This window comes from Hyperolius riggenbachi, chromosome 10 (assembly GCF_040937935.1).
Source record: "Hyperolius riggenbachi isolate aHypRig1 chromosome 10, aHypRig1.pri, whole genome shotgun sequence".
NCBI lineage: Eukaryota > Metazoa > Chordata > Amphibia > Anura > Hyperoliidae > Hyperolius > Hyperolius riggenbachi.
In genome coordinates, this window is record NC_090655.1 from 222,304,010 (window position 1) to 222,406,364 (window position 102,355).

Below are 102,355 nucleotides of genomic sequence, written 5' to 3' on the forward strand. Positions count from 1 at the left end.
GCAGTCCTGGCTTGTAATTGCCAGTTTTAGGCAGTGTTTACAAACAAACTAACCAGCTTATGATAGGCTCACATAAGCAGAGTGTGTGAGTCATACAGAGCCTGCAGGGGGCCTGGAGGGGGTGTGTATAGCTTCTGCCAATGACAAGCAGTGCAGCACATTCCACACATTCCAGGCTCTGCCGACAGAAGAGAGAAGATTAGATCATATAACAGAGATAACACAGCTACTGTGCAATTAGGAAAGGCTGCAGTAAGCCAAAGTACATTAGAACAGGCAAAGGAACTTATAGGATAGAAGAACTAAGGCTGAAAATTTTGTTACAGAGTCTCTTTAAGCTCATCCAGAGTGTTGGGTCTTGCGTCTCTCAACATTCTCTTCACAATATCCCACAGATTCTCTATGGGGTTCAGGTCAGGAGAGTTGGCAGGCTGATTGAGCACAGTAATACCATGGTCAGTAAACCATTTACCAGTGGTTTGGGCACTGTGAGCAGGTGCCAGGTCGTGCTGAAAAATGAAATCTTCATCTCCATAAGGCTTTTCAGCAGATGGAAGCATGAACCCACTTTTGAACCAGAAACAGCGGCAGAAGCGCCTGACCTGGGCTACAGAGAAGCAGCACTGGACTGCTGCTCAGTGGTCCAAAGTATTTTTTTTCGGATTAAAGCAACTTTTACATGTCATTCGGAAATCAAGGTGCCAGAGTCTGGAGGAAGACTGGGGAGAGGGAAATGCCAAAATGCCTGAAGTCCAGTGAGTGTCAAGTACCCACAGTCAGTGATGGTCTGGGGAGCCATGTCAGCTGCTGTTGTTGGTCCACTGTGTTTTATCAAGGGCAGGGTCAATGCAGCTAGCTATCAGGAGATTTTGGAGCACTTCATGTTCCATGTGCTGAAAAGCTTTATGGAGATGAAGATTACATTTTTCAGCACGACCTGGCACCTGCTCACAGTGCCAAAACCACTGGTAAATGGTTTACTGACCATGGTATTACTGTGCTCAATCAGCCTGCCAACTCTCCTGACCTGAACCCCATAGAGAATCTGTGGGATATTGTGAAGAGAAAGTTGAGAGACGCAAGACCCAACACTCTGGATGAGCTTAAGGCCGCTATCGAAGCATCCTGGGCCTCCATAACACCTGAGCAGTGCCACAGGCTGATTGCCTCCATGCCACGCCACATTGAGGCAGTCATTTCTGCAAAAGGATTCCTGACCAAATATTGAGTGCATAACTGAACATAATTATTTGAAGGTTGACTTTTTTGTTTTAAAAACACTTTTCTTTTATTGGTCGGATGAAATATGCTAATTTTTTGAGATCGGAAATTTGGGTTTTCATGAGCTGTATGCCAAAATCATAAATATTAAAACAATAAAAGGCTTGAACTACTTCTGTTGTGTGTATTTGAATCTAAAATATATGAAAGTCTAATGTTTATGAGTACATTACAGAAAATAATGAACTTTATCACAATATGCTAATTTTTTGAGAAGATCCTGTAGATAACAGCAGTTGGTGCTGTCTGCTTTTTTCATGTCTGCCAGTAGTAAAGATGATTACATACAGGCTCATTATGGATCAAACAATATGAACAAATTGCATGGTCAATCTCAATCATTTTTTGATCTCTCTTCTGTTTTTTAACTTCTCACTTTGCAATGTATTGAATTATTTTTTTCCCCTTTATGCATTCCTCCTTAAAGAACATCTAAAGTGAGAAAAAAGTGACATCCTTACCTCAGTTGTGGGACTCCTCTGGATGGTTCAATAGGTTTCTTCTGGTCGGACTTGTTATGTGTGAGTAAGGTCTGCACATGCCCATTTGCCCAGTACAAATAAGCCACTTGTACACTTGCCTAAAGTAAACCTATACTTGAGTAAAGGAAAGACTTCCCTTTCTTCCATCTGGCTGTCGCTCCATCATCATCTGCTGCTAAAGCTACGTGATCCTCTCGCTTTGAATAGCCCTTTGAAATCACTCAGGTCCCCAAGTAGTTCTGAGGAAGGAGTGCTTTGCTACTGCGCATGTGTGAGTCCAGACTTGCACATTTGCCGTAGCAATGTACTCATCCTTGGAACTGCTCGGGACATGAGTAGTTCCAAAGAGCTAGTCGGTCAAACAGCTTTACCGGCGGACAGTGCTGGAAGGATGGGCCAGAGAAATGGGAAGCCTCCCAGGGATGTCGAATGCCAATCCTCAAGGGCCGAGGTCCTCACACATTTTTGCCACAGCTTAAATTAATTGATGGGCTTAAAGGATACCCGAAGTGACATGTGACATGATGAGATAGACATGTGTTTGTACAGTGCCTAGCACACAAATAACTATGCTGTGTTCTTTTTTTTTTCATTTTTCTGCCTGAAAGCGTTAAATATCAGGTATGTAAGTGGCTGACTCAGTCCTGACTCAGACAGGAAGTGACTACAGTGTGATCCTCACTAATAAGAAATCCCCCTTTTTACCTCTTTCTTGCTCTCGGAAGCCATTTTCTGCTAGGAAAGTGTTTTATAGTTGGAATTTCAGTGAGGGTCACACTGTAGTAACTTCCTGTCTGAGTCAGAACAGAGTCAGCCACTAACACATCTGATATTTAACTCTTTCAGACAGAGAAAGAAAAAAAGGAACACCGTATAGTTATTTGTGTGCTAGGCACTGTACATACACATGTCTATCTCATCATGTTACATGTCACTTCAGGTATCCTTTAAGAAGGGTGCTCGGTTCATCAATAGAACACATTTCTCAGTCCATCCTAAATACTGGCCTAGATATGGCGCTCAAGGTCTGGAGTGTGACACCTGTGCTATACTATCCAGAGCCTTCCCTCTGCTCAGGTGACTATATCAAATCTGAAGTGAATTTTGTCACTTCAGGTTTACTTTAAAATGTGCACTATAATGACCTGTAGTTTACCTGTAGAATGTGATACACTATTCAGGATACCCACTTTTGCGTTTCTTGGTTTCAGCATCAGTAACATTTTCCTATATCTACATATTGCTGTCTATTGGTATGTAACTCCGCCCTCCCAGTGATGTTTAGCCTAGGCTATGATGTCACACAGCCTTCTATTCCAGAGCATTCTGGGAGACCAGGTTTTGTTTCTGCTTACTTTGTAACACACAACAAACAAACATTCCGCAGAAGTGCCCCTACCAGTAGTAAAAATGCTGCCATTTATGATAAATTTAAGAATGTAAATCGGGTTGTGGAAAGATTTCAGAATGGGCACTGACTAAATAATTAAGTAATATTGTAAAAAATAAACAATATTATTCATGAAGTGTTATTCAGTGTCGTTCCTCTTTACATGTATAAATGTAACTAATGCTCAGCTGCACCACACTGAAAAAAACACAGTGTGAAGAGTGGGCGTGTCAGAGCCAGGCTTTCTCTCCACGGATTAATCACGAGTAACCACGGTGGTTACTCGTGATTCAAATTAGCTCTAATTGCTGCAGCTGAGCGGCTAGATGCGGCGGGGTTAATTACTCATAATGCCGCTCTCCACCCAGCGTTTCAACGAGGTGCAAGTGTTCGAATGGACGCGTTGCAAGCCTCGCTATGGAGCACTTCCATATATATATATGGAGCTAATTTGGAGCTAATTTGAATCACGAGTAACCACCGTGGTTACTCGTGATTAATCCGTGGAGAGAGAGCCTGGTCAGAGCCTCATGCCGGTCACACAGTTTGCACGAGTGTGGAAAATAAGCAACACCGTTACTGTTCTGTACAGCTACCCTATATACTCAGGTATAAGTCTAGAAATTTAGGTCTGACTCACTAAATAAAGTAAAGGGGTCGACTTATACTCGAGTCACAGGCAACACTGAGTAATGTGTATGCTATCATTGGCATTCCCATTTGCAGCAATTTACACAGTGGTGACACTCTCTTGATGAAGGTAATGCTAAAAGAACACAGGTCTGAAAGTCCTGGCCACATCAATCAACAAGGGAAAGGGCAGGGGGAAAATACTGGGCTATGGGGGCCTGAAGGATTTATTGGCTGCACTTGAGGGACAGGAGGGTAATGGCTGCAATACTGTATGCAGTGCAGTCATTAACCTGGGCTCCAAGTGCAGCTTTTAATTTTTTCTGGTCCCGAAGAGCAGCTATTAACTTTGCTTGGTAGACTTATACTTGAGTCAAAACATTCCAGCTTAAGAGGGTCAAATATTGGAGTCAACTTATACATGACGTCGAAATGTATTTGAGTATACAGTATATGGTAATTACTCCTGCAGGGAACGGACATATCTAGGCTGGCTGCACTGAAAACTAGCGCAAGGCTGGATTATACTTCCAAGTATGTTGTGGCACCCCTTCCATGTACAGCATCCCCCCTCCCATTCCATGTGCAGCATATATGAACTGCAGCCCCTCTTTCATGTACAGCTCCCTTGGGCATCAGCTTCTGTTTTCACTTGTCACCTCCCATTTGCAGGCTTCTCTTTCAGGAGGGAAAGAGGCTTCAGCCAATCAGGCTGCATTAGTTAAGTCTGAGGGGAAAGTCGAGAAGCAAAATAGGACAACCCAACATTCCCTGCAACTTCCTTTTTGAGTACCAAATTTTGTGTGTACCAAATAAAAGACTGGTAAACTGGGAAATGATCATTTATCAACAAGAAAAGTAATAGAGATTTTAACCTTTGCATTGCCTGGTTAGCATCATTATTACTTGTTTACCAGATAAAAATCAAGAATTGATTTTGAATTTATGCCCGACAGTTACACTTTTAAGTGGGTTTAGTTCAACCTAGAGGGTGGATTACAGGAATCTTCACTAAAGCAACATAAGTTATATTTTTATTTAAAAAACATGTTACATTTGCAAAGTGCAGAAAAAAATTACATTTCTAATGAGTGCATTAAAAAAGGGGTCCCTGATTGTGCCATTAATGTTGATCATGGGATTTTATCGGATTGCCATCTGGAGTCGGGAAGGAATTTTTCCCTCTTGGGGCTAATTGGACCATGCCTTGTAAGGGTTTTTTCGCCTTCCTCTGGATCAACAGGGATATGTGAGGGAGCAGGCTGGTGTTGTACTTTGTACTGGTTGAACTCGATGGACGTATGTCTTTTTTTTCAACCAAAATAACTATGTAACTATGTAAGAAGTGAAGGATTTAAAGAGAGTCTGAAGCGAGAATAAATCTCGCTTCAGAGCTCATATTTAGCAGGGGCATGTGTGACCCTGCTAAACCGCCACTATTGCGCCACTAAACGGGGGTCCCTTACCTCACAAATCCCCTCCATGCAGTGGGGGATCTCTTCCGCATAGAGGCAGGGCTAACCGCCGCAGCCCTGCCTCACGCGTGTCTGTCAGCGCGTATCTCCGCCTCTCCCCCACCCCTCTCAGTCTTCCTTCACTGAGAGGGGCGGGGGAGAGGCGACGATGCGCCGCTGATAGACGGCGCTGAGAGGCAGGGCTGCAGCCGTTAGCCCTGCCTCAAGAGCAGCAAAATCTACGACCAAGTTGGTCGTAGATTTTGCAGGGGGGGGGGGGGGGGGTAAGGGACCCCCGTTTAGCCGCGGGATATCGCGTTTTAGCAGGGGCACACATGCCCCTGCTGAATATAAGCACTGAAGCGAGATTTATTCTCGCTTCAGTGTCTCTTTAAGCTGGTGATTATCAGTTATGTCTTTCAGTTTGTAAGTCCCAAAGTCCGCCCAGGCTTTAGGGTCTGGCACTGTTAGGAACTCGTGTAGCGAGGGGTTCATCCATAATGGGGTGTGGGGAGAAATCTGTCCAGGCTGTTGAGAGATTTTGTTTATTTTTTCCCAAATTTTAATTGTTATTATTATTATTTATTGTATTTATAAAGCGCCAACATATTACGCAGCGCTGGACAATAAATATATACAATGATACAAGGATGACATACATAGGGTTATACACATAGAACAAAGTTATACATACAAATTGTACAAAATACATGATCATGCAATATGGGCTGCTTAGGTAGGCCCAGTAATACAAGTACAGGCTGTCATAGGACAGGAGCACATGATCCTGTAGATTACACTAGGGAGTGGAGGACCCTGCCAGAGGCTTACTATCTAAAGGGAGGGGTGGAAACACTAGGGGGGGCTGTTAAATATTCCTTAGAGAGTTACTGTGTGGTAGGAGGTGGGTAGGCCTTCATAAAGAGGTGGGTTTTGAGGGCTTGCTTGAATGTGTTGAAAGAGGGAGCAAGTCTGATGGGTGGTGGAAGGGCATTCCAGAGGGTGGGGGCAGCTCTTGAGAAATCCTGCAGGCGGGCATGGGAGTGTGAAATGCGCGGGGTGGTGAGGCGAAGGTTGTTGGAGGAACGGAGGGGGCGACCTGGTGTATACTTGTGAACAAGCTCCGAGATGTAGGTAGGGCATGTTTTGTGCACAGATTTATACGCCAGGCATAGAATCTTGAAACTTATCCTGAGACGGATAGGGAGCCAGTGCAGGGATTCACAAAGGGGAGATGTGGATGCAGAGCGGTGCGAAGAATGGATGAGTCTTGCAGCCGCGTTCATCACTGATTGAAGGGGGGCAGTGCGTTTCAGGGGGAGGCCAGAAAGGAGGGAGTTACAGTAATCAAGGTGGGAGATGATGAGGGCATGGATGAGCAGTTTGGTCGTGTCGGGGGTTAAGAATGGACGGATCTTGGAGATATTACGGAGGTGGAAATTGCAGGCTCTGGTGATGTTTTGGATGTGTGGGATGAAGGAGAGGTCAGAGTCCAAGGTGACACCCAGGCAGCGGGTCTGGGAGGTAGGGAGAATGGTTGTGTTGTCGATTGTGAGGTGGAAACCTGGGATGGGTGCAGCAGCATGGGGTGGAAAGATCAGGAGCTCAGTTTTGTCTAGGTTAAGATTTAGGAACCTAGCTGACATCCACGAGGAAATTGCTGAGAGACACGAGGAGACCTTGTTTATGGTGGTGGATGAGAGATCGGGGGTATGGAGGTAAATCTGAGTGTCATCTGCATAAAGGTGGTAATTGAAGCCCAGGGAGGAGATAAGCTTGCCAATTGAGGAAGTGTATATGGAGAAAAGAAGGGGGCCTAGAACAGAGCCCTGGGGGACCCCAACTGAAAGGGGGGCAGGGGTTGAGGAGGAGCCATTGAAGGAAGTGGTGAAGGAGCGATTGGATAGGTAGGAGGAGATCCAGGCCAAGGCAAGCCCATGGATGCCCATGGATGCCCATGGACTGTAGTGATTGGAGGAGGAGGGAGTGGTCAACAGTGTCAAATGCTGCAGAGAGGTCAAGGAGGAGCAGGATGGAATAACTGCCTTTGGCCTTGGCAAGGGTAAGGTCGTTGACCACCTTGGCGAGGGCTGTTTCAGTTGAGTGCGCAGGTCGGAATCCAGACTGTAGGGGGTCAAATAGGGTATTGGTGTTGATGTATTGGGTAATGCGCTGGTGGACTAGGCGTTCGAGGAGTTTAGAAGCATAGGGAAGGAGGGAGATTGGGCGGTAGTTTGAGGGTAGGGATGGGTCGAGTGAGGGTTTTTTCAGCAGGGGAAGCACAGTGGCCTGTTTGAATGCTTTGGGGAAGATGCCTGTGGAAAGGGAGAGATTGAACAAGGAGGTGAGGACTGGGGCCAGGTCAGGGAAGTGGGGACGAAGAGTATTCGCGGGTACCGGATCACAGGGAGAGGATGTGGGGGGGGGGGGGGGAAGCCACTAGCAGCAGGCTGACTTCATCAATGGTGGCAGGAGCAAAAGAGGCGAGGGGTGGATGAGACAAGGGAGCAGCTGGGAGGGAAGGCAAGGGGACAACCTGAGACGCATTGTGAAGGGAGGGATGGAGGAGGGAAATTTCATTGCGTATTGTTGCAATTTTAGTGGTGAAGTGGTTGGCAAGGTCATTGGCTGAGAGGGAGGAGCTGGGAGGGGGAGGAGTGGGGTTGAGGAGGGAATTGAAGGTAGCAAAAAGCTGTCGAGGGTTGGAAGCTTGGGTTCCAATCAGTGCTGCAAAGTACCTTTGTTTAGCCTCAGAGAGGGCAGTGTGGAAGAGTAACATTTTGGCCTTGTAATCTAGGAAGTCAGCATTGAGATGTGATTTCCTCCATTTCCGTTCGGCTGCTCGACTTTCTTTCCTGAGGTTACGTGTGTGGGTGTTGTGCCAGGGTTGGGGGTTGGGGGGCTTGATAGGGCGGAAGATTGAGGGGGCAGCTTGATCTAAAGCAGATGAGAGGGCAAGGTTATATTGTGCAGCCGCTTCATTGGGGCATGTTAGGGTGGGTAGGTGGGAGGAGAGGGAGAGAAGGGGGCTTGCTAGGACATTTGGGCTGAGATTACGTAGGTCTCTCTGCCATCGACCAGGCTGAGGGGTGGGGAGAGAAGTTGTTGGTGGGGAGATAGTGAAGGTGAGGAGGTGATGGTCAGAGATAGGGAAAGGTGCGATGTCCAGGTTGCTGAGGGAGGTAGACTTTGAGAATATGAGGTCAAGAGTATGACCAGCGCGGTGGGTGGTGGAATTTGTGTGCTGAGAGACACCAAGGGATTTGGTGAGGGAGAGTAGCTGCTTGGCAGCAGTGGAGATAGGCTCATCGATAGGTAAGTTGAAATCCCTGAGTATGATGGTGGGGAGGTCAGAAGACAGGATGTGGGGGAGCCAGGAGGCCAGGTTGTCCAGGAAGAGTGAAGTTGGAGCAGATGGGGGGTGATATAGGACCGCAATGATGGCTGGGAGAGGTTGGTACAGGCGGATTACATGGGCCTCGAAGGATGAGAAGTGCAGGGAAGGGGGCGGTGATAGGACCCGGAAGGTGCAGGGTGCGGAGAGAAGCAGACCCACTCCTCCTCCAGACCTGTTGTCAGGTCTGGGGGTGTGACTGAGATGCAGTCCACCATAGGAGAGAGCAGTGGCTGCGGTACAGTCATAGGGGGTGAGCCATGTCTCTGTGAGGGCGAGGAAGGTGAGGGATTTTGAGAGGAAGAGCTCATGGATGGATGTGAGCTTGTTGCGGACAGATCTGGCATTCCATAGACCACAAAACAGAGGGAGAGACTGCCTGGGGGTTGTATGGATGAGAATGAGATTATTATGGTGTGGTCTGCGGATGCAAGAGGAGTGTGGAGGGGCTGGAAGGGGGGTGGCTGGGAGTTTGGGGACCAGTGGGGGTCTAGGGATGGGTGGGTTGAGGATGGAGGGAGAAAGCACTGGGACCAGCTGGAGAAGCAGGTGGAGGAATAGCATGTGGTAGTGGTGGAGGGGTGGCAAAGGGTTGGTAGGAATATGGTGGGTGAAGTGTGGGTGAGCCAGAGAAAGGACAGAGGGGAAGGGGTGCATTACGTTGTGTGGTGAGGAGGCTGGCAGTGGTTTGGACAGAGGTAGATGTGTAGAGAACGGTGGAAGATGCATGGAGTAGGAGAGAGGAAGCAATGTGTGTGAGGTTTGGATAGTGATCAGGAATGCAGGTGAGGCTAAAATATTGAGGAAGTTACCTTGGTGTAATGCTGATTTCTGCTGAATTGCTGTTGAATTCTGGTAAATTCTGGTTAATTTCCACCCTTATATTTGGTGTAGCTTGGGGGATATGCCTGCTTCCTCTAAATGGTAAGCTGGAAAGAGCTAGGAAAGATCCCATTACCTCCGCTTCTAGGGCCGTTGCTGGGTTAGGTGGGGAGTGTTCAAACCACCAGTGGATGGTGACTGCGGCTGATGCCCAGTAGTAATGTTCAAAATCTGGTAGCCCAATGCCTCCACTGTTCTGGTCTCGCTGTAAGGTGGATAATGCTATACATGGATACTTGGGGTACCATAGCAAAGATGTAACCGCTTTATTAACATTTTGAAAATATTTAGCCGAGATATAGACAGGGCTATTCCTGAAGTACTATAAAAATTTCGGAAGCATGTTCATTTTGATAGCGTTGACGCGACCCAGCAGAGATAATGGGAGCGTCTGCCATGTTTTGCATTTCTGCCGGAGTTTGGACAGGATCGGGTCTAAGTTAAGATTGTAATAATCATTATTATTTTTAGTAACCTTTATTCCCAGATATGTGAATTCGGTAACCCATTGGAGTGGAGTAGGAGCTGGTAATACTGGTATTTGCCCATCCAATGGCAGGATAGTGGATTTGTCCCAGTTTACCTTGAAACCCGAAAAGGCGCCGTACTCTTTAATAATTTCTAAAGCATTGATTAAAGAGGGTCCAGAGTCTGATAGATACAGAAGAAGGTCGTCGGCATATAATGAAAGCTTTTCTACCCTGGTACCATATGCGAGGCCTCTGACCGATGTGCTAGCACGTAGAAGTATGGCAAGGGGTTCCACGACCATGGCGAATAAAGTAGGTGAGAGCGGGCATCCCTGTCGCGTGCCCCTGAAAAGGGAGAAAGAAGCCAACATATAGAGGCCTGTGCGTACTCTGGCCCTCGGCGTGGTGTAAAGGGTCCTGAGCCAGCCAACAAACTTGTCACCAAGCCCGAAATGGAGAAGTGTCTCCCAAAGGAAGTTCCAGTCCACCACGTCGAAGGCCTTTTCCGCATCAAGCGATACTATAATACGATCACCCGTCTGATTGCGAGTAATAGCTAGATTGGTCATAAGTCTCCGTAAGTTAATGTCCGTCCCCTTCCCAGGGATAAATCCTGATTGGTCGGGATGTATGAGTTTTGTAATTAGCGCGTTCAACCGAGTGGATAGTATTTTCGCCAATATTTTATAATCTTGATTTAATAATGATAGGCCTGTAAGACCTGCATAGGGTAGGATCTTTTCCTGTTTTTGGAAGAACAGTAATCAGAGCCTCGCACATGGATTCAGGAAGGTTATTGTTTTCGAGGATATGTTTAAACGTCTTCTGTAAATATGGAACAATGTCTTTGCTATATTTCTTATAAAATTCTGCCGGTAGCCCATCAGCACCCGGGGCTTTAGCATTGGGTAGGCCTTTGATGACCCCACGTATTTCCTCTCCACTGATGTCCGCCTCCAGGAAATCTCTGTCATCAGCAGACAGCTTAGGGAAGGAAATTTTCCCCAAGAAGCCCTCTAATTGAGTCTTTGTATAAGTTGTGTCCGATGTGTATAGGTTTTTATAATAATGTAGGAATTCCTTATTAATATCCCCCGGGGTAGTTAGTAGATCACCATTTGAGTTTTTGATAGCCCCAATATGATATGTTTGTTTCTCTTCCCCTATTAAATAAGCCCGGAGCTTACCCGTCCTGTCCCCTTGTTCATACACTCTGATACGTCGTGCTGCTTCAACCCTTGAGGCAGCTATTAGTTGCCTATTGGATAAGTGTGCCAGCGCCACCTGCCAGTTATCCTATGTGTTTTTGGATCTATGGTTGAGAAAAGCTTTTTCCGCTGTCTCAGCCGCTTGCTCTGCATTAAATAAAATTACTCTGTCCTGAAACCTAGCCTCTGATACTATTTTCATGTAGTTTCCTCTGGTAACTGCTTTATAAGCATCCCATACCACTGAGGGGGCAGCGGAGAGCCTATTAAAGCGCCAATATTCTTCTAAAGGTTGCTTCATGCCAAGTGTCACAAAATCATGATCGATCCCTCCTGGTGATAGTTTCCAGAGGGGTCTGGGCGCATTTACGGACAGTAATAAAGTAGTCTCCAGTGGGGCATGATCAGAGATACCCCTAGATAATAATTTGGTGTGACCCATCTGCATAGCCATAGAGGGAGAAGCTAGTAACAAATCTATTCATCTATTCATGACAGCGCATGGTAAGACGTTGAGTGACACGTGTATCCTGATTGATGAGGGTTGTGCATCTTCCATATATCTAATAAATTGTAAGAGCGCACCCAATTGTGCAATAGTAAGTTATCCCTGGGGTTAGGTGTCATCCTATCCGTAGAAGGGGAAAGAACCATATTAAAATCACCACAAAGCAGTACTTTAGCTGTGGAGAATTTAGCTACCTTGCTCATAACCTCATTAAGCATAGATAAATTTGCAGGGGGAGGGTTATACGATCCCACTAGCACAATCTCCTCTGTGTGTACATGGGCGTGTATGATTATATATCTGCCTGCATGAAGGTGAATCAGCTGAAAGGCAACTGCTTTGTGTATAAGGATCGCGAGTCGCGACCCCTCTAGAGAAAGATGAGTATGTGGCATTGTAGTAATGTCCAACCCACGGCTTCTTTAATGCGAGTATTTTGCTACCATGCAGATGGGTCTCAGTTAAGATAAAAATCTGAGGGCTGTGACTCTATACCAGGGATCTTTTGACTCTAGAATTTAGACCCCTAACATTCCATAGCAGCAGTTTTACCATCTTTGAGGCATGTTATAAACATTTCAAGCAATGCAATGAGTATATCATGTTTAGCGTCAGGAGTCTGCGTGGTGTAAAACACTGAGTATGCACCCGAGTCATGCCAATTATAGCATACCTCCCAACATTTTAAACTAAGAAACCGGGACACTGGCCACACCCCTAACCACACCCCCTACACACGCCTACCATCGTTTTTTGAAGATTTTTTTTTTTAAATAATATTTATGCCCTTATTTTGTTTTAATAAATACACCCTCATACACCCTGCCCGTGGGTGGGGAGGAGGGTAAGGGTGCCCGTGGGTGGGGACTCTGGGGAGGATGGGTGCCACTGCACAAAAAAAAATGATCGAGGCGCCAGCCGCGCCTAAGTGGTATGCGGCCATATCATTACTACCTCCCTCCCTCCTTCCCTTGAGATCTGCCCCCCTGTGTCCCCCGTTAGCAGAGTGCGCAGCGAGTGGAGCGGGCTGTCATCTTACCTGCGTCCATGCACGAGTACCGTGTCTTCATCCAGCTTCCTGTGACGTCACAGGAAGCATAGTGAAGCCGGGCATCGGTACGCGTGCATGGACGCAGGTAATGACAGCCCGCTCCGCTCGCTGCGCACTCTGCTAACGGGGGACACAGGGGGGCAGATCTCAAGGGATAGAGGGAGGGAGGTAGTAATGATATGGCCGCATCCCGCATACCACTTAGGCGCGGCTGGCGCCTCGATCATTTTTTTTTTACTGCTGCCCACTGCCGCCCGGGACTTGGGGGGCTCATACCGTGACAGCGGGAGAGCCCCCCCAAATCGTGACAGTCCCGACGAGATCGGGACGGTTGGGACCTCTGTTATAGGTTAGAACTATGTCAGAGAGAATAGAAAAATGGTCAACACAAAATAAAATAACCATAACATCAACAACATTCGGCCATAATGAACGACGGCCTGTGAACCCCACATAGTAAAACCCCATGACCCCCACCCCGCTACACCCTAACAACCTGTCTGGAGTAGCTTTATAATCCCTAAACTGGTCCCTTCCTTGACTCTCCGTCCAGGGGTCGGGCTAACTGTAGAAGAGCCCGCGTTGTCTGCCACGTAGCTGTGACAGGGGGTGCCAAGAACTATGTGACGGGGAGGAGAGAGGAGGTGGGTCCCGCTGCCTGGCAACTCCCAGTCAGATCAAAAGATGCTGAGAGGTTATACTTAATCATTACATTAATTAAACCTGAAACTACTAATGACTGTGAAAAGGTGATATAATCCCAAATACTTCTCATCTACCAGGAGGTTTGTAAGGTGTGTCTGGAAGCCGTGATATTATAGCCGTGGCTAAGCCCTATGCTGGATGAAGGAGGTGAGCCTATTGCCCTTCTGCAGAAAGATATGCCTAAATGGTGTTATTCACACAACTGCAGGGTTACCCGAACCGGGCCCACCCGCAACATTTGGGCAGCATCATTGTCATAAACATTAGTGGATGGATAAAAGCCAGATTCCCCATTCATCAATTACAGCAGTTCTAGCATTCCCAAACGTACATATCCTGAAGGTATAAGAGCAATTATGCTGCTTCGACTAGTATTGAAATAAGCTGACAATCTTAAAGAGACACTGAAGCGAGAATAATTCTCGCTCCAGAGCTCATAGTTAGCCCCTGCTAAAATGCCGCTAACCCGCGGCTAAACAGGGGTCCCTTCACCCCCAACCCCCCCCCCCCGGAAAATCAACGACCAAATTGGTCGTAGATTTTGCTGCTCCTAGAGGCAGGGCTAACGGCTGCAGCCCTTCCTCTCAGCGCGTCTATCAGCGGCGCATCGCCGCCTCTCCCCCGCCCCTCTCAGTGAAGGAAGACTGAGAGGGGCGGGGGAAAGGCGGAGATACGCGCTGACAGACGCGCATGGGGCAGGGCTGCGGCGGTTAGCCCTGCCTCAATCAGGAAGTGATCCCCGGCTGCACGGAGGGGATTTCGGGGAGTAAGGGACCCCCATTTAGCGGCGCGATAGCGGCGGTTTAGCAGGGGCACACATGCCCCTGCTAACTATGAGCTCTGAAGCGAGATATATTCTCGCTTCAGAGTCTCTTTAAAGATAACCTAAAGTCAAAAAAAAAAAAAATGAGATGAACTCACCTGGGGCTTCCCTCAGCCCCCAGCAGACGATCAGTGCCCTCGCAGCTCCGCTCCGATGCCTCTGCACCCGCCGGCGACGACTTCCGGTTTCGCCGCCACCGGCCGACAGGCATGGGAACGCGTGCTCGGGGCTACGTCGGAATCCTCCGCATCCATATCTGGCGCCTCCTCCTGCTTGTTGGTTTTAGTGCAGGCAGTTTGTTTAGGTGTGGCTGGGGTAGTTGGAGCGTAAGTAAGTGGCCCACCTTTATCAGTCTTGTCTCTTTTGGAGCCCTGCTGTGCCATGGCAGTTGGATAGGGAGCCGTCCGGTTCGACACGTGGGTATGGCGGGAAGGCCCCGGGGGGAGACACCAGGCTTCTTCTGCGGGGTATTAATGGCCTCCGCTGCAGCCGAATCTTGTGCCCAGGGGTCCGGCTCGGACATAGAGGCTGTGCAGGTGCGGAGCGTGAAGTTTCAGGGCTAAATAGTGAGTGGAGAATTAGAAAAAGAGATGTCAGGCAGCGGAGCTCGGAGTTCTGCGTCCTCTCACTCCGCCATCTTGGCCACGCCCCCTTCAATGCCCTACTTAACCCCACACCTCCCCCCCCCCGCAACCTCCACCCTCTCAGCCACTGACCTATCTAACTACTTTATCAACAAAATTACAACCATCCGGAGGGATATTTCTCTCCTCCACCCTATCGCCCCCGCCTCCCCACCACATCTGACTCCTGCCTCTTTCTCCTCCCTTACCTCCTTCAATCCTGTCACGGTGGAGGAAGTCAACCAGCTGCTGGCAACTTCACCTGCCACTTCCTGCCCCCTAGACCCGGTCCCATCTGATTCTCTGCGCCCACATTTTTCTGATCTGGCCCCTGTCCTCGCCCACCTCTTCAACCTCTCCTTCTCCACCGGCATCTTCCCCTCCATATTCAAACAGGCCACTGTGCTTCCCCTGCTCAAGAAATCTTCACTTGACCCTGCTCTGCCATCCAACTACCGCCCAATCTCTCTCCTCCCTTTTGCCTCGAAAATTCTTAAACGCCTAGCCCACCAACGCCTGACCAACTTCTTTAATTCCAACTCCCTTCTCGATCCTCTGCAATCTGGTTTTCGCACAGCCCATTCTACAGAAACAGCCCTCACCAAAGTGGTCAACGACCTTGCCCTTGCCAAAGCCGAAGGTAAATACTCCATCCTGCTCCTCCTGGACCTCTCCTCGGCATTTGACGCTGTCGACCACTCCCTCCTCCTCCACTCCCTGCAGCTAATGGGCATTCAGGACCTAGCCTTAGCCTGGATCTCCTACCTCTCCAACCGCTCCTTCACAACATTTTTCAATGGCTCCTCATCCACTCCTACACCCTCTCAGTTGGTGTTCCTCAAGGTTCCGTCCTAGGACCACTACTGTTCTCACTCTATACTGCCTCAATTGGCAAAAACATCTCCTCCATGGGTTTCAATTACCACCTGTATGCCGATGACACCCAGATATATCTCCACACCCCAGATCTCTCCTCCTCTACCATGGACAAAGTCTCTGCCTGCCTCACATCCATTTCCTCCTGGATGGCTGCCAGGTACCTGAAGCTTAATTTGGACAAGACTGAGCTTCTAATATTCCCACCCCGCACAGCTGCACCCCTCCCAGATCTGCACGTCACTATTGAAAATACTACTATCCACCCTACCTCTCAAGCCCGCTGTCTAGGCGTTACTCTGGACTCTGAACTTTCCTTTACAGCCCACATCCAAGGTATTGCCAGATCCTGCAACTTCCACCTCCGCAACATCTCCAAGATCCGCTCCTACCTGTCCCCTGACACCACTAATCTCCTTATCCACGCCCTTGTCATCTCCCGCCTAGACTACTGCAATTCTCTTTTGTCTGGCCTACCCTCTAACCGTACTGCCCCACTTCAATTGGTAATAAATGCAGCAGCCAGACTGATACATTCTTCTCACCGCAGCGCCTCTACAACTCCGCTCTGTAAAGCACTACACTGGCTCCCCGTCAGCTTTAGGATCAATTTCAAAATCTTGTGCTTGGCCTACAAATCACTGCACAAGACCTGCCCGACCTACATCTCTGATCTGGTCCGCAGGCACATACCAGCCCACCCCCTCCGATCCTCCAATGACTTGCGCCTAGTCGCACCACGCATAACTCAGTCACATGCACGATTGCAGGACTTCACCAGGGCTGCCCCTACTCTCTGGAACTCGCTCCCACCAGCCGTCAGACTCGCCCCCACCTTTAATACCTTCAAACAAGCTCTCAAGACTCACCTCTTCCCGCTCGCATACCCCCCTACACTAGCACCATAATATGTTCTGTTAGACACCCTCTCAAAAGATGCACCTATTGTCTCCACCCCCACCCTTTAGATTGTAAGCCTCTGGCAGGGCCCTCCTCCCTAATGTATCCAGCTTGATTATGCAATCTTACTCACAACCATCCCTCTTGTAGACTCGAACAGTCTCTATTTTGACCTATGACACTGTATTGTTATCAAATCATTTGCATGATCTTGTTTTGTTGTGAGTTTCCGTATGTTAACCCATTTATCTATTGTGCAGCGCTGCGTAATATGTTGGCGCTTTATAAATACAATAAATAGTAATAATAAGTCGGGCTCACCGCCGAGCATGCACACAACGCCCCAGACCGGAGGACTTTCGGGGGAAATTGCAGACGATCTAGGCGGCGTAGAACAGCAAGGGAGCCATCAGCCTGGGGGGGATGTTGGAGGAAGCCACAGGTATGTAAACTTTTTTTTCTTCCTCAACATCTCAGGTTTACTTTAAATGGATTTTATATACCCCAGCATAAGTCGGTCCCCAATTACAGCCAGTAGCCCCTTTGTAGTTCCCAAGTGCTGGTCTTCCCTTGATAATAAGTGCGGCCAGTATGCCCCCTACCCCCTTTTAGTAATCTGTGTGCTAAAATCCTCCCAGTGCCTCTGTCTCCCCCTTGCAGAGTGCTCAGTACCCTAGCCCACCTCCTCCCTCTGTAAAATTTTTCTCACCAACAACCCCCACAAGGGTGCCCGCCAATTCCCCCCCCCCCCCCCCCCCCCGTGTTCACATATGCAGAGCTAGCCACAGCGGAAACCTTATTACCCATTCCACCTTTGGGAACTCGGTCTGCTTATCCCCCCCCCCCCCCCCCGCGCCATGTGTCATCGGGAGCTTACAGATGGCAGCACTCATACAGCCCCAAACCATGGCACTCCTACCACAATGCTTGACTGGAGGCTAGACAAACTTGTGTTTGTAAACTTCAGTGCTGCATAATCTCTTATATTAGGAATCCATCACCAACACCACTCGCAGTGCAGGCTTACCAGCTTCTAATAAGACCCAGATTATAAGGTCTTGTTGTCACTTTTCAGATATCATTCCTCAGATGGTACTCCCAGCATAAGAAGATATAATATAACAAACAAGATCTAAGTGCTCTCTGTTTTGATTTAAAAGCAGGCACTTTTATTCATAAAATACAAGGTATATAGATACTCACATAAGGGCCCTTATTACAGGCGAAACGGATGGCAGATGGGAGAGTGGCATCCTGCTGACATTATTTATATACGCATTATCTACTGAGGGTCCCTGTAATAAGGGCCCTTATGTGAGTATCTATATACCTTGTATTTTATGAAACAGAGAGCACTTAGATCTTGTTTGTTATATTATATCTTCTTATGCTGGGAGTACCATCTGAGGAATGATATCTGAAAAGTGACAACAAGGAAGTCTATGATCGTGGGGAATATTGAACGTGCAGACCTTATAATCTGGGTCTTATTAGAAGCTGGTAAGCCTGCACTGTGAGTGGTGTTGGTGATGGATTCCTAATATAAGAGATTATGCAGCGCTGAAGTTTGGGAATTTATACTTTTGTGGAGTCTCTCTGAGGACTTTTTACTTCTGGGCAGCTCATGGAACTCTTTTAAACTCTTTGCGCGGAGAATAGTGTTTTTATTAAACTTGTGTTTGTACTCCTCACCTGGTTGCCATCAGACACGCTTGACACCATCTGCATCACATAAGTTTATTTTGGTCTCATTAGACCACTGGACACGGTTCCAGAAATCCATGTCCTTAGTCTGCTTGTCTTTTATCAGGCTTTCTGGTGCATCATCTTTAGAAGAGACTTCCTTATGGGATGCCAGCCATGCAGACCAATTTGATGCAGTGTTCAGTGTATGGTCTGAGCACTGACAGGTTGATCCCCCCCAAGGGCCCTTTTACACATAATCAGTTGCTCTCAGTTAAAATGGAAAGAAAACTTATTTTCAAAGTAATGCCCGTGTTTTCTTATGGTACCTTTCACACTTAGCGTGTTTTAACCTCTTGACGACCAGCTAACGCCGATTGGCGTAAACTGGTCGTCTGCGGGCTACCATGGAAACGGCCGCTCGATCGAGCGGCCTTTCCATGTCAGTTCACGGAGGGTGTCTCCGTGAACAGCCGGAGAGCCGCCGATCGTGGCTCGCCGGCAAAATGTAAACAGGCGGGGAAGAAATCCCCGCTGTTTACAGCAGCGCCGTAAGGCAGATCGGCGATCCCCGGCCACTGATTGGCCGGGGATCGCCGGCATATGATAGGCTGAAGCCTATCCTTCAATGCGCAGGACGGAAATCCGTCCTGCGCAGCTCACAGGGGGAGGGAGAGGGAGGGAGCGGGAGAGACGGCGGAGAACGCTGCGGAGGGGGGCTTTGAAGAGCCCCCCCGCTAAGCAACTGCAGCCGGCGGCGATCAGACCTCCCAGCAGGACATCCCCCTAGTGGGGAAAAAAGGGGGGTAGTCTGATCGCCCTGCTGCACTCCTGATCGGTGCTGCGGACTGTAGAGCCCACGCAGCACCGATCAGTGAAAAATCCCCTGGTCGGCAAGTGGTTAACTGAAATCTTTTTCACAATGCACTGCTATGAAAAAAACGCGTATTAACGCGTTCCAACGCATACTAACGCACACCAACTGATTAAAGTGGATCTGAGATGAACTTTTACACACTGCATAATTGTGTTCCTTTCCTATTGTTTATAGGGCATTCCTCAAGCCAAATACTTTTTTGTTTTAATACTCTAATTCCCTATAAACTAAACCAGCCACGACCAGTCGACCACAGGTTTTCAGAGAGCCAAGGCACTTTCAGACAGTAGCAAGGGCTCATGGGAGCTCAGTCTGAGCAGGAGGAGGTATTACTAGCCAGAGATTTCAGAGGCAGAGGGGAGGAGGGGGGGGATTAGGTTTATTTGCTGAAGATGCAGATAAGCCTGCTTCTGTGTAATGTTTACAAACAACATGGCTGCTGTCATTGTATCACAGGAACAAATAATCATATTCTATTAAAGCTGTTTGCAGCTAGATTTGCTGTGTAAACTATCTAAACTTTAGATAAGATATATATAGACAAGTTACTTGTTATAGTTAGTTTTTCATCTCAGATCAGCTTTAAGTGTAAAAGGGCCCTTACACTTATAAATTTATTTGCAAGAAATATCCTCTGGACATGATGCTGAGAATGTGCACTCAACCTTGGGAGCTAGAAGTCTCTGGGTCCTCCAGAGGCTTACCATGTCCTCTTCTGCCAGGCCATTCCAGCACCTGAGATCCCTGAATTGTGGCCACACTGCGCCTGTGCAGTAGCACAGCCCCGCTCAGCCCTTGGAAGAAAAAAAAACAAGCCCTATTGGGTCTGTGCTAATGAGCAGGTGGCTCGCTCGTGCACAGTAGCACAGGCCCAGACTGGCTTTTTTCCGCTAAAGCCCAAGCAAGTCCGTGCTGCTGTGCATACGAGGTGGTTTCATGTGGGGACAGCGCTGGAATGGGGCTGGTGGAGGAGGACGGGGAAGTCTCTAGAGGATCCAGAGGCTTCCAGCTCTTGCAGTAAGTACCCAAATTGGGAACTTTTCCCTACAGGTTTCTTTTGAGAGAGCTCTCTTATAATCAGAGCTGTGGAGTCGGTACATTAATAATCCGACTCAACTCTGACTCCTCAGTTTACCAGAAACCATTGTCTCCAGGTACCCAAAAATTTCTCCAACTAATCGACTGACTCCACAGCCCAGCTTATAACGGCAAAGACATTTTGTTACAGATTCATGCAGGCTTCAAAACACATTCATCCTATCAACATATCTTTTTATTACATCGATTTATCCGAACTTAATAGCTTAAAATTTACAGTTCATTTGTTACAGTATTCTCATCTTTAATGGCTTGCATGTCCAAAAGACCTGTCACCAACACTCAATACAGGCAGTCTTATAAGAGAAGGAGGTAGAAAGAAGAAAAACAACTACACAAGTCTTGTCTGCATAGTGGCTCAGTGAAAATTGCCTTCTCTGCTGTACATAGGTGACAGGTACTCAAAACAGTGTGCATAATTCACTGTCAATGCCTGTAGCTCATACCGATGTGTTCCACTTTCCAACCCAATACTGGCTGAGCATCATTTAGATTTTATGAGTCCTCTGATGCCGAACCAGGTCGGATTTCTGGGTAAAGCTCTTGCCGCAGTCATCACAAGGGAAAGGCTTTTCTCCTTTGTGAAGTCTCTGATGATAGACCAGATTGGCCTTCTGCATGAAGGTCCTCCCACACTCCGAGCAAGCGTAGGGTCGTTCCCCAGTGTGCATCCTCTGGTGGTTGATGAGCATTGTCTTGTGTGTGAAACACTTACTGCAGTTGGCACAGTAGAAAGGTTTCTCACCGGTGTGAATTCTCTGGTGGATGACGAGGTCGGACTTCTGGATGAAGGCTTTTCCGCACTCATAGCAGGAAAATGGCTTCTCCCCAATGTGTATCCTGAGATGGTAGATGAGGTCTGACTTCTGGACAAAGCGTCTGCCACACTCCGAGCAAGGAAACGGTTTCTCAGAGGCATGAATTCTCCTATGTCGGAGCAGGACCGACTTTCGTGTAAATCTCTTCTCGCAATCCGTGCATTGAAAAGGCCTCTGCCCCGTGTGGACAATCTCGTGCTTGGCCAGATCTGACTTCTGTGTAAAGGACTTGTCACACTGTGGACACGTAAATGGCCTTTGTCCTGTGTGGATCCTTCGGTGTCTCACTAAGTCTGACTTCTGAGCAAAGCCTTTGCCACAGTCTGAACAAGAAAATGGCTTCTCACCAGTATGAGCTCGTTGGTGCATCACAAGCTTGGCATTATTGCTGAAACATTTTCCACAGTCGGGACAAGGGAAGACTTTACCACTTTTACAAGTAGAGTGAGTCGGAGTAGTTGCAGACTCTTTAACGGTATTTGCAGGATCAGGCAACACACGCTCAGGGACATCTGGAGTGAATGCGTTTTCTCCAGAAGATTCCTGTGCGACTTCATCATCTTCTATCTCAGAGTCTGGAGATGAAGTAAGGTGCACCTTCAAGAAATCTCCATCTTTGTACTCATCTGCTGGGAACAAAAGAAGAACAGTGAAATGATCATAAATAAGCAAAATTATTTGTTATATTACTAGTTTGACAACAGTTCTGAGGTGCAAAATATGGCGGGTTAGGGGACAAGGTCCAGGAAATAAGATAACAGAGAAAGGAGTAAATGCGGAATGGATTTTCCAATACAGGGGCTGGAGTGACAGGAAGCAGCTGTATCACATAAAGGAATAATAAATACAGAAGTTATAACACAGGCAGGAGGTTGCTGTACCTTAGACAGTAAGTTCCTGCATTAGAGATAGGTAACCACAGGAAACAGGAAATGTCTAGACAGAAGACAGGAAGATTCCTGTGTACAAGGTGCAAAGCTGCTGTACCAGAGACAGAAGTCACTATAGGAACGACAGGACAATTATGCATGAAGTCTCTGTAAGAAAGTAATGAAGTGATGGGGATAGGAAGCTTCTATATTAGAAACAGGAAGGGGCTGGACCAAAGCTAGAAAGCCAAAGCCCTGATAGTTAGTAGCTATGTGGCAGATGTGTAAAGGAACCTCTAAAAGGGCCACAAACCCTTAGTATAAACTTATGGTACATGAGCTGGACAACTCCCAAGAGAAAGGTTGCAAATGTACATAATGCTAATCGGAATCTACTGCTGTCACCAAAGTACAGTCTTCAGTGCTATTTTTCCCTAACACCTCAAGAACTATCTTGGCTGTTCAAGATAGTCAGTGAAATGCTAAAGATTTCAAGTTTATGCAGCTTGGAAACAGACCAATCAAAATCCTCAACTTCTGCATTTAGTCAAGGGTCCAATTCCAAACTGCATATATTTGCACATACCGTAATTAAAATAAAATTTGCATAACCATTGGATAATTAGCATCACATTGACCATTACTACTGGCTACTAATTTGACATTTTTGATTTCTAGCTTCCACAAAACTGTCCCATGTCAATGCCATAAACATTGCTCTCTGCCAGAGCTGGCCTCCTACCATGCTTCATTCCCTGCTCTGTTTGAATAATTTCAACATTTTAAAGTACTTTTATCTCTTAGGTAAGAAGTCAGTAGTTAATAAAAGGTCGGAAAAAGCTAACTAATTAGGTAGACTTTCAGTGTGAATTTAAACACTACCAAGGATGGAGCTATTCCGATTGAGTGTGGTAAGGAGTTCCAAAGGGTAGGAGCAGCATGACTGAAGGTCCTGCTTCTGAAAGTTTTGTGGTGGTTGCTGTTGATAACTAGAAAATTCTGTTGATCTGAAGTTGTGGTCCAGTTGCAACAAATCCATTGGATAGCCAGGACCTAAACTACAGTCAGGTCCATAAATATTGGGACATCAACACAATTCTAATATTTTTGTCTCTACACACAACCACAATGGAGTTGAAATGAAACGAAGACGGTGTACTTTACAGTAATTGCAGACTGTCCGCTTTAATTTCAGGGTATTCACATTCAAAACAGGTGAACAGTGTAGAAATTACAACAGTTTGCATATGTGCCTCCCACTTGTTGAGGGAGCAAAAGTAATGGGACAATTGGCTTCTCAGCTGTTCCATGGCCAGGTGTGTGTTACTCCCTCATTATCACAATTATAATGAACAGATAAAAGGTCCAGAGTTGATTTCAAGTGTGCTATTTGCATTTGGAATCTTTTGCGGCCAGCTCTTTAGATGAGATTCAAAGAGCTGTCCATATCAGTGAAGCAGGACTGAAAATAAGAAAAAAAAACATCAGAGAGATTGCAAAAACATTTGGCATGGCAAAAAACAACTGTTTGGAACCTACTGGTGAGCTCAGCAACACCAAAAGACCCGGAAAACAACTGTGGTGGATGACCGAAGAATTGCTTCCCTGGTGAAGAAAACACCCTTCACAACAGTTAGCCAGATCAAGAACCCTCTCTAGGAGTCCAGCGAGTGAGATGAAACAAGTGGTCGGCACTACATGACAGTAAGATCAGCTAATCACATGCATGCTAGCCAGGAATGACAAGCTATAGCTCCCACAATGCATCCAAACTGCGTGCTCAGGACGCAACAACAGATATCCACAACGTCAAAATAGAGAAGGAAGTCCGGCACTGCAGCATTTAAATTGCATTTATTCCAATCGGACTGTGTTAATATACATGCTTGCAGCAAACAACTTGTGATGAACAATACAGTTCTACCATTGGGTGAAATGGATGGCAGCAGATGCAGGGTGTGAATCAGGCAGCCTAACGGCCGTTTCGCACAGTGGTGCTTCTGAGGCTCGAGGCTGGAGAAGGAAAGGAACTGCTCATGATCCTAAGCATACCACCTCATCAGTGAAGCATGGTGGTGGTAGTGTCATGGTGTGGGCATGTATGGCTTGGCAGAGCATCACCAGGGATGAAACCCAGCGTCTGGTGATGTCTATGCGATCCAGACTTCAGGCTGTAATTGACTGCAAAGCATTTGCAACCATGTATTAAAAAGTGAAAGTTTGATTTATGATTATTATTCTGTCCCATTACTTTTGCTCCCTTAACAAGTGGGAGGCACATATGCAAACTGTTGTAATTCCTACACCGTTCACCTGATTTGAATGTAAATACCCTCAAATTAAAGCTGACAGTTAAAGCACATCATGTTCGTTCTATTTCAAATCCATTGTGTTTGTGTATAGAGCCAAAAATATTAGAATTGTGTCGATGTCCCAATATTTATGGACCTGACTGTATGCAAGGATTTGAATTTAGACCACGACTGAAATTTGTTAACAGCCTGACTGTAACATTGTATACTAACAGCATGTATTGAGGGCATTACGGTAGTCCAGCCATGATGTGATGAAAGCATGAACTAGGGTATGCAGCACTATTCTAGTGCAGTGGTCCTCAAACTAAGGCCCGCGGGCTGAATGCGGCCCCATGAGGCTTTTTCACCGGCGCCCCCCACTCTCAAAATCTATTACTTATAGATGCGGTCCATCTTTAAAAATCCGCAGCCCGTATATGCAGGGCTGTGGAGTCGGAGTCGTGGAGTCGGGCAATTTTGGGTGCCTGGAGTCGGAGTCGGGAAAAAATGCACCGACTCCGACTCCTAATGAATTTGTAACTGTAATTAAAATAGAAAATATGATAAAATGCTCTATTTCTCAGATAATAGTCATTAAAAATAATGTATATATACAGTATATATACAGTAATAGCTGTGCTTAGTCCACAAAAATGAAATAAACCAATCAAAATTAGTTACTTGTGCTGCTTCAATAAAGCAGTCCCCGTATTTTTAAGGTCAGATATACATATCTGATTGTGACTGTATATATGATGTGTACACAGGAATCTCTTATATATACTAAATAACATCTATGCTGTAAGAATAAAGCCTGATGTGTAGCTGTGTCACTAATAGAGATGGTCAACGAGATGGAAATAATTCTGCATTGATGCTGATTTATGCAAATATATGCACTCCCTTTGCTGATGAAATCAAATTATTTGATATGTTGTTAAAATTTGGTTTGGTGAATACAAATTAAAGGGTAAATGAGACGGATGAAAAGTAAAGTTTTATACATACCTGGGGCTTATTCCAGCCCCCTTCAGGCTAATCAGTCCCTCGCTGTCCTCCACCACCCGGATCTTCTGCTATGAGTCCTGGTAATTCAGCCAGTCAGCACTGTCCGGCCGCATGCCGCTCCCACAGCCAGGAACATTCTGCACCTGCGCAATAGTGCTGCACAGGTGTAGTATGCTCCTGGCGGCGGAGTGTGTGCATGCGCACTACGCCCGACTGGCTCAAGTACCTGGACTCATAGCAGAAGATCCAGGTGGTGGAGGAGGACAACGAGGGACTGATTATCCTGAAGGCGGCTGGAGAAAGCCCCAAGTATGTATAAAACTTTAATTTCATCTGTCTCAGGTTTACTTTGTTACACAGTAGTACTATACTCTACATATGCACTCCCCACAGAGCTGCAGGGAATCCACTGAGAATGCTGTCCACATTGAATACAGAGGTGTTGTCTGTTTACAATCTCCTCATTCCCCTGCAGAGTACCTGCACATCATTCTTACATGTACCCACACTTACATTGCCTAGGGCCTGATAGATGTTCTTTGTTCCAGTTTGTACCTTTTACAAGTACTCTTACCAAGGACTAGTTTTAGTCTAAAGGGAATAAATATAGTAGTCTACATATCCTTCTCACTTCAGTTGTCTTGTAAAATTCCTAAGCGTTGGCAGTTAAGAGACGAATTTCATGTTACATACTTTTATTCAACAAAATTGTAATATGCAAATTAGAGGAGTCGGAGTCGAGGAGTCGGAGGAATCCTAAACTGAGGAGTCGGAGTCGGAAGTCGGTGGATTTTTGGACCAACTCCACAGCCCTGCATATATGTATAATAGCAGTGCTGGCACCACCCATCCACATGGGTCAAATTGGACTGCAGGTTGTCACCTGGGTATGCTTCACTGTCTGTAGCAAAGATGTTCTTCGGGCACCACATGAATGAATAGCTGCTGCTGGGAGTTCTCCTCCGGCTATGGTCGGGGGAGTTAGAGGTAATGTCAAAGCAGTGTGTGTGTATAGCGCTAGATAATTAGCAGTTCATCATGCGATTATTGGGTAAAGGGGGTAGGGCTGCTCAAATCCGGATCCGGGAGAAACCCGGATAGTTGCTATGCGGATATCTCCCAGTAAACCTGAGCGGGGGGGGGGGGGGGGGGGGGAGTTCAGGCTTACCTGTCTGACGTCTTCTCCATCCGTCCCTGGCGCCTCCCACGATGTGGTCCACGCACATCACGTGACTACAAACACTTCATCCTTCAACCCGGAAGGAGGAAGTGTTTGTAGTCACGTGACCGCCGCGTGGACCGCATCGTGGGAGGCGCCAGGGACGGATGAAGAAGACGTCAGACAGGTAAGCTTGACCCCCTCGCTCAGCCCGCACAGGTTTACTGGGAGATATCCGGACAGCAACTATCCGGGTTTATATAGATTCAAGCTCCCTACATTCAATGCTTTTGCAACTCAACAATGTAGAAACCTCACCAAGATCTTCAAAAGCCTCTCCTAGCTTAAAAGTCACTGGTGTCGCAATATTCTCTTCTTTGACTTCCTCTTTAACAATGATGTGAAGATCACGGAGATGCACTGCAGAGTTTGGAGGACAAAGAGGACCTGTACATCTCTCTGGTTGGCTTCTGAATCCACCTGTAGGACACACAAACACACACTGACTGAATATATTGTTTCTATGCGTTCTGTTTGCAGATTAGGGGAGGGTGGGGGAAGGACGAAGGAGGAGGTTAGGTGGTACCTGACATATATTTCTCTCCATTACAAGACATGACAGTCTCCTCTTACCCAGTGATGTGCGGAAAGGCTGAGTGGCCATCACAATGTCCTTGTAGAGGTTCTTGTGATCTTCTAAATACTCCCGCTCCTCCATGAAGAAACAGAAGGGGACATCCTGACTCCTTATAGGAACCTGACCAATAAAGATAAGTCATTTGTAATGAGCAAAAAATGTCCCAACTTGATGAGGTCAGACTTCTGCATGAAATGTCCTAACTTGCAAATCGTCACTGAACCAGGAAGTGAATGATATTAACCCAGAGCTAGTATGGCTTAGGCGATACTGCAGAAAAAAGTTCTCCAATCACAGCACCCGCTACAACTCAAAGTGTTCTAGTTTGCTGAATAGTGTGGGCATCTTATTATTACATTTACTTCACAGCAGATACAGAAATAGTGTGTCACTTCCCACTTGGAATGAATAGTGAAGGATGAACACAGGCAATATTGCACAATCGCTTACTGCGAACCTCACAGTCCGTATATGGGATGAACACTGAGGCGTGTGCTCCGTATACACATATGGATAACACGTAATCTCAAATCATCAAGAAACAGCAAAACAACGTGCACCTTCCGTCTCAATATTTTACTTGAAAAGTGTATCATCCAATTTCGTGTACAGACGTCCAGTGTTGACAAAAATCAATCACAATGGTGTGGGTATAAAGCCAGGTGTAGCTTACGTGTCCATGGCAAAAGCAGGTATTGCGGTGTGGAGGTGGGCTTCAGGCACTAGGTGGTGAAGCGACGGCCGTTTCGCGTCTATGCGACGCTTGGTCACCACTGTGTTTTTACTTGATTTTAAAGAGGAATACATTTATTGAAATTGGATTACGCTATGTGGAGCATTTTTATATGTTTTATGTTGCTAATGAGCTTATGAAGAAGAGGAGGAAGCAGACCAATATTGATCGGAAGGAAAGGGATTGTTACTGACTGAGCGCATATGATCATTTTGTATGATCAGAGGAGCTGGTGAGTGCGTTTTGTATCGGTGTGGTGGTGGATTATGAAGATTGTCTTTTTGCGCTGATCATCATAGACTATATTTTAAGGAAGATTGAGAACAGAGTATCAATTAAGGATCGGCAGCAATTGGGACTGCAGTGTATTGAAGAGTGTGTGGCATTGCGCATAGGATTCTTTTCTAATTTATACATTCAGACTGGTTTCACAGTGGGACGTTAAAGTCCCACGTTACAGCAGCCAGTAACGCAGCCTAACTCACAGCACTGTAAAATCAATTGTGCTGTTCACAGTGCCCACGTTGCGTTACATAGTAACGCAGCACGTTTAAATAAAGTGGTGCATGTTGTACTCTATACTGGGCTAAGCAGCGTTAGACTGCTTGCACATGCTCAGTAATGTTGGAGGAGGAGGTCTCCCCTCCTCCTCCGCGGCCAGCCACATGGCTAATTAATATTCACTGCACTGCAGAGACTCCTGGTAGGACTGTAGTGTTGTCCGGATCATGAACGAATAGTTAAATTGATCCGGATCTTTTTTGTAAGTCGACTCATCCGGATCATCACAATGAAAGATTCGGTTTACAGTGGATGTCTGTCTGGAAAAAACAGGAACATACAGAATGTACAGTGCAGGGAAAGTACTGTCCTGCTAGTCATTTCACCCAGTCTGCTTCCCTAGTAAAATGATTCAAAGGATTCGGTTCAAAGATCCGGATCTTTTCAATGATCCGATTCAAATGATCCGAATCCTTAAAAAGATCCGGACTTCCTATCACTAACCTGGAGCGGCTGCTTTGAGACCTGCATAACGCAGCTCAATCTGACGTCCAACTTCAACACCACCATACGTTGCGTTAGGGGCACGTTATGCAACCATAACGTCCCCTAAAATGCAACGTCTTGGTGTGAAAGTAGCCTCAACCTGTGCTTGCATAGGTCTGCTCATTCCCTACCACATCCTAAAAGTATACTGGTAGGTTAACCGGCTCCTCTTTACAGTACTACTGTTGCGAAAATCTTAAAATTTAAAATATATATTAACACATACAAATAAGAAGTGCATTTCTTCCAGAGTAAAATGAGCCATTAATTACTTATCTCCTATGTTGCTGTCACTTACAGTAGGTAGTAGAAATCTGACATTACCTACAGGTTTTGGGCTAGTCCATCTCGCCATAAGGAATTCTCAGCTTGGACTTTATTCTTTATAAAGACACTCCCTGAAAAAGAATTATACAAAGATGCTGACCAGCCTCCCTGCTCACACTTTTTTGGCAATTGGATGGAGCAACTGCCATTCACTAAGTTATTTTGAAAATAAAGAAATTCCAGAGAATCCCCCATGAGGAGAAGGGTTAGTTCAAAACCTGTCGGTTCTGTCATATTTCTACTACTTACTGTAAGTGGCAGCAACATAGGAGAAAAGTAATTGATGGCTCATTTTACTCTGGGAGAAATGCACTTATCATCTGTATATGTTTACATATATTTTATATTTTAAGATTTTCGCAACAGTGGTTCTTTAAACTGACCCTACACTGTATATGGTAAGGACTACAGTAGAATCCCTTTATAGTAAACTTCAAGGGACCAGGCCAATTAGTTTACTCTATTAGAAGTTTACTATATTAGAATTGGTCATATATTAAATATTCCCACAGGTGCTTGATAATGCAAAAGTCTGCACTCCTTATATGGATGGTAAAACAATCAAATACTTTATTGCATATCTATTTGTGTCACCAGCCCCTCCCTCTAGATTGTAAGCCTTTGGCAGGGCCCTCTCCCCTTGTGTATCATACTTGACTGTGTGCACTTTACCCAGAATTTGGAACTGGAAATTTTTTACCACTACCATTCCAGTTTATGATCTGGCATTGTACTATTATCTGCATTGTGTAGTGTATCTTATTGCTATTACCTGTATTGTTGTATCTATGGTCTGTTACCTGTATTGTTCTGTCAACCCTGTTATCATTGTCTGTAATCCTATTTATTGTACAGCGCTGCGTAATATGTTGGCGCTATATAAATCTAATAAATAATAATAATAATATTAAAAGCCTAGCACTAGACAAGCCAGCACAAAAGCTATTCCCACAGGCGGATGGTCGGGACCTAAGGAGTCAGACTTAGTTTACTCAGGTCGGATTTTCATCACAGGAGCCTATTGGCACAGATGTCCTGGCACCTTAGACTTCGACCTCCATGAACCGACAAACCCCTGCCGAACCATACCGCAAGTGTGCTGGCTGGCCCAGCTGTCACTTCGGCCTTCCTTCTCTTGCCTGTCATAGGTAACTAAAGGTGCCCTGCAGCATTAGGTAGCCAGAAGTACCCTCAGTATTAAGCATCTAGAGCACATGTGTCGAACTCCAGGCCTGGAGGGCCAGATCCATGCCAGTGTTTAGCATGGACTGAGAAAGAAAGGAATGTGTTCTTGTCAGAAAGCGCGGAAGAGCCGCCGCCATGAGTCAGCGGCAGGCGGCTCTTTCCGCGCATAGAGTACCTGCACACGGAGAGGCAGCCGCCTCCTCTCAGTATGAGGCGGCTGTCTCCGTGCAGGATATTGCGGAGCGCGGAGAAACCGCCACGTTAGCGCGCATGTCCCCGCTGCGGAGACACCGCAGAGCGGGGCTGCTGTGGCTGGGACTCGTAGTCCCTCGAGACTTAGAGTGACGCGCGCGCGCGCACTCAGGAACTATTTATGACAGACTAAGGGAGTCAGCTGACCTGGCTGGTCAGCTGACTCTGGCTCCACTTCCCATTGGTCCAGCGCTTGGGGTGGAGCTGGAGAGTGGTCTCTGTACATATACTGCGGGCTGATCATTCCTCCGGTGTCTGGCGTTGCGATCACACATGTGGGAGCACCCAGATCCGTAGTCAGATCCTTAAGTGTGCCGGGACCAGCTGGAGCTGTAATCCTACACTTGGCTAGATTCTGTTGATAGCTAAAGTACTAATTTGATTGTGATTATCTGTTATGACGTTTTGCCTGCCTGACCATCCTCCTGAACTCTGACCTTGTACCTCGATATTTCTGATACTCTGTTGCCGAACCTCGGCTCATCCTTAGACTCTGTTTCTGCCTCCTGATCTTGTACCTCGATATTTGTGATACCCTGTTGCCGAACCCTGCCTGTACTTTAGACTCCGCCTCCGTCTACTATAATTGTACCTTATCTGTCCGTGTGTTAACGACTTGGCTTGTCCGACCTCGAGAGCCGACCTCACTGTTGGAGGCGGTTCCCCGTCCTGTTAGTGACACTTCCTCCAGTTTGTCACTTTCAGACTATCCTTCCTACTGTCAGCCTGACTTCTCCCGCCTTGGAGAGGTCAGGTCTTCGGAAGATTTCCGTGCAGTACTCCTCACTGCACTGAGGCCTAGTCCTCTAAGTGTTACTGTTACACCAAACACTACTCTCTACTCAGGTGAACAGAGGTTAGCTGGTATATCGGATTATCGGTGATACTGCAGATCACTTATAATCTGGTATACATCTGTATTCCCCGTGATACTGCAGATCACCGGTAATCAGATCCTCTCTGTGCTTCACCGATCGTCACAGAACGCCAGACCCAAACCTATATGGACGGACACTCTGACCGTCTGGGAGCAATGGCTTCCTCAATGGACGAGATCAATCGAATGCTGGGTGAGCATCAGACACTGATTGATTCTTTGTCCGGGTCGTTACAAACCCTCCGGATGAGGTCAGATCCACTCCTAGTACTGATATACGTATGCCAGTACCCGAGAGATTTTCCGGCCACAGGTCTGACTTCCGCAATTTTAAGAGTAGAGTATTGTCGTATTTTGAGTTGAGACCCCAATCCTCAGGCACGATGGCCCAAAGGGTCACATTTCTTAAGACACTACTGACAGGCAACTCTCAGACTTGGGCGTACAGCTTACCTGAGGGTGACTTAGCTTTAACATCTGTTGATGAATTTTTCAAAGCAATGGCGGTAATCTACGACGACCCAGATATTGCCTCAACCTCAGAGCAGCAGCTCAAGTTATTACGCCAAGGCAAGGGTCAAGTCAAGGATTACGCCTCTGAATTTAGGAGGTGGTCAGTGACAACCTGGTGGGACAACTTCGCCCTGTTAGACCGTTTCCTATCTGGGTTGTCAGACGAGGTCTCCAGCCTCATGTTGAGTCAGCCAGAGCCCACGACACATGACGGCGCCATTTCGGCGGCCATTAGGATCGATCACAGATTGCGTTATCAACGACAAAACCGGGGTAAAGACCAGGTTAAACTTGTCTCTTACGCAGCTCCTCCTGAGACGCCACCTACGCCTGTTTTACCTCCACCTGAACCTATGCAGATAGGTCGGTCAAAACTATCTCAGGTAGAGCGGAGACGCAGAATGACAGAACAGTTGTGTTTATATTGTGCGGAGCAGGGTCATAGAGTACGAGATTGCCCCAACAAGCCAGGATATGGCCCCAAGAAGTCGGGAAACGGGCATGCCTAGGAGTAGTGGGGGGTGACACCCTAGGCACTCTATTTTCACCCCTTAAAGAGAAAAAGTTGCTTCTCCCTTGTGCTATTACATGGGAAAACAATTCTATAGCCACTTAAGCTTTTGTGGATTCCGGTTCAGCGGCTAATTTTATGAGTTTTGATTTCGCTAAAAGAATGGGCATTCCTCTCACCCCGGTGAAACCTCCTATCCAAGTCACGGCAGTGGACGATTCTCCCTTGCAACGGAATCGTTCTCTGTCACAGACTCCCGAGATGAAGGTCACTATTGGGGTACTGCATGGGGAACTATTGCAGTTTTTTGTTTTGCACATGTCCACCTCCACTATCATCTTAGGCATGCCATGGTTACAAATCCATTCACCGCAGATAGACTGGGCCACAGGGCAGTTAACGGCATGGTCACCTCATTGTTTCCAGCAGTGTTTGGGGAGGCTAACGTTAGGTCAAACCAGGGTTCAGGTGGCAGATGTACCTGAACAGTACTCGGATTACGCCGATGTGTTCTGTCCTAAGGCTGCGGATAAATTGCCCCCGCATCGCCCTTTCGACTGCCCCATTGACCTCCGTTCTGGCTGTATGCCCCCTCGAGGCCATCTGTATAATTTATCGGGCCCTGAAAAACTAGCCATGCAGGAGTATATCCGTGAGAATTTGGCCAAGGGCTTCATTCGTCCGTCCCGGTCACCGGCTGGGGCAGGTTTCTTTTTTGTTAAGAAAAAAGACGGGGGTTTACAGCCATGTATCGATTACCGGGGCCTTAATAAAATCACAGTGAAGAATCGCTACCCGTTGCCATTAATAGACGATTTATTCACACAGGTCACGGATGCTAGGATATTCTCGAAACTAGATTTACGGGGGGCATACAACCTGGTGCGTATAAGAAAGGGCGATGAATGGAAAACGGCCTTCAATACACCTGACGGGCATTACGAATACCTGGTAATGCCCTTCGGGTTATGTAATGCCCCGGCCGTTTTCCAGGAACTCATTAATGAGGTCTTTAGGGAGGTGTTAGGGAAGTTCGTTTTAGTCTATTTAGACGACATTCTTATCTTTTCTAACAACCTCTCTGAACACAGAACCCATGTCAGAATTGTATTGGACAAACTGAGACAGAATTTGTTGTACGCTAAACTTGAGAAGTGCATTTTTGAGGTTACGTCGGTTGCCTTTCTGGGATATATAATCTCCACCTCGGGCCTGTCTATGGACCCTGCCAAGGTCTCCGCGGTCCTGGAGTGGCCGCAGCCGGTGGGGTTAAAGTCTCTACAACGGTTCTTGGGTTTTGCAAACTATTATAGAAGGTTTATTAAGGGGTACTCCACAGTAGTCGCACCCCTCACCAGTCTTACCAAGAAAGGAGCAGACACCACTTATTGGCCTCCCGAGGCCTTACAGGCATTCTCTACTCTGAAGGGCTTGTTCTGCTCGGCGCCCATACTGAGACACGTGGACACTTCTTTTCCGTTTATAGTTGAGGTAGACGCCTCAGAGGTTGGAGTGGGGGCTGTGCTGTCTCAACGCTCAGGTCTTCAGGGTAGATTACACCCGTGTGCCTATTTTTCCCGGAGGTTCTCTCCGGCAGAGAGAAACTACGATATAGGCAACAGGGAGCTCCTAGCCATCAAATTGGCCTTCGAAGAGTGGCGTCATTGGCTAGAAGGAGCAGAGCACACGATCACGGTTTATACTGACCACAAGAATCTGGAATACATCGAGGGGGCCAAAAGGTTAAGCCCTCGGCAGGCTCGATGGTCTCTATTTTTCTCGAGGTTCACATTCTTGATTACGTACACTCCAGGTAGTAAGAATACTAAGGCGGATGCACTCTCTAGGTGTTTCGAGCCAGAGACAGCACAGCCCTCTGTCCCCGAGACTATTGTTCCACGAAGGTTGGTGTTAGCCGCTACCAAGACCTGGGAGGACTGGAAGGAGACTTTGAGTCCTTTCCAGCAGGATATCCCGGAAGGGAAACCAGATGGGGTTTTATTTATTCCGTTACCATTCCGTCTCCAGATCCTGGAGATGATCCACTCACACAAGAATGCGGGACATCCTGGGGCGGCTAGAACGCAAGATCTCGTGGCCAGGTGTGCGTGGTGGCCCTCTCTAGCAGCTGACTGCAAAGAGTTCATCAGGGAATGTGCGGTGTGCGCAAAAAGCAAGCCCTCCCGGCTGTCACCTGTAGGTACACTGCAGCCTTTGCCCACCCAGAGTGAGCCATGGGCCCACTTGTTCATGGATTTTGTGGGTGAGCTTCCTAGGTCTGAGGGCATGTCGGTCATCTGGGTGGTGGTCGACCGCTTCAGTAAAATGGCCCATTTCGTGCCTCTGAAAAGACTCCCCTCGGCCCAAGAACTGGCTGATTTATTCATCACCCATATCTTCCGTCTGCATGGCATTCCGGAAGACATAGTATCTGATCGGGGAGTCCAGTTTGTCTCAAAGTTTTGGAAGGCATTCTGTCACCAAATGGGCATGAGTCTGTCATTTTCGTCTGGCTACCATCCACAGACGAATGGTCAGACTGAGAGGGTCAACCAATCGCTAGAGCAATTTTTAAGATGTTATGTTGCCGAAGCTCAGAATGATTGGGTTAAATTCTTGCCTTACACAGAATTTGCGCATAATAACTTAAAGAGTTCTTCCTCGGGTTTCTGTCCATTTCAGATAGTAACCGGGAAACTACCCAAGTTCTCTCCCTTGCCGATTGCGTCCACTCCATTTCCTGCCTTAGAGGCCTGGCAAAGGTCATTCAAGGACATGTGGTGGACCATAAAAGATAACCTGGTAAAAGCATTTCAGAGTCAGAAAGGTCAAGCTGACAAGAGACGCTCTTTAGAGTGGAGATTTCAACCAGGAGACTGGGTCTGGGTATCCACCCGCCACTTGACCTTGAGACAGCCTTCAGCCAAGTTGGGGCCCAGGTTCGTGGGACCATTTCGGGTAGCAAGAAAGATCAACAATGTCACGTATACCGTTGATCTGCCTGCTAGCATGCGTGGTGTAAGGTCCTTCCATGTGTCCCTACTTAAACCTGCAGTGCATGTAGGACTCACTCCTCCTCCTCCTCCTGTAATAATAGATGATCGACCTGAATATGAAGTCGAGAAGATTTTAGACTCTCGTGTAGTACAAAATTCAGTACAGTATCTGGTACATTGGAAAGGGTATGGTATTGAGGAGAGGCAATGGGTACCTGGGAGCCGCATGCATGCGGATGAATTAAGGAAGGAGTTTCATGCTTTACATCCAGAGAAGCCTGGAAGGAGCTGTCCGGAGTCCACTCCTCGGGTGGGGGGGTACTGTCAGAAAGCGCGGAAGAGCCGCCGCCATGAGTCAGCGGCAGGCGGCTCTTTCCGCGCATAGAGTACCTGCACACGGAGAGGCAGCCGCCTCCTCTCAGTATGAGGCGGCTATCTCCGTGCAGGATATTGCGGAGCGCGGAGAAACCGCCGCGTTGGACGCGGCGGTTAGCGCGCATGTCCCCGCTGCGGAGACACCACAGAGCGGGGCTGCTGTGGCTGGGACTCGTAGTCCCTCGAGACTTAGAGTGACGCGCGCGCGCGCACTCAGGAAGTATATATGACAGACTAAGGGAGTCAGCTGACCTGGCTGGTCAGCTGACTCTGGTTCCACTTCCCATTGGTCCAGCGCTTGGGGTGGAGCTGGAGAGTGGTCTCTGTACATATACTGCGGGCTGATCATTCCTCCGGTGTCTGGCGTTGTGATCACACATGTGGGAGCACCCAGATCCGTAGTCAGATCCTTAAGTGTGCCGGGACCAGCTGGAGCTGTAATCCTACGCTTAGCTAGATTCTGTTGATAGCTAAAGTACTAATTTGATTGTGATTATCTGTAATGACGTTTTGCCTGCCTGACTATCCTCCTGAACTCTGACCTTGTACCTCGATATTTCTGATACACTGTTGCCGAACCTCGGCTCGTCCTTAGACTCTGTTTCTGCCTCCTGATCTTGTACCTCGATATTTCTGATACCCTGTTGCCGAACCCTGCCTGTACTTTAGACTCCGCCTCCGTCTACTATAATTGTACCTTATCTGTCCGTGTGTTAACGACTTGGCTTGTCCGACCTCGAGAGCCGACCTCACTGTTGGAGGCGGTTCCCCGTCCTGTTAGTGACACTTCCTCCAGTGTGTCACTTTCAGACTATCCTTCCTACTGTCAGCCTGACTTCTCCCGCCTTGGAGAGGTCAGGTCTTCGGAAGATTTCCGTGCAGTACTCCTCCATACCTCCCAACATTTTGATTTTGAAAACCGGGACATTTAGGCCACGCCCCTGGCCACACCCCCAACCCCCTAGTCACGCCCACCCCACAAAAAAGTTTTTTCCCCCAATTATTAATTACTCCCAAAGGGGAGGCGCTGTGAGGGTGCCAGTGGGTGGGGGGGATGGTGAGGGTGGCTGTGGGCGGGCAGAGAGAGATCGAGGCACCAGCCCGGTATGCGGCATGGATAGCCGCCGCCCGCCGCCATTACACTTCTCCCTCCCTCCTAATATGCCCCCATTGTCCCCTTCTCCCCCGCAGTGTAAAATGGGCAGCGATCGGAGCGGACAGTAAGTCTTATCACTGCCTCTCCGCTGCGTACGGGGATCTCCTCTGATCTTCCTGCTTCCTGTGACGTCACAGGAAGCAGGAAGATCAGAGGAGATCCCCGTACGCAGCGGAGAGGCAGCGATAAGACTTACTGCCCGCTCCGCTGCCCATTTTACACTGCGGGGGAGAAGGGGACACTGGGGGCATATTAGGAGGGAGGGAGGGAGAAGTGTAATGGCGGCGGGCGGCGGCTATCCATGCCGCATACCGGGCTGGTGCCTCGATCGTTTTTTTTTTCCCACTCACTCCCCAACGGCCGGGACCAGGGGGGGGGGGGGGGGCAGCGCGGGACAGCGGGACGGCCCCCCAAAATCGGGACCGTCCCGCCGAAATCGGGGCGGTTGGGGCCCCTGCTCCTCACTGCACTGAGGCCTAGTCCTCTAAGTGTTACTGTTACACCAAACACTACTCTCTACTCAGGTGAACAGAGGTTAGCTGGTATATCGGATTATCGGTGATACTGCAGATCACTTATAATCTGGTATACATCTGTATTCCCTGTGATGCTGCAGATCACCGGTAATCAGATCCTCTCTGTGCTTCACCGATCGTCACAGTTCTATTTGATGGACCACACCTTTCCTGATTCAGACCCATCAATTCATTTGAGCTGTATCAAAAATGTGTGAGGATCTCGGCCCTCGTAGGACTGGTTTGACATACCTGATCTAAAGGGTACCCCCAAGTATTAGGTAGCTAGAGGATCCTCAGTATAAAATACCTAGACATGCCCCTGACCAAAGGGAGATCTCGTCAGCGAAATGCCAAAAGCAGGGTGAGTAGCCTCTCATTTACACTCTTATCAGGACCCTGCATAGGGAAGGAGGGAGGAGCTCTGGGAGGGGAGTAAGCCATCTTTCCATCATCATGCACCTGTAGGCACATGCCTACAGTGCCTTATGGTAAATCCAGCACTGAGTTTACTATAGACATAGGTTTCTTACTGTACGTTTACTATATCAGAGTTAACTAGATTCTATTGTATTATTAGGACATTCGATTTTGAGTTCCCTAACAGTGATATGTATTGTTTACTGTACAATGTATGGCACTCTGTAAAATGTCAGGATTATACAAACGCATGATAATAATCACAGTGAAAACATATAGACTAGACAATTGGTATCAATAGACTACTCTGCCACTTAAAACTCCCACATGTTTTGTAACAGGGAGGAGTTGGTGTAAGTTATGCCCCAAATAAAATAATATTAAACAATGCTTATGCACACAGAGTGACATATATATCACAAGTGGCACAGAAAAATATTATACTATATAATTCACAAGATGAAATTTTATACCAGATACAAAATAATTTACACATGAGATTATATAGTACTGATATACATCTATCTATATATATATTACAACGATATTAACAAAAGGTGGTAAAGAATCTCCTCCCTAAGCCATGTGATGTCTGCCCTGTATATACACATACATTATAGAGTATACATCTATTTATTCATTTGCATTTTGCAAATATAGTCAAATCATCAAATACATTTCGAAGCTCACCAGCGCCGGAAGCCACAAGCAAGCTTCTGCACCCTCGGCGCTGATTGGAGCAGAAAAAAACGCAACTAGGACAGAGATATGTCTGCAGTGAACAGAGGCTGGCGGCCATGTTGTTGTAGTCCACAAGCACTGAGTAAAGCACTGTATAATTATTATCCCCTCCTACTTCACCATCATTGGTCGCCAGCAGCACATGCACTGAAGAGGAACCACTAGAGAGGACACCTATGTTCTCCCCACCCTGTGAGTGCACATTGGACTTCACTGCGCATGAGCAGCTTTATTAGCATGTTATTACCCACAGTGCATTTCGCTTTTCATAGCTTTGTCGTCTTTGTATTTAATTGCGCTTGACATTTTATTAATTTCCTTGTTTACCATTTTTTATTTTAATTATATCTCTTTATTTTCATATCTCCTCTCTGTTATAGAAATATTGTGGTGCTTTGGGTCGCTGACCTCGCTCTGTGCTTTATAATGAGAAAGAGACCCGGAAGGCGTGTAGTGAGACACCTAGTGTCTGAACTACAGTATAGCATGGCATGTTGCCTGGAAGTTGCTCGGAACGTAAACACTGAAGATCCCGATCGTAGACGACAATTACTAATAATCAATTGCTGCTTTCATTATTGCAGAGAGAGGATAATCTCTGCATTTCATTCATAGTTTTGAGTCATTAAAACTTTGGCTTGGTAGATGGAACGCATTATCCGGAAGTGCCAGCCAGGTTGGCAAAGCACCGGAAGCTGGCGGAAGACATTGCTGTGACTGGCAGAGGTAAGAGCAGCAATTTGTAATGTATCTTTACTTCGCCTGTCCTCAGCAATATACTATTATTGTTATCAAGAGCTATTGAACCATTATGTGATACCATAATGTGTCTTCTCCGCACAGACTCCTTTTATAGTAATTATAGTTTAATTTATTTAATGAAATAAAAAATATAGATTATAAATAAAGAAGTGCCCGACACAGGGCCACTGGCTTCACATGATCACGATTGTGTAGTTTAGGGGACCCAGCATGAAAACCTCATATGTAAATTACTTGTAGGCAAGGTAGCCTGAATCTTTGGCAAGAAAGGACCTATGGGCAGCTCTACACTGGGGCACTGCACCCCCACTGGGAATCACTGTGCCCCCACTGAGTGGCCCCCTGCTCAGTAACATACAGTTCACTGTTTCCATGCTCTCAGTGAACAGGATAGGGTCTGTAAAAAAACTATGTCCGCCTGAGTCAGGGTTGCCACCTCATCCCTTTAAACACCGTCACATCAAAGTTATATAGGTTCTGGGGCTACTCACACATAATCAGTGGCTAAACTGCATCTAACTAGCCACAAGGCATGTGTAATTAATTTGTGTCTGTATTTAAAGGGATGTGGTTGCAACCCTGGCCTGAGTCTATGTAGGCATTAAAGGGGCACTTAAGTCTGTGAAAAAAATGAGTTTTACTCACCTGGGGCTTCCAGCAGCCCCCTGCAGCTGTGTTGTGCCCACGCCGACTCCATCAGATGCTCCTGGCAGCTACCTCCGGTTTCAGCGACCGGAGCCGACAGGCCGGGAACGCGAGTGATTCTACGCGTTCCCGGCCACAATAGTGCCCTCTATGCTGCTATAGCATATAGCAGCACAGAGGGTGCTGTTGTGGCCGGGAACGCGAAGAATTGCTTGTGTTCCTGGCCTGTCGGCTCCTGTCGCCGAAACCAGAAGTGGCTGCCGGCGGGGCCAGGAGCATCTGATGGAGTCGGTGTGGGCACAATACAGCTGCAGGGGGCTGCTGGAAGCCCCAGGTGAGTAAAACTCATTTTTTTTCACAGACTTAAAGGGACTCCGAGCAGTGCAGAAACTATGGAAAGATGCATATCATTTTAAAGCGCTCTTTCTTTTCTTTCCAATGATATATAAACCACCACCCTACGTCTTTTAGTTTTCGCTATTTTCGCGATTGAAATTGCCGCGGCCGCGATTTCGATCGCGAAAATAGAGAAAACTAAAAGGCGTAGGGCAACGATTTAGGTGTCGTCAGAAAGAGGAGAAAGAGAGCTTTAAAATGATATCCATCAAGCCATAGTTATATTGCTGGAAAGGACGAGTAGAACGTTCACAGAAGGGTTAGATTTAGGAATTCACAGCAGGTGACAGGTAGGGCCCTTTTCCACTAGAGCGATTGTGATTGCTGAATCGCAAAATCGCAAATCGCTAGTGATTTTTAAATCGCTAGGGTTGTTACTTTATCATAGAAAGCATGAGAAGTATTTTCCACTACAGTGATTCGATTTGGAAATCGCTAATCGCAAATCGCAATCGCTTGCTGGAGCGATTTTTACAATGATAATACAAAGCAAATGAAAATCGCAAATCGCAATCGCATAACAGAATTAATGAAAAATCGCAATCACTGGCGTTTGTGATTTGTGATTGCGATTGCTAGTGGAAAAGGGCCCGTAGTGTTAGGTTTAGAGTTCACAGTAGGGCTAGGCTTAGGTAGAAACCTAAAACCATCTAAAAAATATGTAGCACCCCAAAACTTTCAACACATCCACTCTCACGTCACATTCACACCACACCTATAGATACCGGTACCTAAAGATCTAGCTGGCTTTCTAGGAGTGGGGGAGACGCGAGGGTGTAGTTTCAATGGCTGCCAATACAGCTCAGTAGAAATCATAGGATTGCAGTGACTCACCCCACCCCCTATGGTTATCGGCAGCAAGTTCTGTATCCACCATACATAGTTATACATACATATCTGCATAATCTGTAATGTCCTCAAACACTTGGGGGCCTTATTGTTCCTGGCATCCCCTCCCGGCTGCCGCTGTAGCCCCCATTCATAGCTTTGATTGGTTCCAGACAGTGCGGGGAGCATGCACCGTCCACTCTTTCCACCATCAAGGTCAGTGCTATTGATGGCTGAGCAGAGCAGCCATGGCCAACAGTGTTCTGGGCAAGCCTGGTTTGAAAAATATTAGTAATCGTGCATGTCTGGTACGCTTCCTGTACTGGCTGCTATACACAAACCTGCTATACACAACTGTGCCGTAGCGTTCATGAACAGGGCATGCTGAGTGGGCAGAGTATGCACCCTTGAGCTTGCACGGGAACTAATGCCTGGTACACACCATGCAATTTCCCATTATATAGATGGGAGGGAGCGGGAGCGAGAAACGCATTAAAACATCCTGGAGCCATTAACAGGCAGGACGTTTTAATGAGGCGGCTCGTCGGGAAGTGGTTAAAGTACAATTGTAGTGAGAGGTATATGAAAGCTTCCATATTTATTTCCTGTTAAACAATACCAGTTGCCTGGCTGTCCTGCTGATCCTCTTGTCTCTAATTATTTCAGCCACTGACCCTGAACAAGCATGCAGCAGTTCAGGTGTTTCTGACATTATTGTCAGATCTGACAAGATTAGCTGCATGCTTGGTTATGTTGTTATTCAGACACTACTGCAGCCAAATAGATCAGCAGGGCTGCCAGGCAAGTGGTATTGTTTAAGTGGAAATAAATATGGCAGCCTCTGTCACGGACGGTTGCGGGGCCGCAGACGCGTCCTGGAACCGCCCGTGAAGAAAAAGCGATCGCACTCGATTCTCTGCATCGATTGCGCTTCAGATCAATAGGACCAAGATTTGATGTGTAGTATCCCTCTGCCTAGGAACAGCTGGGGGATCTGTCTTAGCTGAAGTGAAAGCCTGGGGGGGAGGTGTTAATTAGCTTGGACATATTCCCTGTGGAAGGCACAATTCCCCTTTCTGTTCTGGGAACCAGGTGACACCTAGCTGATCTCATGTAGATGTTAATTAACCAAAGGGTGATCAGGATGCCTAGGTGCAGCCAGGCAGGCTACGAATCTCCGGGAGGTCTTGACACCTTGCTCACTGGTAAAGATCAAAGGGAAGTCAGCTGTTAGCAGCTAGAACACATCCTGAATAAACCTGAGTCTCATAGCATAATCCATAACTTCCCAGATCTGTCATATTTCTGGGGTTCCTGAGATGGCAGCTTCGTTAAACGTGGGGGAAGTGTAGCATGAGTCCCGATGCTGGTTCTGAGGAAGTTTCAGAACATTCTGAGGTAAGGACTGCCAGTTAGGCAGTTTGAAAGTGCCCTGATGATACCACAAGGGTCCCACCCCTCATGTCTGGTATCAGGGCGCTGGGTAAATCGAGACCGACCTGAAAATATTAGTAAATCTGCCCTGACCTGTACGGTTCTGTGAGATAGAGCCCATATATGGTTAAGGCATGATTTCTGGTCTCCAGGACAAGGGGAGGACTCATCTCATGTTCTAAGGGGGTGTGTGGGCCCGCCCTCACTCCCTCCTACTGAATCAGGGGCATAAGAATGGCAGAGGAGCCAAACTCAGTGTCCTCCACCCTGAAAACATCTTGAACTCATCGGTGCCAGCTTGAGGATATGCTGGCATCCACCTGGTCTGAACTCTGAACTTTGATTGAAACCCAGAACTCTGATTTTTCCCACAAAAAGGACATCTTTCCAGGAACTAAGTATTTTTCTCCCTTCTTTTATTTTTTATACTGGCTATTACTGGTTTAATAATTGTTGATTTTAATAATTGTCTGTATATATTAATTATTTATATTGCGTGAATAAACGACTTTCTCCAAGTCATTCACTGTCCGCTACCCTGCTTATCAGCACACACAGAACTGATCCCGGGTCTCTGAAGATACGCTACTGTTTGTTCGTTGTTGGCTAGACAGAATACCGTGTGTTTAACCGTTTTATTCGCAGGACTAGTCAGTCAGTTAGTGGGCTCCACGGTCCCATGGTAACCGCGGTGGTGGCAGTTTACTCTGAACCAGTGGGTGACGTTGTAATTACCCGTGTCTCACAGGCTCCCTTCTGAGTTGTCTGCGGCTAATTCTTAACGGTTCCTGCGCATTGACTGCGACCAGAGTTCGCACGATCCGTGCGCTGGCACCGTTTAGAAGGCTAAGTGCGGTCAGCCACTAGGGCTCCTGTGACAGCCTCCATTTATCCTTCACTATAGTTGTCATTTAACATATATGGACAGCTGTGCAGCTTTTGTGAGCAGAGGGGCACATTAATAGATGCAGAAGGTGGTTTTCTGAGTGATCAGCTCACAAAAGCCTGTATAGTAATTCAATGGTTTTTTTTTGCCAGTGTATGATTAAAAAAAAATTTAAAATATGTTGAAAAATGTGGATTAGCTATTAAACATTTTATTATCACAGATGTGAAGTGTAAAACCCCAACATGTCTCAAGAGTGGAGAAATGTGTATGAGAAGATATTGGGATTCACCCTGGAGATCATCTCCCTACTGACTGGAGAGGTGAGAAGGATTCTGGGAGGGTCATATGACATCACTCTTCTCTCTATTAATCAAACAGGCCTAACGGGAGAGGTGAGGAGGATTCTGGGATTATCACATGACAATGTTCTTATCTGTAGTGATAAAAGAAAGGGGGGACTATCACATGACATTGTTTATTTTCATGAATAATACAGAGCCTTAAATATAGAGGTGATGAGGATTCTAGGAGTGCCAAATGGCTTCACTTTTTTCAGCCAGAAACAATACAGAATGGAGCCAGATGTATGTGTGCCCTTTATCAAGCTCTTTACCCAATGATAACCAGATACATAATCAAGCATCAACATTAATTTACCTGCTCATGCAATGTCTTAAATTAGTCACTTTACCAATTGTACTAATTACTAGGGAATATCCCAAGAAGAGGAGTTAATGGTGTATTTATATTATGATCACACAGTAATACATTCCATCCTCTCCTCCTGTGTAAGGAGCAGTGGTTGTGCATAGGATGTCACATGCCATAATATTGAAGAAGACGATATGAAGATTATGTCAAATATCTTCACGCTACCTCCATTCGTGCCATTTGTGGAATTATTCTTTATTAAAACCAAGACCAGACTGGAGAGGGGAGGTGCATTCTGGGAGACATGAAACATAATTTTTACTTTTTCTAGTGGAATAGATGCCTAACAGGGTACATGACAAGGTTTGTGAGAATGTGACTGTGTACATATTAATTTAGTTGATCTCTACGTTTACATAGGATTATACAGTACTGAAGAAGACCTTTGTGGATAGGTGGGCCTCCATTGTGAACCCTCCAGGTCCCACTCTGTTGCCTGAGAAAAATGACAAGAGGATTTTAGAAATTACCAGCAAGATGACTGAGCTGCTGACAGGAGAGGTGAGCAGTGCTGGGAATTATGGGGCATTATACAGAAACACAAGGGGTGTGTCCTAATGGTGACTGCCTCGTTGTGTGTATCAGGTTCCTGTAAGGTGTCAGGATGTCGCTATCTGTTTTTCCATGGAGGAGTGGCAGTATATGGAAGGACACAAGGATCTCTACAAGGACATTGTCATGGAGAATCAGCCGCCCCTCACATCACTGGGTAAGAGGAGACTTTCATTTCCAGAGCAGGAGACAGCTTTACAGAAGGTCATACTAGATATACACCATCAGATAAGTACATAGAGACATTATATTCAGTTGGTGCGTGTGTGCTCCCTACAGATGGATCCAATGACAGAAACCCACCAGAGAGATGTACAGGTCCTCTCTATTCCCAGGAATGTACACAGAAAGATCACACCAGTCCTCATCAGTCACAGGTAGGTTGAACTTATCTCGATTATAAGCAAACTGTGCCTGCCTTATTAGCTGATACTGTGACAAATGTCCCTCTCTGCCCACCCAGCCCATAAAGTTACTAGTACTGAGGTCCAAAGTCTATGTATCAGCAAGCTAAGAGGAATGTCATTGGCAGAGTTTAGACAACTCTTGCCCACACACCCACAGATATATGTCACCATGGATTTCTAAAGCTATGTATACACACTATATTTAATCTTTTTACATTTACCCTGTGGTTTGGGTTCTTCCATCTGGAGTGGTAAAGACACCTCCCTCCACCCCCAGTACTATACATTTCATCTCCTTTGGAGGTGTTCACTTTTCGGGTGTTATCTACAACCAAGAAGGACCAACCAGGAATGTGACCATCCAGTTCCAGTAGGACCTGGAATACCAAGCGGGGACGGTTATTTCCCCGTTGACAATATACGGTGGTTGCCGGGACTGGAACCCACCTTTGTGAGTATAAATACTCTTGTACTACAATCTAATATCCCACAATACTGCACTATTTGGCTGCTGGTCTCTTCTTGTCATACAGGTGACCGTGGTATCCGCACAGTGACCACCTTTACTACTTGTTCATAAGGGAATGAAGATGGCAGCCTCCATGCTTCTCTCACTTCTGGTTCCCTTAAAGGAAAAATGAAGCATTGTTGATTAAAGAATGCAATATAGCCCACTGTATAACAAAAGGCATACATTTTAAAAAGAATACTTGCGTCTCTGTTGTTCTGAGAGTTGTAGTATAACTGGAACATTAAGCTTCCAGTTATGGCTGCTGCAATAACCAGTCCCTAGGGGTTAGAGTTCCTCTTTACGATTTCTGCAGAGGAATTTGCAGCAGCTCTGTGATGCCCTGAAGTACAGAAACAGCCTCTCACTATAGTCAATGAGATGGAAATTATGCTGAGTTGATGCACATATCATTTTAATTAGCGGTTTGTGTTTGACTAGGATGACCTGCTTATCGGCATCCGAGTGGAAGCCAGCGGAAATGACACTGAAGAGCTGTATGCTGGGGGTGATAAATCATATAAGGAGGCGAATATTGCCGCAGAGTTCCGCACAGGTGAGTTATTAGTATTATTATTATTATTGATTTATAAAGCGCCAACATATTCCGTGGCGCTGTACAAAGTAAGAAACAAACATGGGGTACATAATAATACAGACAATGGTGCACACCAATATACAAGATACATAATTAGTGACAAAATACAAAGAATGATACAAAATACAAATTATCGAATTGGTAATGACAGCGATAAAATTAACATGATGAATAAAATGTATAATGGTTACCAAGACACAAAAGGGGGAGAGAGCCCTGCCCTTGCGAGCTTACAATCTAAAGGGAATGGGGGGGGGGGGTGGAAACAGGAGGAGGGGTAATATGCAGCAAATATATAGAGGCTGTGTGTTTTAGGATACCTAGTAGGAGTACAATTTGGTCTTAGTACAAAGGGAAGTGGCCTAAGGTAAAACATATGCTTGTCAGAACAAGTGTGTTTTTAGAGAGCATTTAAAGGTAACAAAGGTTGGCGAGTGACGGATGTGTTGTGGGAGGGCATTCCAGAGGAGAGGTGAAGTGCGTGCGAAGTCTTGTGAATGTGAGGAGTTGATTCTAGAGGAGGACAACAGAAGATCATGTGCCGATCTGAGATTGCGATTGGGTTTGTATCTGGAGATTAGTGAGGATATGTACCGGGGAGAGAGATTGTGGAGAGCTTTGTAGGTTAGGGTTAGGAGTTTGAACTGAATCCTCTGGTTAATTTGCAGCCAGTGAAGAGTTTGACAAAGAGGGTTGGCAGAGGAAGATCGAGAAGAAAGATGAATGAGACGAGCAGTTGAGTTCAGTACCGATTGGAGCGGGGCCAGTTTGTTAGACGGTAGTCCACAAAGTAGTACGTTGCAGTAGTCCAGACGAGAAATTATGAGAGCATGTATTAACATTTTAGTTGTGTCTTGAGTGAGAAAAGGACGGATGCGAGATATGTTTTTGAGTTGGAGATGGCAGGAGCTGGTTATGGAGTGAACATGTGGAATAAAAGAGAGAGATGAGTCGAATATCACCCCCAAGCACCGAGCTTTGGGAACTGAAGTTATGGGAGTGTTATTAACAATTATTGTAACTTCAGGCAGGGAGGTGGACAGAGACGGTGGAAAAATTATTAGTTCTGTTTTACTCATATTAAGTTTTAGGAAGCGAGAGGACATGAAGGAGGATATAGCAGACAAGCAGTCAGGAACACGTTTAAGGAGGGAGTTAAGGTCTGGGGCAGAGAGGTACAGTTGTGTATCGTCTGCATAGAGGTGGTATTGAAACCCGAATGACTTGATTAAATCACCAAGACCATGCATGTAGATGGAAAAGAGGAGGGGACCAAGGACAGAGCCTTGGGAAACCGCGACAGACAAAGCATGAGGAGAAGAGATCTGATCTGAGTAGGAGACTGTGAAGGACCTTCCAGAGAGGTAGGAAGATAACCATGTGAGAGCAAGGCCCTTTATTCCGACATTTGAAAGTATTTGTAGGAGTAAGGTGTGGTCAACCGTATCAAATGCTGATGACAGGTCAAGAAGGATGAGTATGGAAAATTGACCTTTGGATTTAGTTGTAAGAAGGTCATTGGCCACTTTGGTAAGGGCTGTTTCTGTGGAGTGGTTAGAGCGAAAGCCAGACTGGAACTGATCAAGTAGGGAGTTAGCAGATAAATAATGGCTTAATTCTGCATGTATATGGCGTTCAAGTAGTTTGGATGCAAATGGAAGAAGTGACGCTGGGCGGTAGTTGGCGAGTGTGTGGTAGGATCTAGAGAAGGTTTTTTAAGTAGTGGTGTCACAACAGCTTTTTTGAGTGGGGACGGAAAGATGTCAGTAGAGAGGGACAGGTTAAATGGAGATGTTAGTGCAGGCAAGAGAGATGAAGATAGCTGCGGAATGAAATGGGAGGGAATAGGATCCAAAGAACAGGTGGTTAGATTAGCTTTGGCAATTATAGAGGAAAGAGAGTGTTCAGAGAGTGGAGAGAAGGCAGTTAGAGAGCAGTCAATGAGAGGTGTGGAGGTGGCGTACGTTAAAAAGGGGCGCTGGGAAAAAAGGGCGCCGGGTTTTAAACGATAAACATGGATAACGTTTAAAAATATAATGTACTATATTTCGTTTAAAAATAATGTTTTATAAAGTTATAAATCATTAAATAATGTGCATGAAATTGGCAATTGTGAAAACGTTAATCTTCCGTTTAAAAAGTGAAACGTATAATAACGTTTAAAAAAAAATAGTAAGTAACCCTCCCTGTACCTACCCCTAACCCCTAGACCCCCGTGTTGGTGCCTAAACCTAAGACCCCCCTGGTGGTGCCTAAACCTAAGACTCCCCTGATGGTGCCTAAACCTAAGACTCCCCTGGTGGTGCCTAAACCTAAGACTCCCCTGGTGGTGCCTAAACCTAAGACCCCCCTCTTGATGCCTAAACCTAAGACCCCCCTGGTGGTGCCTAAACCTAAGACCCCCCTGTGATAAGCATTAATAACGTGTGAAAAAAATATTGTGCTGTTTTTCGTTTAAAAATAATGTTTTAAAAAAGATTGTACTGTTTTTCGTTTAAAAATAATGTTTAAAAAATTATAAATCATAAAATAATGTGTAATCATGAGAAGCAGTTATAAAACAGTAAAAGTCTCCGGGCGCCGCTTATAAAACGTTATTTTTCTCCGGCGCCCTTTTTTCCTGTCGGGCGCCCATTAAACGATATTTATTATGGGAGTGAATGGCGGCGCCCGATTTGTCCACTTGCCTCAGGCGCCCGAATTTACTGTTACCGTGGAGGTGGGATTTGAGGGCTGCATGCAGAATTCACTACTGATTTTGTCAATTTTATCAGTGAAGTATGTTGCAAATTCTTCAGCTGATAAGCAAGATGAAGGAGGAGGAGGGGGATGGAGAACGTATTTGAAGGTGCTGAACAAGCATTTTGGATTGTGTAAATGGGCGGATATTAGGGAAGAAAAATATGACATTTTTTGCCACCGAGAGTGCGTTTCTGAAGTTGTTCAAGGCAATTTTATATAAGATGAAGTCCTCACTTGTGTTACTTTTCCTCCAGCGCCGTTCAGCTGCTCTAGAGCATCTTTTTAACTGTTTAGTGGTTTTGGTCATCCAGGGTTGGCGACAGACACGGTGAGGGCGGGCATTGACGAGGGGGGTGAAGTCATCCATGACTTTTGTAATGGAGCTGTTGTAGTGTATAGCAGCCGAGTCTGGGTCATTGAAGGATTGTGTGAGGAGAGGTGCCGCGGCATCAGATACAGTTTCAATGTCTAGATTGCGATAGTTTCTTCGAGTATGTGAGCGTGCTTGTGCCAGGGTGGTAGGAAAAGAGGAGGAGAGAGAGAAGCTAAGTAGGTTATGGTCAGAGAGTGGTAGCGGATCATAAGTAAAGTCAGTGACAGAGCAGAGACGAGTGAATACAAGGTCAAGCGTATGGCCATCAGTGTGGGTTGAGGTAGAGGACCACTGAGACAAGCCATAGGAGGAAGTGAGTGATAGAAGTTTTTTGGAGACAGTGTTATTGGTGTCAATAGGAATGTTAAAATCACCAATGATGATGGTAGGGATGTCAGAGGATAGTAACTGGAGAATCCAGGCAGAGAAATGATCCAAGAAAACAGAAGCAGGGCCTGGAGGGCAGTAAATAACTGCAATTTGGAGGTTCTAGGGAGAGTATAGTCGGACTGCATGGACTTCAAAGGATGGCAGGGAGAGAGAGGGTATAGGAGTGAGAGGCTTGAAGGAGCATTTATCTGAGAGGAGAATGCCCACACCACCACCATGTTTATTCCCACTTCTAGGAGTGTGGCTAAAGCGGAAACCTCCATTGGAGAGGGCGGCAGGTGAGACTGTGTCAGAAGGGGTCAGCCAGGTTTCAGTGATCCCAAAGAATGTGAAAGCATTGGAAATGAAAAGATCATGGATAAAGGGCAGTTTGTTGCAGACTGAGCGGGCATTCCAGAGGGCAGCCGAGATCGGAGGGGGTGTAGGGGGAAGGAGTGGAATATTAATAAGGTTACAGTAAGAGGGAGGGAAATTTGATTTATTGCAAACAGTGTGATTAGCAGGGGGAGTGGGGGTCCAGGGTTAGGTGAAATGTCCCCAGCAACAAGGAGGAGGAGTAGGCAGATATAGCGGAGCAGAAGTTGCGGTGTAGACTTATATTTAGACGTAGTGTGACATGGAAGGTGAGGTTGTAAGTATAAGAAAATCTCATGAGAGGCAAGCTGTGGAGTGGATAGGAGGGATGGTGAAATGTACAGCATATTACTGACAGCAGGGGGATGTAGTGTGTGGAGAGATTTGAGGATGACTGGGGAGAGCAGGCAGATAGTAAACACCAGATTAAACATTTTTGCAATTAACCAGAGAAGCAGAGTTTTCTGTCAGTTCCTTCGGTTCCCTTCTGGTTCAATTCTGGTCTAATTTTGGTTGTTGTATTTTCTTTACACTTAAGAGTTACAGATGCACTTTGAGTTCAGATGCTCAAAAACTGACCAGTGGTCAAAATTGACTTCCTATGCTAGCTATATGCAAACAGGCTGCCAGCATCTTAATTAGCAGACTGAATGCAGGTGAGATGGTGAAGTGTTTGAATGGGAGTCTCAGCAGAGTTATAAACCCAGTAGAGGTTTCCTGCTTTGCCTTTTATGTTAATTAGAATGTTTATACTCATGTAGCTGCTTGTACGCAGAAGTACTGTGTGCAGCTGACTCATCCTGACTTAAAGCTAAGTTATCACTTATGCGCCTGTAATATATGCATTCTAGCATCACATCTGTGTTTCTGTATGCACTTGCATTGCACTGAATTCAATAGTAAACTGGATAGTGCGGATTTCCTGTTCTCTTGCATTTAAAAGGAAATAAACATGGCAGCCTCTCTATCCCTCTCTTTTAGGTGTCATTTAAAGGAAACCTAAATATAAAAAAGTAATGCTCATTTACTTATGTGGGGCACCTTTCAGCCCCCTGAAGTCTTCCTGGTCGCTCACTGTCATCCCGCGCTCCACCGTTCCTCCGGTGTCCCCCGTCCAACAATACATGCTTGGCCTCGTGCTGCGCGTGTCTGCTATCATGCTCCTGTGGTTGGGAGTACTCTGCACTTGTGCAGTAAGCAAAAATTGCTAGTGCACGTGCGCAGAATGCTCCCAGCTGCAGGAGCGCGGTAGAGGATGCGTGCTGTCAGCTCCATGCACCTGCAGTGGCTGGCCGACTCGTCAATCTGTAAGGAAAAAAAGGGCCCCTGGGGGGGGGTACTTACCTCCTCCGTCCCTCCTTTGCTTTAGCGGGGCATCCCGAATCGATGTGATGTAAATATTTACCTACCACGATCCTGCGCAGGTGCACTAGCCACTCATCATTCAGACAAAAAGTAGGGATAATAAAAATTGCACCCTGCAGAAAGAAAACACAGAGACAACAGGAGCCCAAATGGTGCAGTATGTCACAGTGCCAGGAGTATGTAAAATATGCGGATGTCTTATACTCACAAAGGTGGGTTGCAGAAGGGCAACCGACCACTAGAAGCAGGTGGAGATGTATAACCCCGACTCCACTCGGGTGACCAGACGGAGCTGGTGATGGTCGCACTCTTGATAAAAAGCAAACCTCAAATTACCTAAATTGGTAAAAGAGTGTTGATCCCCCTCCAAAAGGAGGGTGAAGGCACAAGGTAAAGGGGGAAGAGGCGCCCAGAGCAGATAAAATACGTTAAAAACAAATAAAATGAAAAAAGTGAGGTGGCTTACCTCAATGAAGACAAATTCACGTATTCATAGAATTTTATTGCACTGGCAACGCGTTTCGTGGATGCCTACCCACTTCCTCAGGCCAAATAGCAGTGCCTAATAGTGCTTGTAGCCACAAATAAGGCGCCTCTATCACTCATCATTCAGGTTAAGGCAGAAATAGCTGAACCCGATCGATCTGCTCTACTGCGCAGACGTGAGTCCTTTTGCGCCTGTGCAATAGAGCAGATACAAATGGGCTTTGCTATTTCCACCTACCCTGAACGAAGAGCTGCTACTGCGCCTGTGCTTGATCCCGGAAAGGTAGATAAATCAAACCTTGTCAAGCTTGTCGGGAGAGGATTAGGGGACTATTCAGGGCAGCCAGCGCTGGATTCCCTGAACCTGCAGGGGAGGGGGAAGCCTCATTGGGACCCTGAGGCTTCCCCCTCCCGAGGTGAGTATCCCCAAGAGGTTTTTTTTTATGTTACAGAGCCTCTGTAAGTGGAGTGTTCCTGGTATGCAGTAATCAGTATTTACCGGTAGAGGTTTACTGATAAACTGGTGAAAGGGGCCCAAGGTTCATAAATCTGCACAGAGAGAAAAGGCTAGTTGTTCATTCCAATCCTTGACGAACAGTATTAGAATTGTAAAGACATTAGAGTGAATTGTACTTAGTGGACTTTGACCTTTTTTTTTCAAATGTACTTATTAGATCTATTTAATTTTCAGAAATTGAAGAACCTGCTGGTGATGACTTGGATTGTCCTGTTAGTTTGTCTCCAGAACTTCATGAAGAAGATGATGACCTCACAGAAAATACCATTCCTTCTCCAAATATCTGTCCAGCACCTCAGAGTGTACATTGGTCCTCTGAGCTGTCCAATGCTGAGCAACTTTCTCCAAATTCTGCCTCATCTACAACAGAACAGAGTGGTGCTCCGATATTTTCTTGTTATGAATGTGGGATGACTTTTACCCAAGACATGGACCTTTCTCTTCATCAGCAAGATCACTCTACAAAAAATATCTTTCGCTGTATGGACTGTGGGAAGTCTTTTGGCTACAGATCACTGTTGATCACCCATCAAAGGATCCACACTGGTGAGCGTCCTTTTGCCTGCTCGGATTGTGGAAAACGGTTCACACAGAAGGGCAGTCTCGTCAACCACCAGTGGACTCATGCTACAGAAAAGCCCTTTGACTGCATTCGGTGTGGAAAATGTTTCAGTAGCTCCTCAAATTTGGCCATGCATAAAAAGATTCATATGCAGAAAAGAGAGCACAGAAAGACCCCTACCTGTAGAAATGTTCTTGTGAACCACAAGAAGATCGACCAAAGGGAAAAGCAATATTCATGCTCTAAAAACAGATCTTTTACAGAAGCATTACATCTGGAGAAACATCAGAAAGTCCACAAGGACAAAACGCCCTTTTCATGTTCGGAGTGTGACAAGTGCTTCAACTATAAATCTGTGCTTGCCATACATCTTAGAGTTCACACAGGAGAGAAGCCATTCACTTGTTCAGATTGTGGGAAAAGCTTTGCACAGAAGGTAGGGCTTATCACACATCTAAGAGTACACACAGGTGAGCGCCCATTTAAATGTTCAGAGTGTGGGAAATGCTTTGCGCAGAAGCATGGACTTGTGACGCACAAGATGGCCCACAAGACGCAGAAGCTATTTAAGGGTAGTGACTGTAGAAAAGGATTAAAAAATGCAACCCGCTTGGCTCAGCATCGAAAGGCCCACGCTGGCAAGAAGCCATTTTGGTGCTCGACTTGTAAAAAGGGTTTCAAAAGCAACTGGGCTCTGGGCAGGCACCAGAAAGATCACCCAGGAGAGAAGCCTGTCCAGTGCTTGGAGTGTGGGAAGGATTTCCCAGACACCTCAGCCTTGGCCAAACATAGGTGTGTTCGTGAGGAAGAGGAGCTCTTCCATTGCTCAGAATGCGGAAAAGATTTTGCATTCAAGTCATTGCTACTTATGCATCAGAGGGTTCACACTGGAGAGCGGCCGTTCACATGCTCTGACTGCGGAAAGGGATTTGCGCAGAAGGCGGGACTGGTTGCACATCAGCGAATTCACACGGGAGAAAAACCATTCTCTTGTCTTAAGTGTGGAAAGCAATTTACACAAAAAGGGCATCTAGTGAAACATCAGCAGCTTCATTCAACAGGGTAGGCAAGGCTGGGGTAGGAGCTACTGAGACATCTCAGAAATAAATAGACACCATGATGTGCACACAGTGCCAAGTTTATTATACAGTATTACCCGCCTGATACAGAAACCAAATACAGAATATTAATAGTTAATTGATCCACATCCAGCTTTCTGCAATGTCTTGACACAGCCAGGTATGGAAACAATGTGGTCCGTGATCCAAATCCCAATCCAAAAAAAAGCTTTATTGGCAAGACCAAATAAATACATTTAGCATTGCCAAAGCAAAACATTAGCATTAGTATAGGAGGGGGTGGTTGTGTGAAAAAGGGAAGGGAATAAAGGGTTAGGGTATGCAGTCCATGAGGATGTGGAGGATATAAGACCGACAGAACATTTATATCACACTTTTCTCCTGGTGGACTCAAAGCACCAGAGCTGCAGCCACAGGGATGCGCTCTATTGGCAGTAGCAGTGTTAGGGAGTCTTGCCCAAGGTCTCCTTCCAAATAGGTGCTGGCTTACTGAACAGGGAGAGCCGAGATTTGATCCCTGGTCCCCTGTGTCAGAGGCAGAGCCCTTAACCATTACACTCTCTAGCCACTACCACTATAAGGGACAGTATAGGGGGCTGGGATATAGTCCATAGGGGTGAGGAGGATATAGGGGACAGTGTAAGGGGTATCGTGCTTCTATCAGTTGGTGGCAGGTAGTGACATATCAGGCATCTAGTTGCACGGTTGTTTCCTCTTCCACCCACCTCCTCATCTGTGAAGGTGAAATCCGGGACGTGGGGGCAGAGAGTCTCTGGAAGTGGGCACTCCTCACAGGTGCATATTTGCTGCAGTGTAACAGGAAGTAGACCTCATCCTCCAGGACTCCCTGGTCACATTGGCCTCAATTCATAAAGCATTACCGCATGCGTTATCGCCCAAGCGGTAAATTACCGCATGGTATGTTGTTGATAGTGGATTCTTAAAATGTAACGCATGTTTTACCCCATGCGGTAATAGTGCGTAATGAAAACGTTGTTTGTGTCAGTAAACTGAATGAAGTGTATTCATGAAAAAAAAAAGGGGGGGAGGAAGGAAGCGATAAATAACATGTTGTTATCGCCAGCAAAGACCTGGTGAGTTTGCTCTACACAGTAGCATTTTAGGTGACAAATGGAGCCCCTTCAGTGTTTCATGTTATGGAATTTTTAAGGATACAGAGGAGGAAGGGTGGTTGTAATATCATCCAGGCTTTTAGAAATCGTACAGAGTTAGATAATTTATAAGAATAATTATATATATACATATATATATATATATATATATATATTATAAAAAAATAAGTCACATGTCTAAAACTGCCCACTTCTACCCAGCATGCACCTTGTCATTAGGAAGTCAGCGGCAAACTACCGCACTCAGCAAATTATACCGACAGCTTTCCACACACTTACCGACTGCTATCGCAATCACCTTGCACTCAGAATTTTTTTTAATTAATTCACTGCAAAAACCCTCATTTACCGCTAGCGATAATTTCCCGCCCATCTCTGAACTACCGCCCTCACTTTTATGAATCGAGGCCATTGTCTGCACAGTCTCTCCTCCCAGGGCTTCCACGTCTGTCTGTGCTGCCCTATCTCTATCTCCAGGCTGTGGATGCTCAGACTGTATAGGCTCAGGGTCTGTCTGTCTGTCTTTGGGGTGGTGCAGCCTCTCCAGATACGGGGCCATTGTGTACTCCCTCTGCAGTGATTGGTAGACAGTGAGTTTCTGCGAGTTCTTTATGTCACTCCTCCATTCCTCTATGTATCGTTCCTTGTAGCTTTCTATAGTCCATTTTATTTGGGCTGGACTGGGGAATTTTGTCCCTCACGCAGACGCAAAAGTTTGCCATAGGAAGCGGGTTTCCAGCAAACTCCTTTGAATGGCAGGATTGACAATAGCCCAGATATGTTCTATGTGATTAATGCCATGCCTCTGACTGACACATTGCAGCTTCTGGATGCCATGTTTCCCCTGCCAGGCCTGGGTGTGTTTAGCACGGTGACACAGAGCTCAATCTTCCTTACACAGAGTGGATGTTTTTAACAGTAGTTCTGTGTAGGATGGGTGCAGGATACAATCCCCCACCCAGGGTGGATAAAAATAGTCTAAACTCGGTTATACAGAAGCGCCAAGGGGCATAAAAAAATTAAAGTGTTATTAAAGCAGACAGGCGTCATGTGTTGCTAATCCTGCTTTGCAAATACTTGTGTTTTATGCACCTGATGAAGCGGCTTACATTGCCGAGAAACGCGTTGCAGCAATATGTTTGAGTATCCTATTTTTGAATAGAAAGACATGGAGGCCCCCTAACCTTAAGCTTCGGCATTGGCACAGATGATCGGTGGCTGCTTGCATGGACGTGTGTGTACAGTGATATGCATTATCTCCTATTAGAGACACTTAGGCTTTGAAGTAACATATGGTGCACTAGACCACTAAAAGCAATTGATGTGTATGATTGTATCCTCGATACAACTCAACCTTTTCATTTGTTTTTAACTCTTGTAGCAAGGACTCGCTAGTGTCCATTACATTTTGGCGTATTGAAGTCTATTGGCCTGATTCACAAAGCTTATCTGTTCAATTACCTCATCTTACTTATTAAAGGACACATCCAAGGACTTTATAAATAAAAAAAATCCACTTACCCTGGGCTTACTCCAGCCCGTCCGCCGTCCTGTGCCCTCGTCACAGCTCCGCTTCACGCTGGTGGTCCATGGTCCTCAAGCGCAAGACTCCCACTGCGCCTGCACGAGTGGCGCTCAGTCGCGCTGACATCATCCGGACTGTACTGAGCAGGTGCAGTAGTTCTACGCCTGCGCAGTACAGCCCGGATGATGCCAGTGTGACTTAGTAAGCCGCACACTGGAGCGCAGGAAGATGCCAACCTGGCGAGGTCGGCATCTGCACCGAAGGAGCCTGTGAGCCAACGGAGCTGCGGCAATGACACAGCAGTTGCAAGGGGCTGGAGGAAGCCCGAGGTAAATGGATTTCTTTTTTTTTTTTTATTTCCACGGACCTTCCCTTTAACTCAAATTTATCTCTCCTTAAATGACTTCACTCATGATACTGACTTTAATAATTGTATAACTCTCCTTAAAGTGGTCTGAAAGTCCGCATTTCAACTTTTCTCTAAAAGATTCCTCACAGCTTGAAAGCTACTATACCAGAATTTTTTTTAGCAGAACATCACTGAAATGGTTAAACAAAAGCACTTTGTCCTGCTATTTAGCTTCAATCCGCATCCAAACTGTAGATAACAGTATCTTTGTTTACATTTCACTGTTGTTACAATGTGTGTAAACAACAAATATGATAACTGTATGAGTAATAAAAAGTAGGAAAGCACATTTTTATTGATTGTTATGGCGGAGTTTCAGACCACTTTAACTTAAAGCACTTGACTTAAATCATGGTTTAGCTCCCCTTATCTATTTATCTCATGAATTATCTCTCCTCATTTGTTTATCTCATGCATTAGCACTCCTTACAGTTAAGGTGAAAAATAAGTAACCTTTGTGAATCAATCCCACATGTGTCCTGTTTTTGTACCAATAAAGCTTTTGTATACCTATGAGGCTTAGTGACCCAATTTATGGTACTGTTGGTATAATCAAACTTACCGTTGTTTAGAAGCAACCTAAAGGGTCCTATTTAGGCATTCAAATTCACATTTGAACTTAAAACTAATGTAAGTCAATGGGATTGTTCACACTTAAATGCTGTACTGTAATTTTGCATATCATGTGTATTTTCTCATTAACAATCATTAGCTGTTGTAATAAAATGTATACACTGGTACGCACACGGATGCAGTGTCTAAACGTTTGCATGCAAAAAAAGTTCCATGCATACAAATGTAAATCCTCTTTTACTAAGGCAATAACTTCCTGCAAATGAAAAAAAAATCTTGAATGCATATGTATGAAAAACAAATGCTCCACGCAGGACCTGCAATGGCACATTGGGAAGTTCTATCTAATTTCCAGGGAATATGTTTGCCAACCCTTGTTAATCCTTTGTCCCCAGTGCAGGGTGGAATTGGCTAGATAGGCAGAGCAAGGGAGCGTGGGGTTCCACCCCCTAAGCATTACCAGCTTATATTGTTCCCAACATTTGGGGATAGCTGTCGTTTTTAAAGAGACACTGAAGTCTCTTAAAGATCCTCTTTTAATTACAAAATTGTGTTTAACATTATTGTCCTACCTAAGCCGCCGCATCCCCGCGGCTGTAATCTCACTAAATCCCCCCCCGCCCTCTCCCCTGCAAAATCCACGTCTTTCTTGCTGTTGTTGATAGCAGAGCTTTCAGCCGCAGCTCTGCCTCCATTCGCGTCTATCAGCGGCAGATCTCCGCCTCTCCCCAGTCCCTCTCAGTGAAGAAAGACTGAGAGGGGTGGGGAAGAGGCGACGATCCGGGCTGATAGATGCGCTGAGAGGCAGAGCTGCGGCTCATGGCTCTGCCTCTCACGAAAGCGCTGCCTGGATTGCCCCCCGGGGAGTTAGGGGGATTTAGTTAGATTAAAGCGGGGGAGGGGGGGATGCGGCAGTTTAGGTAGGGCAATAATGTTAAACACGATTTTGTAATAAAAAGAGGATTTTTAAGAGACTTCAGAGTCTCTTTAAAAGTAATTGCAAATATAGTTGTATTTTTATTATCATTGTAATTGTAAACTTTTAAAAACAGAAAGCTTCTGTCTTTTTAAGACTAACATGTGAACAAGCGTTCTCATAACCTTGAGTGATGTGAGAATAATTACTGGTTGCTGCTGGTGACCTTCTACATTTTGTTACTTTCACCAGACAGAATTTATAAACAGAGAAGTTTAAATTAGTACATTTTTTTAGCTGAAAACCATGCGGATTCTGGTAGCAAATGTAACTGTGGAACACACATTCAATTATTAATAGCCAATGATTAGCCAATTCCTTGTAGTACGAGAGCTTACCTACACAATCTTACAACAAGAAAACGAGAGAGAACACAGAGAGCCCAATATATTGCAGTATGTACTGGACTGATGGGGGTGATGAGAGGAAAGTATGTGAAGTTATACTCACAAACATGGATTACCACTAAGGCAACCACTGTAGATGCAGGGGGGGAGATTAGACCTGTCCCCACTCAGGATTAAGAAGTCGCTCTCTGTAGATCTGGAAACAGAGGCGCCAAAAGGATAAAAGTAGCTTAAACTTAAAAAAAAAATGGGGTGAGGCAGTGGTGGACTTACCTCTTCCAAACAGACATAAAAACAGGTTGATATATCAGCAAGCAAATTTATATATACACTCAAAAGGGTCAGAGCAACGCGCTTTGCTGGTGTGGCCCCGCTTCATCAGGCAATAGTGGATGGAGCATACAGCAGTTTCTATGACTCAGCCTAGCGTCTCTGTGAGAAGCGCTAAGCTGAGTCATAAAAAAAAATGTTGCTGTATGCCTCTGTTGCCTGCCTGCGAAATGCGTTGCTTTGACCCTTTGGAGTGTATATATAAATTTGCTTGTTGATATATCAACCTGTTTTTGTGTCTGCTTGGAGGAGGTACCGTAAGTCCACCACTGCCTTGCCCACATTTTTTATTTTTTTTTAAGTTTTAGCTACTTTGATCCTTTTGGCGCCTCTGTTCAATTCCACATTACCTACACACATGACCGGTCGTAAAAGTGTTTGGTGATTAACTCCCCCCCCCCCCCCCCCCAAAAAAAAAAAATTGGATGTGTAAATTCACTTTTAGATTCACATGAATCACATGTAGATTAAGGGTGTTTGGGGAAAATCCCAGCTAGGACTTAGTATATAAATAAGCCTTGTAGCAGAACAGGTCTGGTGCTGCATCTTAGTTGGCTGGAGACAGGATGGAATGAACTTTGCTCATGAAATTCAGATGTGCAATACTTAAAGTGAAGGTCCAAGCAAAAAAAACAAAACAAACTCCACTTACCTGGGGCTTCCTCCAGCCGCTGGCAATCATTCTGTGCCCTCACTGCTGCTCCGGTGGCTCCTGGTCTTCCCCGCTGCAGAAGCCGACCTCGCCAGGTCGGGTTTTGGGTCGGCTTCTTCTGCGCTACCCTGCGCGGGTCAAGTGGTCCGGCCGACGGATTATACTGCACAGGCACAGAACTACTGAGCCTGCGCAGTACAATCCTGATGACGTCGGCCAGACCACATGACCCGCACCATGAAGCGCAGAAGAAGCTGACCCGGAAGCCGACCTGGCGAGGTCGGCTTCTGCAGCAAAGGACACTGGGAGCTGTGGCGAGGGCACAGAACAACTGCCAGGGGCTGGAGGAAGCCCCAGGTAAGTGGATTTTTATTTTTTTTTAGCTTGGATGTTTCCTTTTAACCTCTTGAGGACCGTGGTGTTAAACCCCCCTAGTGACCAGGCTATTTTTTACTTAATTGGCCACTGCAGCTTTAAAACAAAGCTGCAGGGCCGCACAACACAGCACACGAGTGATTTCCCCCCACCAACAGAGCTCTCTATTGGTGGGGTCTGATCACCCCTCCCCCCCCCCCCCCCCCCACATTTTGTTTAAACAAATATTTACTTTATTATTCTTTTTTTTTTATTTATTTTTTTTTTACTAAAACCCCTCCCTCCCCCCAGCCGGCCAATCCTGGCGATCGGCTATCATAGGCTTCTGCCTATGACAGCCGATCACTCTCTTGTCCCCGAGGGGGACAGCCGTGTCACACGGCTGTCCCCAGTACAGCGCTGCTGCTGATCGCAGCGCTGTACATGTAAATACACAGCGGTTTCGCCGTGTAACAGTCTTGTTGCCTCTCGGAGACTGAAGGTGGAGCTCTGCTCCGCCCACCAAACAGGAGATGCGCGCTGCGCGCGATCTCCTGCTAAACAGAGCCCCAGGACTTTACGCCAATCGGCGTTAGGCGGTCCTGGGGCTGCTGCCACGGCCATGCCCATCGGAGTGACGCGGTCGGCTAGAGGTTAAAACAAGTCTGAAGGGAAAATAATTTAAAAAAAGGTACTCGGCTATGGAGAGGGAAGGCTCTGGGTCCTATAGCGCCTTCCCGTTCTCCTCACGGTGCCCGCGTTCCAGCCCTGGATCCCTGTTAGCAGTTTCCGACCGATTGATTAAAGACTTTTCTCCTAAGTGCTCCCAAAGACGGCCGCTCCGTACTGAGCGGCTGTCTTTGGGAGCACTCGGGCTCGCGAAGAGTCCCTCAGCAGCGGAAGTGACGGAGGACAGCAGTCTCGGTTGGTCGGAGACTGCTAACAGGGGAGCCAGCTTTGGAATGTGGGCACCATGAGGAGAACGGGAAGGATCTATAGGACCCAGAGCCTTCACTCTCCATAGCTGAGTATCTTCATCTTTTTTTTCCCCTTCAGACTTGTTTTAATAATGTTGCTTGATTTTTTATTTATTTTTTTCATTATTATTTGAATGCTGACTGTAACCCTGTTCTATGTAATTTTTGTATATTTTTTTGTATATCTATAACAATAACATTTTTATATAAAGAGATTCTAGTTTAGAAGTCCTGTTATTTCATTGCAGTATACCGGTGATACTACAAATACATATTGTTGGTATGACAATGGCTGAGAGCCCATCTGACTAACCCTAGCAGGACTGATGCTTCAATGAGTATTGTGCACACCACAGTTAGTTAATCTATTTTTTAGGACACAACAAGGGTGAAGAGGTGCCTAGGGTGAAATTAAACTTTGTTAAAAACAGGATAAAATAGAAAAAGTGGAGGTGGCTTACCACTCCAATGGCACCACTGAGCTGAAATAAAATTGATTTCATTTGCACAGGCAACACATCTTGTGGGTACAAGCCCACTTCTTCAGGCCAAGTAAAGTGCTTCTAATGAACTGCCAAAGTACTCGGGCATCCCAAGTACTTTGGCAGTACATTAGCAGCACTTTATTTGGATTGAGGAAATGGGCTTGTACCACTGGGGCTCCCCATTGATCCAATGAGTATCCTCCCTTTTAAAATGGAGGTTAGTGTACCTTACATTAGTCTCACACACACGTTACCATAAACACACAGATCTATTCCACTGCAAAATTTATAGCAGAAATATGACCCACACTGATCAGCAGCTCACCATGAGTTTAATCCTTAAATTGTACCAGAGTTGAAAAATTAAAAATGTATACATACTTGGGGCTTCCTCCAACCCCATCTGCTCGGATCACTCTCACGCCGCTGTCCTCCGCTGCCCCCAGCTTCAAAAACCGGGTCCCTACACTTCCGTCAGTCGGAGCCAGTCTAACGTAAGAGAGATAGCCGCTAAAAGCTTTATGGAGATGAAGATTTCATTTTTCAGCACGACCTGGCACCTGCTCACAGTGCCAAAACCACTGGTAAATGGTTTACTGACCATGGTATTACTGTGCTCAATTGGCCTGCCAACTCTCCTGACCTGAACCCCATAGAGAATCTGTGGGATATTGTGAAGAGAAAGTTGAGAGACGCAAGACCCAACACTCTGGATGAGCTTAAGGCCGCTATCGAAGCATCCTGGGCCTCCATAACACCTGAGCAGTGCCACAGGCTGATTGCCTCCATGCCATGCCGCATTGAAGCAGCCATTTCTGCAAAAGGATTCCCGACCAAGTATTGAGTGCATAACTGAACATAATTATTTGAAGGTTGACTTTTTTTGTTTCAAAAACACTTTTCTTTTATTGGTCGGATGAAATATGCTAATTTTTTGAGATAGGAATTTTGGGTTTTCATGAGCTGTATGCCAAAATCATCAATATTAAAACAATAAAAGGCTTGAAATACTTCAGTTGTGTGTAATGAATCTAAAATATATGAAAGTTTGTGTATCAGTACATTACAGAAAATAATTAACTTTATCACAATATGCTAATTTTTTGAGAATATCCTGTATATATAAATCTTTTTAATTTTTTAGCTCTGAGTCCCTCCTCCCTTGCGTTCTGGACGAGCTAGGCTAGGAGACACCGGAGGTCACCGCTCAGGCCCCGCTGGGCCGATTTGAATAATTTTTTTTTTTAAACACTCAGCAAGCACTTTGCTTGCTGCGCGTCCTACCTGATCGCCGCAGATCCGCTGCTACCTGCCGCAATGCAGCCCCCCCCCTTCCCCCGTGCGCTGCCTGGCTGTAATGATCGGTGTAACACAGAGAGGGTCTGATTACCGGTGATCTGCAGTATCACCGAGAATGCAGAATATACCCGATTATTGATGATCTGCAGTATCACCGATAATCCGATATATCCTCTAACCTCTGGACACCTGAGAGATGAGCGTGTTTGGTGCAACAGTATATTTTGAGGAAAGCACCTATAGGATAGGTGCTAGACAGTAAGAGCAACAGCTCTGGATCAGATTCCTTCCACAGGCCTGATGCTCCCCAAGGGGCGGAGCCAGGCTGAGAATAGTGGGAAGGACAGAACATGAGTGACACCAATGAACAGTGTCACTAACAGATCTGCGAACTATCTCCTAACAGGAGAGATAGTTCTCAAGGTCGGACAGGCCAGGTCCTAACCACACGGACAGACACAGTACAGAGACAGGAGACAGAAGCAGAATCCTGGTACTAGCAGAGATTGGCAACAAGGTATCAGAGAGACAACGGTACAGAATCAGAGATCAAAAGAATGGTCAGGAAGGCAGAAGGTCATAACAGATAATCAACAATGCCTAGACTTGAGTGTGAGCTCCAAGATTCTCACACTCCAGGAACTGGACTAGAGAATAACAAATAATACAGATGGTACAGAATTCCTAGACTAAGGTGTGAGTTCCTTGGCCGTCAACACCTTGGAAACTGGTCTAGATAACAATACAAATTATAACAGAATTCCTAGGCTAAGGTGTGAGCTCCGTGATCATCAACACCTACGAAACTGTCTAATAAACACAGATACTGACGAGGTCTGAGTGCTACCACGTAGTGATCGCAACGCCAGACACCAGATAAATGACCAGCACCCAGTATATATACCCTGGCGCTCTCCAGCGCCACCCCTAAGTGCTGAACCAATGATAGTTGCAGCAAATGTCAGCTGACTGGTTTGGTCAGCTGACCCTCTTCTGACTGCCATAAAGGCCCTGCCTCTCTGCGCGCGCGCGACCTCCTAAACCAGTGTGGACTATCAGTCCCAGCCACACCAGTCATGTGTTGTAATGTTTCTGCTGTTTTAGATGCGGAATCCGCCGCACCTTTGTCTGAGCGTGCAGCGTTTTCTCCGCATTCCTGAGAGGCGCAGGCCTATGCGTGTAACTTGCCGCTTTGGACGCGGAAACCGCCGCCCTGTTGTCAGAGCATGCGGCGGTTTCTCCGCGCTCCGACTGCACGCCAGCTGCCATGCTGAACGCGGAGTCAGCCGCCTCGCCTTGAGTTTTGGCGGCGGCTTCTCCGCGTTTTCTCACACTGGCCAATCAGTGCCAGGCAGCGCTGAGGGGTGGATCGGGACTCCCTGTGACGTCACGACGTTCGTCGCCATGGCGACGGGGAAGCTCTCAAGGAAATCCCGTTCAGAACCGGATTTCCAGGCGGGTCTTTGCGCCGGGGCCGATCGGGGGGCAGGGCGGGACGCCGCAGGGAGGGGGGAATCATGTAGCTAACACTAGGCTAGCTACATGATAAAAAAATTTTTTTTACAAAAAACGTTCCCGCGGCTGCAGGGCCGTGGGAATCAGAATGCCAGGCAGGTTAAAGTAAACCTTAAAGGGATACTGTAAGGGGGTCGGGGGAAAATGAGCTGAACTTACCCGGGGCTTCTAACGGTCCCCCGCAGACATCCTGTGTTGGTGCAGCCGCTCACCGATGCTCCGGCCCCGCCTCCGGTTCACTTCTGGAATTTCTGACTTTAAAGTCAGAAAACCACTGCGCCTGCGTTGCCGTGTCCTCCATCCCGCTGATGTCATCAAGAGCGCACAGCGCAGGCCCAGTATGGTCTGTGACTGCGCAGTACACTCCTGGTGACATCAGCAGGAGCGAGGACACGGCAACGCAGGCGCAGTGGTTTTCTGACTTTAAAGTCAGAAATTCCAGAAGTGAACCGGAGGCGGGGCCGGAGCATCGGTGAGTGGCTGCGCGGGCACAGGATGTCTGCGGGGGACCATTAGAAGCCCTGGGTAAGTTCAGCTCATTTTCCCCCGACCCCCCTACAGTATCCCTTTAATGAAAGGAGTTCAGTTTTTCTTAACTTTCAGCCCCTGGTAGCCACTCAGGTCCCTCGTTTTCCTCCAGTGCATCTCTGTTAGTCCAGTTCTCCAGCCAGTCATAGAAAGCTTTGAGTTGAGCCAGGGGGAGTCATGCTTTCTGAGTCATCCCCGATGGCCAAACCCACTTTTCCAGTGTTCAATGAACAATCAATTTTACCCTATTTTGTTATATGAATATGATACTGATATTATAAACTAAAGTCATGTCATCTTTTCCAATAAAACATCTGCAAATAGATGGAGAAAAAGTAGAAGCTGTAAGGGCCCTTTCACAAGGGCAACTGACAAAAGGTACCTGCGCTCTACAGAAAGCAAGGCTTGGACTGGGCCACCAGGGAGCTGGGCAAATTCCCGTCACACAGGCCTCTGAAGAAGCTAGGTTCGCACCATTGCGAAACGGTCATAAGGCCGTGCACCCTCTGGAGCCCACAGCCATCTGCTCCATCCCAGCAGGGCTGCAATGATAAGTACACAGCATAATGAAGTCAAGGAGGTAGGAGGCGCCCGTTATGTATATATCAAATACACTAAACGTTTTTGTGAGAATAATAAGATTTAGCCTACCTTATGAGAGAAGACTTCACTCAATAAGGGGATCAAGTTGTTTTATTAAAGAATAGCACTTCGGACAACGCGTTTCGCGGTACAAACCACTTCCTCAGGTCAAATTAGAGTGCTTAGATACTGGTATGCAGAGCCTGGGCGCCCAGTGAAGTGAAGTCTTCTCTCATAAGGTAGGCTAAATCTTATTATTCTAACAAAAACGTTTAGTGTATTTGATATATTCATCACGGGCGCCTCCTACCTCCTTGACTTCATTATCCAATATCCCACGGGGTGGGATTTCCAGTTTTCACAACGACTTCGGAGTGAATGGGATTTTTTTCTGAAGGAGTTGCGACCAACGACCTAAAAGACCGAGTGGGGACGGGCTTTCCCCACATGCCTGTTTGAGTAGGTTGCCTCCATAGCAACCCACACTTGTGAGTATTATTACTCGTATTTTTAGACCAATTGTCCAACGATAATACACCACGAGGGCTCCCGGTGTCTCTGTGGTTTTTTTCGTTTTCTGTAATTATTACAGCTTCCTGAAGTACACAGCATGTTCTTATGCCTTGTATGATACAGCACTAATAATGGACTTTATTTTTGATGATGTACACCTGCAAGTTTTTATTAAAGCTACAGTGCCAGATTTTATTTCTCTTCTCGTGATCTTAATGAGCTCTTGGTGTTCCAGTCCGACCCTGCAGAAGCCCTGCCCCCCCTCCCCCAGAGTGAGATCTGAGCATGGCCAGAGCCGCGTTCAGACTCGACATGTAGCGTTCTCTGCCGCCTTGTAACACCACCACGTGTCAATGCTTACCACGCATGGTGTTAGAATCGCTGCAGTGGCGTCCCTACCATTGGGTGCAGAGGGGGGGCGTGGCGCCCCGGGGGACTGACACTCAAGGTGTCTTATAAAAACCAGCACCGGGTGTCAAATGCCCTAGGTATGCCACTGCCGCTGCAATTCAGCTGTGTTTAAATTGCACCTGACTTGCACTGGCAAGCGGCAGACTGGAGGCTGAACTATTTGGCAAACGCACACTTACAGATTTCTTCTTTCTGGTATTGAAGATCTCTACAGATGGTGACTGCAGCTATGAGATTAAGAGACACTTGTTACTTGGAAGGAAAACTATGGCAAGTTTGGAGAAGATACTAAAGGATAGAGATGTCGCCTTACCAACAAAGATCAAGATAGCTAAAGCTATGGTCTTCTCAGTAGTAGCATATGGCTCTGAAAGTTGGACTATAAGTAAGGTCATGCATAGAAAATTTAATGCTTTTGAACTGTGGTGTGGAAAAAGCTACTGAGAGAGATCCCAGGACTGCCAGAGGATCTAACCAGTCAATACTTAAAAAAAATAAGGGTAGAGTGTTCAATAGAGGGGTTGATACTACTATTAAAACTCAAATGCTTTCGGTCCAATATTGAGAAGACTGGATTGTTTGGAGAAATCATTGATGCTTGGAAAAACTGAGGGTAAAAGAAGAAGAGGATGACAGAGGCTAACATTGATTTCATTTCCCGCCTTGACTACTGCAATGCCCTGCTGTCTGGTCTCCCTATGACCCGAACAGCCCCACTGCAGTCCATCATGAATGCGGCAGCCAGAATTATCCACTCCTCCCATCGCTCCACCACAGCGGATCCCCTCCTTGAATCCCTCCACTGGCTTCCTATCCAGTCCAGAATCAGATTTAAGATACTGTGTCTGACCTACAAATCTGTCCACAAAACCTGTCCAACCTACATTTCCAATCTTACTCAGAGGTACACCCTAGCCGCTCACTCCGCTCTTCCAATGAACTTCGCCTAACCGCCCCCCCCCCAATCACCCAGTCCCATGCACGCCTCCAGGACTTCTCAAGAGCTGCTCCAACACTATGGAACTCCCTACCTCCACCCATTAGGGCAGCCCCCTCCAACATCTTCAAGAAAGCCCTCAAAACTCATGTTTTCACTCTGGCCTACTACCCCCCTCACAAGTGCTCTAAACCCACAGCTGAACTCTGGTCCCCTACCTTCCGTGTCCTTACCTCTCCCTCTAGATTGTAAGCCTTTGGGCAGGGTCCTCCTCCTTTTGTGTCCTACCTGATCATGCACCTCCATTACTGTGAACCCATGCTAGGCATCTGAGTGAACCTAACTTGCCTAATCTCCATGCTCCCCTCCAGTGACTAAGCATTACCTTGTGCTCATACTGTGCTGTGTGATCTGGTCTTTCTTGTATTCAGGTATTGTCATTTTGCTGTATGTCACCCCTAAATATTGTATGTATCCCTATTTATTGTCCAGCGCTGCGTAATATGTTGGCGCTTTATAAATACAATAAATAAATAAATGGATAGACAGCATATGTGAAGCTATACACATGCCTATGCAACAGCTGACAGAAGCAGTGATTGATGCACACATCTGGTGTGCAGAAGTACATGTGGTCACAAAGAGTTGGAATCAACTGCAAGAATGAGGAGGTATATTTTCCATCCTAAAACACTGCTGACCTGGGAGGTGTGGTTCCCTAGAGTTTTTTAAATTTTGATTACTTAGGTTTAGAAGGTCTGATAATCCCCATATTTAAACTTAGTTTGCTGAACACAGATTTCTGCAAGATGAGGCTACACTTTGTACATAATTAAAAGTGTTGAAAACCATATTTTACATCACAGCATACAAAAACGTTGTCTCCCACAGCTTGCTGTTCTCCCTTCCTGTGGTTCATGACTCTTTCTAAAGGAAAGTCCCTCCACCTTATTGTCCATAGAGAAGATAAGCATCTGCATCCAAACTAACAGGGGTGGGTAATGCAGTGTAGTATGATGCAGACTAGAGACACAGAGAGCCTAATATAGTGTAGTATTTACTGGTATATGGATATGATAAGTATCAATTTATACTCACAAACATGGGTTACCGTCGAGGTACCCACTATATCAGCAGGTGAGGAGATAAGACCTGCCCCCACTGAGGATTAAGAAGTCACTCTCTGTAGACAGGAAATAAGGGGCAACACCCCTCCACCAAGGGTGGACTCAGGAACTGTATAAGCAGACAGAGGCACCAAAAGGATAAAATATTCTAAAATGTTTAAAAGGAGTGGAGGCAGAGGTGGACTTACCTCCCCCAAGCAGACACACACGAGTGTTGTGTATATTCAAAACAACAAAAATGTATTTATATACTCCAGAAAGTGCAAGTGCAACGCGTTTTGCAAGCATCGCCCGCTTCATCAGGCAATAGAGACGGAGCATAAAACTCAAATAAGTGGTGCAAAGAGATCAAACATCTGATTGGGTTTATTTTTGTTCCTTTGAAGTAGGACTGAAGTAGTGTCCTGTTCACTTACCACGCTGCAGCTTGTACCCCCTTCCCTCGGTGGAATGTGGGCCGCGATAGTAAATAAGGGCCTTCCATTACATAAGATGACTTACAGTACCTAAGTAGGAACTGTCCCAAAATAAAAATGACAGTTTGGTCCAAATAAGAAAGGAAAATGGTTAGCGGGAGTTGATTACTCTTTTTATGCTTGTGTGCTGGCCATAGGCTTGATTCACAAAGCGGTGCTAACAGTTAGCACCCTGGTGAAAAGCCCCTTATCACGCCTAAACTCAGTTTAGGCGTAATAAGTTTAGGTGTGATAACTATAGCACCAACTGGTTTAGCACTGCAGTGCACAGCTGATCAAAAGTTTTGCACTTCGCATAGAGTTTAATGGCGCTGCTTTGCGCGCGGGACTTTAGACTTTATCTAAACTTATCACACCTAAACTGGCTTTTCACCAGCGTGGTGCAATGGTTATCACGCCTAAAGTCTTTTATTGGGTTAGCACCGCTTTGTGAATCGAGAGAGGTGTGTGTGTGTGTTTCTTTTTCTCTTTGTTTCTCTTTTCATTTTCTTCTCATTGGTGTAATATGAGCTTGGTAGACAAACACCTATTGGCAGGAGCCAGGGGTAGTGATTGAGCTTTGCCGATGACTGTTCTTGGTTGCTCCACACTATGGCTGCTACATTGCTGCTTTTACAAAATACTGTACAAGAATTATTGTGGGTCACATGGATACAGTGCACCTCATTTTAGATGTAGACACACTTAGTATCGGTATTGTTTAAAAGAAAAAAAAAAATGTCAGCCTCTATGTCACTCTCAGCTCGGGTTCACTTTAAAGCATACTTGAACTGAAAATAAACTTTTAAGATAATTTTGTTTGGTACTAATGGTAAATAAAACTTAAGTAAAATAAAACGAATTCTCTCTTTTTTTTTTCCGTATAAGCTTTGAATTTTTAAAACTGAATTCTAAACAAGAACCTTGACAGCCTAATGTGAAATCTGCTTAATCCCACTGCAAAACCTACAAAAGCAATGACCTTGTGAACGTTTCATATCAGCAGTGTCTCCTCAGCCAGATAAAAGTGTTTTGCCTTCTGATTATTTTTCAGGACATGGAGCTAAATTCAACTTGCTAGAAAATGTTGTCTATTTGCATAGACAACATAACTTTTTTTTTTAACATTTACTGTGCAGGAAAACGGGGACTTCAGATAATTTCTTGGTAGAACAGGTATGTGTACCTATGTTTATTTCATTATGTCACATTTCAGCTCATGTATGCTTTAAGTATTTAGACAGTATATTTGCATTACTGATTTTAGCTCTAGGTTAAAGAGACACTGTAAGAAAAAGAAGATCCCCTTCGCTTACCTCAGGAGGGGGAAGCCTCTGGACAGGGTTGCTCAAATCCGGATCCGGGAGACATCCGGATAGTTGCTATCCAGATATCTCCCAGTAAACCTGGGCAGGGGGGGGGTCAATCGTACCTGTCTGACATCTTTGTCCGTCCCTTGGCGTCTCCCACGATGCGCTCCACGTGATTACATACACTTCCTCCTTCAACTTGGAGGGAGGAAGTGTTTGTAATCACGTGACCGCCGCTTGGAGCGCATTGTGGGAGGCACCGAGGGACGGACGAAGAAGACGTCAGATAGGTAAGATTGACATCCCCCCCCCCCCCCCCCACCCAGCCCGCACAGGTTTACTGGGAGATCTCCGGATAGTACTATCCGGATGTCTCCCGGATCCGGATTTGAGCAACCCTACCTCTGGATTCTAATGAGGCTTCCCCATCTTCCTGTGTAGCACTGATCCAGCACTGGCTATTACTATTATTTTAACCACTTCACCACTGGGGGGGTTTTACCCCTTGACCACCAGAGCAATTTTCACCTTTCAGCGCTCCTTCCATTCATTCGTCTATAACTTTATCATTACTTATCACAATGAAATGAACTATATCTTGTTTTTTTCACCACCAATTAGGCTTTCTTTAGGTGGGACATTATGCCAAGAATTATTTTATTCTAAATTTGTTTTTACAAGCCCATAGTTTATAAAGAAACAGTGTTATACCCTCTTGACATAAATATTTAAAAAGTTCAGTCCCTAAGGTAACTATTTATGTATTTTTTTTTAATTGTAATTTTTTTTTATAATTACAAAAAAAAAAAATGGGGAGTGTGGGAGGTAAGGAGTTAATTTTTTGTGTAAAACTAATTTATTTGTATGTGAAAAATGCTTTAGGGTGTAGTTTTACTATTTGGCCACAAGATGGCAACAGTAACTTTTGTTTATTGCGACCTTCCGGACGCTTGCAGGAAGTACTAGGAGGCTGGGAACGTTTTTTTTTTTCACAATGATCGCGCTGCTTATCGGAGAAGCAGCAGATCATTGCGGGGCTTAGATCAACAAACGGGAATGGATTTTCCCGTTCATTGATCTCCGGGCGAGCGGCCGGCGGCGTGTTTACGAGCGGGAGCGCGCGCTAGAGCGAGCGGGAGCACGGAAAGTATGCATTTCTCCATCCCTGGTGTTGAAAGGATGGAAAAAGGGACGGAGAAATGCGTACGCATGGGGGTAAAGTGGTTAAGAAAAGTGTAAGGATTAGTTCACACTCGGGTGATTTTTGCCTGAATTTCACGCTTTGCTGACCACCGGCGATCAGCAAAGCACTGCTGCATGAGTAATCCTAAGGGCCCTTTTCAACTAGCAATCGCAATTGCTAAATGCTAGCGATTGCGACATTTTTTTTACGTGTTCGCGATTTTGCATATGCAATTCACTTGCATTGCAAAATCATGGTAAAAATCGCTCTGAGGCACGATTGCACTTTTGTAAAAATTGAATCGCAGTAGTGGAAAATACCTACAGCAATCCCTATGTTAAAGTGGCAACCCTAGCGATTTAAAAATGTCTAGCGATTTGCGATTCAGCATTGCATTCGCTGTAAATGGTAAAGGGCCCTGAGGGATTACTCACACTGCAGCAATCCCGATTTTGCATTGCGGTATTCTGCGATTTTTCAGTGAATGAGAATTGCGACGCAATGGCTAGGAAAATGCTACATGTAGCACATTTGCAATCTTCAGACATCGCAAACATTCTACATATATAGCATTTTCCTGGCAATTGTGTCGCGATTCTCATTCACGGAAATGAGAATCGCAAAAAGCAACTGCTGAAAAATAGCAGAATACTGCAATGCAAAATCGCAAACGCTTTTTGCTTTCCTGTGTGAACGGGACCTTACAGAGGAAGTCTGGATCTTAAAAAGATGTCAAAGAAATAATGCAAATATACTAATCTGGACCCAAGTTTGAGAGCTTTTAACCACAGAAGTACAGTCACAGCAACCTTTACAAAATTTAAAATTAACTACCGATGAATAAAAGATCTTGCCTTGTGTATGTTAAAGACCACCTCCAGCCAAAAAAAGGTCTGAATGGCAATACATATATGTAGTCTATGCACTGTGTACAGTTCGATGACCATATAAAGTTTACATCTGGTACGTCATAGTGGATAGAACACTCACATTTATATCTAAGTAGTACTTCCTTATTTCTCCTGAAGCTGTGCCCTCCTCTTCAGCCAGGTTTCCCTCCCCTGCCCCTCCCTCCCCTGCTCTCTGCCTGCCTGGATCAAATTACTTCTCTTTTCACAGTGTGTAGTAGAGGCACATACACACGCCTGATTTATTCAAACGACGGGTCGTCAGACCTGCCTGCGGGGAGGCTGTTCTAACGACAGTTGCCCTGTGTGTACAGTCTTATCGGTAGGCTGATAAGGCTGGTTTTGACAGATCCGCTCAGCGGGCGGGTCCGATGACCAGTCGTGTGCTGGAATCCGGCGTGTGTACGCGCCTTTGGAGAGAGAAGAGACAGGAAAACTGCTGCAGCTGTCTTATGTATGTTTGCTATAATTCTTATTTCAGATGTCAGTTTGTCTGCCTAGATTAGATCACAAGGACATGAGGGGTAAAGTTATGTCATCAATCTCCCAGCATCCTTTGCACCTATGGTTTAGAAAAGAAAAAAAAAAGGCCAGGACCCAATATCACACTGGGCGCGGTGATTTCAAGACTATATGTGGAATACGGACCATGGGGTTGAGAAAATCACACTTTATCATGTGTGATTTTATATATCTTGGCAACATATTAGGTTTAAAGCAAACTGTAATTTATAATTTAAGTACTCTTTAATTGTTTATTATATTCAGATGGACTCTCTGATGTAGCAGGAGAAGGGAGCTGCGGACATAGCATTTCCCACACACTGAACAGGAATAAGGTCTCTCCCCAGTATGAGATCGCTGGTGGATGATGAATGTTGAGTTGTGGCGGAAGGATTTCCCACACGCTGAACATGTATAAGGCTTCTCGCCCGAATGGATCCTCTGGTGCGTAGTGAGGAGTGCACTGCGTGAAAAACGCCTCCCACAGTCGGGGCAGGAGTAAGGCTTCTCCCCGGAGTGAGTCCTCTGGTGTATGACGAGTGAATGCTTCTGTGTAAAACATTTACCACATTCAGCACAGGAAAATGGTTTCTCTCCGGTGTGAACGCGCTGGTGTTTCATAAGCCCCATCTTCTGGGCAAAGCAATTGCCACATTCAGAGCACATGAAGGGTTTCTCCCCTGTGTGAGTCTGTTGGTGGAGAACGAGGCTGCGCCTACTGTTGAAGCTCTTCCCACAAGTGGAACAGGAGTACGGCTTTTCCCCAGAGTGAGACTTGACGTGTTTGGCAAGTGTTGACTTACGGGTGAAGCTTTTTCCGCAGTCTTTGCAGGAAAACGAATTCGGGCATGTGTACAGTTTTGGCTTCCTGTGGAGCTGTTGATGTTTTACCAGTTGTTCCTTCATGCCGAAAGATTTCCCACACTCCAAGCAGGCCAGAGAATGAGGACCATCATACAGCTGGTGTCTGAGGAATTCAGGGCTGCTGGAGAAGGTATTCTTGCCTTCATCATGACTAAAAGTCATTTTCTGCAGGCTCTGAGATGGGGTGGCTAACTGGTCCAGGTTTTTGTTTATATCTTCATGTGTAATAATAGAATTTCCAGTGTTTTTTTCTAGGATACTGCCTCCAGTCTGAAGAAATGTTGAATCCACCTGCTGAATGTTGAGTCCACCATGACTAAAGGTCATTGTCTGCAGGCTCTGTGATGGTCGCTGGGATGGGGTGGCTGGTTGGGCCAGGTTCTTATTTTTATCTTCACGTGTAATAATATAATTTCCGGTTCTTTCTTCTAGGCTACTATGTCCAGCCTGAAGGAATCTTGAGTCTACCTGCATACTTTGCTCCAAAAGAACTCCTGCATATTTTGAGAGTGATTGCTCTTTTATACCAAAAGATAAATAGTCTGTCTCAAGGGCATCCTTGCCCGGCTCCTGTGGACCATTAGAACGCCATGTAGTTCTTTCACAGTAAGAAATATTTACACTTTCAACCTCCTTGTGTCTCTTGTCTGGTGATGAAGGATTCTGAGTTCCATCAGTCCAACAGGGTTCATCCAAGAGGTCTTCTCCACTGGAGACTGATTCCTCTTTAATGGTGGCTATCGTGTAGTCATTCTCTGTGGTATCAACCCTGTCCAAGACCTTTTCTACAAAGTGCTCCATTTCTTCCTTCACTGTATTGTCTGCCAGGTTGATCTTGGTTCCTTCAAACAAATCTATACAACAGGAATATATAAGAATTAGAGCTTCCTTCTTAATATTCCCTTATTACTATCATTATTGCATAGCACGTTCTATAGCCCTGACATCTTCCACAGAGCTACAGAGTCCGTAGACATATCACTAACTGTCCTTCAGAGGAGCTCACAAGCTAATCCATCATCTCATAGTCCAGTGTCCCTATTATAATCTACAATTTGCAAAAAGAAAATTGCAGCAACTAAGAATTTTTTGCATCTCATGAACCATCTCTACAACCCGATCTTTCATTTAGCCACCACTGTACTGTAGCTCGATGGGAACTGGCATTGCATCAAGGACTTAAACTATATCCCTTCAGCCCCAGGGCTATGGGGGCCACTTCTCCACCCTTCCCTCTTGCAGAGCAGTGTAGATATATTTCACTGTTGTCATCGTGTCCAGTGTCCTCTACCTTCTGGCAGCTAAGGTTTTATCTACTTGCCAGGTCTGCCGAGGCCCAGCTTTGGTCGTGTAGGCCCCCCCCCCCCCCACCTAGCACAAGAGGTCATCGGTGGGTCTCTAGTTGGAGATAAGGAAGCGCCTTTGACCTCTTGTGCTAGGGGGCGTGGTTACGTACTGGAAGCCAGTGGAAAGTAACCTTGGGAAACCCAGTGTTTTAAACTAACAGTGTACTGGACAAAATAATAAAAAAGCGACACAAATCAGAAGCACTCTACAATCACCTGCAGTAGATTGTACAGTGCTTCCAAATGCTGGAAAATCACGCCAGAGATCGCCCCAGGGATCACTGCACAAAGCACTGCCGTGATTACAAGTGCAGCGTGCCCCAGGTCTAACAGATAAACTATGACATACCCAGCGATGTGATGTGTGACTGCTTCTCCATCATGGGAGTCTGATAATCAGGAATTGTTCCTTCTCCACGCTTAGGATCCTGCATGAAAATGAAGTGAGTAGTGACATCCTGACACATAACAGAGATCTGATATACACAAGAATACAGTCACCCTCCAGACACATCACTTGTGTTACCGGATATTGTCCCATAATTCCCCGGATCAGCTGATTTGGGCACATTGCTGAGCCGATCGTTTGGGTGCGGCCATAGAACAGTGAGAATTACAGTTATAGTGGTGCTCAGTGACTAATATGGGAGCCGGTGATTACCGGAGCTAAGATTAGAAAAAAAATTAGGTAAATTGGCCAACAGCAATAGCCAATAGAGAATTACATGCTCCCCTCAGTTGCGATTTAATATGACCCCAAGTTTTAGCGGGAGCAAGGGTCTGTCGTCTTTTGGCTTCACCCTGCGTCCATATTTGACCGCTGCCATTTTAAATATATGCATAATTCCCAGCACTGCTCACCTCTCCCATCAGCAGCTCCATGATCCTCTTAGTAACATCTAGAATTTTATCATCATTTCTCTCAGGTGTCATGTAAGGAGGTGGAGGGTCCATATCGAGGCTCGGGCTCCTGTTCCATCCTCCAGGCATAGGTGGATACAGGCTTTGTAAGAAACAGTCAACAGATGCCATTTTCACCACAGCACACTTCTGCAAAGGAAAGAGATCAATCAAATCATTAAGTAATGACACTACCAGATTCCTCCTCACCTCTTTGGTCAGGTTGTGTTTTATGAATAGCAATAAAATAATAATAATAATATTGACCTCATGTGACCATACCTTCCAACTTTTGGAGCCAGGTAAGAAAAATACTAAGACCCACCACTGCCCCACCCTTAGCCATGCCCCACCCTTAGCCATGCCCCAACTATGTATGCAGCATGCCCTCCTCCTTCCCCTATACAGTTCCTTGGTGTCCAGCGGTTGCCCCTCCCACCCCTGTTCAGTTCCCTGGTGTCTAGTGGTCCTCTTTCTCTACCCTGTACAGTTCCCTGGTGTTCATTAGTCCCCCTTCCCACCCCTGTATTTTCCTGGTGTCTAGTGGTTCTCTCTCCACTATGGTGTCTAATGTTCTCCCCCATATGGCTTCCCTGGTGCATATGCTTCTCCCCCTCCCAATATAGCTTCCCTGATGCCTATTGCTTCCTCCTTCCCTCTCCAATATAGTTTCCCTCGTGCCTAGTGCTTCCCCCTCCCTCCACAATATAGCTTCCCTGGTGCCTAGTGTCCCCCCTCCCCAATATAGCTTCCCTAGTGGCAACAGTAGAAGTTCTTCTTTCACCTCCTCACAGTCCTAGAATCATCCTCACCTCTTCAGTAAAGTAAGTGAATTATAAACAGACATAAAAGTGATGTTATGTGACCCTCCCAGAATCCTCCTCACCTCTCCAGTAAGCTGATAGATGATCTCCAGAGTGAGTTGAAATATCCTCTCTGACATACGACTCTGGTCCATCTCCAATCTCAGCAGACTGGTCAGTGTATATCGATTTGAAGGTCTTTTAATTTCTACGGGGAAATTGGCACCCTTCAGCCTCACAGTGAGCAGGATTATGGTCTTGAGATCTGATGAATGAATGTACAGTTGTGATTATTAAGCGTCTGGCTGTGTAATATACAATACAGAAAACTATGTCTCACAGCCTCCCACCCGTTTACTCTTTATTATTGCATAATGATGATAAATTAAAAACTACCCATTCACTCTACCGTTTTTAGATTCAGTAGCTCCGCCCACTTCCTCTTAAACTGGATACTTCCTGCTTGTGCGTTCCACTTGTTTGCCTTTTGCTGATCTGACGTCCTGGTTTGCGTGCCAGACGTCTATTCATGCTCAGTACCGCCATCTTGTGTCCAACTTGGAGAATGCCGTGTATAATAACTACAAGTGATTATCTACAATTATTATTATTTAAAGACAAATAACATTTATATCTCGCTTTTCTCCTGGCGGACTCAAAGCGTCAGAGCTGCAGCCACTAGGACGCGCTCTATAGGCAGTAGCAGTGTTAGGGAGTCTTGCCTAAGGTCTCCTACTGAATAGGTGCTGGCTTACTGAGGCAGAGCAGAGATTCGAACCCTGGTCTCCTGCGTCAGAGGCAGAGCCCTTAACCATTACACTATCCAGCGCCAACATATTCCGTGGCGCTGTACAATGTAAGAAAACAAACAAGGGATACATAATGATACAGACAATGATATACATCAAATATGAACACTGATACAAAATACAGAACTGCTGATTACAATAGCAAATTTAACATGATGACTAAAATGTATAAATGTCTAACAGAGTGCAAGCAATTAAATTAATAACATTCCATGACACAAAAGGGTGAGAGCCCTGCCCTTGCGAGCTTGCAGTCATTAGCCCGATTGTCCTTTCTCCTCATTTAGCCAAATAATTTGTGCCTAGAGAAAAAAAAAATTCTAGCTCATGGTGCCATTAGATGGAATAATGGACTGCTGTGCCTGGAATGATATTTGGGTAACTAACTACAAAGATTCCAATACACATTCCTGACTCTCCTGTGATTAGGGTCACTTTAAAACTTTTAAAGTACTTTTAGCCACCCATAACCCCAAACAAGCATCAGATGTTTGACTGAATGCTTGTTTCAGATGTGTGATTCAAATAGGGTGACCATATTTTGATTTCCAAAAAAGAGGATGATCGGCACGGCCTCCAGACGTGTGTCTGCTCCGCTCTCTGCTCTGATCCCTGGCCTGTCTGCAGTCTGCACTGCGCCCTGTCTGTGTCTGTGTCGCTCTCTGCTCTGATCCCTGGCCTGTCTGCAGTCTGCACTGCGCCCTGTCTGTGTCTGTGTCGCTCTCTGCTCTGATCCCTGGCATGTCTGCAGTCTGCACTGCGCCCTGTCTGTGTCTGTGTCGCTCTCTGCTCTGATCCCTGGCCTGTCTGCTGTCTGCACTGCGCCCTGTCTGTGTCTGTGTCGCTCTCTGCTCTGATCCCTGGCCTGTCTGCAGTCTGCACTGCTCCCTGTCTGTGTGTCACGGTCAGTTACCTGTGCAGCATTTGTGTGTTCTCCTGTGACGAGACTTTGTCTGCCCGTTCTTGCTGTATGCTTGCCTTACCCGTTGCTGACCTTCGCCTGTTCCGACTACCCGCTCTGTTGCCGACTCCTGCTTGTATGACTTCCCGACTAGCTGCCGACTACTGCTTTGGACGATTACCTGCTCTGTTGATGAACCTTGCCTGTACGTCTGCCCGCCTTGTTGCCAAACCTAGGAACCGTTTACTGGATTACGAGATTATCAAGAGGATACTTCCCATCTAACGGTTGCTGAGTTATTACACTACCGAACTCAGCCAGCGGGGGTGCTGCAACGCCATACTGGTCACGCGCTCAGTCGTCACGCCGATTGGCTTGTAAGCACTTCTGCCCCTTACTCCTCAGGGCCCCTGTTCCCATTTCAGGGGTTCTGGGTGGCGAGTGGCATAAGTAGCTGCTCTCTACACTTCAGTCTCCAGAGCACCAGGTATGTGGTTTGTATTGTGACACTGTGTTGCTCTCTGCTCAGTCTGATCCCTGGCCTGTCTGCACTGCGTCTGTGTCACAGATTGTGCTGCTCTGCCTCTGTTGGTAGTGCGCATGCTCCTGCACAACGTGCGTGGCTGCGTGTTACGTCATCCTCCACCGCAGCGCAGCAGTGTATAAATCTTACTGCTCTCACAGGCAGCTAAGCCTGACTTCACTAATACCCTGCCCCTCGCCGCCGCCCCTCTGCTCCGCAATTTGCTCTCAGCCCAGCGTGACTTCACTAATACTCCGCCCCTCGCCGCCGCCCCTCTGCTCCGCAATTTGCTCTCAGCCCAGCGTGACTTCACTAATACTCCGCCCCTCGCCGCCGCCCCTCTGCTCTGCAATTTACTCTCAGCCCAGCGTGACTTCACTAATACTCCGCCCCTCTGCTCCGCAATTTGCTCTCAGCTGAGCTCGGGCTGCTCATTACACCGGACATTTCTAAAACCCGCCAGGACGTAAAAAGTGGACATGTCAGGGCAAAAGAGGACGTTTGGTCACCCTAGATTCAAACAATGCTGATGTATGAAAGATCAGCAGGACTGCCATGCAACTGGTATTGTTTAAAGGAAAATAAATATAGTGGTTTCCACATCCTTCTCACGTCAGGTGTCCTTTAAAAAATAAGGTTTGCATTTACTTTTAACCACTTTGCATCCAGACTGTGTTTCCCACTTATGGACGAGAGCAGTTTTGACAGTTAGGCTATGTCCTTATTTAATCAGCAATAACTTTATCCCTACTTATGACACAGAAATGAAATGTACTGTATATTGTTTTTTTTAAGACAAACTAGGCTTTCATTGTATGCCATTTTTTCCCAAAAGAATTTGGGTTTCTATGAATTTTAATGGGATAAAAAAGGAAAAAAAATAGAAAAAAACATTATTTCTCAGTTTTACCAATTCTAGTTTAAAAATAAAAAGTGCTACTGTAGATAAAAAAAACACATTTTGTTTGGCTATTCTTACCGTTTATCACAAAACTTAGATTATGTTCCTGTCACAATTTACAGTGAAGATATTTGATTCTGAAATAACGCTACAGAGTGTATTTTTCACTATGAAATGAGAAAATAAAAATATTTTTAATGGTAAAAATCAATCTTATTAGCTCAGGGAACTTATATTCCCTTTCACCAATTAGTGCTGCATCAGATAGTGCCAGAAGTGTGCACAGGAGCAAACCTAATCCTGCACAGCACTGCTTCTGCTGCAAGACGTATATCTACGTCCTCATGGCTTAGATGACGTCACAGAGGATGTAGATATACTGTAGTGGTGGATAAAGTGGTTAAACAAATGTCCCTTTTTAAAGGGATATTCCCTTTCTTGGAGTGAAATCCCCCCATCCCTCATTCTTCCTCCTTTATCCTCTTACAGGACTAATCTACAGATCTGTATAATAAATATATATATTTTTCTGTGAATAAAAAGTGTTCCTGTGGGGGTCAATTATCAAGAGTGTCTAAGACAAAATATTGGTAGTTTTCTAGAAATCTGTGCAGAACTGTCTCAGGCATCTTAAGAAATAATTAGGAGTTAGGAAGGTCTCTCAGACAGTGCAGTGTGTGAGGGAAATAGCTGTTGCTGAGGTAGCCAATACATCTGCTGTATTGATACCTGCAGGCTGTGAGGAATTCAGCAGGGGGGAGGAGCCCTTCACAACTCGTGCCTTGTCTGCACTGGTGCACTATCTGTAGAACTGCTATTAAAGGGAACCAGAGATGAACGTTTCACACAAAATAAACATATCAGTCAATAGCTTGTAAAGAATAAATGCTCTACCTTATAATTCTGGCGTGCCTTTTTGAGTGTTTTTTATCCATTATTGCTCCAGGAAAAATCCAATATGGCCACCGGATCATACCCATTCTGCTTCCAGGTTATGAGCTGTTCTGGATGTGCTGTCTAGGCTCTATGAGACTAGAGACAAGCAGGGCTGCTGCTGCATTCATTATTCTAGTATGCTGTGCAGCTGCCTGTAGGAAGTGGCAGGCAGGACGTGCCCTCGCCGCGGCTCCGCAGGCTCCCGGGTCTTCGGTGGCACACCCAACCTAGCCAGGCCCGGCTGCCAGGTCAGGCTCTTCTGCACTCCAAAATGCGCCTCACGGGGGTGCGCTGACGTCATCGGACGTCCTCCAGGCTTTACTGAGCAGGCGCAGAACTACTGCGCAGTACAGCCCGGAGGACGTCCGATGACATTAGTGTGTACCAGTGACACACACGTTGGAGCGTGGCCTGGCCAGGTTGGGTGCACCACCGAAGACCGGGAGTCTGCGGAGCCACGGCGAGGGCACGTCATGCCTGCCACGGGCTGGAGGAAGCCCCAGGTAAGTGAATTTGGATTTTTATTTTTTTAGCTCCCGCGTGAACCTTCCCTTTAAGCTTTGCATGATTTACATCTATTCCTAAATTATTAGTGACCCTGTAGTGTTACGGATATGAAGAATGCCATATTTATTTACATTAAAGTTAGGGTTAGTTGGTTCACACTTGCTTAAAAAAACGTACCCATTCGGAACATTTTTTTTAAGCTCCGCTTGGTGCAGGACACAGATCCTAATGGTAAAAACAGGATCCATCTCAACTTGTTAAACGTATCAGTTTGGCTCGTTGTACTAAGCCAGTGACCTGCAAACTTGGCTCACCAGCTGTTAAAGGGAAACTGTAGTGAGAGGTAAATGGAGGCTGCCTTATTTATTTCCTTTTAAACAATACCAGTTTCTTGGCAACTCTGCTGCTCTATTTGGCTGTAGTCATGTCTAAATTGGGCCAGAAACAAGCATGCAGCTAATCTTGTCAGGTTTGACAGAAACAACTGATCTGCTGCATGCTTGTTCAGGGTCTATGGCTAAAAGTATTAGAGGCAGAGGATCAGCAGGGAAGCCAGGCAACTAGAATTTGTTAAAAGGAAGTAAATATGGCAGCTTCTATATACCTTCAACTACAGTTCTCCTGTAGTTGTAGTTTAAGGAACTACAAATCCCACAATGCATTGCAAAAGTCTCACAGTCATGATTCAAAAAGGCAAATGCATTGTTGGACTTGTAGTTCCTTAACAGCAGGAGAGCCAAGTTTGCAGATCACTGGGCTAAGAGGAACGCAGAGTCCGAACTTGGCACATTTAACCGGACGGGAAAATGTATGCTATGAAATTGGGTTGAAATGGTATGAAATTCCATGGTATGATAACCGTCTAAAAAATGCCACTGTATTACAGTATTATATAATTATTTGGACCCGGGGCCCCTCCACCCCAGTGTGGGGTGCCCCACTCCCTCGGCATACATATGATTAAGCTCCCGGGAGATTTGGGGCACCGGTTAAAACTGTAAAAAGGCTCACCCTGCTCCTGCAAAAGTCCTGGTGGTGTTAGAGATAGGTGTAGCTAGTAATAGATGGCCGCAGCATAGGTAGCCAGTAGTAGGTGGCCGCAGCATAGATAGCCAGGGATAGGTGTAGCCAGTAATAGGTGGCCGGAGCATAGGTAGCCAGGGATAGGTGTAGCCAGTAGTAGGTGGCCGCAGCATAGGTAACTAGGGATAGGTGTAGCCAGTAGTACGTGGCTGCAGCATAGGTAGCCAGGGATAGGTGTAGCCATTAGGTGGCCGCAGCATAAGGTAGCCAGGGATAGGTGTAGCCAGTAGGGGGCCGCAGCATAGGTAGCCAGGATATGTACCCGCAGTATAGAGAGCTGGGGGGGTCGCAGCGGCGGGGGTACAAATACGCACTTGCGGGTCCTGCACACATGTACTGGTTTCATTCTTCTTGCGTTTCACCTCCTTGTAACAGCGCCCAGGGGGCGCCGTTTCAGGAAAATGGGACCCAAGAACAGGAAGAAAAAGCCAGTACACGTGTGTAGAACCTGGCCGGCAAGTGAGTATTATGTGCCCGTTTGTTTATGTGCCCGCCACTGCGTCGCATCCCCACTACGATGTCGCCCCACCCCCAAAACGGTAAACCGTGATTGTGTAGGATAGGATTACCATGCACATTCAAACCGTCATACCAGTATACTGCGGCAACCCGACAATGAAAGCCTATCTTACTAGGCTAGCTGCTGTGTCCGCTTCGCCCATTTCGTAATACCAGGGGCGGCATTACAAATTTTGGGGCCCCTCACACATCATCAGGCCTGGGCCCCCCACTGGTTGCTGTGCCTGCCCACTAGCCACCCCACCCCCGTGTCCGTGCGAGAAGTGCACTGTTGTGAAAAATGTGCATGGCTCCGACACTGAAGAAAAAAGTGGGCATTGCCATGGGATGTTGTGGATGGAGCCAAATACTAGCAAAATACAGGTAGTCTCCAGTTGATAAATGAGATAGGGGCTTGTAGCTCCGGTCTTATCCTTTATCCATCCTCTTTTGTCCCCCTCTTTTCTCCCTGTGCCTCTTTTGTCCGCCTCTGTTCCCCCTGTGCCTCTTTTATCCCCCTGTGTTACCTCTTGTCTCCTGCCTCAGCTCGTCCCCATGCCCTAGCCATGTATAGGTGCCCCCCGCTATAGGTATCCAGGCATAGGTGTCCCTAGTATAAGTAGCCAGCTATAGGTGGTGCCCCAGTATAGGTAGCAAGGTATAGGTTCCCCCAGTATAGGTATCCAGGCATTGGTGCCCCCAGTATAGGTAGCCAGGTATATGTTCCCCAAGTATAAGTAGACAGCTATAGGTGGTGCCCTAGTATAGGTAGTCTCGCGTTGACGCCCCTGGTGTAGGTAGACTGGTATAGCTGGGGCCCCAGTATAGGCCAGCAAGATACAGGTGCCCCAGTATATGTATTCAACTATAGGTGATGCCCCGGTATAGATAGCCTGATATAGTTGCCCCAGTATAGGTAGCCTGGTATGGGTGGTGCACCAGTATAGGTTAGCCAGGTACAGGTGCCCTCAGTATAAGTAGCAAGCTATAGGTGCCACAGTATAAGTAGCCAAGTTTAGGTGGTGCCCCAGTATAGGTAGTCAGGTACAGGTGGTGCCCTCAGTATAGGTAGCTAAGTATAGGTGGTTCCCCAAGTATAGGTAGCCAGGTATAGGTGGTGTCCCAGTATAGGTAGCCTGTAGCCAGATATAGGTGGTTCCCCAGTATAGAAAGTTCGCTGTAGCGGGCTCACTCATCTGCTCCCCACGTTCAAGCGCTGATGTCACTCTCAGTGCTGGAACGCGGTGTGCTGGTTAGTTAGCCACAGGCCCGCAGCCAGCACATGCGGCCCTTCCAGCGCTTTGGGGGGCCCTGGGCCCCTCACTGCAGTGTCAGTTGTCCCCCCCTGATGGCTGCCCTGCGTAATACTCTGGTCCAGCCACCGCTTGGTCCCTCCTATACAGCCTGGTGGCCGGCATAAGCATGGGAATCTTCATCGGGCTGTAGAAGACCAATGGGAATCCTAAGCAACAGAGAACTTTCATTGGTTCATGGAGGATCACTGAAAATTCTCCCTGTTGCTAGGGAGAATTGGCCTAATGCAGCCTATGGAGAGCCCCATACTCCTGCCGGCCACCAGACTGAATATGGATGGACCGATTGGCTTCGGGACAGGTGAGCGGCACTGCAGACTTGATTGATGAAGGAGCGGACAAGGAAATTTGTTGCAAGCGGATGCAAAACGGGCGGGAAGCAACCACCGGCCCTAATGTGTAGTAATGCGCTAATGGTCCTAATTAGCTATTCACCTTTGTATACTACTTTGACTTATGTTGATCTGGGCTACGGTATTTGAGCCGTTCGTATTTAAATGCTTTCGTTTTATGCAACTGTGTCAAATAAGTGAAATTGAGAATTTAAATAATGAATCAGGTTAAATGTCATCAGTGACCATACGCCCATACTGTAAATCTGGTACAGCATTTTGACCAATGCACAAAGGTTTGCACGCGAACACCATTACTTCGCGTGATAAGTAAAGGTTTGCGCATGATCACGTGAGCTTTTCACGTGAAAAGCGAATGTGATCACACACAAACCTTCGCTTATCACGCAAAGTAACGCTTGCACCTGGCAGCTCGCGTGATAGCAGTTATCATGCTTTAGAGAACCGAGCCCCTTACTGTAAGTGATGTACTCCTCCCATGTGCAGTGTTTACAGAAAAGATTGAATCATGACACATCACTTTCAAATCCGGTGTGCATAAGTATTGAACAGACAAAATAAAGAGCATCTGCTCCACTTGTCACAAAATGATTGCATCAATCACATGGATGGTAAAAGAGACCAATTTACATTTTAATAAGACTTTATTATATGTGCTGTTTCCTCCTCAGTATAGTTATCTTTTATACATAGTGCTGTGAAAAGTATTTGCCTGTTCTTAATGTACATTATTTTTTTTCTCAAACTGAACGGTTCTTAATCTATTAGACATGCAGTACATAAAGGGTCTCTTAAGTTCACAAATAAAGTTGTTAAAGCCCTAGTTTAGGCTTGATTTGAATACACATGGCACATCATTTTTCTTGTTTTATGTTTTTATTGAAGTACAGTTTCAAGTACAACAGGTGGATAAGTTAGCACAGAAAAGTATAAAATCTATAGCGTCACAGTTGTTACACTATTATTGATGTATAAAGTGCCAACATATTCAGTGGCACTGTACAAAGTAAGAAACAAACGGGGTACAAAATAATACAGACAATGGTATACACCAATATACAAAATACAGAGTTGGTATATAGTACAGAATTGGAAATTACAGTGACAAGGCAGTGTGTTTTAGGTTATCTTGTAGGAAGTACAAAAGGTGGTCGAAAGGTGAAATGGCCTAAGGTAGAGCATATGCTTGACAGAAAACGTGAGTTTTGAGAGAGAGTGTTTAAAGTAAACCAGAGACGTCACATTCTAAAGATAAGATACTTACCCAGGGCTTCCTCCAGCCCCATAAGGTCGTCTGAGGCCCTTGCCATCCTCCCGCGGTCTGCCATTCAGCAGCTATCAGCCCCGGTAACTGTCTCAGTCACATATGTATGGGAGGTCCGCGCATGCGCAGAAGACCCAGACTGGACCCAAATGAGCCAGCCTCTAAATCCCTCACTTAAGTTGTCCTTTAACCATCCTGGCGTTCTATTAAATCCGCCAGGGTGGCGGCGCAGCACTTTTTATTATTTTTTTTAAATCATGTAGCTAGCCTAGCGCTAGCTACATGACAGCCGCTGTGCAGCGGCATCCCCCCACCCCTTCCGATCGCCATGGCGATGATCGGGATGAAGTCATGGCGTCTGGGGGAGTCCCGATCCACCCCTCTAACGCGGCACGGAGCGGCGGCAATTGGCTTGTACACGCAGCTAGCAAAGTGCTAGCTGCGTGTAACAGAGCAAACAGTGTGAAAAATCGGCCCACCAGGGCCTGAGCAATCCACCGCGCCGGTCATGGACGAGCTGAGCTCGTCCATACCGCTAAGGTGGTTAATTAGGTTATTTGTGGACATGTTGCCGAGTGATGTCATTTGTGATCACGTAATTGCAAATTTTTATTTTGAGAATAGTTACATAATATAGCTGTTTAAAGTGAACCTAAAGCGAAAATAAAAAAAAAAAAGTTTAACTTCCCTGGGGCTTTAACCGGCCCCCTGCAGCCGCCGTGTGCCCGCACTGTGATTGTGCGATGCTCCAGTCACCCGCATGCACCTCTTTCAGTCAGACAACCTAGCGAGTCAGTGGCCCCTGCGCATGCCCGGTGCTGGCCGCTCACATCCTCGATAGCGCTCCGTTGCCAGGAGCGTTCTGTGCATAAGAAGTATCGATTTTCCCGCACTACACATGTGCAGAGAGTTGCCGTCCACGGGCGTGCGATAAGGAGGTGCGTGGACCGGGGCTGTGCATCCAGCTGAAAGACTGACTGGAGCATGGCAGGATCACGGCACAAGCACAGGACAGCTGCAGGGGCTGGCAGAAGCCCCAGGGAAGTGAAACTTTTTTTGCCTTAGGTTTTCTTTAGGGCCCTTTTCCACAGGCGGTTGAACTGTGCGCTCAGTAAGCAGTTACCCAGCAGCAGTGAGCAGTTACCAGGCAGCTAGTAAGCAGTTGCCAGGCAGCAGCACACAGCGGCATGCAGTTGTGGGAGTTTGACAGCCTTTTCACAGCCTATCAACTGCTCGTAGAAAAGGGCCCTTAAATGGGCCCTGAACTCTTGCACAGGACAGAAGGAAAACGGAGAGAAATGCACCCTGTATGTATTTAGAGAGTTTAGCCTGTCTAAATGAGTCAGATTCGACCAACAGACAGATCCCTATCTGAACGAATGTGATCAGAGAGGGATCGTATGGCTACCTTTACTGCAAACAGATTGTGAACCAATTTCAGCCTGAAACCGTTCACAATCTGTGGTGGTGGTGCTGCCGCCGCTTCCCCCATCCCGCATACATTACCTGCTCCGCCGGCGCGACTCCCGGGTCTCCGCTCTTCTTCTCCGCTCTGGTCTGGTCTCCGGCATGCTTCCCTTCTTCCTGTCTGGGGGAAGTTTAAACAGTAGAGCGCCCTCTACTGTTTAAACTTCCTGCCGGGACAGGAAGAAGGGAAGCATGCCGGAGACCAGACCAGACCAGAGCGGAGAAGAAGAGCGGAGACCCGGGAGTCGCGCCGGCGGAGCAGGTAATGTATTGCAGCTCTATTGCGTCGGTCGTCGGGCACTCGAACGCCGCTAGCGATGCGCTCTTTACCCGCGGGCGATCGACGGTTATTTTCCGCACGGCGCGATCGACGAGATCGGACGGAATGGATGGAAATTCGGCGTGTAGCGCGAACGATTGGCAGCAGATTCGATCCCAGTGATCGAATCTGCTGTCGAAACGGCGGCAAATTGGGCCAGTGTATGGCCAGCTTAACCACCCTGGCGTTCTATTGAGATCACCAGGGCGGCTGCGGGAGGGTTTTTTTAAAATAAAAAAAAAAACTATTTCATGCAGCCAACTGAAAGTTGGCTGCATGAAAGCCCACTAGAGGGCGCTCCTGGAGCATAATTCCGATCGCCTCCGGCGATCAGAATTAACAAGGAAGGCTGCAACGAGCAGCCTTCCTTGTTTGGCTTTCCTCGTCGCCATGGCGACGAGCGGAGTGACGTCATGGACGTCAGCCGACGTCAGCCGCCTCCGATCCAGCCCTTAGCGCTGGCCGGAACTATTTGTTCCGGCTGCGCAGGGCTCAGGCGGCTGGGGGGACCCTCTTTCGCCGCTGCTCGCGGCGGATCGCCGCAGAGTGGCGGCGATCAGGCAGCACACGCGGCTGGCAAAGTGCCGGCTGCGTGTGCTGCTTTTTATTTGATCCAAATCGGCCCAGCAGGGCCTGAGCGGCACCCTCTGGCGGTAATGGACGAGCTGAGCTCGTCCATACCGCTAAGGTGGTTCCCCCTCATTTGTGTATAATCACAAGATGCAATCTGATCTCTCCCCTGTGTCACATGACTGCCTATTAGCAGAGATTGCAGATAAGCCCATTTGAAAGCCCTGGATGTTAAAGCCCCATACACATGTTGAACAGTGGTCTTTTATGCAGCACTGCATAAAATAACCGCTGTTGAGCGTGCGTATGGGGCTTAACAATATGTCTGCCTCCATGAATCAGGAAGTAGAAACAATGCAGATTTATTTTAAGATTTGTATCAGCTGTAAGAAAAATGTTTTTATGTTTAAAGGTTATTATGCTGTTGTGTATCTTTTAAGCCCCATCTACACGATACGATTCTTTGTGCGAATCGATTACGATTCTATTTACGATCCGATTAAATCCAACATGTCCGATCAGGATTCGATTTGCCATTGTTTTGCAATGGTAAATCGAATTGAATCGAAACCCGATCGGACATGTCGGATTTAATTGGATCGTAAATAGAATCGTACAAAGAATCGTATCGTGTAGATTGGGCTTTAGAGCAGAGAGGACTTCTGAGTTCAGGTCCGCTTTAATCACCTGATTTGGAGGACATACTGATGTTATTCAGGGGATATGCTGCCTGTCATTTAAAGTGACACTTAAGGAGAAACTGTGACCAAAAATTGATCATCATCCCAATCAGTAGCTGATACCCCATTTCCCATGAGAAATCCTTTCCTTTTCACAAGCGGATCATCAGTGGGCTCTGTATGGCTGATATTGTGATGAAACTCCTCCCACAGGAAACTGAGGACCATGGTCCTGGCAGTTTCCTGTCTGTGAACCTCGCTGCATTGTGGTAAATACCTGTTTACAGCTGTTTCCTACTGCCAAAAAAGCAAACAGCAGCTACTCCCAGTGACATCACCTGCCAGCAGTAAAAATGTCACCATGTGATAAATGTCAGAATGTAAATCAGGGAGAGGAAAGATTTTACAATGGGCAAACACTGAATGACTGACTGACATTTATACATAATTATTGTAAAAATGAAGCACTTTTTTTATTACATTATTTTCACTGGAGTAAGAGGTAAACAAATGTATATATCCTCCTACTCCTAAAAAAATGACTTCGATATCCCAGTTTTATTTTAGGCTTAAAAAAAAGCAGAATTATTGTTTTGTCTCAGCTGACTGTAACAGTCTGTCTCTGTGTCTCAAGGTGTGTACATACGCACTACCGCTGGCAACGACGGGTCCGACGGATCCTCCCGCTGGGCGGATGTTCAGCCGACAGTATTGTTCAGAAACAGCCTCATCAGCCTGCCTGGCAGACTGTACACACGCACTACTGTCGCTGGAACGTCCGCCCAGCGGGAGGGTCCAGCAGACCTGTCGTTACCGGTGGTAGTGCGTGTGTACGCACCTTCAGAGTTCTAGAATACAGTATATGAACTATTGCCCTTTTTTATATCTATCCTCTCCTGGCAGAGAACTGGGCTTCCTAGAGTAAAGTAGTTTATGGCTGTAATTCCTTATCAGTAGTCTCACTGGGTCCTGACTGGAAAAAAAACCTGTTAAGGTGCCCATACATCAGGAGATCATGGGCAGATTCGACAAAGACGAATTTAACTCTAATCAAATCTGATTAGAGATAAATTTGTCTGTTCATTGAAGCTGCCCATATACTGCAGGACAATTCCTGTCCGATTTCAGCATGAAATCTTAAAGGACTACTGTAGGGGAGTAGGCAGAAAGAGACTTGAACTTACCTGGGGCTTCTGATGGTCCCCCGCAGACATCCTGTGCCCGCGCCGCCACTCACCGATGCTCTGGGCCTTACCTCCGGTTCACTTCCAGAATTTACGACTTTAAAGTCGGAAAACTACTGCGCCTGCGCAGTCCCGTCCTGGCTCCCGCCACCGAGAGTGTACTGCACAGATGCAGATAGTACTGGGCCTCCGCATTACACTCCCGGTGATGTCAGCAGGAGCGAGGATGCGGCCACACAGGCGCAGTGGTTTTCCGACTTTAACCCTTTCGCGTTCCGTCATTTTTACTTGAGCAATGTTCACCTCCCATTCATTAGCCTATAACTTAATCACTACTTATCACAATGAACTGATCTATATCTTGTTTTTTCCGCCACCAATTGGGCTTTCTTTGGGGGGTACATATTGCTAAGAGCCACTTTACTGTAAATGCATTTTAACAGGAAGAATAAGAAAAAAACTGAAAAAATTCATTATTTCTCAGTTTTCAGCCATCATAGTTTTAAAATAATACATGCCTCCATAATTAAAACTCACGTATTGTATTTGCCCATATGTCCCGGTTATTACACCGTTAAAATTATGTCCCTATCACAATGTATGGCGACAATATTTTATTTGGAAATAAAGGTGCATTTTTTCCGTTTTGCATCTATCACTATTTACAAGTTTAAGATAAAAAAAATATAGAAATATTTCATCTTTACACGGTGGCGTAGTGGTTAGCTCTCTCGCCTTGCAGCGCTGGGTCCCTGGTTCAAATCCCAGCCAGGGCACTATCTGCAAAGAGTTTGTATGTTCTCTCCGTGTCTGCGTGGGTTTCCTCCGGGCACTCCGATTTCCTCCCACATTCCAAAAAACATACGGATAAGTTAATTAGCTCCCCCTAAAAAAATTGGCCCTAGACTACAGTACTTACACTACATAATATAGACATATGGCAATGGTAGGGATTAGATTGTGAGCTCCTTTGAGGGACAGTTAGTGACAAGATATATATATATATATATACACTGTACAGCGCTGCGTAATATGTCGGCGCTATATAAATACTAAATAATAATAATATTTAAAAAGTTTAGACCCTTAGGTAAATATTTACATGTTTTTTTTTTATTGTAACGTTTTTTTTATTTTTATATTAAACATTTTATTTGGGTATTTTTGGGAGGGTGGGATGTAAACAATAGTTTTATAATGTAAATGTGTCTTGAGTTTTATTTTTTTTACTTTTAGTTGTAGTTTTACTTTTTGGCCACAAGATGGCGGCCATGAGTTTGTTTACATGACGTCACTCTAAGCGTAACATACGCTTAGAGAGACGCATGGGGGAGGCAACAGCCAGAAAAAGCTAAGCTTCCGAGAGAAGCTGTCGCTTTTTCAGCGGGGGAAAGGAATCAGTGATCGGGCACCATAGCCCGATTCACTGATTGCCTGGCTAACGAACCGCGGGCCGGGAGCACGCATGGTTCCTGGCGGTAGTTTCTACGTCCAGGAACTAAAATAGGTTAAAGTTGCAAATTCTGGAAGTGAACCGGCGGCGGGGACCGGAGCATCGGTGAGTGGCTGTGCAGTCACAGGATGTCTGCGGTGGACCATTAGAAGCCCCAGGTAAGTTCAACTTTTTGTCCCCTACAGTAATCCTTTTAAGGGAATCGCCTGTGCCCGCCGCTGCCCCCCTAATATATAAATGTGCCCCCCCCCCCGTGTGTGCATTTATACATTACCTGTCCTGTAGCAGCCTCCGCGCGATGTCTGTAACCCCCGGGAGGCTCTCTGTACACGCAACTGGTGCATAACGTCTGACAGAGGCCACACGGAAGGTTACGGACACCACGCAGAGGCTGCTACAGGACAGGTAACGTATAATACAATATAATAACATTTCCATAGCGCTTTTCTCCCATATGACTCAAAGTGCTTAGGCTCTCTCAGATTCAGTAGTTGGTAGTAGGATGAAGTATTCACACAACAAAAGTTATATTTCTGCAAATACCAAACTGAACAGGTGGGTTTTCAGTCTGGATTTAAACACGCCCAGGGTAATTGATTTATAAAAGCACCAGCATATTTTGTGGTGCTACCTAGGAGATGCTACCTAAGGGCTGGTTAAAGACACAAAGACGAGGCAAGCACCGGTCAAATCATGTAAACAAGCTTTTCTTATATAAGGATAATATGAATCCCAAGCGTGCAGAAGGGGAATAGTATTAATATGACATGAACAACAACAAGGCCTTTCCCCATAAAACCGCACCACAACAGATTAGGAAAATATCAAAAAAGCTTTATTATGTCACAATTGGATTCCACAATAAAAACAATTAAAATGCATTCCAGGATACACACCAAAAATATATCAATCAATAAACACAATGGAATGTTGCATTATAATCACTTCCATAATAACCCCCCAATTATTAAATGAAATAGCAAGTCAAAATGGGTGGGTAGCTAAAGTGCTATCAAATAAAACAAGCCTCTGAACCAATAAGTGCTAATAAAGGTGGATGCCCCCCTGCGTGCACCAATCGTGCCCCCAACAAGGCATCCTCCCGAAAGGAAGCGAAAGACCGGCTAGATCCGGAAATCTGAATAGTGGGGTGGTGCCTCCGGGACACACCTCACTTCCACCCCACTATTCAGTGGCTGGTAAGCCTTTGTCACTCACACTTTGCACGCTGTTGTCGCTGACGCCGTTCAGCGCAGTGTCCACTCTTTTTTCAGCATGGATTTCCGGATCTAACCGGTCCTACCTCATTGTTACACATCTTTCTCACCACTTTCGCTTCCTTTCGGGAGGATGCCTTGTTGGGGGCACGATTGGTGCACGCAGGGGGGCATCCACCTTTATTAGCACTTAGCACTTATTGGTTCAGAGGTTTGTTTTATTTGATAGCACTTTAGCTACCCACCCATTTTGACTTGCTATTTCATTTAATAATTGGGGGGTTATTATGGAAGTGATTATAATGCAACATTCCATTGTGTTTATTGATTGATATATTTTTGGTGTGTATCCTGGAATGCATTTTAATTGTTTTTATTGTGGAATCCAATTGTGACATAATAAAGCTTTTTTGATATTTTCCTAATCTGTTGTGGCACTGGTGCGGTTTTATGGGGAAAGGCCTTGTTGTTGTTCATGTCACCTAAGGGCTGGTTCACACTGAGACTTGCAGTGCATTACATTTTAACATAATGCTCCTATACCTACATGGCTGGTGGCATAGCCAAAGCTATAATACACCTGGGCACCTTCTTATAGGCTCTGATGTATACTTCTACTGCTTAATGAAGAGCGTCATCCAGGCACAAGTGCGAGCAGGCGCCGTTGCAAAGCACGCACGGCAGCCTGTATGCACTGGACAGACAAACTTTTCTATCTAATCTAACACGAAGTGGCGGCGGACTACAAGGTAAAGCCAAACTATCCCAAAGAGGAAAGCATGTGCAGTGCTGCAAACACACCGGTGAGGACTTATTGGGCCCATTGAAACAAAGAATAACCAATATCTGGTAGCTGGATTTATCCCCCTGTGGAGTAATATGAGGAACACTGCATTGACTTTTGGCATCAAAAACCGCAAGTATATGCGCATATACACAATCTATGCATGAGATCTTAATACATCTGAAGGACTATGCTTTTTAACAGCAGCCTTTTCATATGCTTGGCAACTAACCGCATGCAAAATAGGCAAATGTGTGCCGTGCAATAGACAGTCTGGCATATATGCTTTTAATGCAAGGAGCTTAACCAAAAGTGCATATGATCATATAGCCTTTTGTGTATGTTTGGATATGTGCAAAATGACCCAGGTGGCAACTCAGGTTTTAATTGTCTATGTTTGTGTTAATATTTTTAATGATATTTGTTGATGGATCAAGTAGTGGTGCAAGAGCACACATGTGTCCCAATTTTTGTGCAATAAAAATCGTGTGTTGGACGTAATCAGTTGTGGCGCTTTATACCAGATATTGTTCCCTCCTCTTTTTGCACTTACTAATATGGTTGCGCACACTATGAGACGTCCATAAAAATGTTTAATCACTAATAATCTCTTTTGTGCACAAGACCTCTCCCTGACATGACCAGAACAATTGTATGTATGTATAAATAAATTGGATTAAATTATCCTAATACCGGTTGTTGTCTGGGACAGGTCAAAAACAAGGGAAGAACATGTGTGCTAAGGCATAATTATATGGCAGGCACTTCTGAAATAGAATTAAATAGGTGATCCGCAACTATTGTTTTAAATTTCCATATAGATACGTTTAAATCAAACTTGTGTCTAAGGTAATAACAATTAGCTTAAACCACTATAAGGTGGGCATATTTAAAAATGGCTTATATGATCACAGATGAAATAGATGAGGAAATCAAAGATAGTTTTGCCATATCTGACAAAGTGGATGATACTGATACAATGGAAATGAAATCTTTGTTTAGAACCCACAGAACTCTCTTGGTCAAGCAATTAAAAAGGAAATGGAATACTTCACTGCTGGAGTCATACGAAAAAGCAGGGATTATCCCTGATGGATTAATTGAACGAGTGGTTCCAGCAGAGAATCTCCTGACAGAGAGGTTTGTTGCAAAATGGAAGGAAAAATCCTTCCAGTGGGGGATGGACAAAGTTAAAATTATAGCAGAGGAAGAAAGAATACAGCTTGTTGAATTAACTGAACAGATTGCCTTAAATGTCACGAATTTAAATAATTTCAAAAAACATGCTGAGTTCGGTGGCCTAAATGACTCTCTTAAGGAATTCATTGAAAAATTGCAAGCAGAGATAAAAAAGAGGAAACAGAATAAATTTCTAAATGATAAAAAAAGATGGGATCAGCAAAAAGCTCTAGACCCCAGACAAAAAGTAACTAAAAGGAAAAATAGGAAAAGGAGACCACCTCATGATAGAGCAGCAACGGATGCGTCTGGTGCCGAGACGGATGCATCAGATGGATCCGCGGCAAGCAAGAGGTCGGTAACATTCTACACTAAGGGAAATAAAGGTAAAAATAGAATAAAGAGTGCATTGAAACAAAATAAGGAATCAGAATATCAAAATTCAAAAAACTACAAAGGATGGGTGGAGGCCTTACAAGCGAGTGCAACGAGTTCAGACGAGGAGGAAACGATAGTTACCCGAAGCAACAAAACATACAGGAGGAACATCAGGAAATAGATCCTTCCGGTGTGGTAATTAATTTGTCAAATTTTGAATTAAAAGAAGAACACTTAAAAGTTTTGACTAGGGGGTTGTCATTCTCACCCACGGCACAAGGTGATACGTTTGAAGTATATAAAGACCTTAATCTCTTCCTGCGCAAAGTCATGTTGAGATTGCATCATGCAGGAAAAGATGCAAATACCACAGGGAATCAAGATGAGGCCGTGACTGGGACTGACACCCCCATTTCTGAACCACTCACAAATGAAGAAAGGGGCACTCTGAGAGATCTAGAAAGCCTCCTTGATGAAGGAGTGACGTTGTCGGATGTAGATGAGGGTCGGCAGGTCTGTAACCCTGCAACCACATTGTTGCGGAAACGCGCAGTAACTATGCCTCCACTATCCAATAACAAATACATCTCCGTTTTTATGGAGACTGTAAATGATGAATTGAAACAAAGGGATTGGTTCAGGAATAGAGAGACAAAAATAACAAAAAATTTAACAAATAGGGAGTTGCGAGCACTTGAGGAGCTAAAGAATACCCCTAATATTATAATTAAATCAAGTGACAAAGGGGGAAACATAGTGTTAATGAACGAAAACGACTATGTGACTGAAGCCATGAGGCAACTAACTGACTCCCAGACGTATGAGCGACTTGAGCAGAATCCATTCCCAGGGATAAGAGACAGAATAAATGGACTGCTAGATGAAGCACAAGAATTAGGGGTAATTTCGGTGCAGGAACATGAATACCTAAAGGTGGGGACCTATAATGTACCAACAATTTATTTTATACCTAAGATCCACAAGGATCCAAAAAAACCACCAGGGCGCCCCATTGTATCTGGCAATGGAGGGCCCTGTGAAAGACTTGGACGCTTTATAGATGAAAAATTGAAACCACTGGTAGTGGAATTGCCGTCCTATGTGAAGGATTCACGTGATGTATTGAAGGTGCTGTCTGGATTCAGGTGTCCCCCTGGGTCCCTCCTTGTGGGCATCGACGTGGAGTCGTTGTACACGTCGATTCCACACGAGGAGGGGCTCAGGGCAACGGATTTTTTCTTGGGTGAGGCTTATCCTGAGGCACACGACCACAATGAGATGATTATACGAAGCCTGGGTATGGTTCTAAAATTAAATTGTTTTAAATTCTCGGGAAGATACTACAGACAAAAAAGAGGGACTTCGATGGGGGCGGCGTGTGCCCCGGCATATGCATGTTTGCATCTGGGCCTCTGGGAGAGACAGGATGTCTACCAGAGGCCCCAGTTTGGGGCACATGTCGCCCTCTGGCTAAGGTTCATTGACGATGTGCTGGCGGTGTGGACAGGATCTCGTGAAGAGCTAGATAAATTTATAGGAGTGCTGAATAGTGATAATACACGGAATATACGTCTTACCTATACAGTGAGTGATACAGAAATCTCATTTCTTGACTTAAAACTAGTCTTAAAAGAGACAGAGATAGTGACTTCAACATTCCGGAAACCCACAGCTGGAAATAGCGTGCTTCACGCTGCCAGCCATCACCCACCAGCCTTATTAAAATCGATACCATACAGTCAGTTTCTGCGGGCTCGCAGAAACTGTTCGACAGATGAACACTTCCAAATAGAATCAAGGGAAATGTACATTAGGTTTCGTGAGAGGGGTTACTCACATAGGCTACTAAGGGCAGCCTTAAAAAAGGCATGGGGTAATAGACGTGCCGACCTTCTCACATCAAGGACAAACGACTTTGCAAGGCAAAAGGAACAAAATAAATTTGTAAGAATAATTACTCCATTTGGAGCACACTGGAATGATCTAAATAACCTGCTGAGGAAACATTGGGGGATATTGTGTACTAATCCCGAAATTAAGGCCATAGTAGGACCAAGGCCACTAATAACGCCAAAAAGAGCACCTAATTTACGAGACAAATTGGTGAGGAGTGAGTACCAACCCTCTGCACAAGGAAGTAGTTGGCTGCGAAGCAGAGCTGGTAGGGGAATGTACAAATGTGGAAAGTGCAAAATGTGCCCCCTGGTGGACAAAACAAAAACCTTTAGTGATAGTGAAGGCAAAAAAATATATCAAATTAACGGGTTTATGAATTGTAACACCGAGAGAGTCATTTATGTAATCGAATGCCCGTGCAAAAAAATGTACGTGGGAAAAACAAAACGTGACTTAAAATCAAGGATACTGGAACATTGCAGAGAAATTGAAGATGGGGACCTTACAACCCCACTGTACGAACACTACAGGGAAATACATAATGCATCCCTGAAAGGAACAAAGGTGAAAATTATATATAGATTAAATCTGTCTGAGCGGAGGGGTGACTTCGAGGATGTTTTACTTGGAAAGGAAACAATGTGGATATACCGATTAAATACTTTAGTTCCCACTGGTTTTAATACAGAGTTCGATCTCACCCCTTTCCTCAGACAGATAACGTATAATAAATGATGAAGGGGGATCCAGCTTTTAGAAGTAAAAAACAAGAAGTGCCTGCTATATGGTAGTTCAGATAAGCGAGAAATTGTATCTATAAATGTGAATAAAATGACCAAATATGAAAAAGTAAAGCTAAATATGGGCAAAACTATCAGAAATGCAGATTAATAAAAGATATAATGTGATCTGATAATACTAAGTTAGTGTGGAATTTGATTTGCTAGATCTAAAGCACGCTAAATGATTAAACCAAGAAAGCATTAATAAATGTGAACACTAGATGGCGATGTAAATATTGAAAAAGCCAAAGAATTTCCCAGCCTATTTAATGGGGGTTAAGCTCGACACAAGCCACGCCCTGATGAAACGTCTAATGACGTGAAACGCGTCGGTGGGAGGAGCTACCTGCCGGCCATGCGATCCTGCTCCTCGCAAAGCCAGCAATAACGTGCGGACTCTACTGCCGCTGTGTGCAAAGAGCGTCATCCAGGCACAAGTGCGAGCAGGCGCCGTTGCAAAGCACGCACGGCAGCCTGTATGCACTGGACAGACAAACTTTTCTATCTAATCTAACACGAAGTGGCGGCGGACTACAAGGTAAAGCCAAACTATCCCAAAGAGGAAAGCATGTGCAGTGCTGCAAACACACCGGTGAGGACTTATTGGGCCCATTGAAACAAAGAATAACCAATATCTGGTAGCTGGATTTATCCCCCTGTGGAGTAATATGAGGAACACTGCATTGACTTTTGGCATCAAAAACCGCAAGTATATGCGCATATACACAATCTATGCATGAGATCTTAATACATCTGAAGGACTATGCTTTTTAACAGCAGCCTTTTCATATGCTTGGCAACTAACCGCATGCAAAATAGGCAAATGTGTGCCGTGCAATAGACAGTCTGGCATATATGCTTTTAATGCAAGGAGCTTAACCAAAAGTGCATATGATCATATAGCCTTTTGTGTATGTTTGGATATGTGCAAAATGACCCAGGTGGCAACTCAGGTTTTAATTGTCTATGTTTGTGTTAATATTTTTAATGATATTTGTTGATGGATCAAGTAGTGGTGCAAGAGCACACATGTGTCCCAATTTTTGTGCAATAAAAATCGTGTGTTGGACGTAATCAGTTGTGGCGCTTTATACCAGATATTGTTCCCTCCTCTTAATGAACTGTATGCACCTGACTTATGAAGTGTTGTGTAGGACGGTATTGAGGCTGATTTATTACACAAATGCAATATAAAGTAGAGTAATTATGCTGCCGAGAGCAACCAATCAGGGATTAACTGTCAAATAAAATAGAAATTCTGACTGATTGCTCAGGACAACTGCATCAGTTTTGCATCAGTTTTCCTTGTGCTGGTCTTGACAAATCAGGCCCACTGAGTACTTACACAGTATTGAAACTGTACAGTTTAGAAGATAGTTCCTTAAAGCGTACCTGAGACCGGGGGATAGAGAACATTCATACATACCTGGGGCTTCCTCCAGCCCTCTTAAACGTGATCGCTCCCTCTCCGCCATCCTACGTTTTCTGGATCCTCTGTAAGTGCTTCCGTAAGTACGGCCAGTTGCGCATGTGCAGTGTGGTTGCGCGTGCTCCCCCATTGCACTCTCGTGGCTGAGAATGTTCTGCGACTGCATAGTACTGCACAGGCACAGAGCGCTCCCAGCTATATGAGCGCAACAGGGGTGTGTGCGCGGCCAAACTGGCCGAACTTATGGGAGCCTTCACGGTAAATCCAGAAGGCGGAGGATGGCAGCGAGGGATGGATCAGGCCGAAGGGGGCTGGAGAAGGCCCCAGGTATGTATGAATTTCTTCTATCCCCCATCTCAGGGACCCTTTAAGGCCAATTTGACATACAGGCCTTGATTCACTAAAGCTACCGCAGACAAACAGCCCCAGTTAATATTAGCATGAGGTCCCATCAGCGTAGCGTGCGTTCTCAACTTATGTGCAATGCTTTTAACTTCTGCACGATGTGCTTGTAGCATAACCGCCATAATCCACTATAGCAGCCGCACTAGCAGAGTATCGCAGTCACACTACAAGCACATCGCGTGGCAGTTACAAGCATCTCGCGTAAGTTAAGCGCACACGCTTTGCTGACAGGACTGCGCGTTGCACCTGTGTGCTAATAACCCGCGCTGTTTGTGGGCAGTAGCTTTAGTGAATCAAGGCCATTGTGCAGTGCAGTCATCCTGCAGCAGGAGAGCTCAGGGTGCACCATTTCCCCAGGTATATTATACTGCGGCAAAGTGCACCAACAGGGTAATATGTGTAGTGCTTCCCCTGCGCAGTGATGTACTTCCTGCTGGACAGGAAGTACATTACTGAAATGTCATCGCTCTGCCTATGTGCCGCACCGCTGCTGCAATCGGATTCACACTTACCGCGTCACCATAGACCTGCACTGTTGCGTAATCCATGTGGTAAGCACGGATCATGCGGCAATGCACTGCAGAGTTTGCGGCAGCCTTGTGTCGATTTAGCTACTTCCGTCGCACTGCATCGTGTTGCTATAGTGTGCAAGTCCCCATAGACTTACATTGCCCTTGTGTGGCGGTCAGGAGCCTCGCCCAGCTCTCCTCTATAAGCTCCCTCACACCTCCAGCCAGCTTCTACCTTCCCTTTTCTACATCTGGTTGCGGTGCCTGCGCTCTGCTCTCACAGTCCTTGTGAGCGCGTTGTTTCCTTCACTTCCCTTACTGCTGCCCACACTCTTCACTATTCATGTCCCTTTTGGATCCTTCGTTTGTTTTCTTGCCATTTATATTTCACTTATACTTTTGGGATTCATTCTCATCCTATATATATTCTTAGCACATTGCACTTTATATGGAAGTTGCTGGCATAAATTATGCATATACAGTATTATTATTATTTAGTATTTATATAGCACCGACATCTTCCACAGTGCTGTACATAGTAAAAAAAAGTGTGTGTGTTCGTCATTAACTGTCCCTCGGAGGAGCTCACAATCTAGTCCCTACCATAGACATATGTCTATGTATGTATTGTGTAGTGTATGTATTGTAGTCTAGGACCAATTTAGGGGGAAGCCAATTAACTTATCTGTATTTTTTGGGATGTGGGAGGAAACCGGAGGGACCGGAGGAAACCCACACAGACACGGGGAGAACATACAAGCTCCTTGCAGATGTTGACCTGGCTGGGATTCAAACCGGGGACCCAGCGCTGCAAGGCAAGAATGCTAACCACTACACCACTGTGCTGCCCGTTGCATTTCAATAGGGTTTGAACCATATGTTGGCTACCATGGAGTCATAGGACCATGTATCACATTTATCTGTATTTATTGGAATGATCAATATTATCATTATTTGTTGATACTCGTTTTGAGTGCTACTTTTCATGTACCTGGCTTTTAAGTGTTTTTATGTGCTTTTGTTTGTATTAATAAAGACCGATTCGTGTTCTAATTAGATATTCGTGAGTGGTGCGGTACTTTTTAGGATCATCTTGTCCTTTAGGGCCCGTTTCCACTGGTGCGGTGCGATTTCTTTGCGAAAAAATGCATAAATGAATTTGCATGCAGATGCAAATTCGTATGCGTTTGCAATTTTTCATGCAAATTCGCATGCGTTTTCGTGTATTTTTGTAAGTATGCGATCTTAACCATGCCTGTGCGATTTTACATGAAAACGTAAGTGAATTCGCCTGGAAAATTGGCATAGCGAAAACACAATACGAATTCCTATTAAATACATTACATGCAAATCGCAAGTGTGCGGTGTGCAAATTCTGATGGCTTTGCTGTGCAGATTTTTTCCTGCACAGCAAAACGCTCAGTTTTCTTGACAAGCGGAAACAGGCCCATTTACTTGTATTGGTTATGCGAACCTGCATGCAGAAAATGCATGCGAATTCGCACTAGTGAAAACGGGCCCTAAGTCTAAGTTTCCACTAGTGCGGTGCGATTCCATTGTGGAAAACGTGAAACCGAATTTGCATGCGGATGCAAATTCATACGCATTTGTATGCAAATTTTAACGCAAAAACGTGTTAAAATTTGCATCGGTTTGTAAGTATACAATTTAAACTATGTCAGTGCCTGTGTGCTTTTACATTA

At 45.8% G+C, this 102,355-nt stretch overlaps 2 protein-coding genes across 2 annotated transcripts; one reads left to right on the forward strand and one right to left on the reverse strand.

Annotated features, from left to right (window-relative positions):
* Positions 1-20,492: 20,492 nt before the first annotated feature.
* LOC137536838 (zinc finger protein 271-like) lies at positions 20,493-77,759 on the reverse strand. The gene is made up of 8 exons (XM_068259028.1): positions 77,396-77,759; positions 76,471-76,659; positions 75,959-76,037; positions 73,646-75,117; positions 38,718-38,879; positions 27,117-27,240; positions 26,802-26,963; positions 20,493-21,782 (listed from the first exon to the last, which is right to left on the reverse strand). The coding sequence occupies exons 1-8, from the start codon at positions 77,465-77,467 to the stop codon at positions 20,824-20,826; spliced, it is 3,219 nt and encodes a 1,072-aa protein (XP_068115129.1). The 5' UTR covers positions 77,468-77,759; the 3' UTR covers positions 20,493-20,823.
* Positions 39,297-58,261, forward strand: LOC137534573 (oocyte zinc finger protein XlCOF6-like). Its single transcript, XM_068256134.1, has 7 exons — positions 39,297-39,494; positions 43,943-44,042; positions 44,794-44,934; positions 45,019-45,142; positions 45,265-45,362; positions 46,342-46,456; positions 52,900-58,261. Exons 2-7 carry the CDS (start codon positions 43,965-43,967, stop codon positions 54,351-54,353), a joined length of 2,010 nt encoding a protein of 669 aa, XP_068112235.1. The 5' UTR covers positions 39,297-39,494; positions 43,943-43,964; the 3' UTR covers positions 54,354-58,261.
* Positions 77,760-102,355: the final 24,596 nt, after the last annotated feature.

What these genes read in the sequence shown, in the direction of transcription:
- LOC137534573 (XM_068256134.1), top strand. Translation starts at nt 43,965, where the DNA reads ATGTCTCAAGAGTGGAGAAATGTGTATGAGAAGATATTGGGATTCACC. An exon ending in TCTCCCTACTGACTGGAGAG is followed by an intron (nt 44,043 to 44,793) that starts GTGAGAAGGATT and finishes ACGTTTACATAG; the next exon opens with GATTATACAGTACTGAAGAA. An exon ending in TGCCGCAGAGTTCCGCACAG is followed by an intron (nt 46,457 to 52,899) that starts GTGAGTTATTAG and finishes TTTAATTTTCAG; the next exon opens with AAATTGAAGAACCTGCTGGT.
- LOC137536838 (XM_068259028.1), bottom strand. Translation starts at nt 77,467, where the DNA reads ATGGACCAGAGTCGTATGTCAGAGAGGATATTTCAACTCACTCTGGAG. An exon ending in GTCACACATCACATCGCTGG is followed by an intron (nt 75,118 to 75,958) that starts GTATGTCATAGT and finishes CCTGTTGTATAG; the next exon opens with ATTTGTTTGAAGGAACCAAG. An exon ending in AGAGGCTTTTGAAGATCTTG is followed by an intron (nt 21,783 to 26,801) that starts GTGAGGTTTCTA and finishes TTTTGTTCCCAG; the next exon opens with CAGATGAGTACAAAGATGGA.